At 39.7% G+C, this 128,736-nt stretch overlaps 7 protein-coding genes across 10 annotated transcripts; 2 read left to right on the top strand and 5 right to left on the bottom strand.

The window, feature by feature from the left end:
- Positions 1 to 7,077: 7,077 nt before the first annotated feature.
- Positions 7,078 to 51,971, bottom strand: ahcyl2b (adenosylhomocysteinase like 2b; the record flags this gene model as incomplete). Of its 2 annotated transcripts, XM_079551304.1 has the most annotated exons (17): positions 51,597 to 51,970; positions 27,230 to 27,338; positions 23,923 to 24,066; positions 23,223 to 23,323; positions 22,738 to 22,840; positions 22,437 to 22,531; positions 21,163 to 21,269; positions 20,034 to 20,150; positions 19,824 to 19,887; positions 18,726 to 18,814; positions 18,554 to 18,624; positions 17,968 to 18,062; positions 17,065 to 17,163; positions 16,201 to 16,269; positions 16,024 to 16,102; positions 14,329 to 14,449; positions 7,078 to 8,363 (listed from the first exon to the last, which is right to left on the bottom strand). In XM_079551304.1, the coding sequence occupies exons 1-17, from the start codon at positions 51,912 to 51,914 to the stop codon at positions 8,357 to 8,359; spliced, it is 1,788 nt and encodes a 595-aa protein (XP_079407430.1). In that variant the 5' UTR covers positions 51,915 to 51,970. The 2 variants fall into 2 exon arrangements, with proteins under 2 accessions (XP_079407430.1, XP_079407431.1); XM_079551305.1 differs by lacking the exon at positions 7,078 to 8,363 and having other exon boundaries at positions 14,325 to 14,449; positions 51,597 to 51,971.
- Positions 51,972 to 52,748: 777 nt separating this feature from the next.
- tmem209 (transmembrane protein 209) lies at positions 52,749 to 56,682 on the bottom strand. Of its 2 annotated transcripts, XM_079551708.1 has the most exons (15): positions 56,616 to 56,682; positions 56,136 to 56,286; positions 56,011 to 56,069; positions 55,794 to 55,925; positions 55,478 to 55,707; positions 55,189 to 55,393; positions 54,726 to 54,901; positions 54,576 to 54,647; positions 54,184 to 54,280; positions 53,971 to 54,096; positions 53,767 to 53,864; positions 53,555 to 53,669; positions 53,379 to 53,476; positions 53,171 to 53,244; positions 52,749 to 53,087 (listed from the first exon to the last, which is right to left on the bottom strand). In XM_079551708.1, the coding sequence occupies exons 2-15, from the start codon at positions 56,273 to 56,275 to the stop codon at positions 53,033 to 53,035; spliced, it is 1,677 nt and encodes a 558-aa protein (XP_079407834.1). In that variant the 5' UTR covers positions 56,276 to 56,286; positions 56,616 to 56,682; the 3' UTR covers positions 52,749 to 53,032. The 2 variants fall into 2 exon arrangements, 1 of the variants encoding a protein (XP_079407834.1); XR_013792626.1 differs by lacking the exon at positions 52,749 to 53,087 and having other exon boundaries at positions 53,205 to 53,244; positions 53,555 to 53,631.
- A 721-nt stretch (positions 56,683 to 57,403) lies between these two features.
- prdm4 (PR domain containing 4) lies at positions 57,404 to 63,146 on the bottom strand. Its single transcript, XM_079551567.1, has 11 exons — positions 62,936 to 63,146; positions 62,739 to 62,854; positions 62,470 to 62,658; positions 61,116 to 61,880; positions 60,735 to 60,884; positions 60,530 to 60,648; positions 60,363 to 60,448; positions 59,905 to 60,032; positions 59,277 to 59,819; positions 58,463 to 58,631; positions 57,404 to 57,951 (listed from the first exon to the last, which is right to left on the bottom strand). The coding sequence occupies exons 2-11, from the start codon at positions 62,851 to 62,853 to the stop codon at positions 57,591 to 57,593; spliced, it is 2,625 nt and encodes an 874-aa protein (XP_079407693.1). The 5' UTR covers position 62,854; positions 62,936 to 63,146; the 3' UTR covers positions 57,404 to 57,590.
- Positions 63,147 to 65,804: 2,658 nt separating this feature from the next.
- sapcd1 (suppressor APC domain containing 1) lies at positions 65,805 to 68,791 on the bottom strand. Its single transcript, XM_079582844.1, has 4 exons — positions 68,680 to 68,791; positions 66,821 to 66,955; positions 66,536 to 66,691; positions 65,805 to 65,933 (listed from the first exon to the last, which is right to left on the bottom strand). Exons 1-4 carry the CDS (start codon positions 68,776 to 68,778, stop codon positions 65,844 to 65,846), a joined length of 480 nt encoding a protein of 159 aa, XP_079438970.1. The 5' UTR covers positions 68,779 to 68,791; the 3' UTR covers positions 65,805 to 65,843.
- Positions 68,792 to 82,675: 13,884 nt separating this feature from the next.
- Positions 82,676 to 87,639, top strand: cdkn1d (cyclin-dependent kinase inhibitor 1D). Of its 2 annotated transcripts, none has more exons than XM_079552057.1 (4): positions 82,676 to 82,879; positions 84,936 to 85,396; positions 85,503 to 86,577; positions 86,612 to 87,639. In XM_079552057.1, exons 2-3 carry the CDS (start codon positions 84,946 to 84,948, stop codon positions 85,559 to 85,561), a joined length of 510 nt encoding a protein of 169 aa, XP_079408183.1. In that variant the 5' UTR covers positions 82,676 to 82,879; positions 84,936 to 84,945; the 3' UTR covers positions 85,562 to 86,577; positions 86,612 to 87,639. The 2 variants fall into 2 exon arrangements, with proteins under 2 accessions (XP_079408183.1, XP_079408184.1); XM_079552058.1 differs by lacking the exon at positions 82,676 to 82,879 and adding an exon at positions 83,261 to 83,289.
- Positions 87,640 to 90,174: 2,535 nt separating this feature from the next.
- Positions 90,175 to 97,522, bottom strand: slc37a3 (solute carrier family 37 member 3). Its single transcript, XM_079551306.1, has 14 exons — positions 97,415 to 97,522; positions 96,575 to 96,733; positions 94,370 to 94,484; positions 94,183 to 94,275; positions 94,002 to 94,085; positions 93,761 to 93,906; positions 93,542 to 93,638; positions 93,379 to 93,463; positions 92,821 to 93,029; positions 92,600 to 92,741; positions 92,406 to 92,507; positions 92,130 to 92,329; positions 91,000 to 91,065; positions 90,175 to 90,814 (listed from the first exon to the last, which is right to left on the bottom strand). The coding sequence occupies exons 2-14, from the start codon at positions 96,649 to 96,651 to the stop codon at positions 90,722 to 90,724; spliced, it is 1,509 nt and encodes a 502-aa protein (XP_079407432.1). The 5' UTR covers positions 96,652 to 96,733; positions 97,415 to 97,522; the 3' UTR covers positions 90,175 to 90,721.
- A 1,076-nt stretch (positions 97,523 to 98,598) lies between these two features.
- LOC306960094 (DENN domain-containing protein 2A-like) lies at positions 98,599 to 114,329 on the top strand. The gene is made up of 20 exons (XM_079552399.1): positions 98,599 to 98,692; positions 99,184 to 99,246; positions 101,627 to 102,569; positions 102,628 to 102,719; positions 103,994 to 104,082; positions 104,150 to 104,359; positions 104,430 to 104,523; positions 106,145 to 106,192; positions 106,261 to 106,460; positions 106,574 to 106,683; positions 107,600 to 107,669; positions 107,956 to 108,033; positions 109,520 to 109,660; positions 109,752 to 109,900; positions 111,477 to 111,654; positions 112,598 to 112,639; positions 112,712 to 112,820; positions 113,010 to 113,279; positions 113,354 to 113,440; positions 113,608 to 114,329. Exons 3-20 carry the CDS (start codon positions 101,731 to 101,733, stop codon positions 113,637 to 113,639), a joined length of 2,838 nt encoding a protein of 945 aa, XP_079408525.1. The 5' UTR covers positions 98,599 to 98,692; positions 99,184 to 99,246; positions 101,627 to 101,730; the 3' UTR covers positions 113,640 to 114,329.
- Positions 114,330 to 128,736: the final 14,407 nt, after the last annotated feature.

Here is a 128,736-nt window from a genome sequence, read left to right as displayed (position 1 = left end):
AGTGCAACACTAGTTTTGGTCTCCCATACAAGACTCAGGCTGAAGACAAATTAGACTGGCACTTACCAGTTTGAGAATGGCTGCTTTAGTCTATAATGCGCCTTTGTTCTGTTTGCAATTAGCTTAAAAGAACATTTTCCTCTCCATCACCTCAAACTGCACCCACCACTCAACAGTGCAAGGTCTGCTCCTGTGGGTGCCCCCTGCGGACCGCTCTCCCCCACAAAGATCAGTGAATTATTGATACGGAGTGGGGGGTGTGGGAGGGGTATAAGGAAACCCGCAGACTCCGGCGCTGAGACTCCACGACCGTGACATAATTAGATTCAACATCAGGAGCAGAGGAGCTGGTGGAGAGATCGCCTACGTTTCATATAAACCCCCACTTTAACAGAGCACATTTTCACCAGCTTTACCCAAATCTTAAAGCTTCTAGGAAAAAGTGTCAATATAGCAACGGAAATGAGGATGAAAACGTGGCAAAAATGTGGCGAAACAAAAAAGCAATTAAACCACAACAAAAAGCTATCAAAAGCAGGACAAAAAGCGGCAAATACGTTTTAAAAATGTGAAAAAAATGCAATGAAAACATGACAAAAATGCTTATAAAAATGTGACCCTAAAAATTTTGCAAAAAGGCGGCAAAAAAGGCACACAAAAGTGCCAAAAATGCAACAAAGAAGCAACAAAAGAGTAACAAAAGAGTGGTAAAAATGTGATGAAACCAAGACAAAAAAGCAACAAAACCACAACAAAAAAATGACAAAAACATGACAAAAATTGGACAAAAAATTGGACAAAAAAGCAACAAAAACATGACAAAAATGTGTACCAAAAATGTGTACCAAAAAATTTACAAAAATGCTACAAAAAGGCACAAAAGTGACAAAAACGCAACAAAGAAGCAACAAGAGTGACAAAAATGTGACGAAACCAAGACAAAAAAAGCATCAAAACCACAACAAAAAAATGATTGAAACTGACAAAAATATGACAAAAATTTGACAAAAAGGCTTAATTTTTTTTACAAAAACGCTTAAAAAAATGTGACAAAAACGTGGTGACAATGTGACAAAAAAGGTTTGCTTTAGCTTAGCTTTCAAATGAGGCATCACACTGCTGCTCTCCAGCCAAGAAGCTTTTAGATTTGGGTAAAGCGGAACTGGAGAATACGCACTCTGTTAAAAGCTGTGAGATAAATTCAATGCCGACATGTTCTGATCAATAAAAATATATAACCTTTTTATCTCCACATTGGAATAGACGTTTGTCCTTCACTGAGTAAAGCTGTGCGTGTTGAATACAAACCCCCTTAAGTAGTTCAGATAAACTTGTTGACGTCTGTAAATGGGTGCGTGGGGTTATTCCAGATTGAATTGTTCTTATCTGGTGCTCTCAGCTGTGTGCGGGAAGTCTAAAGTGAGGGCTCTGTGATGTTGGTGATGTCTGTGTCAGTCACGGCTGAGGTCAGAATCAGTGTGAGGGACAAGAGCAGCTGTAAGAAAAAAAAAAAAAAAAAGCATCCCCCAAATATCAGCGAGGCACGTCAGAGACACAACAGACTTTAGGAGACAAAGGCAAGTTAAGGAAGTATCATTATAACGGTGAGTTGCACTTCCTAGAGGACTTTAATTTCTGTTCCGTCCCAGTGTACATTGTAAGAAAACCTCATTCTTTAGTCAGGGCTGATTCTCTAAACCCAAAGTTCATGTTTCCTTTACAATCATAGATTTGTTTCAATCGTTACCTGTAAAACCAGTACGCGGTAACATTTGAGAAAGACACAGTGGCTCATGGACATTAAAACAAAGCCCAGCCAGGCTAAAGAAGGAGAAACATACTGATGGGTCCACACTGATCACAATTCTTCACATGGAGGACTTGGAGGAGGCAAAACATGTACTCAAAGACAAAACAAATGTTATTCCACTTCTAGCAGGGGGGAGGAAAATAAATGAAATAATTAAAAAAATCAGGTATAGGGCTGTCACTAGCCTGGCCTTAGCCATCCGTAAACTCCGGTCAGTTATCATTTCCCTACATGTACGTCTGGGTCTGACCTCAGTGGCAGCGTTACATCGGTTGTATTTCTACCTACCATTCAGCGAGCGGGGGAGGCGGGTGTTGTCGGTGACGTCAAGCATTTGGGCTGCATTTGCTGGTTGTAGTTTGGTAATGGCGGCGGATACGGCCATTCATACGGCTCTTCAATCCGTTTTGGCTCGACTCCCAAATATCCAGATATTGAAATTGAAGCCTTGGAATGTGCAAGGAATGCCCCCAAGAGCTATGACAGAGTTATGACAGAGTTATGATAGAGCTATGATAGAGTTATGATAGAGTTATGATAGAGTTATGATAGAGCTATGATAGAGTTATGATAGAGTTATGATAGAGTTATGATAGAGCTATGATAGAGCTATGACAGAGTTATGACAGAGCTGTGATAGAGCTATGATAGAGTTATGATAGAGCTATGATAGAGCTGTGATAGAGCTATGATAGAGCTATGATAGAGCTATGATAGAGCTATGATAGAGCTATGATAGAGTTATGATAGAGCTATGATAGAGCTATGACAGAGCTATGACAGAGCTATGACAGAGCTATGACAGAGCTATGACAGAGCTATGACAGAGTTATGACAGAGTTATGATAGAGCTATGACAGAGCTATGACAGAGCTATGACAGAGTTATGATAGAGCTATGATAGAGCTATGACAGAGTTATGACAGAGCTATGATAGAGCTATGACAGAGCTATGATAGAGCTATGATAGAGCTATGATAGAGCTATGACAGAGCTATGATAGAGCTATGATAGAGTTATGATAGAGCTATGATAGAGCTATGACAGAGCTATGACAGAGCTATGACAGAGCTATGATAGAGCTATGATAGAGCTATGATAGAGCTATGACAGAGCTATGATAGAGCTATGATAGAGTTATGATAGAGCTATGATAGAGCTATGACAGAGTTATGACAGAGCTATGATAGAGCTATGACAGAGCTATGATAGAGCTATGATAGAGCTATGATAGAGCTATGACAGAGCTATGACAGAGCTATGACAGAGCTATGATAGAGCTATGATAGAGCTATGATAGAGCTATGACAGAGCTATGATAGAGCTATGATAGAGTTATGATAGAGCTATGACAGAGCTATGACAGAGCTATGACAGAGTTATGATAGAGCTATGATAGAGCTATGACAGAGTTATGACAGAGCTATGATAGAGCTATGACAGAGCTATGATAGAGCTATGATAGAGCTATGATAGAGCTATGACAGAGCTATGATAGAGCTATGATAGAGTTATGATAGAGCTATGATAGAGCTATGACAGAGCTATGACAGAGTTATGACAGAGCTATGATAGAGCTATGATAGAGTTATGATAGAGCTATGATAGAGCTATGACAGAGCTATGATAGAGTTATGACTGAGTTATGACAGAGCTATGATAGAGTTATGATAGAGCTATGATATAGCTGCTTCACTGACTCGGGTGCATTACATACGTCACGTCACACTAGCAAAAATCAGATCCAACCATTTCAAAGGAGTTCACCCCTCCCACCTGATAACGGAGCTCAATTGTGAAGTTCCAGACCCTTGTACGAAATGAGTACGAGGGTCTGGTAAAACCAGGCTAGGCTGTCATGATAATTACGATATTGACTTAGCGTTCAATAAATAACAGATTAATGATACATTTTTGGGCTCGATATTTATCATCTGCGCATTTATCCCTATTTTTTCCTTTGCAAAACTGATTTTGAAGCAAATTGAGTTACATTATATTTCATGTTTATTACAGCTTTTGTGGTATTTTTGATATGATGATGCACTTTTAGTGACAGCCCTAATGAGGACAATTAGTAGCAAGTACTTTCAACAACAAATAAGTTTCCTTCATTTTGAACTATATTTGAGGCACATTGAGGTATGAACATGCTGAACAAAATCACATGATGCACAAAGAGAAAATCCATCTATAAATCTGACTTGAGACCTATGAATTATTCTTTGACGGAAGAGTGAAATGTAGCTAATCAAGCTTATGTCAAAATGAAGAAAACCTTTAAGGAGCTACTTGTAAACTGACTGAGCTATAGATTAGGAACTCCTGAAAAAACAACAAAAGAAGACAAGACAATGTACAATTTTTACATGTTTATTCATCGAGATTACAGAATTTAATTATTGCTCATCATCTACTATTATCACTAGCAATTTTTAAACATAGGGATTTATTTATTAGACAACTTAAAGCATGTTTTTTTTTTTTTTGAAAATCTGCAAGTTTGCACTCATGAGGACTTAAGAATAAATACAAGTTTCCAATCTTTGCCTTCCTAGACTTTGAACAGTTGTCATACTTGTATAGTTTACATACGTACATGTACAATGCTGGTGTTTTCCCACGCCCCTTCCCACATGTTGGAAAGTTACTCCCCTGAACACACAAGATCCTGAGGCAGCTGTTGACGACACGACCGTGGCCTGCAAAATGCTTTGTACCACATTTAAAATTGCATACAGCTTAAGGAAATATTATCGAGGCGCCACCACAACAAAAGTTTGTTTTTATATATATATAGAATTGTGGTATTAATGACGAAGTTATTAAGCCAGATTTTTGTGTAAGCTCAAAGTCGTACAAGGTTTTTTATTGTAGAAAGGTTTTCAATATGCACTGGGTTGTTTTTTTGTATTGAAAAACGACCAGCACAAAAGAAACAAAACAAAAAATTGAAAACCTTTCTAGTTGGCCATATGCCTCTATTGCCACTACCAATAACACACAATATAGTGTTACTGGAGTACACGACAACACCACAATAGCTTTCAAATTCAACCATTTCTTGCTGTGGATTTTGTGGAGATATGTTCTTACCTGAGCTTAGACGAGTTGATACGTACCTGTCTAGTCTTTGTGCGTACCCTCAGTCATGCAAAACAACCAAAGATGTCGTTAGCATTTGGCTACTCCCAATGTGTTCCTATAGCTCCAAACGTAGTGAAGTTAAAAGCTACCACGCTCTTCCACAGGCACGCATCAACTTGTCCAAGCTCAGGTAAGAACATATCTCAGTATGGAAAAACTGTGGCCTATTCCTTTAAATTTAATTAAGCCATTTATTTATGACACTGGAAAAGCCAAATCTGGCCTGGAATGGTTGGCTTTAAAATAAATTGCAGTGGTCTCTCTCTTTTTCCTCCCAGAGCTGTAGTTTCTGTCCCTCCAGAGGTCATATAGCTCACATTCAGACTTTAAAGCAGGTAGAACTTAACTTAAGACAGGTAGCAGGAGGGGTTACACAGACAACTTTCAAAGGGTTTGTCCAAAAAAGCAAAATCGACAAGACTGGGGGGGGACAGAGGGGGCGACATGGTGCCTTGACAGTACTGGCTCAAGTCGTTACAGTATTGTTTGATTTCATGCAATTTAAAAATGAAGTTATTTTCTTAGTGCTTTTGTTGTAGTATTTTGAGCATCGTGTGGTATGGCAGAAAACGAGATAACCCTGTATGAACTAGGGCAGCACATCATCGATTCACCGTCGCTAAGGGCAAAACAAAATGTATTGCAGCGGCGTCGTGAACTTCCGCGTGAAAGAAACTGAAACACGGGTCTCCCATCACATGCTATTCTTGTATTGTAAAGTGCAGCCCTTTAATGCATAAAGCTGAATTAGGTTCATGTGACAGGTGGAGGGCAGCTGAGAAATCTAATGTGGTCACCATGGTAACTGTTGAACTGCAGATTGTTTTTTTTTTGTTCTCGTCTTAGTATTGACAGAGATTTGCCAAAAACGAAGACGATCAACATGAAGCGAGAAAACGGCGTCAAAGTTCAATATCTCGTCTACCAGCACGCATGAACTGAGATCCAATTATTTTCTCTTTTCGGGCCAGTGGAAAGGACTTTCAGCCTCTTACCACTTTAACAGAGCATATTTTCTCCAGTTTGGTTTTACCCAAATCTAAAAACTTCAACTGGAGCTAAAGCCTATAGGCCAGTGCGCCGCCTCATTTGAAAGCCAAGACACACAAAACTGATTGTGACTTTTTGTTGCATTTTTGTCGTCTTTTCCATCTCCTTTTTGTCTGGTTTTCATAGTTTTTTGTCCTTTTTATCATTGCTTTCTTCATAGCTTTTTTGACGTTTTTTTTTGTTTGTGTTTGACACGTTTTGCCACTTTAAGTCGTGTTTTAGTCTCCTTGTAATTATGTTGCTTTTCCGCCACATTTTTGTCGCTCTTTTGTGGCTCCTTTTCATTACTTGTTGATCGTGTTTTTGTTGCTTTTTTGGGCATTTTTTGTTGTATTTCCACCCTCGTTTTCATCTCTGTTTTGACGCTTTTTTACCCAAGGAGCTTTTAGAGAAAAAGTTAATCCAATCACTTTCAAATACTGATAACACGTGACATTTGTCCGTTTTATTTTTGGAGATTTCCTTCAAAACCTCCCTTTGTCCCATAGATACAGACGACATCTTTGGAATCGCCCATATATGGTCATTTTTGAAGACAGTTAAGGGGGAAACCAATAGAGAAAAATGTCAACTTTCTCTAATTATTCAAAAACTACTTTAACAAACACTGAATTATGAATATAGCTTTCTACTAAATAGAGCTTCAAAGACATGGAGCGGAGAAAAGTGGTTCAACAGCCCATAAATACATAAATAACGGCGAATGCTAACATGGTGCTTCATGTTAGCATTGTGCTAATGCTAACGACTGCCGTTTTTTTTCCGCTTCTACTGAACAATCTGTTGTCAATAAACCGATTTAGACTTGACTTTATTTGCACGTGATAGATATGTTTATATTTCACCAGAAAATGTCTAAGAATCTTTTGGGAAACACAATTTTTCACTCTTTTATTCCCCCCCCTCGGCGAAGCCACGCCCCGCTTCTATGTCGCGATGCAGTCCGAGTTTTGGCACCTGCCCTCCATCTGACATTATGACATCATCACATCCTAAAACGTGATGATGTCATGGGTACTTGTCTGAATAGATTTCTGCAAAGAATAAAGCGTTTGTTTTCTGAAATAGGCTGCAGCATAATATAACAGATGTCAGGTATAATTTGATATAAAATTTCTGAATGGAAGAACAAGTCATATCGTGTTTGCTCCAGGTCCTTAAAAAGACACAATTTTAACAACATGGATGCCAAAGCTGCGTTTTTTTTTTCTTCTTCCCCATTGTATTAATAAACCCATGGCGTACCGGACAGTTGTGGTAAGGCGAGATGAGCAGGATCAAAATGAGGAGATGACCTGACTGAAGACTTACTCGAGGAGTACCGATCTGGAGGCAAACTTTCTGTGCATTTGGTTTCTCTAAGTATTTTATCACAGTATTCATAGTGAGCAACATTTCTTACACATGTAGATTTAAAACATGAAACATTTTTTTCTTCCAAAAGTGATGATACAAGGTGAGGTACGAAAACAAAAAAGTATTGGAGAAAATGAAAAAAAACAAAACAACACATTGTACATAAATACAGTTCACCCCCTATAAAGATGGCCCTCCATGTGTCTAATACTTACAGACGTAATAGTAGTAGTAGTAGTAGTAATCACTAACTTGAAATACTTGCTTCAACACTACTGTAGCAATGAGCCAGTTTTACCTTGAGTTTTAATTTCTGGCTTATTCAGGGACAAATTACGCTAAAAAGTTTTAAAAATGAATCTCAAAATGACTGGACCCTGAGATCCCACTTAGCCCATCCCACAACATTTAGCCCCGCCCTCGTAACGTTACACAAGAAATAAAAGCAAAAATAATCATCATCATCAGCACAGGTAGAAAAGACGACATAAACAGGAATTGTGTCCGTCACTAAATCTTTTAAAGTTCATCTTTCTCACAGATTCCATCTAACTTTAACCATCAATAATGTCATCTAGAATAGTCAATAATATAAATCTGGCAATGAGACGAGAGGATGGAGGTTCAACATACAACTTGACACACATTTGGGGGCGTCAATAGGCGTGGAGAGAATGGCAATGAATGAATGAGGAATAGGAAGCTGGACAGATAGCGAGTGATGAATGGTAGGAGCAGCTTCAGAAAGTTTTTAAGTCATAGGAAGTGTGGTCAAGCTTGAATAAATTAATAGATTCAGTCCCAAAAGCAGGAAAGGTAGTGCCCTGTTCCCCCCCCCTGTGTTTACCCCACAGGCTCCGAGCTCCTCCCCCGTTCCCGTGTGAAAGCAGAAGTGTCTGACGTCTTACAGCGGTCTTTATTCTCCACTTCCGTTTTGAGTCTGTGCAGTTTGTAGAGTACACTGGGATTTCAGAAATCCAGCTCCAACACGGTTTAATACCTGAAAAGAGAGGAAAAAATGCTGAGTTAAAATAGCAAATAGATAAATAAAATGTATCACCTAACCCAGTGTTTCACACCAAGTACAATCTCCGTTTGTGACATTGTTAAACCACCAGGCCCAAATTGAGATCAAATCAGGACAAAATCACGCCCCCCACACAACTTATCTACAAGCATAGCATACATTAAGTTATCTCCAAATAAAAATGAAATGAACCGCAGTTTGAGAACCTCCCGTCGATCCTAAACTAAATGCTATGTGATCTCAAACTACCTCATTTCAGTCCAACATGACCACCAACTAAGGTCATGAAATTTCAAACCAGAATTACCACAATGTAAATTCATAACACCGATATTTAAAGGAACAGGCCACTGTTTTTCCATACTGAGAAATGTTCTTACCTGAGCTTAGACGAGTTGATGTGTAACTGTCTGGTCTTTGTGCGTGCGCTCAGTCACACACACACAAAAAAACAACTTTTTCCTACAGGCACATGTTTGGGTGATTTTCACCCAGCAGTAGTGATAGAAGGTAGGGCATGGTTAGTGTATTTAATCAGGCAATCTTTCCCCCTTTCAAACTTGGCATTCTGGGCTGCCACATTTATTCTGCGACTGCAACTACAGCTTTGCTCCTGTTGCAGTCAGAGTTCGGTGTCTTTGGCCTCCCAGCAAGTGAGCAACACAGTTATTTTGATGATGATGATGAATAATCTTTATTCGGACTATAAACAAAACATAAAAACACAAACTCATACGAACTCAAAATACAACCTGCCATGATTGTGGCAGTTGTGAGCTCAGTTTCAGACGTGCAACTCAATACATTTACATCTTAGTACAAACAATTTTGTTTTACCTTTTGCACATTTTAAATTAGGCTGTCCGAAAAGGAGTGGGGGGAAGTAAACACTTATTTATTCCCACCCCTTTTAAGTACTGTCCGTCTCTTTTCCTATTTACTTTTTAGGCTTCCTTAAAACAGTAATTTGAGCGCTGTGATCTAAATCAAGTTGTCATATACAGTGTGAATACTACCAATCAACATCAGGTTTGCAACAGCTGAACATGAAAAGTTAGAGATTTTCTTCTGATACATACTTAGAGAATATCCATTCTTTGTATTGATATTTAAACTGTCTGATATTTGGACATCGTTTGAGGTCTACGTGTAATTTATTCCATATTTTAGGACCACAAACGGACACACAGAAACTTTTTCTGGATGTCCGGGCATGGGCAATTTTAAAGTGATCCAAGCCCCTTAAATGATATTTTCCTTCTCTTTCAGAAATCAACTGCTGAATTTTTAGAGGTAGTTGCTTATTTTTAGCTTTGTACATTAATTGAGCAGTTTTAAAACTTATCATGTCTTGAAGTTTTAGAATCTTGGCTTTGATAAACAGTGGATTGGTGTGGTCTCGGTAACCAGCGTTATAAATTGTTCTTATTGCTCTTTTTTGAAGGATGAATATTGGTTGTAAAGTAGTTTTATAATTATTACCCCAAATTTCAGCACAATATGTCAAGTAAGGCGAGAGAAGAGAAAAGTAAAGCGTTTGTAAAGCCCTTGAATTTAAGACCTGCCTTGCCTTGCTTAATACAGCTATACTTTTTGCTACTTTTTTATGTATATATTGAATATGCGCTTTCCAGTTTATTTTTTCGTCTATAATAACGCCTAAGAATTTTATCTCTTTAACACGTTCTATATTTACCCCCTGTATATTTAACTGTACCTGTACATCATCTTTATAATTCCCAAATAACATTATCTTTGTTTTTGTCAAATTTAGTGATAATTTGTTGATATCACACCAAGTCTTTAGCTTAAGAATTTCGCTATTTAGATCAGCTAATAATTGCTGCAAATTATCTCCTGAGCAAAATAAATTGGTATCATCTGCAAATAAAACAGCTTTAAACAAATGAGAAATTTTGCACAAATCATTAATATACAAAATAAATAATTTTGGTCCTAGTACTGAACCCTGGGGGACTCCACAGGTGGTATCCAAATATGTAGAGCAATGTTCTCCTAGTTTAACAAACTGTTTTCGGTTTTCTAGGTAGCTTTTTATCCAATTCAAAGCTACCCCTCTAATCCCATACAGCTCCATCTTTTTAAATAAAATACTGTGATCTATTGTATCAAATGCCTTTCTTAAGTCTATGAATAGCCCAGCTACCATGTTGCTTTGATCCAGTTGCTTAGTTATTTCTTCTATTGAATCCAATACAGCCATTGCAGTGGACCTGTTCCCTCTAAAACCATATTGACTCTCATCAAGCAGATTATGTTTCTCAATAAATTTTTCCAGTCTGGTATTGTAAAGTTTTTCCAATATCTTCGAAAACTGTGATAATAGAGACACTGGCCTGTAATTATTAAAATGATGCTTATCACCAGATTTAAATAAGGGTATTACTTTAGCTATTTTCATATGGTCTGGGACAGTTCCTGCTTGAAATGATAAATTAAAGATATATGCTAATGGTTTTGCAATTTCTTCGATTATTTGCTTCACTAAAGACATGTCTACCTCATTATAATCTGTAGATTTTTTACCTTTGCATTTATGAACTACATTAATAATTTCCATTTCATCCACAGGGTTGAGGAACATTGAATGCGGGTTTCTGTCTATTAACTGATTATTTTCCCATGTGCTATTCACTGGGATTTTGGCTGCCAGATCTGGGCCAACATGAGCAAAAAAATGATTAAAACCGTTCACCACTTGGGCCATATTGTGCTCCTCTTTGTTATTATCAATAAAATACTTTGGATAGGTGTCTGATTTAGTTTTCTTACTTATAACGCTATTTAATATTTTCCACACTTCCTTCACATTATTTTTATTATCATCTAATAACTTCCCAAAATATTCTTTCTTACAGTTTCGCAATATAGTAGTTAGTTTGTTTTTGTAGGTTTTATACTTAACCTCAGCTTCCTTTGATTTACTTCTTATGAATTCTCTATATAACATATTTTTCTTTTTGCAAGCCTTCTGTAGACCCTTTGTCATCCATGCGTGAGCTCTAAATTTAGCCCTTTTATTGTGCAGAATAATTGGACAATTTTTATGAAATAACTTGTTGAATATTTTTAAGAATTCATCATACGCATAATTTGCATCTTGATATTGATATATGGCATTCCAATCCTGGGAAAGCAACTCATTTTTAAGAGCAATAATGGCCTCTTCAGATCGTAATCGCTTATAGTACTGTTTTTTCTCCAAACCTTTTTCATTTACACTCAGAGCAGTAACAACAAAAATAGGTAAATGGTCACTAATATCATTGATTAATAGACCGCTTGATGAAATAGCATCAATGTCATTAGTAAATATATTGTCAATGAGAGTGGCTGAATGTGAAGTTATTCTTGAGGGCCTAGTTATTTTTGGATAAAGATTCAGACTGTACATGGTGTTAATGAATTCCTCTGTTACTTTATGCTTGTGCGGATTTAATATGTCAATATTTATGTCTCCACAAATAAATACTCTTTTGTTGCTTTTTGTAGAAAACGTTTTTTCCAGCCAGTTTTGAAACTCTTCAATGTTAGAGCCAGGGGCTCTGTATACACAGCTAATAATTACATTTTTCATTCTTTTCATACTTATTTCAATTGTGATACATTCCAAGATATTGTCCACAGACATTGACATTTCTTCCACTATCTTATAATTTAATTTTTTGTCGACATACAAAGCGACTCCTCCTCCTCCTCTTCTTTGTCTGTTAAAGAAATTGGCTTCATAACCTTCCAATTCATAGTTCATGTCTCTATCTTCTTTAAGCCAAGTTTCAGTTACAGCAATGATGCTAAATGGTTGAAAAAGTTGCTTCAGGTAATCTCTAATATTGTCATAGTTTTTACATAGGCTTCTACTGTTAAAGTGAATAATGGAGAGATTCCCGTCGTGCTTAATACAGTTATTGTATTGATCTTCCGTATAATAACCACATATATTGTTCCTGGAGGAGAAGAAGTTGTTGTCCGGGTCTATGTCATGTTCTAGATCCAGTGTATTATGCTCAGTATATTGTGAAAGACATAGTTCACGATTCTCATTGTCATGTATCATCTGGAATAAGCTGTTATTGTTCTCTGCTACTGATGAGTGGTCTGTATACATGGAAGTCATTGTGTGTTTACCTCATGTGACCACCTTTCATTCATACTTTTCCAGATCCTCCAAGTTACTGATCACCAATACTTTGGCTTCTTCTGGGGTCCCGTTCAACTTGATGAATACTTTACAGCTTGCTGTCCATGTCTTCTGAATCTTTTGATGTTTCCTCAAGTAACGGGCCTTTTTTGCTATGTCCGCATTGTGCTTGGTGAGGTGCTCGTTTAAGTAGACATTTGAGCCTTTTAGCTTGTATCCTTGTTTGAGCAGGGCTGTTTTATCCTTTCTGTTGACAAATCTCATTATGACAGCGGGTCTGTCGGAGGTATTCTTCCTGTGCAGCGGGTGACACGCTTCAATGCTATTGATATCCAGCTCGATCCCCTTCGTCTGCAGGAAAGCAGCAACTTGTAGCTCCGTAGAGCGTTCCTCTTGCTGCTCGGGCACGCCTCCGTTAACGGAGACCACCGCCCGAGCGTAAGATCGGGGTTTGATGTTGAGACCAGACACAATAACGTCGTTCATCCTCGTATATTGCTCCAAATCAGTCACCCTCTTTTCCAGAGACGTGATACGCTTGTCTTTCTCCTCGATGATACCACGTAAAGCCTTTACTTCTTTGACTAGCGCCAGAATCTCCCTTTGCTGTTGTTTTACTGAAGAAACATCCTCAGTAAGAATATCCAGTAACCTTTTAATATCCTCGAACTCCTCAGCCGAGGGTGTTCTCTTTGGTGGCATTTTCGCCGGTTTCGCTCGCTATCAGCTGTTTGTTGGATCAGCTGTAGCGTAAGTTGCTGACAGCTGGCTAGTTCGCCTGTGCGCGGTGAGCGCGCAAACTCTTCCAAATCGTAGTCGGCTTCCACCTTAATAAACCACCATGGGATAGCGCCGACATAAGAGCGTGTCGTACAATATCCTCAATTCAGATCAAGTCGCTAGTTTTAGAATAAAGGTTGAATATCTGGCGTACTGACTTCACCAAAAACTTGAGCGCTGCAGTGGTACGGAAGCCTCTCGATGTTACGGTTTTGAGTCAGCTGATTTTAGTCAGCTGGTCATTTATACCCATTTAAAATATGACATATTTTGCTTCTCTCTCCTGTGGCTGTTTGTGTGCCAAGGATACTGAGCCTTCACCAGGGAAGCGTCACATTTTTTAGGAATTTTTTTGTTCCCAAATTCCATTTTGGATCATTTTTATATTGTCCCCTCATGATGTTTTTCTTTCATTTTATTAGACATGACACAGTTTAATATAAAAGAACACGACTCAAATATGTCATGTATTGTCATGTTTTGATAGATTTTGACGACAAGCACTTTTATCAGGTGTATTATCTCAGGTAAAAATCATCCGGTGTTAGTGATGGTGTTATGAATTAGAGTGATAGCAGTAATATCTTCAGAAACCTTTAGGAGTGAAAGAAATTACTGCCTGGACATCGAAGTGCTCCTAAGGTGTTATTAAGCCTTACAATATAGTACCACTTTATATCCGCTTAGAAAATCGACCCGTTTCATTTTGTGTAACTACACTTGGATCATGTAACTACTCGCGTAACCGTATTTAAATAGGAAAAACGTGGAAGAGCTTGGTCGCTTCTAACTTCACCACCGTTTGGGTCCATATAATATGCTGGGAGAGGCTAAATGCAAACAACATCTTTTTCTTTTCGTCTTTTTGCGTGACTGAGCACGCGTGTAAAGACCAGACAGGTACACATGAACACATCTCAGTGTGGAAAAACGGTGGCCTGTTCCTTTAAAGCGCAGCCATGCATTTCACAAAAAGAGCAGTGCGTGTTCTTTTACCTATAGTAGTTTGGCTTGAAAGGCCCGTTCTTGTTCAAACCCAGATACTTGGCCTGTTCGTCACTCAGCTCTGTCAAATGTGCATCAAACGTGGGGAGATGTAGACTGGCCACGTACTCGTCTGCAGTGAAAGAAAGAGGACATGTTTCAGCATTCAGGAAGCAGCGGAGGATAATTATTCATTAAAATGAATGAAGGAGCTGAGCCACCGCGGGACGCACCACAGCCTCTCAGTATTTATATAATTGCCTTTTTTTTCTTTTTTTTTTTACTTCTTTGCGTCTTTTCTGTTCAGTCTTGTTTAATTTTAACTGCTGTCCAAGTCATCTATATTAGAGTGCCATTTTTTGTTCCCCCCAAAAACCTTTAAACATGACAAAGACAAAATGTGCATAGATCAATGTATCCTTTGCATGTTTTTCACACTTTCCTTCCTGGCTTTTTTCCATGCCATGCCACTACATTCTTCGTCAGTTCCCCCAGTTCTTTACGTGCTGTGCATCTGCGGCCAACGCTGACAGACTGACCTACATTTGTCAGATTCCTACACCGTTCACAGGGCACCGGTTCTTCCCCATAGGAGCAAAGACCGGCAGTATGGCAGGCAACCCCCGTGGACTGTTGCACTTGGCATGTGACTACGGGCACGCAGGAACCAGTCGAGCATGACGCTTTGCTCAAATCTCCACCAAATAACACCGTGCAGTCGAGAGAAAGAGAAACCAGCCCGGAGGCTTTCTGCGGGCGATTTGTCTCACTGGTGTCATTTGCCCTGCATTTCATTTCGTTTTAGTGGATAATCTATCTGTTAGAGTATAAAATTAAGTCGTACTATCTCTTTCATAGCCTTGACTGTGGTGCTCAGGCGCCTAACCTCAGGCACGACAGGGTACTTGTCCCTCTTCTGTGGAAGCATAGACAGACTTGAATGATAAGACTAGCGTAATGTCTCAAATTAATGCCTCCGGGTCCCTTACCGATGGTAAATAAACTTTTCCTGCATAAGACATCCAGCCTCCTGCCCATTTTTATCTATCCTCATGGACAACCTAATCCGAAAGATTCTTTACTGGAGAGTTTACAGCATATAGGCCAGTGTAACGCCTCATTTGAAAGCTAAGACCTACAAAAGTGAGCTAAGATTTTTCATTATGTTGTTATCACGTTGAAGGCACTTTGGCGGATTTTTTACGCTTTTTTTGGTCATGTTTTTGAAACTTTTTGGTTGCGTTTTTGACCCTTCTTCATTTGCTGTGTTCTTGGTTTTTGTTATTGATGCTTTTTTGTTATGTTTGTTCCTTTTTTTTAAATACATTTTTTGTCGCCTTTTTTGTTGGGTTTTTGTCATGTTTTTTGGTTGTGTTATTGACGCTTTTTCTGTTGCTTTTTCATTGCTTTTGCTTTTTGTCACATTTTTGTCACTTCCTGGTTGCTTTTTTGTTGCATCTTCATCCTTGTTTACGTCGCCGCTATTTTGACTCTTTCTTTCCAGAAGCTTTTAGATTTGGGTTAAGGGGCTAAAGTTTGAAATGAAAGCACACAATTGGCTTTTAAATACCAAGTACACATTCTACTTTCACGCATTCGTTTCTGTGCATACGTCTTGGACAGAGCAGGATTTTACTGTCTCCCGTATTGAGTCTGTAGTTTTATGGTTAGGTTTCGTCAATCGATGACCGAAAAAAAGAATCATACCCATCTTCTTGGGCAGCAGGTAGACGTCCTGTTTGTAGCGACCCTCAGGGGCATTGTACAGCTCTATCAGAGCGAGTGCCTGCACACACACAGAACAGTTGTATTTATTTAGCGGCACATCTGAAGAGAAGGTGCATTTCATTGTTTACATCAGAGATAAAAGCAGGTGGTTTGTACCTGAGTGGTGGCGGTGATGGAGAGCACAAATGTTGGCACAGTGGAACAGCTGAGGTTCAACAGTCGGCCCTGCACAACAGAAAACAGTGATTATCCTTTTTATATTTTCTGTTGACTATACTCTAAAATACGAGCTGTTACTTTGAATCATGAATACACCAAATGAATGGACGAAAGTAGTGACTATTACAAAAAGTTAGCTTTATTACAATTGAAGTTCACAAATGAGCCATAAAAAGCCCCGGTTTAACTAAGGAAATAGGTAAGAACAGCCTGGGAAACTTTCAGGGGAAACTCTGAATCATAAAATGAAGTTTCTCATTTCCTCAACAACCTTGTGGAAAAGATCCATCCTGTGGTCGTGGAGAAGATGTTGGTTTGTTTGAGAAAGGTCAAATAATTGAGCAAAGAAAACTTTTTGGGTCAACAATTGGGTCAAGAACTGTCTAAATCATTATTCAAAACTGTAACGATGGTTGACTTGCCCGTTATCAAAACAAGCACATGGTGAAAAATGAATGAAACACTGGACAGAATGAAATCTTGTGTGACCAGTTGATAAATACATAATTACAAATACTGTAATTCTTTAATAAAATAACCTAATCTTACCGGTCTGAGCCATTATTATGTAAAATACAGCAACTGACGCATCCTTTACACTGAAATAACTTGACATTTCTATTTCAGTTGTACTATTTTGGGACAGCGTGGAGCAAATAAGCGAACAATAGTTCAAACTTAGAAGCAAATGTTTGGTTTAAACTTCGTCAGGCTGCTCTCATTCTGTCGCTGCCTCTTCATAATCACGTCTCTCACTGTTGTAGTGTATTGCAGTGTATTGTAGTGTATTGTAGTGTGTACCTCTGCCAGCAGGACTATCCTCTTGCCGTCGGGCCAGATCACATGGTCCACCTGTGAGCGCACTCTCTCCCAGGTCAGCTCTGGAGTCCGCAGGCTGGCCTAAGGGATTGACAACGCATCATACAGGCTTCTGATCTATACATATGCCAGACAATAAATGAAATATCTCTTTTCATTGTAATTTGTTCTTTTTATATTAAACACTGTGTAGAACTTGGATCAATAAGAATTATCAACTTGGGTTTTGCTAGAACCTCTCTTTGTGTGAGGATCCGTGATTACACTTGCAGCCCCAAGTTTGCCACTTTTTGCCAGCTCACCGTTTGGAAAGTGCTGCGCCTCAAGTTTTGAGCAGGTGGTGTAGTATTTCAATAAACTAACTGAAAATCCCTGCCAGAGCAGCTGAAATGCCAGAATATAATCACCATAAATCTGCTTGTGATAGGCTCACACTAGGAAATAAATTACAGACAATAATGCTTGTTAAAGTGATGATGCCATCTGCTTCCAGGTCCAATGGATCTATAGCCTTATTCACTGTAGAGCCGACTACAATGTGTTTAAAACATCTGATCACAAAGAAATATCACATTTACTCTGGATTTTCTTTAGTAAGTCTTTTCTGACATTAAGTGTCAAATTATTTTTTCAATACACAAAGGCTTATTTTAAATGTTAAACATCCTTTTGCCTGGAGAAATTATTCTAATTAGGTGTAAAACAGTTTTATCTGTTGTTTTTCAGCAGAAGATTCAGATAAAGTTGTGTTTTTTGCTGTGTTCATGTATGGGACTGTCAACTGTTTGGACCCGGAAGTATCTTATTATTGTGTGTGATGTCACACTTAACAAGCCTTACGTATAAGGGCTGTTACCATGACAGCGGGAAAAAGGAAAAACTGACCACATCGATCTCAGTGTTTGAGTGTCCCATATTGCAGACAATGCAGCCATTCTTCATTCGGTCGAGGTTTTCTCTCACCACCACATTCTTGTTTCCTGAAACAAAGAATTTGATGTGAGATCATTTATTTTATATGCGAGTGTGTGTGTATGTGTGAGGAAAGCCTAGTACTGTACCCAAACAGTAAAAATCGTTAAATGAATAGAAAAAGAAAAAAACCTCAGCTCTACAACACCCGTAGGTGCAATCAAAAACACTATATCGAAGCCATCACATTTCCAGATGCACATGCATTTGGAGTCACTCTGGAGTCCTGTGTTAGAAAAGGTTATATTATCAAGAAATCTCGAAACGATTTTGCATGATGACTAACTGTGTCTTCCATATACCGGCATGTGTATGTCTATGAATCAGTCTATCCATCTATCTACCAATCAACAAATCAAACTGCCACACACATTTCCTCATAAATTGGCTCAAAGTAAAATCAGATCGGTGTGCTTTGCTGTCCTCTGTAGTGTCTATCGAAGTCTCATAGAACTAAAGTAACCCATAGTGGATCATGGATGAAAGTTTGTAGACTGACCCGTGCAAGTGATGACTATGTCCACTTGTCTGATGACTTCATTGAGTTTCACCAGTCTGAAGCCGTCCATGCTTTAGTTCAATGACAAAAATGCAGAGGCCGCGAGTTGACAGGTTTGTCTTTCTATATATTCTAGGGAAATAGTGCACACAATTCACACACTACAACATACCAGGCCTGTAAGGCACAGATTGGGTCGATTTCTGTGACGTACACGATGGAGCCCATGGCTTTGAGAGCAGCACAGCAGCCTTTTCCAACCTGAGCAGAGAAAGTAGTTTGAAGGTGAAGACAAAACATAATCGTTCTCATGCAAGACGAGAGTCAACCATTATGTTCTGTTTACACTGCCTGAACAAAAAGTGCCTTCTTCCTTGATGGCACGGGTATATTCCAAGATGACAATGCCAGGATTCATCTGGCTCACAATGTGAAAGAGTGGTTCAGGGAGCGCAAGACATCATTTTCACACATGGACTCCAGATCTTAACCTCATTGAGAATCTTTGGGATCAATACATCTTGGGGGAAAATTATTGAAACAATGCCACAATGTAGAATCCTACATGACCTGGCCCCACCTCCTCTTAGGGAATTTATTAAAAAAAAAAAATGGTGAGACCAGCACTCGATCAACAGTTGGGGGGGACTGTGAAGTACAGTTTCGGAGGTGCACGTTTTCTCAAAACGTGCTTTCCATTAAGGCTTGCTCGAGTTGGAACACTCTACCTATGACAGTTAGAGAAAGCAGCACCTACGTTTCATTTAAGAGACAACTGAAAAAATGGCTTCTTTGCCAACAAAGGTGTAACCATTAAGAGGCATTAGACAGGAACATATTTTTAAATATTTGCAGGTACAGGTGTGTGAGTGGGGGGACGAGGGGAGTGGCGTATGAAAGAGATGCACTTTATGTTTTGTGTAGTTTTTGTCCTTGCCTGTTATATCTGTAATGTACTGCTGTGTGTTTTGGCTTATGTGTTTTATATTTTGTATTTTCTCGTTTTTTACCTCATGGGACTGCGGATGGAAATTAGCCTTGAGCTAAATCCGGTATATTTACAGCACTAGTTGTCCGTTCATTAATATGCACTGTCCCATTCAAATAAATTAATACATGAATGAAATGAAAATGCTGTAATCAAAGCTGAAGGTGACCCTACAAAATAGAGGGTGTGGCTCTTTTTTTGGTCAGGCAGTGTCATCTCATAATAGTTAAGTTAGTTCAGATGTGTATGTAGCCATAACATTGTCGAATATTTAACTCTTACCTCTCCGTATCCACACACCACCACCTGCTTGCCTCCGAACATGACATCAGTAGTTCTTTTGAGGCTATAAACAGAAACACAGTGTTCACATCACCACTGGTCACATCATTACCAACATTAGTTAAGAGGCTGCAAATGCCCTGAATTGCTAAATGTATCAGACAAACATACAGTGATTCATGTTTTAATGAGGACAAAGAGAGGACGCACCCGTCGAGGATGGACTCCCTGCAGCAGTAAAGATTGTCAAACTTCTGCTTCGTCACAGAGTCGTTCACATTCATGGCAGGAACACACAGCTTTCCGGCCTTGGACAACTGGTACAACCTACACACCAACAAGACAAAAAGGCAACACCTTTTATTATCATTGCAAGAGTTTACAAGAACATAGTCTGGAGAAACAAACACCCATTTCTGAAGTAGAATTATTGCTCTATACAACACTTAGAGAAACTGTAAATTTTGTGGAAAGACAGAAACATCAGCGAAAAATGTATTGCATGTAATTAGAATTATTGATGTGTAGCAGAGTCAACACCTGAACTGGCTGTTTTTAGAATTGAAGACATTCATTCTCCGATTCAAGAGGCTCTTTTGGACGATTACTAGTAATACTAATACTTACTAGTTAGTAGGGCTGGGACAAAATATCGGATCGGACTTGATCGCAATACTTTGTTCTGCAAAACCAAGAAACGATACTTTTTCAAGTATCGCAACACTTTCAATGCTATTGTTTGGAAGCATTTTTACCAGACAATCCTTTGTTTTCCAGTGACAGCTACAGCACTTTGTTACTTTTTGTGTTAATGCACTTTTCAACCTTAACGCTTCAGTAAATGTCAAATGGCATTTGGTTTATAACTTTAGACACATGACTTTTGACACATTTTAAGGTAAACATACGACTTGTCATAATATCTTACTATATTGCAATATGTATTGGATCTGCCCGAGTATTGTGACATGTATCCGATCGTGACATAAGTGGATCGTCCCAGCCCTATTAGTTAGTAGCATTAATTCATTTTTTATTTAACTTGTGATATTTAATTCATAATTTCAGTTTTGCTAATGTAATCCCTGTGTCATGTATGTGTTCTTCTTTGAACTTGTAACGGCAAACCATTAACCGACCTTGACCAGTAGATGGAGCCGGCGCCATACAAAACATTCAGCAGCTACATTCTTCAATTGTATAACATTGACTCTCACTGTGATTAAATCTATATTATGTAAGATTAAGCTTCTCTTTAATTTTGAGCAGAGAGTAGAGTCACATAATGACGCGGGGGCTACAGACAGAAGACAGTGAAATGATATGGCACAGTTTGTACCTGTGCACCCCAGTAACGCTCTCCTCTACGATGCCCTTGATCTTTTTGAACATGTTTGGGTATTTCTTGTAGATCCAGTGGGTGAGGTCTCCTCCATCATCCAAAATCTGAAGTGAAAGACAAAAACGAGAGGCGTCAAGAGGTGAAAACACTGAATACAGCATTAAGGAAGACACTAATTTAATACATCCCCAATAACGTAAAGCATCAGAAAGATTCATAATTATTCATTTATTCAATATTAGTCTGATATTACTTTTCTATAGGTTAAATGTCTAGTGTCTTTCTCCAGTCATAGTTGTGCTCTTTCTGAGGTCATTTATTTTCATTACAGGTGATAAAAACATTGGCCTCTTTACAAATGAGTGTAGATTTTATGTTTTAGCGTTGTTCCCTTGTCAAAGACAGACCTGGAGTAGCAGTTCACTTCATTCACACAGTTAATCGTCAGGCAAAGCTGGTAAATGTAGCGGTTTCTTCTTCTACGGTGTCAGCACTTCGTTCTGTACTTCCTGGATACATTTGCGTCATTGTTAAAACCACAAATTGTCCTCCCCATTATTTAAGCCCATAATCCAACATTGTATCGGTCCTGAGCCGTTCCGCACTCATTACACCACTCAAAATTAAAACGGTGAGGCATAACATGTCAACTTTAAAGAATGGGAAAATAATACTATGAGCATTTTCGGTTTCCGACTTCCACACAGGAGAGGTATGAAAACTTCCTTAACTCACAGCATGGTACAATGATAAGGCATGTATGCATTTTACTGGTACCACAAATACTGATCTTCCATGTACAAGGTAATTCAAGTGTGACCGATTCCATTATGCAATATTTAATAAGGAAAAGCAATAGAAAACTCGACCTTTATTTCCTGAAGCAATGAGTCATGAAATCGGTTTATTCTTTTTGCATTACCCTGTATATTCTGGCAGGTTTCTTTCCTCTTTCTTCGGCCTCTGCCCGCTGATGTTGACCGCAGTTCTTTCTTTGAAATCACTTTTGTTTGATAATGTTCACTGCTGACAAGAGACTGTTCTCAAGAGCTAAGTTTTTGAAACGCCCTGACGTGTATTAATCTTACAGTGTGGTAACCAACAATTTATTTCTCTTTTATTGCATTGTCATAAATATGTGCAGCACTTTTTAACCGTACAGTATTACAAATGTGTGATATGAATACATTTTAAACTGACCCCCTGTGCATCTCAAGGGGTTTTCCATTAATATATTTACAAATGTACAAATTTTATTCTGTGGGTCTCACCATGTTGGGCTGCCAGCCTTCAACATTGACGCAGCGATCAATGCACCACCAGAAGTCATCCTCTGACTCCCCCTTCCACGCAAAGACACTGAAACCTAAAATAAAAAGATATGCATTTTATATAGCACAACAGTAAAAATAATCAAAAATAGCAGTGAGGTAGCCAGCCTTCTCTAGACTTATGAAACTCTTGTTGTTCGGAAATGAGAATGTCAAAGCCCTTGTATAACACTGTTCGCACATCTTTAAGCAGCTCTCGTGACGGAGGATATGAGGGCAGGTGTCACCCAGCGGGTCTTACCTCCCTCGGCCAGAGCAGCTGCCACTTCGTTCTGAGTGGAGTAGATGTTGCAGGCGGCCCATCGGCACTGGGCGCCCAGAGCCGACAGAGTCTCCATCAGGACCTGGAGAGACACGGACAGCATTAGAGCAGGATTGTTTTTATTTTTTTTCATTGACCTTTATTTAACCGGGAAAGTCCCACTGAGATTAAGAGTCTCTTTTACAGGGGAGTCCTGGCCCCAGAGGTTTCAAGTGGATGACAAATAGTAAAGGCCCAATGTCTAGCAATACTTGTTATGAAGATAAATTCATCATTATATATAATCAAAGTTTGCGATTAAACAGCACATGCAAGTACACTGAGTAACAATACATCTGTGCCTTAGTCAAAGCCATTTATTCAGCTTAAACAAATGTAAAAACCCTTTTCAGTTAAAAGAAATGTCCAACATGTTAACATTATCACTATGCAGACAATAAATCCATTTTTGTGTGTAAACTTACAGCAGTCTGTGCAGTGATGTGGGTACAGCCGACCACTTTGGCACCAGCCAAGGGCTTCTCCCCCTGAGCTCTCTTCCTCAGTGCCATCAAAGCTGGCATCTCTGCGGAAAATATTGGTAAACAACAAGATTAGCTGTGCAGATTACAAGTGCTGAGGATAATAAGTAAAGAGGTTGACCGATTTGGGTCTTTCTAAAAGGCCGATGCCGATATGCTCGGCGATATTTTCAATCGACATTCTTGGACGATTTTTCAAAATGTCTGGTTTATAATAACTTCAATAAAACCAAAACTTGGCCAATCCAACTTTATTTTATTATTTTAGGTAATTCAATCATTTCTGTCCCAGTTTTGATTAGTTTCCGTTGACATTAGCACGCTGCGGTTAGCATTTGCATACTGTTGCTAGCCAGGTCATGTTGCGTGGTGATCCAAAATACAATAGCGGAGGTCAAAACTCAGCAATTGAATTCTCTCTGCCCCGACTTTGCTCTTTCCAATGCAAAAAAGTCTCGATCACTGTCGGTCCTGGAGATATCAGCGCTAATATATTGTCTATGAAAATTAACAGTGTCATTTTTTAGCATTTGTGGCACGAGCAGAAACTAGGACTTAACTGGAACAAAACTCTAGTAATAAGTGTCTCTGAAGACTCTGCAGCAGTTGATCCACATGTACTGAAAATCTAAACACCACAAACCTTGCTCTGCGATCTCGATCTCTCTGCGCCCAAATTCAGCCTGTTTGATGTTCTTGATGCAGAAGTCTCCGTTGCCCTTTGAGTTTTTCTGCTGTTTGTCCCGAGGAGACGTCTCATCATCAGAGCTGTCCGTGTATGAGGCCGCTGAGGAGAAAAGAAAAGACTTCATTACCCGCAGCAATCAAAAATCTCTAGTACGTGAAAGCTAGGATGTATGAAATTATAGCCATTTCATTTTATTTACCAATTTAGTTTAACATTTGCAACCATCCAAAACAATGCACATGAATGATTTGCTTAATCTACATGGCTATCGTGGCAGGCCCCTGAAGAATAGATGAATCGTATTTGTCACAGCAAAACAAATATTGTACTTTGCAACAACACCCCAGCCACAAGCAGTACGGCAAAAAAATGTGCGTGTATCCACTCTGGACGACTGCCGCATAACATTCAGGCAATGAGTGCAGCCAACTCATCGTACCTGGTATAAAAGGCACCAGAACAGACTGGTTCCTTTTGGAGTCACTCGTACATTCCTTTGTCGCGCTGCACGTTTTACGGTTCGTTCTCCTCCAACTCATTTAAGTGACCGGGCCTAAGCAGTCAGCACTACCCGGTAATGTGCCAGGCTCGGTAACTTCGCTGTACTTAAGAACAAGCTGTGCTCTGTACTACAATTCAACACTAAAAAGGAAATAGGCAAGTATGAGACACAAGCGAAGGGAAATTTAACAACAAGAGTTTCCATGAAAAACAGAAAAAAGTGAGTGCATCAGTAGGTCCAAAAAAGTAGGCGCAGGTGCTCTTCAGAGATCAGGTATAAAACTTGATGAGCAGAGGGAAAAAAAAGTGATCTGAGGCACTCTGACTTAGTTAAAAGTCCTTTATTGAATGGACATGTCAAGAGTTTCCTTGATTTGGTACATTCAACATCTTCAAGCCAGTGTGTCCATCATTCACAAGCATGGAAAAAATGTCAAAAATACCACATAAAGCCTGTCAGCCACAACCAAAACAGAAAGTTTTGAGTCATATGGTTAACTTATGGTCAGACAGCTGCTTGCCATAAATGTACATCAGTGAAACGATTGAAAAGTCAAATGTAATGGAGAAACTGGTAATGATTTTTTATATACAATTATGTTTAAAGCATGGGAGCTGCCAGTGGTAGAAGTCTTGTATTTGTTGTAAATCCTTGGGCAAGACACTTCACCCACTGTGCAGGCGCCATGTGCAAGGTGTTATTTTTATTATGACTATTATGATGATTAAAGCTACAAGGTGTAAACAGACATTACGAGCAGGTCATCGGGCGACTGGTGGGGCGCTCAAATGCCTTTTTGACTCACCGCTGTTTATGCCAAGTGTAAATCCCTGAAAGACTATAATTACTTGGCTCAGAGTTTGCAGCCGTTTTTAGCGCCCCGTTCACGGCCTCACATCAACAACTCCGACCATTATTAAAGTGCGTTTGTCCATCTGCCTCACATCTGCCTACTCGTCGTGTCCTGGCTCCGGTTACAGGGCTGTCCGCTTGGATTACCGCATCACTCCATATACTGGCTGGGTCTGAGCGGGACAGTGGCCTGTGATTGACCCCGGAACCACAAGTGGGATCGGGGATCTATACAGCAAAAATCGGACTAAAACGCAAACAAAAATACCAACAATAGAACTGTTTGAGTCTCTGCCAAGTTTCTAAAGCTTTGTATGTTAAGTAAGTAAGTGCTTAGTGTTAGCCCTGAGCGTGGTGTCCTGCACTGGTCAGCTCCTCTACCTCCTCCTTCCTCTTCCTCCTGTGCAGCTCCCTCCGCTCCACAACAGTCTTTCACCATCTTCTGGGAAGAGCTTAGCAGTTCATCTGTTTTCATCTGTTTCTCCAGAGAACATCCTTTAGCCAGAATAATAGAAGACAAGTGTGGCTTAGCTGTGAGTCTCGCCCGGATACATCCTTGTTTGTCCCTTTTCGGTTTCCTGTTGTGCCTCTTGTGACGCCTCCACTGTGCTGCAGGTGTGGGGGCTCTTGGTGCCTCTTCAGTGTTCGAGAAGAAGAAATTTGTAGGTCTCAAATGTCTTTAGCTCATAAGCTATAGCCATTTATTTACTTTTAAAAAGCTGCTTCTTCAGGGCCATTATGGACTCTCTGGGTTCAGCAGATATTTTTACTGCAAAGACGTACAAAAGCAACCAGTAAAACATTGTGGAACACAGAAACCACAAATGCAGAAAAAGGCACAAAAAAAAGCAGCTGTACTAAGAGAGAGGGAGGTTGCTGCTTGTTTACACGACACACGTCGCCAAAAAAAATGCTTTGTCAAGTTCAAACGAGCAGTATACAATAAAGACGTGTACTGAATTCTTAGAGTGTAGAGAAATATTCTGGATTTGGACAATGATGCATTACGCATCCAGAATCCAAAACTAATATAGAATCTGCCCATTTGTGAAAGTCCGACAAAGCTTTCTACAATTTGGACCATAATGTTCCGAATCAGAAGCACTAAACTGACTAAATCTACTGTTCATCAAGATTAAACCCCAGTAAAACCACAATTAATCCAGTATTGATCTGGGTTTTAATCTGGATTACACCAGGTTTGAACAATGATAAGTGGATAAAGACTGCGCTATTGTTCTGAAATGAATAATAAAAGGCAAGACAGAGAAGTCCATGTACCAGTTTGAGGAACACCGACGATCCCTGCTCTTGGTTACTATAGAAACATTTTTACACTTTTCTTCTTTGTCCGACCGTGAAAGGCTACATTGCTTTTACGGTAACCTAATTGAGTCTGAAGCCTGAGTGAGGCTCTTCGTGTTCCATCTATTCAAGCGAGTGTCTTTATAACCTGTTCGCTGCTGCTATGGCGATATGGTGATGGTAAATCAGACTTTCTCTGTCTGTGGCTTTAATAGACTTCCAGCGGCTAATCCTACACCCTGGGCCCCGGTTTCCCATGAACCGCATTATGTGACTTGCAAGAAGGGGCAGACAGTGTCAAGGACAGACAGTAATGAGGTGCACGAGCAGTAGGATCAATCAAGTAAAGACACGGAGAGGATGAAATGATTAAATCTGAAAAAATTAAATGTATAATCTATGTTGTGTGGGGGAAACCACTGCACAATAACAATATACTTGCCAAATTATTGTGATTGTCAGCTGGGTATTTTTACCCGTCTTAAACCAAACTGCATGACTTGAAATGCAGTCTGATGTTCATAATGATATTTCTGCTGTGTAAAAAGTGGTTGTAATGCCTAAAATGGCGTGACCTGTGTGCAAATGAGCTTGTGTATTCACCTGAGCTATAGCTGTCTGTGGAGGACTGAGAGATGGATCGGGACAGAGAACGTCGGCCGATTTTGGAGGGTCTCTTGCTGAACTCCTGTTTCTGATCTGCAAACTGGATCTGCAAAGACAAAAAAGAAGAATGCTCATATTAAAAACTAGATAAAAAAAAGAAAAGTTAGACAAAGTTTATAGACATTATACAATGAATGATCACAAAAACTTGACAACACTATATTCTTAATGCCACAAATGCATACACTTCTTTCATAGGATTTGTTCAATCAAACGGGGGAATCAGGGGGAAACCTTTGAGAATTAGTTTTAGACCAGAGGTTTTGACATTTAAGGCCTTTATTGTGACATAATTCATTTAAAGACTTTTAATGTCACGTAGAAAACCCTTAAAAGGGACTATACAGAGTTTAAAAATGTTAAAATTAAGCATTTTCCTCCCTCTACATATTTCAACAATGTCCTAATGTGTAGAATGAGCCCAGACATATTCACCACAACTACCTCTAAAATCCTCCACTGTCACTCTGAAGGTGCAGTTACATGTATGACCTGATGTGGCAGTAGTGAGTATAAAATGGCTAACCAGAATCTAGCCCCAGCCCCTTTAAAGGGGCTAGATGCAAGTTAGCCATTTTATACTCACTACTGCTACCTCAGGTCTTATGCGTAACTGCAGCTTCTATATTAGGCTCGTGCATGACGGCACTTCGGACCTGAATTAACACCTTTTTGAGTGCCAGTGCAGGATTTAAGGTCTGGGCTCATTCTACACCTTAGGACATGGCTGGAACATGTAGGGGGAGGAAAATACATAATTTTAACACTTTTAAACTCTGTATAGTCCCTTTAAGTAGCACAAAGTTAGTTCAGTACGACTTCCGAGATAAAAGAGCCATTATCTGGACCAAGGACAAAGCTAGTACAAGGTTTACAAGTGTGTGTGGCCTGTGGACATTTCTGAGATAACAAGTGGAACAAAAACATAAAATTACTGTTTTTTGTTTTTTTTACGCTTATCATGGTTTAAAAGGGAGAGTTGTCTCGGGTCAATGTTCAGTAGAAAATGGTTTTAAGTACTGAAAATCAAAAGGTGTCCTAAGAAGTCAGAACTGAAGATGATTACTGGACCTACAAACAAAAGAAGTGCACCCAATATCACACACACACACACACTTCTCTACACTTCATATTGGAGATAATAAAGTTTGCAAAAGGCCTTGAACGCCGGTGTTACTCAGGTTTTCTTTGTAGATTCATTAAAAGCATTCCTTGAACACCACGCGGACGCGCTCAAAAGAAAATGAGCAGGTTTTCATTGGCCGTGAGCTGAGAGGACAATTAACTTGACATTGAACAACCTCTTCGCTACAATCTGGAGTTGCGTGTGGGCGTAAATATTGCACCATTTAGAACATCAAATGTAACGGAGCAATCCTTCCATTTCCCCAAATTGTTAGATGTTAAATAAGCTAAACCTCAAAGTGTCATTCTTTCATTGAGGTTCGTGGGACAGCGGTGGCAGCTGGCGAGCTCGATGCGGCTGTGAGGTGTAGAAAAAGGGCTTATGAAATGTTTTCGGACAAGAAAACCCCAGGGTCGCTCTGGCTCAGAACAGGGGGTACTGCCAGTAAATAAACACTGAGCAGCTGCTAAAGCACACACGGTTTATACTTATGTGGCCCAAAGAAATTCAAACCGGGGCCGAGGTAATAATATACATTGTTTTAATTGATTATGCATTTGGCGTCAACTTTTGAGAGTAAAACAAACATGGATGGACAGGGAAGAGAAATAATTACTTAGGTGATACCTGGTGTATTATTTAGTTTTCTTTAGTTGATTTCAACAGGGATAATGTGCAAAAAACATCAATTAAAGATGCTTTGCCCCAGAGTTAGCTTAAGCTAGTTTCCATCTGCAGTCCTGGGGCACAAAATGTACAATATAAAATGTATTGAACCACTCAAATACAGCCATTCACCCGATACAGCCATCATTCCACAACGAATCCTGCTAAAATTACTACAATAAAACATCACTAAAGGTCATATTTACATTCAGTTATCTAAGATGACTCGACTGGTTTTCCAATAGCACTTTCCTTGTATTGCAAGAGAAATCCTTCAGGTCAAGGGAAAGTTTCAGACTCTGGGAGTTCCATTCTTTGATGCCTTTGAATGAGAAGGCCGTCTGTGCAAAGGCTGAGCTACGGTTAGGCCATACTTTGCAGTCGTTACGACTCGTGGAGCTGGAGGTCCTGGTCATCTCTTCAGAATAGAGCTGTATAGGCCTGTCCCGATAACAAATTTGAAGTTCGATATATTGAGGCAGGAAAGTATCGTGATAAACGATATTATGATAATAGATACGGTCAACTCTCAGGCATAAAAATGACAGTAACCCTTTGTTCTAAAAGTGCATAATCATTATCCTAAAACACCACACAAGTTGTAATAAACATGAAATATAATGAAACTCAGTTTGCCTCTGCTAGAATTCAAAGTTATACAAAGAGAAAATAAGGGAAAATGCTAATAGATGTACTGACGATAAACATTGAGTGCCATATATTCACTGGCAGCTTGTTACAAATCATATGTTAATCTCTTCACTCTTCTAAAATGAATGTATCTCTTATTTGTAGTACTTTGTTTGCCCCTGTGTAATATTCCCCGGAGTCAAATCAAATCATATTTGAGTAAATGCAGTTGGAACATAATGAAAAACATCTCAACTACAATCCTGTTGAAAATGCAAAATGCAATAGAAATTTAGTCTATAAGTCAATGGCTGAAGAACAAACCCACAGTATTCATTTTATTCATCATAGGGTCGCCAGTGACAATAACAAAAGCTTAACCTACAGATGAATGTGTGACCTTGAAATCCATATTGTCTTATTTTAATCCAAGAATAGGCTGAATCAAGCACAAAAGGAAAATCCTAATCTGGTCATGTGCGTGACCAGTTCATACAAACATCACCCCCTTAAGGACAGAAGCTGTCTGAACTCTGGAGAAGGCTGTCATGAAGCCTTCAGACAGCTTTTATCCAGATTACGAACTATGACAGAACTCATAACACACAAGCCCCTCTAAACAGGAAGGAAATGTCAAAGAGATTGACGTAGTAGCAAACCTAATGAGACTGAATGATGCAACATGCAACAATGCTACTCAAAAAGCTACATGACAGAGTGGCAGACTGCTTAGGTTCATTGTTTTAATGACACAAACAAAACAATTATTTCAATGGGGAGTTAAATAATAACACTGCAAAGAACTGCAGCTGCCAATATCTGAGGTTTGTGCAACAAACACCTGTATACATCTGAACAAAGGGGCACTGGTGGGAAACTTTCATGTATTTTACAAGAATAGTTCTAAACAATGTTTAAAAACTGTGCATTTGCGTCCCTGTAACAGATTGGTCTTAAACAGCAGAGACCAGGATGCATCGGCTGTTTGCAGTTCATTCAAGACATCTAGAGAAAAATCACGAAAGTGAAAAACAAAAATCACTTGGATGCTGAGACAAGTCCCATAAATGCAGAAAAAAAGAGTTTTCAATTTAATGCAGAGATATCACTCCACTGATGTTCATCTGTTAACACCATTGTTCATCACCTTTTCACTTGTAAGTAAAGGCCACAGGGGAGCGTTTTAATCAAAAGCCACAAAGCCAAGTTTGACATCAACAAAAATAAACAAAGAATGAATCTTGTATTCTAAGCACGAGGGATAGATAAGGCAGTTCGCTGAAATTTCCACAAATAATCAAAAACTACTCTAAACAGCAAACATTCACTCCCAAACACTCACTTTATACCATTTTCAAAGATTGCACTGTATGTTTTAAGGCTTTTTTAAATGTCTGTCGTCATTGACAAAAGAGCCTTGCATCACTACTTGCATTATCATTTTGAAAATCTTCGAAACAGAAAATTCGGTGTCATCTGGTAGACATTGTCCATCTCTGAGAAAGACGCTGAAATGATAAGGATGTCCAAAATGTTATTCTCAAAGGCAGCTTTTGAAGTGTGTCCAGACCAGAGGAGGTGCATCTTCCTCACATGGCGCGCAGCGAGAGCAGGAAGGAACTGGATCCTGATCAAACACTGCAGGTCATGTGATGAGCCCTGGACCCTGGAGCTGTCAGTGGGACGTATTCGAGAGGCTGCTGGAGTTCACCAGGTCCAGCAGGCATGAGTGTGACCAGTGTTTACTATTAGCAGCAACTCCATGTCAAGCTACACATGACGTGAGAATAATAGACATGTCAGTCATTTTCTTTTAGCTTTGCCTAATTTATCTGGCAACGTTTGCATTTTTAATAAAGTGACATGTCCCAAGGAATGGCATGCAAAAAAATATATACATTATTCAATCAATTTCAGCAAGCTCACAATCACCAACAAGCCTATTGTAAAGATGTACTGCACTGTAAGCAGCTGTACTTAAGCTGCTGGGTTGTTTCACAGGAATATCGCGAGGACAACTTGTGCCATTTATAGCATTAACAGCTTGACTTGAGTGAAGGCATATACAGAAATTACATTTGATCTTTCATCATTTTTAACTCTGCTGGTTATAAGAAGTCACTACCTAATGTGTGTAATTGCCGCCTTGACGGGAAGGTGTTGACAGAGAGCTCAGTCATCTGCGGGGAGTCGGGGACTGTTGTCTGTATTGTGTATTTGGGTAGCATCATCCAAATTGCCTTTCATCACAGCACAAGACAAGAGCCATTGTCCATTGAGAACAAAGAGAATCAGGAAATGGAATGAAAGCGTTGGGAAATAGTTAAGAATTCAGCTGTAAAGGCCTTTTCATTAACAGCTCGAGGCAACACAATAGGTGGCGCAATCTGATGGATGTAACTACATTTTTACTGAGTATTTCACTTCCTTAACAGTCAGTTTCAAATGTATGTGGTAAAACATGCTAATTGAACGTTTTGTATAATGATATCAGCAATGACTTAAGGAACAGGCGCACGGTAGTGTTACTGAATACAGTGTGAAGTGTATTAAATCCTATGGGAATTTGCCTGTTCTTGTGGCTCATGATCCAAGCCTCTACTGCTGGTGATAAGCTCCGACAGAACCAGAACAAACAAGATGCTGAAGACCTTTAATGGACAAGTGTTATTTAAACTTGCTCAGAAATAGATTCATAGAAATAAGATCTACAATTTCTAGTGCAAAATGTTCAGGACTGTTTTGCCCTAGAACGTACTTTGATACAATACAGCAGATTTTCTGCTTGTAAGCAAAATATTTATTTAATGAAACATGTGCTTTTGTTTTGGTCGCATTAAAGCAGTACTAAGTAAATAGTAAACTAAATAAACCACGCCTCTTCTCTTTTTATAAGCAACGCCCTCTCGCAAGTGGCACAGGCATAAAGCACCACTCGGAAGACAACTATAGCGTTTACAGTTTGCGCTGTCCTTGCGCCAGGCACAAGATTTGAAGAATTTGATTTTAAGTGGAACCATATATCAAGAGAAAGACAAACAACAAACAGAAAATTAAAAAAATAGCCATTCAAAACTAGGTAACTTGGTTAAAAATGCATAGATTCACAATGACAAACTTGGATTGGTTTAATTTTGTCAAACTTGTTGTCAACAAGTTCGACAAAATTCAATAAATCCAATAAGTTCATTCAATATATTTCAAAAAAGCGATAAACATCTATGTGAGGTTCCTCTTTGTCAATTTTAAATTTGGCCTTTAACACAATCCGGCCGTTTAAACTCGAAGCCAAACTGCATCATATTGGTTTCAACAACTCGCTGTAAAGTTGGATTATGGAACAGAGTAGGATTAGTGGTAGTGTTAGAGAAGGCAAGCAAATGGCCTCCACTCTCTACCGGCAACGAGGTAGTACATTTCAAATTCTTGGGTATCTGTGACAGAGGACATACCTACCTTGAATGATTGACCGAATAACCCACGAACAAATGCGGCTCTTGCAAGACGCAGCGCAAAGCAACAACTCCACAACCCGGATGACCAATTATCGAGAGGGACCAAGTGTGCAGGGAGGCAAAGACCCTAGGAACCCAGGGTGCTGCAGAACCCCCTAGTGCATAGTTTGTGCATTACAAGCAATAAAATCCAGGAGGTGGGACTAAGTCACTAAATGCAAGTCTCGAGTCAAGTCCTAGTCGTGAAGGTCCAAGTCCCAAGTAAGTCCAAGTCAATTGGTCATTGAATCAAGTCGTAGCTTTGGTCAAGTCCCTCTATAGTTGGCAAGTCACCTCAAGTGGCACACGTTGGAGTTAGGCCCAAAATTATTTTAAAAATATGTTTAATCTACTGGATTCTTCACAAACATTTTAAACATGAGCTGCTTTTCCATGCTATTTCTGACAATATCTGAGTCTGGGGTTCCCCGACATTGCCCCGCCCCCTGTATGCTCAGATTCGCCCCTGGTCCAAATAGATATAGAAATATAGAAATATATAGCCTTCAATCCTGCTGTCACTGGACTCTGTGTGACTGTGTAAAATAGCCATTAAATGCTGTAGGGCCCAAGTATTTACTCAGGAGTAGAAAAGTTTTTGGAGAAAATGTTACTTGAATACTGTGAATACTGACTAACTGAGCGCAAGTGATTCATGTTTCAATAGTGACATCAATAATGAGAAACAAAGCATGAAATAATGTGAAAACTGAACATTTAAATATTTTCAAAGAAAATACACATAAAAAAAAGAAATGTAGAATTAAGTAAACCAAACCTCTTTCACCTCTTGTTTGCCTTCACATTTGTGCTTCCCAGGGAGTACGCGAGCACTCAACAGGGGTTACTGAACAGTATTTCAATACTATTTTAAAAGAAAACATCTTTAATGATAATTTGCAGTAAAAGCTTAGAATTTCATTGTGTTTTTGCTTCATTTTTCAACACAATACACAACTAAATAATAAAACTGAGTTCAGCAAAACGTAGTTGTAAATAGTTGGCTGCACCTTAGAGAATAGGGGGTACGTTTGAGTAGATATGAGGGACTCAAGGGGTACGCGAGATGAAAAAGGTTGTGAACCAGTGCGCTACACCACAGAGCAGAAGCTAAAAACAGACCACACACAGCCAGTGTTGGGATGAGCCTGTCTGGGGCTTTTAACAGATTTATGCTTAGGCTTCCAGAGGCTGAGAAAGTGAGTGATCGCATAAAACAGGTCTTAAGTGCAGGGAGCCAAACAGATACAAGTTAGCGGCTTAGCACTACAAAGAAATCTGGATATGCTCAAAGCTAAATCCTAATGTTGCCCCCGACGGCCTCCCTCACTGAACCGGAAAAGATTAGGAAGAAGCCAGACTAATTTACAGGATGCATTTTTGGAAAAACAACTAAATGTGTTGATTTTTTAGTTTCATTAAGATTACATTTTAATAACTATTATGTAAGGGATAATGCCCGACGAGGTGTCCATCCAGTCATTGCCGATAATGGACCCTTCGGAGTGCATTATCCCACTTATACCATGGTCCCACAAACAACTGTTAATTGCGGCCCATTTGCTTTTTTTTTTTTTTTTTTAAGTCCTCGGCAGAAGTTATTTCACTTTTTAATCCGTTTTACCTCAAGCTAGTTCAAGCTCAATTGTTTATTGTTACTATAGAAACAGCTGCAGAGGGGTGATATAGAATGTGATTTAACTGTTGGCGCTTTCCTACACAGTTACGCCATAGATACAGACGGCATCTCGTCATAGAAGGGGGCGTGGCTTTGCCGAGGGGGAAAATAGAATCTTTAGGGAAACTCAATTTTCCACTCTTTTTAGCCATTTTTCTGGTGGAATATCAACTTATTTATCACATACAAATAAAGTCCATTGTAAATCGGGCCCATATGGATATTTTCTCACAGCAGATTGTTCAGTAGAAGTGAAAAAACGGCAGTTGTAGTTAGCGCTAGCTAACCGTTAGCATTAGCCCGATGCTAACATGTAGCATTATGTTAGCATTCTCCGTTATTTATGTATTTATGGGCTGTTGAACCACTTTGCTCCCCTGCATGTCTTTGTATTTTTATTTATTAGAAAACTATATTCTTAATTCAGCACATGTTAAAGTAGTTTTTGAATAATTCGAGAAAGTTTAGATTTTTTCAAAATTGTTTTCCCCCTTAACTGTTTTCAAACATGACCATATATGGACGATTCCAGAGATGCCGTCTGTATCTATGATCCCGCCCCCCACATTGTTCTAATTCTAAAACACTTTTTCCTAACACTAACCTTAACCCTAACCTTAATCCTAACTTTAAACATTTGTAAAACAACAATATAAACTTAATAAAGCCAACTGAAAAAGCTGCATTTGGCATGCCATCCAATCAGATTTTGCAGGGGCGTGGCTTATGGCTTAACTCGGTTGGAAATCGGAGTGAGGCTGCCGGACTAGGTGCAGTAGTTTTTTAAACTGACACCCACCAGCCAATAAGAATGGAGTATTCACCCAGACCATGGTATAATAAGCCGAAAGCCCATTTCGACTGCACATGCGTGGGTCAATCGGGCTCCTGATTTCGGCTACCAAACAAACCACACCGCCATTAAAATGTGTGAGCGAATTCAGCTAGCGGAGTGTGAACATTAATGAAGTATATTGAGCCATAACTGTGAACTAAAGGTTTACGGGCATTGGTTTAAAGATTATAAGTCTCAAGTGACATTTCTTGCAAATATTTATGTTGTCAATATCTTGAAAGCGAGGGAACAGTCAGGACGGCGGCTCCGTAGGCAAGAGCGGACCATAGTGGACCATAGCGGACAGGGAAACAACAGGACCTGGGATCAGCAGTTGCAATTGTGGTTTTCTGGCCAGAGACACCAGGGGGAAATGATAGACACTTGTATTACACCCAGAGGACTGGGGAAAGGGTTTATTAAGGTAAACAAGTTACTTAGTTCTTCTTTAAGTTGACAACATTTGACATATGCACCTATAAAAAAAATCATTTTTCAAATCAATTTTTTTTTATCTTCAAAACAACTGGACAACAGCACATGAGGCTCATGACAGACCTGTTCCTCTCCCACGCACGGAATACTTCCTTCACGCATTTTTATGACTGGAAAAGGAGAGGGCCCAGTTTCACAATAAGTGTGACATTAAGAAGCACTTCACATCAAAGGTTTGCAGGCTTGTTTTACCAATCCATCTGTTCGTGGTGGTGCTCAGTGTGTGGCAAACAACCTAAAATAGACAGTCACAGACAAAGCAGGCTATTTCTTGACGCATTTTCACTTCTTTTATAGCGCCACACATTTTGTTTTTCACCACATTGCTGACTGCATAATTGTGACGAGATCAAACGGTCCAGGCCAGGCTGGGACAGGCTGCCCTCAGATTCAACTCTCACACCCATCGATGTCTAAAGGAAATAGTAGAGCCAGTGCAGTACTCCACTTCCTTTAATTATTCGAAATGTGCTTTTATCCGCAGCAGTGAATAATGCATTCACACACCAGTGCAGTACTGTGTCGACAAAACCTTTAGAAGCAGCATACAACTGTGAGAGCTACAACCTTATAGAGCAAGGTTAATTGGAATCAAACTTACTTGAATCAAAAACAACATTTTAATAGTTAACAATTATCAAATCAAATATAACGTCTTCTGTGGTGCACAAATATGTAAGTGGGGCAAAAAACCTGCAAACCCTAAGTTTAGACCTCTGCACTTGGTCTGAAATGCACCACAGATATTTCAAGTTGGATCATTCAAATTAATGAAAAGGACAGATCCAAGATTGTTCAGGACTACCTAGCCGGAGGTTAAGCATGTTTGGGAAGAAACCAACCACTGAGAGACCAACCACTGAACATGGCCCACACTGTCCAAGAATCAAACCTGGAATCTTTTTGCTCTGAAGCAAGAGCGCTGTAACTCTGCCACGCTGCCTGCCGCCATACAGGGGTTTAATGCCTCTGGATTGTGAATGTGCACTCAATCTTATTTAGGAACATAAACTGCCATTCTAATTGCAGCAACATATTTCTCAAAAATGTTCAGCTTTAACTCAGTTGACTAACAGGACAGTGACGGACGTTTAAAAGTGTGAGGTAAACCATTTTTTGTGTAAAAGTGAATAGTTAAATTAAAAAGGGAATTATCAATGGAAATTCACGTGATACACATTCCTAAAATGAAATGATTGAAAATGCCATTTTATTTAAAGGCATAGGCCAGTGTTTTTGGGGATAGGGAAAGAGCTTGGTCACTTCTAACTTCACTTTGGGTCCATGAGGACAGGAGGAGAGGCTAAATGCTAACAACATGTTCGGTGTTTTTGAGTGATTGAACGCACAGGTAAACACCAGACAGGTATGCATCAACTCGTCTAAGCAAAGGTTAGAACATATCTCAGTATGCAAAAAACGGTGGCCTGTTCCTTTAAGCCTTTTCTGTGCACTGTTCTGTGGCGATGTCATTAAAAAACTGCAAACATTTTTATGATTGACCAAATAAACACCTTTTTGTTTTGTTCTTTAAGTAAGGTATGGGCACCATTTAGCCTAAACTGGAAAAACAAAGTGAAAACATTTTAACCAAGATATCTATGTCCTCAAACAGCCAGAAGCAGCGAGCAGATCCTACCACAGAGCACAGGGAACAGAACACACTGCAGGACAGAGCCAAAAACAGCCCGACAACCTACAAGCAAAGTGAACTAGTGCACAAAGCCAGATTAAGTGAAACAAGGGGAAAACAGGGGTACTCAGGTGGAAACAAGCAAGTACAGGGAGGTCTTTACGCTTGAATTATGTAAACAAATAAGGCATCATTCTGCACTTATTGCTTTGAGGATCAGGTAAATTCAGGAGTTTTGAATCCCTTAAAAGTATTTGGCTGCATCTTCCCATTCAAACCGTGCAGTAGTATTTAAATGTATTTCTAAGGCCGATGCCGATATTTTGGGATGTTAATAAGCCAAATCAGCATTGTCAGTACAAATGCGCGGTAATGTTCCGGTCAAAGTTCACACCTACCCACAGTGTCAACAAAGCCCATTAAAACTATGCTATCATAGTAGAACAAGCGGCTATTTAGTGACGATTACGTCGCTTGAAGTGGTTTTACGGCGATATGCCAGGTTCACATTCATTCTCCATTGCAGTGCGACTGTCCACGTGGGTTTTATCAGTCTATGGAAGAGTTTTGCTCTATTCACGAGTGCATAAGGAACCTCACAGCGTTGTATATGGAGCCACCATATTACGTACTCATGACATTTCCTACTGAAAGGAAAGATCCAGATCGTCGCAAATGGATTAAATTAGTAAATTTGACAGATATAGCTAACTAGTAATGCTATTTGTAACCAATACATCTATTTACTCAACTGTAAATAACTGTTTATTCATTTATTGGTTTAGCAAGGGCCACAAGTTCTTTTTCTCTTCCCAATAACACTGTGTTCCCGTTTCTTACAGAATTCTTTTAAAACATCGATTTTCAACGATCAAAATATTCAATATCTGTGTCACACTCGACCATGTTAACAGTTTGGGATACGATCTGGGTAGTCCTGACTTTTAACCTGGACCAGCATGCTTTGCGCTCGGTGAGATGCCGAATTTGCTTATTGGCCGATGCCGATATGCTCGGCCGATATTTTTGACCGATATTTCCAAATGTCTGGTCTATGATCCTGTAAAAACAAATAAATCACAGGCCAATTTTATTTGATTACTTTAGGTGATCCAATCATAGTTTCTGTCCCAGCTTTGATTAGTTGTCGTTAGCACTAGCATATTGCTACTAGTCACGGCATTTAGCGCACACATCAAAAATACGATAGTGGAGGTTAAACTAACTCAGCGATTGAATTCTCCATATTCTGCACTTCAATATGACATGCAGCATGTCCATATTGACAGAGGTTTAGGGAAACTTTTGTTTAACAAATTTGTAGCTAATCAATTTTCATTGCGATGTTTCTCACCTAGGGAGCTGTGGGAGGACTCGTTTTAAAGCACTGACGCAAAAAACAGGAAGTCTCCATCATTTCTGTTTCTGAACCCGAAAATATCTGCTTTTTTCTGCGCTAGATCAGCTGATAGCCGATATTGTAAAATCCTAGTAGTATGTAAAACAATGGGCTACATAGCATTTTATTTGACACAACATGCTATAATCCACGTATTCATGAATCATACCTCACTTTGGCAGCTCTCGCTTCAAAATGACCTTGTTGAGCAGAAACTTTTTTTTTAATAGGCCTGACAAACAGCACAAAAAACTGTATATTAATGCGGCCATGGTTAAGTCCTGAAGAAATATCATCTGAGGTCAACTGTTCTTTTCGTGTTCATGTGTGCTGTACCATGTTGCACTCTTAACCATTCGCTTTTTCAATTCCATGCAGTAGACAGGACATAAAGGCCAACAACATGATCAGACGTACTACAAGAGGATTGCGCTTTGGGGGATTTCCTATACACAACCTATAGGACAAGTCTGACCACTGTAAGAGGAGAGAGTAGGAAGAGGCTATAGTGTGCCAGTGTATGTACATGTGAGCGCAGCGTGTGCGCCCGGGGGTGCTGTGATGCAAGAAGTGCCCTGCTGACAAATACACAGGGACGAGTGCTAAAGTGGCCACTAAATGCACAGCACTTGTACAGTAGCAGTCACGATTCCACTGTTCTCACAATGCACTCGGCACTTACTCTAACCACACGCACGTTACCGGAGGACCAACCCGTGCCAGCACAAACTACGACATGTGGAGTGCCCCGGGCTGGATGTTGATAACAGGCTTCTCTGCAGACACTAACATTTTGTGAACCGAATTTTGATTTTTAAACAAAGCATGAAAAAATTGCAGTGGGGCTTTTTCCAAAATTGTGCATATCATGGCTTATTGTGACGGAGTAGATACTTAACAAAACTAAAATGTCAATGTAAACTGTGCTTAATACGGTAAATACATTTACTTCTTTAAAGCCACACTGTGTTAAGAATTTACCTTGAATAGAATCAAATACAAGCATCTTAATACAGATACATTTACCATTGAAAACACGTAAAAAATGATCTGCTGTAAGCAACTAACCTCTCTAAAGACCTCACGTGTAACTTTACTGGGAGCAGGGATGTTTCCAGCTCATCTCCATGAAGATGTTGACTGAAGGCAGTTAAAGCAGTACTAAGTAACTTGTTTACCATAATAAATCCTTTTCGTAGTCCCTCTGGGGGTAATACAAGTGTTAATGAGATAGTTGGGAGGGTCTTTCATCTCCCCCTGGTGTCTCACACTAATATACACAGTACACACTAATGGAAGCTAGAAGAAGAAGCTAACAGGCTAACGGGCAAAGCTAACTGCGGGCTAGCGCTGCTTAAACAGTATTTAAAGCGAAGTTTGAGTAACAAAAATATCTCTTGTGTAATTGGATGAACAATATACCTCTCTCTCACGGACAATTAATGAGTAAAAAACCACAACATGCTACGACACCTGCAGTTGCACTTATGGCCTCTAGGGCAATGAGTTACTTTGTACTGCTTTAACTACGACATTGAAATAGGTCCTCCAAATAGATTGTTTGATGACTCACCGTAAAAAATAGTGTCGAGCCGGTCATTAGGAGCACATTTTTTACATCGCAAAAAATATTGTCATAGAATATATTATCACAATATTAGGTGATGCAATGTGTGTATTGCATAAAGCCACAATATATCGCACCATCACTAAAGTCATCCGACTGAGATTGACAACATTTTTTGCAAATGTGTAAACGTTCAGTTTTTGTTAAACATTTCCTAGTTTAGTTCAATTTTAGTCTCTCTTAGTCAATTTTAGTCTTGTGTTGGTCCTGAAAAACTAGTTACTTGCAATTTGTGTATATTTATGCAATGGAACACATTGTGTTAAAATGGTTCAGTGAAATATCGCAATAATTTCGTTATCACCATATTGCACGGCCGTATCGCTATCGCAAGTTACTTCAATACCGTGCAGCCCTACTGGCAACAGTATTTCAAAATGTTTCACAATATTCCAGCAGGTGGCAGGAGCTTACAGATTCCTGAAGTATGAGAGCAAAACAGGCAGAAAAGCAACCAGTTTGTCACCAGTTTCATCGGTGTTCAAAGGCTACAGATCCAGGAGACAAGAGGTGGTTATTATACTTCAAAGTATACAGAACAAGTAATTTAAATTACAAAAGGTAGTACTTTTATCAAGGTCTCTTTTGGTTGTGTATTTCTATCATAAATCAAAAGGTGTCATCTTTTTCAGTATGATCCTTTTGAGGCTGTAAAATGAAATAGAAAAAAATGAATAACCTTGCTTTTCAAATTGTGAAATAATGTTTCTGTTTGCCGTTCTTTAGAACTATATCAAGCTCCTTTTAAATCTTTTTTACCAAACACATAAAATATTTTTCTCTAGTTCTAGATATGCTTTGGAGAATAATTAGTAAGATTACCGACAACACAACAGTTTACTTTCTTACATAGGTTTGATGTTATTCTGAGCTGTAATTCTGATTGGAAATCTTCCCTTTCAAGGAGATCTTTAAAGCCCATAAGGACCTGTTATTACAGTGAGTAAGCATTTACAGAGAACAATGGCCCAGTGAAGACGCGCAGTAGGTGTAAGGCCTGGTACACTGATACTGGAGCAGACGAGCCAATGAATGATGGGGCCAAGTTACAGATTAAACTGGCCTATACCTGCCCCGGATATACAGGGGGGACAGAGAGGAGAGAACAGCACTTCCACAGACCTCTGCCCCTTTGAGGGCCAGAGCTGCAAGATTATGTCTCTCCGATGTGGGACACTTCAACAGTTTGGATAGGAGCACTCGGTTTATGATTAAATGACTAGACATAAAAAGACAATCTTCCAAAATGTTCCTCCAAACAGAGTGCAGAGGCCAAGGACCCTTCTCCAGATCTGGAGCAAGAAGCACAAGGAATACCTAGGATCAGTTGTTCTGTTCATGTTGATGCTGAGGAAACATCTCACCCAGTGAAAACCCAAAGTATGAGCGCAACATGTAAACTCTCTATGGAAAAGATGACTTCTGAACCTATTTTAGTCAACCAAGCACCATTACACTATTTCGAATGATGGATGACCACTGACCAGTCATGTTTAGCCGTAATGAACACCACATATAACACTATATCACAATAGATCACGCCATCAATATTATGACCAAGTCTGTTTGTTGTTTTTCCTGAAACAACAATCTCTACATTGGCAATTTTAACATTTGATTCATGAAACCAAGTTTGGTATCTCATAGCATGACCAGGATCAGGGTTCCCATAGTTGTGCAAGAGTGTCCCGGACTGGGATACCGGATTTACGGCCTCCGGGCTTTGTGACCTCAGCTCTCGCTGCCTGGTCAAAGAACTGCCATTTAGAGCCACACACCCGATCAAACTAATGGGCACTGCCATCGAGTGAATTGGCTACAAATCTATAACTTCCTACGGATGTCCTCTCAGCCACATGCAACAGCCCATAGCTAGCTCTGATCCATTAGTGCGTCTGCAAAATCATGCTTTTATGTTTATTAACAAGTACACCATGCCATTTGCTTTCATTTCATGGCATGTAATCTGTTCTGCTCAACTCATGACTTTTTTTTTTTCTCCCATTGGCATGATTGCGCTTTGTCCCTTTTGTCCCACTTTTAACAAATCAACAAATGATTTCTATGGATTGGACGCCGTTATGTCATTAAGCCAAACCAAATCAAATAAAAGGAAAACCACAGAATAAGCAGTGAATACTTTGTGCTTAATCAAATTGCAATAAATGGTCTTTGTGCCCAAACCAGAGTGGCCCAGTAGAGTGAAACAAATCTTTATACCCTTTATAGCCTCTGGTTTAGGAGGAGAACTGCAATGTGGTACGGGCTGATATTTAGTTTAGTTGTTGCCAGATAACACAAACAGAATAGCCACACATCTGCTTAATGATAAAAACCACTATGAGCCATTTCAAAACAAGCATTACCACATGTACCTAACGTTGAGGTCAGTGAGTAATAATGAACGGTTGAAATTTACAAAAGGCCTGTGCTTTTCCTTTGTTTATTAGCGGTGCGGTTCGTGCTAATCGGGAGATGGATGGATGTGTGCGAGTTTTGTGAGAGCCCTTTGGTGAGGCAGCACTTTTTTTGCGCACAATGCTGGCCCTTTGTATCGCTGCCCTGATCAAGTGTAGAGCCAGTGCCACATTCCCCGTCATGCTGCAAAGCCTGTGCAATGTCCATTACAGATATATACACTCTGTAAGAACTGTGCTGGCTAGACGAGTGAATGTGCTGTTCAATCACTCATTAAATGCTTAGCCAAGTGAAAAGGTTTAAAATTTCACACCGCGCTGTAGCCTTGTGAGCACACCCCGGGAAGAATGATTGGCTTCTTCATTCCCTTTGCCCGATACTCAACTCCGTTCCAAGAATGAGCGAGTTAATGAGAAAGCTGAAACTCAATGGGGTATATACGGGCTCTGAGCGGGCAGCTGCAGTGACTGGGCAGGAAATTGGACTTAACTGGACACTGCGATGCGGATACATGTTGGGGTTGCGCGAGAGAGGGAATCTGGCTAAGTTTGCCATGTTGTTATATGGAGAAATGTCAAACTCCAGACCGATTGGATGTAGGGTTGTTACTCAAAATAATCCATGTCCAGATGCTAATTGATACTAAAACTTCTAAAAGAGATCCCAATATGGAAAGGTATTGGTACTTTGCTCTCATGAGGTTAAGCAACAGTAAGAAAACAACATGAGGGAAAGTAAATCATCAAAACTAGTCCCTATAATTAGGTGCAGAATGATGTTATAATCTCAGATTTAACCAGAACCTGCGGCACAGTGGTTCGCCTCGTGCCAGACGGGGCTTTTCTGTGTGGAGTTTGCATGTTTTCCCCATGCCTCTGTCGGTTTCCTCCGAGCACTCCAGTTTCTTCCACTTAAAACATGTACAATAGGCCAGGATGAATGAGAGTGTGTTTGAGGATGCAGGGACGACTAATGGAAATTATCCCAAGGCTACAATCTGGTGTGGCGTGTTCAACAACATCAACACTGTCCCGACAAAATAAACCAATAAATAAATAAATCACAGCTTGTTAGTCCCAGAGTCCTTTCAGCTGGCCATCATCAACAGGCATGTTTTGGAATCTTTGTATAGTTTTTACTGATTTTAGGCCCATTTCTAGCAATGCTAATGCTGTAGATTGAGTTCAATAAAGTCAATTGAGCAGTGAGCTCCATGATCAATAAGGTTCACATGGGCTATAGTGATGGTATAGCATTCCGGTTCGTGTAATAGGATGGTCATTTTACACTGGTTATCTTGTTTGAGAACCTTCTATAATCAAATATCGAATTCTCATCCACAGCACTGCCTCACCCATTTGTGGCGCCTTGCTCTGAAGTGATGATCACCCTCTCCAGTGAATCCTCTGACCTGAGCGGTGACCTGCAATGTGGTCAGTCTTCCTGGCTTTCCTCCTCGATGATTCAGTAACTAGCAAAAGCCGACATCAGCAGCAGCCCAGTTGAACATAAGACAAACTCCTTCAAGCATGGTCTCAAGGTCAAACTCACAAAATGAACAAGTGTTTTAGTTGAGTTCATTTACTTGAACAGGCACAGTGTCGACTGCACAAAAGCGTAAGATTCAGACGCTAGCCATGACAAGGAGCGTGCAAAAGTGCCAGTGCAAGTAGGAGGTAGTTAGGGAAGGAGCTGTATGTCTCCTATAATACCTACTACGGCAGAGGAACCTCAGGATGTTCCTCATCAGCCCAAAAGGAGCTAAGAAGTTGAATTCCACAAGCCACTGCGATGCCACCCGAAGGTTTCCAAACTCGGCCGATCTTCACACGAGTGTGAAGTGACAGGTTTGCTGTGTGACGTTTCATTCAATTCAATTCATATGAGCAACATCCTAAATATATTAAAGTATAAAGCAGTCATGCAGTATCTAAAAGTTTTACATGAGGAAATCTGAACTTATGGCAACATTACGCACTTTTGTTTATATTTTACAAGAACAAAAATTAAGCCACATGGCTCATTTGCATGTAGTCCGCTGTGAAAGAACAGATCGCAGCCGTCTGTGGTGAACAACAGGACAGGATTTGGTGCAATATTTGGCCAGAGCAGGTTATTTCTATGACAGAGCTGTAGCAGCGGTTGAGGAGGAAACAGTTTATTCATCATCACTCAGTTTGTGTAGTTTCATATCGCAGTGGTTCATGTTTGAAACTTTCAGAGATAATGATAGTTGAACAGTGCAGTTGATAAAGAGTTGTTTATTTAACACATAATTCTGACATTTGTGCAACTGCTCAGATTATATGTGTCCGGTTGGTAATTATCGTTATATGTGTTGCAGTGCAGAAGGATATGGAGCGTATATTCTATGACTTTCAGGTTGTTCCCTCTGTTGGGTTAGGAAGGTTCTGATTGTCCTGAGCTGAAGCCCCTGTTTCTAAAAGCTAAAGCTTTCTCAAGGTCGACCGCATGACGTCGCCTGAAAGGTTAAGGAAAAGGAGGAAGAAGGAGAAAGGAGCTATCTAGCCACTTTTTAGATGCAGCCATTAGCCTCAGAAAGGAGAGATGCACTGTACCAGGTTTGTATCAGGTTGTAACGTCCACCTGTAGTCCTGGCCGGCTGATGACGCTCAGGCCTAATAATAATAAAATTGCTGTTTTCAATTATCCTTAAAATAAACAACGCAATAAATAAGCTACAGAGAACAGTTAATTTACATATCCTAATGTTGCCTGGGTGCTACTTTTGAATTGAACAGTACATTCAGCACAGTCTGTTTTATGCCCAAAGAATCACACACACAAATTGAAGGTTATTTCAAGGAACTATTAAAAGGACTTCCTGATGGGTGATGATTTTTAATCTACTTTCTAAATGCCACAAAAATTACTAGAATAATAATTGCAGGGCTCAGACGTCTAATGGCAGACAAAGGGCATTATGGCGTTATGTTGGCAGAGCAGTATACGGAGCTAAACCAAGCACAACCACAACAGGACACGCTAACGGAGCAGTGAGACATCAGGAAGACCAGATTATCGCATGATGTAACATTACATGTAAGAGACGGGGCCCAACGCATTTAAATCTCACATTTGGCAGCCTATAGTCTACATTACAAAGATGTTGGATTTTTTTTTCGGTATTTTAAAACAATAAAAGAAATGCTTGTATTCTACTCTGTTTATTCGGTGAAATTTTCATGCCGTTGCTTTAAACTTACAGTGATCAACCTTTACAGTAACATTTTAATACACTTAACAAGACCGACATCCAAACTCTGGCAAAGATAAACTTCCTTTTAATGCCATCTGTTCCAAATTATCTTAAGATACACTGGTCACAATCAAATTCATCATCAACCACCTACAACACAAAGCAAGCCTTTTAATCCGCTCGAGCGGCGGCATGATAAAGACATGGATTAAAGAGCCCGTACATCACTGCTGCGTCCACCACAGCTGCATCATTTGCTGAAGTGGTTCAGTCCAGCAGATGTGCAAGCACAAGCCGAGTCTGTTGTGTGCTGTCCCTGTGGATAAAAGTGGCCGATTGGGCAAATGCAGAGTTTAATATTAATCAAAAATGGTCGAACATAAACAATGAGCTTGTAAAAGGTTGTAGAAATCAGAGAAACGTCCCAAGCAAAGGTGCACTTTAGGCTCGTCCGTTAATGGTGAAACCAGTCCCTATGTAAAAGTATATAATATTAAGCATTTAGCTCAGAGACCACGTTTACACACCCATTTTTAGGGCCTGCCCGACCCATATGGATATTTGTGGTCCAATACCGAATTTACAGGCTTATTTTGAATAGTGTGCAACTATTCTGTGTAGGGGTCGACCAATTTATGGACCAGCCGATATATCGGGCCAACAGTATTGGCTATTGTATGATATGAGTCACCCCGCAACTTTCAAGGCCTCAGGGGAACTGAGAAACATCGCAAGGAAAACCACATGTTTCAGACGCTCTGTATTTTAACACAATTGTGTTTGGGGGTTTTTCCAACAAAACCAAACAAAAAAACCTACCCCTTAATTACAGTAAAAGGAGAAAAAAATATGATAACTTGGCATGACTTTAGATCCTAGACTGAGCTTTAAAAGGGACTAGTCATTTCGGTCATTTTTATACTCACTACTGCCACCTCAGGTCTTACACGTAACTGCAGCTTCTATATTAAGCTTGTGCATGACGGCGCTTTGGACCTGAATTAACACCTTTTTGAGTGCAGGATTTTAGCGGCATTTGTGGTGAACAGGTCTGGGCTCATTCTACACATTAGGACATGGCTGGAACATGTAGGGGGAAAATACTTAGTTTAACATTTTTAAACTCTTTATAGTCCCTTTAAAAACATCAAAAAGGTATGTCATACAATAAAATGTAATCTGTTTACATTTAAAATCGATAAGAAATTGACAATACAAGGAGCCAAAACCTACATCAACGCAATGACATAACCTCACTTACTCTTTGGTGTATCATGTTGGTCACAAGCCACAAATCCACAATTAAACCTTTAGAATCCCTTTATTAGCAGCACTTATGCCACGTTCAGACCGGATGCTTCTCGGGCTTCAAAAATCACGCCCAAAGCCCCTAGTTGGACGCTTGTGCTTAGCATTCTAGACTGGAAATCATGACGGTATCATCTGTGAAATATTAACCAAATATAAAATGCTCAGTTTTGAATACATAATTAAGTCAGCCAATATAAAGTTACTATTCAAGAATAATAATAATGTGGCACCTCGACCACTGAAAAGGTTTGTCCAGTTAACCTCTGATCAGATGGTCAGAACAACAAGGTCAACAGTCAATGGCCAATGTGCCATAACAAAACGAAAAACAGCACTAGGACAGTCGGCATTTTCCTTTAAAACTATCTCGGAATGGAAAAAACTTCCAACTGCACTAAAACTATGCAAAGACTTTAAAAAGATTTTGTCTGAATGTGAAACATTTTCTGGGAACTTCGACATGTCAGCATAAAAGAAATCAAACAACAACTAAACTTCATATCTGAGAAGAAGGGTAGGGGGCGGGTATAGAGGAGAGCTAAAGCCTGGTACAAAGCATGTTTTCATATTAATGCTCCTGTACATGGTCCCTGTCAAATAAAGTCAATAAACTAAACTAAATGTTTTAGTCTGTTGCAGAATCAGACGTTGGCTTGTAATTTCAGAACCATAAGAGATTGACTTAAAGTTTTTAGTCTTGATATCTGCTGATTTTTCTGAAGTACTTACTAAACATCAAAGTCCTGAATAAATCAGCCCTGTGCGCCCTGCTGTCACAGTTCAACACTGACACAATTTACAGTTTAGAAGCATCACATCGGCCCAAAACAGAGCGGAGAGATCAGCAAACAGTCAACTCAGAAAGATGGAAAAAAAAAAAAAAACAGCAAACAAATCTAGCTGACTTGAAGGAGAGCTTCATCCAACTGGCCGACAGGAAGCAGTGATCACCCCGTTCCTACCTCTTTGCAATCCACTTTATTGTTCTCTGGGTTAACAGTAGTTTTTTGCATCAGGGGTTTTATTAGAGAAACAAACTAATATATCGGGTATAAGATGTGGGGTTTTCACCATTAAATGAGGCAAAGTAAAAGAAGCAAATGATGGTCCCAGAGAGAATAACGAACCACACTATAAACATCATTTTGTGCATTGTCAGTAGCACAACTTTCAATAAAATTAAATAAATACAACTATGATGTGGGAAAATCTAACTCATTTCTTCACTTGATCACACAGTCTTGTATTCCGACTCCAGATGTTATGCTCTCCTACGTTGTTTTTGATCGAAGCAGGTCTAGACATCTGCTCTGTGCAATAAACGTCTGGAGTCTAAACTTGCTTGCACAATGTAAAACAACTTATATTATTTCAACGTTAACCCATGAAACAAAAGGAAATCAGTTTCTTGATCTGCCCATTGTTAACACACTGAAGATAAAGTGCTCTATTGCCTATTAATCAATCAATCATTGTCATCTATTAACACAATATCTCTGGCTCAGGAATAGAGCAACACAATTCCTCAAAGCACCTCTTATCCATCCGTGAACATTGGCCTTCATAGCCATTTCCGTCGCAATCAAAACTCAAATAGATAAGCCACATCAAGAGCGGGTCAGGCCAGCCCCGAGCAGTTTACATCATGCCATATGAATTTGGACAAAGTCATAGGATCATAAAGTCTCATGTACTGTCATTGTGCTCTCAGGCTAATGATAACTTTAAAAATGGTCCAGAGTTATTAACGATTACTAGGGCTGGGCGATATATCGATATTTAAGACGTATCGATATATTTTTTAATGATATGGAATTAGAGCATATCGCGTATATCAGGATATTTTAAATTCAGATAGGCTATTAACAAAAAGAAACGGGTCATCTCAAGCTGATTTTTAAAAAAGTTTATCTTAAACTGAGCACTTTATTTTGTAATCTCTTCATATATAAATGCTGAACTATTTATTTTATAGGCTATTCTTATTTAAGACATTTTTTTTGGTTAAATGTAAAAAAACTATAAATAAACTATTGGAGATTTGAAAAGTTAAAATACTGGAGTTATTGTTCACATTTAAACACTTGGACATCACAGTGTATAGATGCATTCAACAGTGGTAACTCAGCAGCTAACGGCGTTGTTCCACGGCTATTTTCTCCACTTTTTATACTGTTTTTAGCTAATATTTGTCAATGTAAATGCATGCTAACAGCTGCAAAGATGGCGGATCTCCATGGTAACTGGAATTTCCTGAACTCTATGTGTTTATGCTTACATTTTATAGTGAGTTTTCAATAAATCTACTCGTATTTGGCTTTAACTTTGACTTAACATTTCATTTCACAGCTCTCACTTTGTGGAAAAGATATCGGGACGTATATCGTATATTGATATTCAACCTAAATATATCGGGATCGCCCTAACGACTACTAAATATTTAACTTCAACAATGATCAGGCAAGGTATTGCTGGATTGCAGGTTCCAGAATGTGATGATGTCACAGGACCAGGTGGGGGGCAGGAGCCAGTTTTTCCTATTAAAACTGGGGTACCTGACTTTTGAAGTAAATTTGTTTTTACCACCTCAGGGTGAGTTGTAAACAGCAAAAAACAGATATTGTTAAATTGTCCTAATTATTTATAGAGCGATAGAAGATAGAAATACCACTCTAAATGAGTGATTTTTTAGGGGTGGTCACTGGTCACCCCTTTACCACTGCTGAAACTGCGTGAAACGAGCATGTAAACAATTTGCTAGAACAATTTGGACATGCAGGAGGGATTGTGAGTGCGAGAAACAAGTTTGGGCCAAATAAAAAAAGTCAAAGTTTGTGTGGGAAAAATCAGGCACCCCAGCTTTAACAGCTTTAGACTTTCACAAGTCGTAGCAAAAAAGAAAATTGATGAATTACAAAAATGATCATTAATATCAGTCACTGGGTCCATGATCTCTCTGTACAAGACCAAAAATCTCCTTAAAAACAAAAATCATTTTTCCTCTATATATTAAAATATAGGCCTATAGAATGTTGTGATGTCACCTGCAACCTAGCAATTTCATGAACCAAGTAACTATAATCTGTTTAACAAAGTATCTGAAAACATTGTATCATAATGATGAAAAAACCCAAAACAAAACACACACACAACTCGCTGGTAGAGTTATTTTGTGACCAAACCGGTCAGAAACAACGCTTTAAGGTTCTATATTTAGGAAACACAATTGTGACCTCAATGATTGTGACCAAAATAAAACTAAGTAGCAACTCCGTCAGTTTGCGGCCAACACGCGAATCAGTGCGTGTAGACTTTTCCACGTGTCCTTAGGCTGCTCATTACAGACACTGTTGCTTCTAGCAGATGACAAAAAAAAAAAAAAAATCACGATTGGAGACTTGAAGGTCAAAGCCTCGACATAAGTCTGGCAATCATTAGGTGTGAATGAAAAATACATTTATAGATTATAGATATCAAGTCAATTCTCAAACATGCGGTCGTAACTAGGTGACCATATCTGGATCATCTAACCGTGTCAGTTGAGAGTGTCAGTTGAGATTTTAATAAAAATACCAACCGACCTGAGGAAAGCCATCATCCGCGAAGGTTTAAACTGTGATCGGTGTCTTTATCTTGAGTTTCTGAGCCGTTTAAGTGGTTTAAAGACCAGCTAGCTTTTAGCATTGATATACAGCTTTTGGGAGCTTCCAATGCGGGGAGGTGGTAGCCGATCGTGGCCCTTTACAAGCACAAAAAAGACATGTTCGCTCACCTTTTTCATCCGCGGAGCTTCGGCCACGGTCCCGTCCCGGTTGACAAAAGCCTCTCCGCCGTTCTGCTGCGGGTCCGTGCGCTTCAGAGCCGAGGCTTGTGGCATCTTCCCGGGGTTCGGGGTGAGTAGTCCTTCCCCGGCTTTCGCAGAGGACTCCGCTGAGGGGGACATTGCGGCGGAGGAGCTAGCCTCGTTTTTGCCAATGTTTTTACCCTCTGTGGCGGGAGACACCGGGGAATCCGCCGGCAGAGCTTTGCCGCTGGGAATGTCTTTGAGATCGACCTCTGCCATTTTTGCTGCCACAACCTGAACTGACATCGCCGCAGTTTCACAAAGTCCTTTTTCCAACACAGATAGAGCGAGCGGACGTGCGCGCAGGAGCGAACGCGCCGAGGTGCATTGTGGTCTTTGTAGTGCGTTATGGTCGCTCAAACGCGATTGACAAGATCGGGTTCGATAATTTACCAAGTATGCAAGAAGTATTTTAAATGAATTATAAGATATTTTTTGTTTTGTAAATTATTCAAGTGACTAATTGTAACGCAATCTAAACTACATTTTCCAGCAGTTTCCCCGCAGTCAGCAAAATGCATTATGGGAAATGCAGTTCAGCTAAGAAAAGGACGATTTAAAACTACAAAACAAACACGAAAAATGAAGCCAGCTCATGTCCCGTAGTGTCGCAGAGGATGTACTTTATAATTCCTGAACCAGTTTTGAAGTTTAAACGATTGGAAATTTCCAGCGCGTTCAAACAGTGCAGTCGCAGCTGACCGTGGAAGCACTAAATCACACCTGAATGCAATCTGTCGTCTACTGTTTAAAACAGTTTCGCACCAGAATATGACAAGCAGCAACAGGTAGTTCAAATTGTTGAATTATAGCTCTCCATGGAGCTTTTAACAAAAGACTGGTGTAGAGTAAGGTCAAACGCGATATCTAAACCAGACTGCTCTCTAGTGGTTGCCGTTTTTGAGCAATTCAACACACAATGTAATATGAAATGATTGTAATAAAAAACATGGGACTGTGAGTGGTAATTCTATACAATTATACATACCAAACCATCCTGATTTTGAACATGGAAACATGGCCAAACAGTGTATAGCCTATTATTCTCACAAACCTTTACAAAATTGATGAGGTAAAAAAAAAAAAACTTTTATGAAGAAAACATTCAACAATCATATTTACATTCAGACTTGCCTCAAGCAATCCACAAAATCGGAGGCATTTTATGTACAAGGCTGCCATGCTGATGCATTCAGAAAACAGGGTAAACTATTTTGTGCTTAGAGAAGTAAACACAAATCATATTCAAACAGCAGTGCACCAGAATGGATGACGCACTGAAGCAATATAAAAACAGACTCCAGGTGCGGAGCTGAGTTTTCACTCCCAAAGCACCAAGAACAGGTCCATTCAAGTGTTCTTCCTTAGCTTTCATAAATCCACAATATGTTCACACCAGAGAGGCCAAGATTTACTCTCCTAAGGGAAGTCAAACAGTAGATTAGTTCTTTCATTCCAAGCTACATATATACAGTATTCCGGGTGGACTCTTACACACTTACCCAAGCATCCCTGATTCCTTGGTTTTTATCACATAAAGAAACATGAGGATTGTGTGAAACAAGTTGTTCCTACCCTGTAATGAAAATCAAATGGACTTAAGAGTCAGCCTGTGTATTCCAAGATAATAGACAAGAATATCGTAGTCCTGAATTATTATTTGCATATAATTATTTATTTTAAAAAAAATCTTTATAGTTCAATTTTCACCTTGGGGAGGCTGTAGATGTGTCCTTGATAGATGAGCTGGTAATGAGGGGGTGTAGTGCTACTTTGGTGTATGCAAAAGAGGTTCTCCTTAGTCACATCTGTGAAAAGTTGTGAAAACAGGAAGTTAATTACACTTTAAGTGTGGTAAAAAAGAAAAAAAAGAAAATGAGAAATACCTGGTTTATCTGGTGTGTGGCTAAAATGCTGAGATGTAAAGGTCTTTCCATCTGGATATTTGGGGTGTGGAGGTAGTCTGGAGTCCAAGTATGTACAGAAAACATACATGAGGATCTGATAACACAAAGTGCATGGTATTTCAATACGACGCATTAACATAACAGGCTAAATGAGCCTGTAGTCCCACTGGATCTTAAGTCTTTACACTCACAGCACAGTCTGTGGGGAGGTCAGTGTCCCACTTTCTATTCTTCACATCACCTCCTCCATTCCACCTGAAGGAGCTCATACAGCCACTGTGTGCAAGCTCTAAGAAAAAAAATAAGATCAAACAAAGATTATTTATCCGTTACTATTTTAACATATCATTTCTCAGTGCAGTTCATTTAAGTTTTATGCTCATGTTTTATCCAACCTTTTATCCGCTCCACAAGGTACTCCTGGTTAGGTGTGACGTCCAAGTACTGGACAATAGAGTTCATGGTAGGAATGGATGATGCCTTCATTACTGCTGCTTGTTTTAGGCTACTTATACTGGCCTCTAATGTCAAAAATAAAGCATAAGTATAGTAGTAAAATAATAATTTTACAAGGTACAATTAAATACACATTTTAGTCCCTGCCTTACCTCCAATTTGGAGTTCAGGACAGCCCATCCTTCTCAACTGGCCGTTTACAGAGTCTATTTCTTTGACCAGTGGGACCAAGATGGTGTCACTTATCCACTGCAATAAATAAATTATTATTTTTATTATTTTACATTTATTTATCAAAAAAAGGAATAGCCCTTTTGAGATGAACCCTTTTGTTCTTAAAGGTCCCCTCTAGATAAAATGCTGCAGTTCATACAACAAAACAAAAATCATACATATGCATTTATGTATGATATATACAGTGGGGAAAAAAAGTATTTGGTCAGTTTCACATAGACATTGTATTGGATTTTGGCCAAATACTTTTTTCCCCACTGTATATATATATAAACACAGACACGTATATAAACAAAAACAGTATACTTGCATTTCTTAGTTTGGCAGTCCAGCTGTCAATGCGGTCCACAACAGGGCGACTCGTTGTGATCCTGGCCCACACCTGAATAGAATGGCATGAGCACCCATTATAAACACAACCCTTGAAAAAAATAATGGAACACATTGGTGGCTTTCACACCTCCTCTGCAGCCTGTTTGGAGCCAAGGTCTGTCTCATCCTTGTGTGCAGATGGGGCCTGAGAGCGACAGGCTGGCTGATAGAGGAATTTCCTCAGACTCTGAGCATAATCGCCCACAGAGCGGTTGTAGTTCCAAAATGTTGGACTGTGATTTGGAGTGACAGATTCTGGACTCCCTAAAGACAATATCAAGATTATGATGATAATGACAGTATTTACAATATGATTAAGAGGTATGACACAAGTTAATGTATTCCCCCATTTCAAAGGAACCACAGAAAATTATCCAAATTCCTCTCAAACTACTTAATATGTCAACAGACAACAAAACGTTTTAAATTCAGCAATAGCCCAGTCATACTGCTTTCATGTTTGTGATATATATTTAAAACATTGTCAACAATTTCTTAAGCTGTGAGTCTTTTCAATATATTTAATTTTCCTAGAATAAGATATAACATACCCAGCTGTGTTCTGTGACTCTTTTCTTCCTCTGTACGTAGAAATCTCTCCAAGCTTTTCAGATCCTCCATGTAGTCCTCCTTGCTTCCAGGGGAGTTAAACACGGATGGTGATGTGCGATATCGAGCCCTTAAGCTTGAACCTTCAGCCGGACCAATGCTGCTTGGAAAAGGAGAGGAGCCAGGGGATGGACTATAGTTCAGCACCTACAGGGAGAAGCACATTCAATTTGTGACTATGGCAATACATTTTATTATTCTTCAAAGATAAGCACAGAATATTACACAAACCTTTCCAAAGTTGACAGAGGGTGAAAAGGGTCCTCCTACACTGCTTGGGGAAGATGGGTTACTGAGACTAGGGCTGTAGCCAGGCACACAGCTGGGAGAAAATTTAGGACTAGTGGTTGGTGGTCGAGCGGGACTGAAGCTCAACACACTCTGACCCTGCAGAGGAGAGGACTGGGCAGGGGCTGGGGTCTCCTTTTTCTCTAGTTTTGGCACAGGAGAGGCTTGAATACCTGCAGAGAAATAAACATATCACAGATAAATATGGAAAGCACATTTAACTGTAGAGTATAGAGTGGTATTGTTTCTACTCACTTACCTGACCCACTAAGTCCAAGAAGGCGGTGCTGTTCTGGAGACACTGCAATAGTGGCTGGAGCCATGGTGTACTTGAAATACTTCCAGAAGTCAAATAGTGCATTGAGGCTAAACAATGACGCTAACGCCAATTCTGTGGCAAAAAAAAGTAGATGTTGGACAGATGTTTATTATAGGAAGACAATATGACAATGTTATTATCATACTTCACAACCCACCTATGTACCAGATCGGCCAGTAAGTGATGTTGTAGTATGTGCTCAGCAACTTCCCAGACCTAAATTTAAGAGGCAGGTGAATCATTAAGATGGTTATACATTACAAGCTAATGTATCAGACTCACATTTCAGTGTAAATCATGCCAGCCAGAGACATATTGAGGACAGCCCACGCCAGAACCACCTGGCGAGCCTGTTCCTCTCGTCTCATCCTTAGCGCCTTGTCAATCATACTTGGTGTCCCTTTCGTCGGCGGGGTCAACATGATTTTCTTAACTGGACAGAAAGCAAAGCATCAAATGAAGCACCAAACTAGCACACACTGGCATCTATAGTATACAAGAACAAAAGCTATGTGTATTTTATATATAACAATTGAATACCAACAAAGACCACATAACTTAAGCTTTATTATTACTGCCACAAACTGCTCGCTAACCCTCAGATATTAGCTTAGCATAAGTTAGCTTGCAGAAAACTACTGAAAACAAAGTGATTAGATCTTAACCTATGCACCTTTGCCCTACATTCTGCACAACTACAATAGAAAGCATTAACAACGCGAAAAGCTTAACATTAGTAAATGCATTGTATATCGATCATACCAATATATTATGTCTATGATCATACCACGCTGTAGACAGCGGCTGCATAATTTGTATTTCAACCGGATGTTCCAACGGTGTACTTCCGCTATGGAACAACGCAGAATAAAACTAAACTCCTATTTACTAAGGCAAATGTTTAAAAAATAAATTTTAAAAATTGACAAACGAGATTCATAATTCGTTTTATATAAAGCATTAATGACCAACGTGACATGGTAAAAAAGAAAAGCATAGTTGGCTTAGGCTTCCTCCTACTGGCAAGGTTATGTCATCAGAGCGGAGTAAGATTATGCAAATACAAAGTCATATTTTGGCGCAGACACTCCATACGTCTTACTTTATTAAAAAGGTTTATTATTACAAAAATATATATAAAATCATTTTTCAGTTCATAAGCTCACAACTGCTGCTTTGAAGATAGACATGTAGAGTATTAGCCTGTAAAATACAGTAGGCGAGTGGTTCCCAACCTTTTTTGTCTTGCGTACCCCTTGAGTCCATAATTTCAACTCAAAGTACCCCCTAAACTCTGAGGTGCAACCAATTATTTAGAACATTATCCTCTAAACTCTGATTTATTGAAATTTAGTAGTGTATTGTGTAATAAATAAAGCAAACACACTATGAAATTCCAACCTTTTACTGCAAGTGATCATTAAAAAAAAGTTTTCTTTTAAAATAATATCGAAAAACAAATTCAGTTTTGACTTCTTTTTAGATCCAAAATATTTCCAAATACCTCCGGCTAAGTGCTCCCTTGGTTGGGAAACACTGCAATGAGAGGTTTTTAACTAGTGTTGCTTCGGAACCCACCTTCAATCCTAAATGTTCTTATACTTCAATATAATATTACTCAAGTAGAGGTAAAACTACTATAGGAAGTAGTTACTTCAAAAACAAAAGCAAACAACTGAAAATGGTCCTAACCCACCAGTTGAGAACCACTGCAGTAGACTAGAGGAGGCTTATTGTTCAGTTTGGAGGTGATAATGACTTTTCCGAGGTATATCCTGCAACATCTAAAATGCAGGGTTCATTATCGACAGAGTCTAGTCTCTCTGCCTCTCCTCCCCCACAGCTGTCATCTTCCTCTTCTTCTTCTTCTTCTTCTTCATCATCATCTTCATTTACTCGCTCTTTACGAGAAGCCCTTTCAGTTTTAGGCCCTTTGCAGATCTTTAAATGTCTGGTGAGGTGGTATTTGGTGAGGAAACCTTTATGGCATTTCTCACATACAAAGTCCCTGCGGCCTTCGTGGGAGTTCATATGCTTCTTAAGATGGTTGGTCTTGAGAAAATGCTTGTTGCATTTCGGGCACTGTATCTGGCGCTCCCTGTAAAAATAGGAATGGACCATTGAATCACTTTATTTATACACAGCAGAAGTATTTACTAAGCTACAAGTTCATCATCATCTCCAGTCCATACTGCTGGAAACAAAATCAATCTCTAACATTTTCATCCCCCCGGTGGTTATAAAGTGCCCTCAAGAAATATTGGCACGGTATGAGAAAATAATAAAGTCAAGCAGTGCCAAAACTTTCACAGCATCCGTTCAGTTGAAGTGGTCTCTGTAGGTCTCACATCAAATAGGATTGAGGTCAAGTCAAAATCTTGATATTGAGAAGACAGGTCCACTGGCAGAAAAAGGTCCCCAAGCCCCCAAAAATACAGTACTTATGAGGACTTTCTGACTCCGAGACCCAAATAAGTTCTGGTGTGGGACAGGATAACTTTTCTTGGAGAGTTTGACCACTCAAATCACCCTGAAACTATTCTTGTTCAGTCGCATGCCATTTTTTATATTGTGCGGCTATAATAAAAGGAATTTTAAAAAGTACATACTGCGTGTGGGAGAACATGTGCTGCTTCAGGTCATGTTTCCTGATGAACGATCGGTCACACAGGTCACACTTCAGTTTCTCTGCCCCGGTGTGGATCAACATATGAGAGGCAACATGAGACTTCTGTGTGAAAGACCGCTCACAAACTGTGCATTTGTAGTTTTTCTGACCTGTTAAAACATGAATTATAGTAAAAAGTCACAAGATATACAGTTAATACAATACATACAAACATAATTTTTTCCAAGCAAACAGCAGCAATGCAACAACACAGTAAATTATAAGCATAATGCTATAACTATGGATTCAAATTAACTATCTTGAGTGTTTTTAAAGGATATAGCATAAACTAGCAGAACATGACTAATCTTAAAAGATTATGCACACCTTTTGCATAAACAGGTAATTGCATCATTATGATGTCATACAAAAGCACAATTTTTTTTTCCTTTTATAGTATTATACAGTCTTGCTTCTCCTACACTCTTGAAACTCTCACCCTGCTACACTAAAACTGCAGACCAACATTAACATCTTTACTAGAGAGCTCAAACAGTGGCTTAAATTGGGCAAGAATTGTTCCCATGTGTATAACAGCCTTATCTTGTCTTGTTAAATCATGTTTTTTTTTATCTCTTGTTACCTAAAAGCCCCCAATGGAGGTGTAAAAAATTGGCACAGGTGCTATAACACTTTAAACAATGCATCTGGTTCGTCCACTGTTATTCCTATTTTCATATTAAAAAAAAGAATACTAACAATTAAATAGAAGTTTTGGAAACATATGATCAAAAGTCACTGACAACAAACAGTACCTGTGTGAATCTTAAGGTGCATTCGAAGGTTGCTCGGATCACTAAACGCCTTACTGCAGTATTCACACTTGTGAGGTTTCACCCCCATATGTCCCATAAAGTGCACATTGAGTTTAGTGGATGTTATAAATGCCCTGGGACACATGTGGCACTTGAACTTCCGTTCTCTCACATGGCCCTGGCCCTTTCCTTTGGATGTAGTGTTACTTGTGATGCTATTGCTGTTGTCATCAGTCCCGCTGCCATTATCATTGTTAGTTTGCACTACATTGTGCGGGTGACAAGGCCAGGGCGAGGAGGACGAGCTGGATGTCCCGTTGGTCAGTTTGTCGTCTTGATGAGTGTGCTGCTGCTGGGATGACTGCTCCTGTTGTTGAGATGGCGGTGGCGGAGGCTGGGAATGATCTCGCTGAGATGGGCTGTGTGCAGACTGGTTGTGGTTGTGGTTAGTGTTATGGTTGTCCAAGTGAGTCTTGAGCTCAGTGAATGATGAACACTCTTTTCCACATTGGCAAATTTGTCCTTCGGGCACCTGGGGAAATCCTAGACACAATAAAAACATATATATATTTGTACCAACATTTAAACTAATGCTTTTGTTTTTTTAAGTGCTGTTAGTATGCCTTACCCAAAAGCCTACAGTAATCTCTGCTGTAGTAGAAGAGTAGCTCTTGGTCAGGGTGTATCTCTGTGGTCGTGCAGAAGAACAGTTTTCCATTGGCTGGATACGCAACAAGGTTCTGCTCCTCATGGGATCTGAAAACAAAATGAATTCATATTTTATATGTTTTCAGACTCGGTCAACAGAACTTAGCAAGCAAGAGCCATTTTCATTTCATTTCTTTAGTAATTTGAAACGCATATTTAAAAAATTTATACAGAAGATAGAAAACTACTGTGCTCAAAAGGAGAAGGAAGAAGTTCAAAGACCCTATAATAAACCTACCCCTTATCTCTCATTCAAGTAACATCCCATACACTTTCAGGATACACTCGTGCAAGAAACCGATGCATGAGTCTGTGCTTTTTGTACAAATATAAATCGTACAAAAATAAATACACCATATGGTGCTTAAGATTGCATACCTTGCTTTTCGGACAAACATCATCCAGTTGCATTCATTCTCATCTGTTGTAACAATGTAGAACTCCAGCACATTGTTATGGTACATCTTTAACAGACATTTGATGATATAAAAATAATTTAAACATATATCACAAAATTATGAATGCAATATTCACTTTTAAACAACCTTCCATAGTTGTGGTGTGTCTTTCTCTGGCCAATCTGAAAGGTCCACATTACTGCAATGTTGACCAATCATTGGCCCAAAGCATGTTCTTGGAGAGATGATGTCTCGGGCAAAAACTCCTAACAATATTGAATCACATGTCAGTACTCTATTGACCCTTGACATCGGTGTGTTACATTATATGGGAGATTACATATTTTCTTACCGAGAGGCTCATCAGCGATAGAGATGCGCAGGCACAGTGGGCGTGGAAGCGACAGGCGTGCTCTGGTTTGAATGGGGGTATCGGGGATGAAGGTGACCGGTCCATGTTCTGGACAGTCTGAGGTATACGAGCGCTCACAGAGTGTACACCCTGAAAAAAACGACAGTTTATTTACGATGACAGAAGTCAATAACAATAACAATCAGAATAGTATGGCATGTCACGAATAAAGCTTAAAGTAGAGAGATATCCGGAAAGATATCCTCCATGCTCCATATCCATAATCGGTAAAATAAGCGGTCAAACTGTCATTCCTAATTGATGCAAAAGCGAATATCAAACTACTGCTTCTAATTACAACATATAAAAGGTACAACTTACATATTGTGCAAGAAGAAACCATATTTTCTTTGTTAGAGGTTGAGTCCTCCAGCTGCAGGGTGGAGTTCACCAGGACTAGGTTATTTTCCGGTCCCAGTGACACTTCTGCTGTGATCGGCGACACATTCACTGCGTCCAGCCCCATCCCGGCATGTCCATGCAAAGAGACTTGCTCCAGCGATCCTTGATTTCCCATGGATCCAGTGAGGACCACACTTACCACACTCGAGTTCAACTCCCCATTCGAGTGAAGCTGCTCCCCCAGTCCTCCTGCTCCTCCTGCCCCAGCATTGCACACTCTAGCCCCCATGTGGTCTGGCTCCATCACCACTGGAAGCTCCAGAACTGGTGGTCCATGCAGAGGGATTACATCCCCAGATGTGTCCACACCTGTTAGTCCTTCATGGGGCTGAGGCTGTCTTCCACCTCCGAGCTGCTGCTGCGATTCGGACACAGACACTACACCTACACCGTCCATCGAAGTCAACTCCTCTCCCATTCTGTCAGACATGGGACTACTAACTCTGGACTCCATGGCTAAACCTGTGGAGCTGAGTTCATGGCCCGCCTGGTGGAGGTCAGCCTGGCCACTGACCTGCCGGGAATCAATAGACACCAGGCCCTGCTCCAGAGGGCCACTGGGGCCACTATAAGGGTCCAGGCCTGAAGGGTTGTTGCTGGTCACAGACAAAGGTCCGTCCATGTTAAGGCTACTGGGATGAATGTATTGAGGTGGTGGACGGTCAGCCAGATATGACAGAATACCTACGGGAGACAAAGCAAAAAGCATTTTTAAACTATATAACACAGGTGTATCAACAACTAGATATTGAAATCTTTAGAGTCTTTACTATCTAGCGCTCATTGATATCTATACTGAAAAACATATTGCAGCAGTGTCTATAACTAGTTACAACAGATCACATAAAATATACTAAAATGACCACTTTGACCAATGAACCAGCAAGAGATGATGAATATTGTCAGTAAAGAATGTAATACCATTTGGGGAGGAGTGTAAGTTAATATCTTAAGTTATACAGTTTTTGATGTACAGTGAATTGAACTGGAAATGTATTATGAAACATCGGTTCAGAGTGAATTTTCAACACTGTTTTCCAAAATACTGTGCTGGGAAATACAGTTGTCTGAAGAAAGGCTAAGGCCCGAATCATCACTACTCGGTGAGCATTAAAAAAGCTACCGGGGCTACACAGTTATGCGGATCTTTCATTTCTTTATCAGTCCTGTTTTTTTTATCCTGCACACTGACTTAGACCAGTGGAAACACAGTGCTAGCAGTCAAGAGATTTTTACCATTCACATTCTGTACATATACTATGTAGTAGCACACCTGGAAGTATGTGGCGGAAATAGTTGCTCTCCAGGTGTGGATAGGGAGGCGGGGGTAAGGAGTAATTCCTCTCAGGTATGCCACACATCACTCCTCGATCACCCAGCGGACCCATTGGCAACATCAGAGACAGGGCAGAGGGGAGAGAGCCCAGTGAAGGGCCGAGGCTGGGAATAGCAACAGGCATACCTGCGAAACATATCATTATTTTTGTAAAAAGCAGTCTGTTTTTGCACAAATGTGATGTGGGCTGGTTAGGTCCTTCATACCTGGAGTGGGTAAAGTGTTATGTGTTGGCGAGGTGGGCAGACCAAGATGACCTGCACTGACTGAGGGCACGCTCAGCTGGTCCATGCCCACAGGACTTAAATTCATCTCATTCATCCTGGGAAACAATCACAATAACCAGTTAGCATCAGATGGCTGTACTGTACTAACTTTAAGGAAGTACTGAGGATGAACTTACCTTAATTTAGCATGCTATATTCATTTGTGGCGTGTCAATACTCCTCTGTAGTGTTTAACTAAAAAACCTATCAAACATGTGTTGATAATTATAATTTTTAGCATTATTCTACACTGCTAGGCTCACAGCTAGCAGAAACGACATCTCCAAATCCTCTTCGTTTAGGAAGACTGATGGCCTTAACGAAAATACTAACTTGCATCGTGATCTGTTCGTATGCTGAAATCCACACTGTAAAGCCCGTGTTATATAAGAGAAATGGGTACAGAAAAAAACAACAACAATACCTCCCTGAACGGAGCCATGATAGTTTGCTCACGCATGCGCAGTAGGGGCATTTCTATGGACATTACCGCCACCAACTGGTACAGTGGCGCTACTTCATTATAATATTAATAAAGTAAAAACGTACTATGTGACAATCTAAGAAGTACACAGCATAGCCTACTTCAAAAAGTTAGGCTACCCCGTAGACATAATATTAATATTCATATCGGGCTACCCAAGGCGTCCACGTGCAGCTAAATGTGAGGTGATTTGATTTTTAGCTAGGCTTACTTGACAGGCGACTTTAACGTGACTTTTTTGTGTATTTCGCAAAACAATAATAAAGAAGAAAAATCACATTATTAAACCAAAAAATATGTGTGATATTTTATGATATGATTATTGATATGATTATTATTATACCGATTACTTCCAGTGAACGGAAGGAGGGGAGGTCAACAATTTAATCTTGATGTAGCCTTGTCTGCCTGCATCTCCGCCTCAAAAACCACCCTCCTTGCGTTGTGGGTCTATCATGCAACTGCAAACCCAAAGCCCTCACATCTTCCATGTCATATTTGGGTACAAATTAGGCGACACAAAACGTGTGTGGAGCAATATCAGACTCGGGGGTAAGACATATATACCTATATATATATACCTATTTTGTGACGTTTTGTGAAGTTTATTCATTGTTTACCTTGTTATTTCCACAGAAGAAATGCATTCTCCAAGAGCAGATGTTTTGCGGAACAACTCTTTTGTGGCTCGAACTTTCCATGGCCTTTCGGATCATGACGCGCACTGCAAAGATGGATCGCCCGTCATAGACGCCGCCTATTTGGGCCATTTCTACGACCAACGATTCTCCTACAGAAGACTATCTTACTTTCCCTTTCACGGACCTATCAGCGTTTTTGAGTATACATTTGAACCTGCCTTCATTCGGAAAAGAAACGAGCGGGAGCGACACAGAGTGCGTTGCGTAAACGAGGGTTACGCACGGCTCCGGGAGCACCTGCCGCACGAGACCGAGAACAAGCGGCTAAGTAAAGTCGAAACTCTGCGCGAAGCTATTGGTTACATAAAGCACCTGCAATCTCTGCTGGAGTTAGAGACTGGGAGCAAGGGCAGTGAGTATGAAGAAGAAAAGTGATCAATTTCGGTGCAAAGGCTTTCACAAACTATAGGCCTACTTGATTTGACCTTTATGTCATAAAGGATGTTGGGCCTATGAAATCATGAATGCAACTTAGCTAAATATTTGTATTCTATGAGGGTGCACCGGTGCAAACATGCTGATAGGCATAGTCTATCATTTTACAATTCGAGTAAAACATACCTCTAAGTTGTATCCTATTAGAAAATAAAATTGTGTTTTCTGTGAAATAATTGAACAGTTTATCATGAAATCTCTCTTTGATTTGTACCTTCGAAATACCTGCAATGTTTATGCGTCTACCTCCGCTGACCTGCATGGGAAGACCCTTCACTGATTTCTGGCAAGCCACATTAAAGAAAAATAAATATGATAGGCTATTGTATGCTGGTGTCGGAAGTAGCCTATTTGTAAGTCAGTGGTGAGCAGGGCAGGAAACCGTCATGTAAAACAGTGTGTTTGACAGTCATAGAGGCATGACACTCTCTCAACAAAAGGTGTTTTCTGCACCACCAGGAATTAGAGCCGGTAATTGGCCAAGTGCTGGTACTCTGGGTTTGATGGTTCAGTGGCAAACCGTGTACACGAAGGTGAAACCACAGGCTCTGCCGCTATGGAGATGTTTCATTTACCCTGAACGAGATTGTTATCAGATTCCTCTTCTGTAGCCCTCGTGACAGTGTGGCTGGATTTTTGTGTGCAACATAGTAACGGTATAAAAAGATATTATTATGTCATAATATAATGTATTATACATATTATATAATTATAATTATATATAATTATAATTAAATACTCATCTTTTTGCCTTGGCCTTCGGTTCCATGTAGACCAGATACAGTTTGTGCCTTTATATATGACCTGTGTTTAACTTTTATCGTGTTTATTGTACATATTGTTACTGTTCTTGTACAGCACTTTGGTCGACAATCGTTGTTTTTAAATGTGCTTTATAAATAAAATTGACATTGACATTGACATTGACAATTATAAATTAGGTCTGATAAAGCTGCAATGAAGACATGTGTTATAGCCTGTATTAAAACTAGAGGAAAGCAAGATTTGTCTGGGATCATCAACGTCCCACTGCCACATATTGAGACAAGAAGAGATATAATGTTTACTTAGCCTAATGCTGATACCCAACATTTTACATACACACACACACACACACACACACACACGCACGCACGCACGCACGCACGCACGCACGCACACACACACACACACACACACACACACACACACACACACACACACACACACACACACACACACAATTTTGCTTTACCTTAATAACAATGTCACATTATTTGGAAATGAATAAGGGTCAAATGCATCAAACTACTGAAACAAACATGATTTCATATGATTTATTTTAAATACATATTTACATTTCAATTATTCAATAATAATTACAATAATGTGATTGAAAATAATAAAATTGAAAAATAGGCTAATAATAATTGTTCATATTCACTGTCAGTGAGCTCGTTGATCATCAAGTTGTTCCAAAAGAGCGTCTTTCTCCATTTGAAGCAGAGAAATCTGACGATTCATGTCACTGACCTCCTGGCAAAAGAAACAAATGCTTATATTTGGGGACACAAATGCTAGGTTTATACTTAATATTTTTTAAGTATTAATAAACATGCTAAATTCATCTATTTTTCCAATGGTCAAAAATACTTTGCATGGTATTCACATTGTTTATAGGTCCCGACTACTCAATCAGAAAGCAGAACACTTTAGTTGCTGACTAAAACCAGTAAGCAAAGAACCCTCTGATAGCAGAACCTCCCAAAACTAAGCTGTCCATGTTGATTGATAATGAATAATATTTCTGGAGGCTGCGAGCTTTCAAATTTGTGTTTATGCTTTTAGAGGTCGCTTGATTTATTTACTTTTTACTAGTTGTGGATAAAATCTGTTCTTCAGTTGACCTAGATTGTGAAAGGAGTCAGGACAAAGCAGACATAGGCCTATGTGGAAAAACACTGAGTTTTTAAAGCCGTTGAACTATAGCACCACGACTTGAAAGTTGTAAAATGTGCTGCTTCTTTTATTGCTTTCAAACCAAAAATTGCGCATGGGGCCTTTAAATCAAACTTGGTAGAGTTGTGTTCGGCGTGCCAGGCCAGCACATCGAGTTTATGGTACAGTGATGCACCCACCTTAGTCAGTACCGTATTACGCCATCGGAGGTCGCTGTCTGCCACAGCTTCAGGCAGTGAGGGCGTGCTGCTGCTGGTCACATTTGGCTCATTCATCACAGAACCCAAAGAACCGTTTGCCCGCTGGATCCGGGACCTCAGAAGGCACGAGTCAGTCTATTGATCAAATTGTTTATTATGATTATTTATTTATTTTCATTTTGTGTCTTAGGTTAAAAAAAAAACAGCTACGACGCACGCACGCACGCCTGCACGCACACAGCCGTGTACATAATCTGTAATAACCTCTGAAGTCCATGAGGGGGCGCCATGTCTGTTCTCCTCCAGACGCTGCAGATACCACAGTCTGGCCTTGTCCAGGATCTCCAGCCCACACCACAGAGCGTCCTTCTCCTGCTCAAGGTCCTTCAGACGCTTTATCTGAAACACAACAGCACAGCACAACTTTGATCTTCTTGACCTAATATTAAGGCCATAGATTAGAGAGAAAATCAGTGACAAAGGGAAAGGCCCAAAGATAAACAACGCATAAAAGGATAAACATGGGATTTTGTTGCCTTTTTGAAACTTCAGTAAATAAACTTCCTTCCATTCGGCAAATTTCACTTTCTGTGCACATCACTCAGTCAAAATGTGAATCGCTGGGCTCTGTCCTGAACAGAGCCGGTTTTTCCTATATGCAGACAATGCAAGTCAAATGATGTGACTCCAACAGGCTCTGACAGCGCGTTGCACGTACTCCTGCATTTGTCTCAAAGGAGAGTTGAATTTACATGCAGTTACTTTTTAGTAACCCCAGTTCTGTGAATGTGCTTGGTGTAAAACCAATTACCGTCAGGCTTATTCTCAGTGGTGAAACAGAAATAGCAGTCAGGAGCAGGTGTAAGTTAATTTTAAATCAGGGTTCCTAAACTGTGGGCCAGGGACCAGAGGTGACAGAATGTGACCATTTACCATTTTAAAAAGAGGGGGAAATTGCCTAGTGTCGTCCTAAATCCCAGTCTGACAGTGTCAAATGGTTAGTGGTTCTTGCACAGTGGGGCAGGGCCCAAATTGAGGTCATTGTGTTCCACTTCTGCCCTGCACTATACTGCGCGTAACTGTGTTTGACCGTAAATGGGTTCGCTCTTCGTCAAATAGCCTTGGGATGCGTACTGTAGGGCCCCCGAGTGGAATTTTGCTCAGGGCCTCAGAAGGGCCAGCACCGGCTCTGGTCCTGAATGAATTAAAGAATGAAGAGTTGCCTCCTCATGAGTAAGAGAGAGCGGGAGAGACTGTATTAAAAATGGCCAAAACTGACATGAGTTGACTGTATGATACCCTGTCAACATCAAATAACTTACTTTCTCTGACAGTTCAGTCTCGTAGGTTGGTATATGTAGAGACTCCATGTATTATGAAAGGGCTGTAACAATGGGTGGCACAGCTGGCTCTTGGTCTTTGTGTGCGAGCCGAGTCATTAAACAAGGCAGCGGGAGGCCATCGCCGCTGTTGTTCAGGCATTGTGCACTGTTTAAATGGACTCACGGGGCTCTATAGGAATCAGGTAATCATGTGTGTGGACATTTCACAAGTAATTAAAAAGGCTAGAACCAGCAGAGTGGAGGACAACACGGATTTAGCTTGAGATATGTCCAATATCAAATTAAAAGTTTGTACTCTTAATTTGTTGGAATCAGTTTGAAAACATGGCACACAGTTAGCTGCACTTTCACAATACAATGCGTGCTATTACTTTTAAGACAGCTTACATGTAAATAGTGTATCCTCCAATCATATAAACATACTTTTTCAGATAAAGATGGATACAAATACTACTTTTACTTATTATGTCTTTGTTAACATTTACTAGCCTATTTGAAAGCTTAATATTCACATGGTCAAATTGGTCATATCAGGAATATTACTCTAATGTTCACACTTTCACTGAACTTGTTTATTACATGCTTAGAATAGATGAAGATTAATAACTTACAGACTTTTTAACGTCTGTTCTTCTTGATATGTTTTTAAAAGTTTGCATATTCTTATTAAAGTTTTAGACGTCTTGATCAGAGCAGTTCAAGCCTAAGCCTAATGAGAACATCTTATCCCATACTGCACAAAGTTGCTGACATGTCCCCCCCTGCATGCCCTCTACTCACCCACAGGTAGAAGCGCAGGGCGTCCAGGCTGTAGAGGCTGGTCTTCAGGGGTATGATCACCACAGTATAGGACCCTGCGGCGGGACAGCGACAGGCCATGGGGAGAAGGGTGGGCGGGGTGGGGTTTCAACCCTGCCAACGCTGCCCCCATAAAAAGGTGCTATGGTCGCTCGCAACAACAGCAGCAACGCGGCGGAACGCTCTATAATAGCGAGAGATAGACAGGGAGGAGAGGGGAGGCAGAAAGAGGCTGTTCCCAGGCAGAGCAGAGCACGGTGCCCGGGGCGAGAGCGCGAATGACAAATTCCACATGTTACTGGCATTACTGGTACATCCAGGATAGAGAGATACAGCAATAGAGATCAAGTAACACAGGTGGGTCGCCAAGTGTAGGGAGACTTAAGAAAAAAAATAAAAAATCTTTTAAAACACAACATAACATTTTACTTATTAGAGCTAAAATATAAGATGTAAAAATATGTTTAAAAAAAGATGATAGACAAGCATCAGTCATCATTGAAATAATATTAAATCACTCCCCACCTCTCTCTGTACTGGGTCTGAATGCAAGGGGAGAGTACTTTTTGCATCAACAACGCTTCAAAAGAAGCAGGTCTAAACAGTATTATAGAATTACCAAGTTGCACATACCAGTTTTGACATTAGGAGGGGCAGGGACAGGATTCCTGTGAGACGTTCGAGAATAGAGAGTACATGTTGATATTTTCTTTTTTGGTTTCAGGGAGCGCTGTCTGAACATGCTGCAGGAATGTGACATAACCCGGATCAAACACCGTGCAAATGCTGAGGTGTGGAGAGCATTCCTGTGGACAGTAAGTCGAAGGGATAATGCTAATGCGTAAATGTCATCAGTGTTACTACGAAGCTGTTCATACTTATTTTTAGATGAGTTGATCAATGCTGGCTAACACTCATTGACACGTGGGTGAACTGGTATTTGGGATCACTATGTGGTTTGTTGCACCAATTTGTGATTTGAAATACTCATCCCTGGCTGACAGTGAATAATGAATGACTTCAGCACTCGATGTCAAAACAAAACACACATATTTACATCCATATGTTCTGACTAGTCCAGCATGTATTTGTTGTATGTATGTATGTATGAGGTATATTGTTTCATAGTTCCAAGACGTCAACAAATGCAGAATATTAAATTCAATAATAATACCTCACACTTACAGTATATAGGCTATTGCACTTTTAAAGATACCCATTGTGCTTTCACAGTCATGCTTGTATAGTAGCCACATCTGCCCCAGGGCTGACTGACTGAATCATGGTTGTCATTCTGTGCCAACAGCATCTACTGTACATCCACCACTAATCACTCACTACACTTACATGCACATAGAGAAGGCAGGTGGCTGATCTATGTTTTTCCCAGTGGGTGAAAAAGAGAAATAGACAATGGTCAAATAGGCCACACCTATATTCATGTTTACTAGTTAGACTATATCTCCTGAATCATTCGTCTGGGTGCCCAAAGACTCGTCCGGGTGCCCAAAGACTCGTCTGGGTGCTCGAGCCCCTGATTTTTCGTCTGATCATCTTCCTGAGCCCTTGTTGCCACAAAGTGCTTTAAGACCCACCATTAAAACCAATAAAAGCACATAATAAACTGGAGATGTGTGGCCTTTAAAAAGCATATTTGAAATAGCATGACATCAGAACCTCATAATTTAGGGGTTTTCCCTTTGGTATCAATAAACTAAATTTAAGTGCATTTCTAACTTTTTTGTTCTTGGCCTATTTGAAAGTGTTCAGAACCAATTTAAGAAAAACAATGAAAAAGGAGACTAGGCTTATGTCAGTAATATGAATGTGTGGCTATATCTTTACTGTTTTAATCTGACACATAATGCTATTTAACCAGTGCTTAATTTGTAAATTAGTATCATATCAGGAACACTTTTGGTCTGAAGTGATGGATTCTGGGAACAGGCAACGAAAACAATTGCCGGATCACTCTCATTTAAACACCATCATATCAGAATCAGATCTTTGCCGGATGCTCCTAAATATTTCCCGGATCCTTTACCCTGAAAAACTGAAAGGTGGTGGAATACATTCTCCCAAACGGGGGATCAAATTAAGCATTGTATTTAACTCTTTAAACTGTGGATGAGCTTTTCGTCTTGTCCCTTTGTCGTCCTGACCCTTTTGTAAAGGGGAGTTTTCACGTGAGAGGGCGGAGCAGATGTGCTTTGACAACACTGAGCCTACAGATCCTCCCTGTCTGTCAGCCATCAACACGTCAACACCCATAGATAACACACACACGCACACGCACACGCACGCACACACACACACACACACACACACACACACACACACACACGCACACGCACACGCACACGCACACACACACACACACACACACACTGATCTGTCTGTATACAGGTGACACTCGGAAAATTAGAATAAAAGTTCATTTATTTCTGTAATACAGCTTAAAATGTGAAACTAGCATGCAAAGTCACATATGTCAAGCCTTTGTTATAATTTTGATGATTATGACTTACAGTCCATTTTCTAAATATTCTAGAGATTCTTAAAGGAATAGGCCACCGTTTTTACATACTGAGATATGCTCTTACCTAACCTTAGACGAGTTAATATATCCCCGTCTGTCCGTGCGCTCTGTCACGCAAACGGAGCACATACGCAGCCTCTCCCACATGTCACATAGCTCCAAAAAAGCTCACGATAGAAGCTACCAAGCTCTTCCACGTGTTCCCTATTTAAATAAAGTTACGTGTTTTCAAGCGAAGTATATTTACACAGAAATGTAACATGTCGATCTTATAAGCAGATAAAAAGGGGGACTATATTGTGAGGCGTAATGATACGAGGAGCACAACGTCCGTGCAGTAACTCCTAAAGGTTATTGACGGAAGTGAGCGGGGGGAAGAGCTTGGTAGCTTCTATAATGAGCTTTTTTGGAGCTATGTGACATGTGGGAGAGGCTGCGTATGTGCTCCGTTTGCGTGACAGAGCGCACGGACAAAGACCAGACGGGTATATATTAACTCGTCTAAGGTTAGGTAAGAACATATCTCAGTATGTAAAAACGGTGGCCTAATCCTTTAATACAATTTTAAAATAAGATACAAAGAATACACTTTGTAACGATATTCTGATTTTTCGAGTTTGCCCTGTACAGTCATACAAATATAGGCTACATTTCAATCCAATCCAACTTAATTTATAGAGCACTTTAAAAACGTCGACCAAAGTGCTGTACACAGCAGTAAAAATGTATCTGATTAAGCGTTTAATATTTGATTAAGCTTTGGTTAAAATGCAGTAGGGCCCATCACTTATTCTTTATTTAGGCCTACTGTTTTCTGCAATACATGAGATCACCACTAGAGGGGGTCTAGTCACCTCGTAGATGATTTTGCAGCTGGCAAATCCGAATCCATGGGTCAGAACCACAGATCTACAATAAAACTCTAGATAGGACGTTGCCATGGTGATCCATTGGAGCTTTGCAATATGGTGATGGTCCATTCTACAAAATAACTCATGCAAACCCATAAGACACTTTACTCATCATTGTGATTTTCTTTTAAATGTGTTGTTGCTTGTTCCTTTCACTTCTACACATGTTTACCTGAGCTAACGTCTGTTCAACCACACTGATGAGGAAATACAATGGAAATCTTGCTCATAAGTCATAATTTTTGTGTTTGTGTCAATGTTGATTATGGATGTGTCCATCACCTCTGTGTTATAAGACTCCAAAATTATCATTCAATCAGATTTTTATCCGTTGTTTCTTAGTGTGTTGTCAGTTGCAATTTCCTACATTGTTTTATTTTAGATCTGTGGGTCAGAGCTTGCAACATTTTCAAAACAGTAGTGTCTTTAACTAAGCTAACAAGCCGGTGGCCACTCAGTGGACAGGCCTGAAGCCTTTTCAACAAAACATGGACTCATGCGAGCTGAAGAAAGGCTCTATGAACAGCCAATAGACATAGATCAACAGGGCAGCCCCTTGACCTTGTTATTATGCAAACATGTGATCCACTGCGCCCTCTGCTGGAGCACATGTGCAGTTCAGTGTCACCACGAGGCACAAGGGCCCCAGACTCACCTGAAAGAGGGAAGACCAGTGGTTATAAAGTGTTCAATGCTTTTTCTTTCTTATCACAAATGGGCAAAGGAGCAAGTTCTAAACATAAACTATCTTTATTAATTACATTATTGGCATTACCACACTGGCATTATCCCATAATAATGAGGAGAAACATGAAAATCTGTTGTTTGCACATTACATACTTTTTTTTATATTGAACATAAAATTCAACAAATAGACACAATTTTCCAAACTTTTTATGCATTGTTTTTCTTTTATTTCAAAGCTGTTTATACTGTAGATTATGACTGAAGGGATTTATTTATGAATAACACATCTGGTATTATATTTTAAACCAAAAATTGAGAAAATGTCAATGTTTTTTCTTTCCTTCATAATCCCATTTGCTCATTCAGAGTTTAATGCCTTTGATTGCCGGTACTGTATAATAAAAGAAACTCTAACACAAACAGAACAAAAGGACTTTTTTTGGGAATATTACTGTTTAATTTTAGTCTTTATCAAAGTGCTTGTGCAACTAAAAGGCAACACACAGGTACCATTCCACATGTAAGGACTCTCTACTACTGCTCTGTGGTAAACAAGGGCCTCTTGTATAACTTCCTGTTTCTCCCTCTCTCGAAGTGGAGCAGAGCTACAGCACATTTAGGGCAACTGGAGTTGTACGCTTCTTCCTCTTCTTTTTTTTTTCAACAGTAGATGCATGCTGACACACATTTAGATAGTAATCTATATATTGGTGAACCAAGGCCTATATTTTTTCCATGTGGGTTTGTCAATACATCAAACCACTCTGGAAAGCTACTACTGCTATACTATTTCTTCCAAGTATACATTGTTTGCTTATTTATTTGCGTTTTTGTCCAATTTTTTATTTGTAAAACTTTTTAAACTGAAGTAAATTGGGCTACATTATATCATGTTCAGTGTAGTATCCTCTTAACCCCCAAATCTAAAAGCTTCTTGAAAAAAGTGCCAAAAGAGCAACGAAAACGTGACGAAAACCAGGACGAAAACGCAACAAAACAGCGACAAAAAATGACGATCACTTTTGTTGGTCTTAGCTTTTAGATTTGGATGAAGCCAATCTGGAGCAAAGGGGGGTTATGACGTCAAGCACCTTTTGAACAAAGGATTGCTGTCATTTTTAAGCTTTAGAGTTGAAAGTATTTTTAGTCAATACCATCGTTTATCGCGATATTTTCCTGCCTCAATATATCGAACTTCTACATTTGCTATCGTGACAGGCCTATAATTGCACAATCCTTTTACTATGTTTCCTTATAGTACAGAAGTGTGTGACCACTTCTCTAAAATATGTCCCAATTTTCACAAACAGTGAGTCAAAGTTCACGTTTAAGGCACTCATATGACGTTGTGTACCAGCAACATCCACATTCTTCATCCAAACAAGCCACAGAGGGATTACTTTGTCGTGACCTCAGCGGATCAGGGCCTGTACTCAGTGTTCCACATCACAGTTCAGAGGAATCCAGCTCCTCGTTCCAACAGTGAAGCACCAACACCAAACTCGATGCTGTCATTGCAAAGGCCAGTCCTGCGTCTGCCTGTGACTCTCATTATGGAACCGCAGTGACCCCATTACAGAGGAGTGATAACTTAGTAATGACAGGACAATCACAGGCAGTGCTGGAAAGTAACAAAGTAAAAAAAAACGTACAAATTATAAGTACTTTTACTTTACTTAGGTACATTTTATGATGAATACTTTTTACTTTTACTCAACTACATTTTAGAGCCTGTATCTGTACTTTCTACTCCACTACATTTTTAAATTGGGTTAAAATTAAAAGTATTTTCTTTTCAAAGTGACCTCTCTACAATGAACTGGTTTAGTCCAAGTTTAGACTTGGTTTAGTGGTTTATTCCTTTAGACCTGGATTAGTTCTTGTTTTTGACCCGAGTTAGTTCCTGTTTATGACCCGAGTTAGTTCCTGTTTTTGACCCTTGTTAGTTCTTGTTTTTGACCTGAGTTGTTCCTGTTTTTGACCCGAGTTAGTTCCGTTTTTTACACGAGTTAGTTCCTGGTTTTGACACAAGTTAGTTCTTGTTTTTTACCCGAGTTAGTTCTTGTTTTTGACCCGGTTTAGTTCCTGTTTTTGACCCGAGTTAGTTCTTGTTTTTTACCCGAGTTAGTTCCTGTTTATGACCCGAGTTAGTTCCTGTTTTTGACCCGAGTTAGTTCTTGTTTTTGACCCGGTTTAGTTCCTGTTTATGACCCGAGTTAGTTCCTGTTTTTGACCCGAGTTAGCTCCGGTTTTTGACCCGAGTTAGTTCCTGTTTTTGACATGAGTTAGTTCTTGTTTTTGACCCGAGTTAGTTCCTGTTTTTGACCCGAGTTAGCTCCGGTTTTTGACCCGAGTTAGTTCCTGTTTTTGACCCAAGTTAGCTCTGGTTTTTGACCCGAGTTAGTTCCTGTTTTTGACCCTAGTTAGTTCTTGTTTTTGACCCGAGTTAGTTCCTGTTTTTGACCCGAGTTAGCTCCGGTTTTTGACCCGAGTTAGTTCCTGTTTTTGACCCTAGTTAGTTCTTGTTTTTGACCTGGTTTAGTTCCTGTTTATGACCCGAGTTAGTTCCTGTTTTTGACATGAGTTAGTTCTTGTTTTTGACCCGAGTTAGCTCCGGTTTTTGACCCGAGTTAGTTCCTGTTTTTGACCCGAGTTAGCTCCGGTTTTTGACCCGAGTTAGTTCTTGTTTTTGACCCAAGTTAGTTCCTGTTATTGAACCGAGTTAGTTCCTGTTTTTGACCTGAGTTAGTTCCGTTTTTTTTTACCCGAGTTAGTTCTGGTTTTGACCCGAGTTAGTTCCTGTTTTTGACCTGAGTTGTTCCTGTTTTTGACCCAAGTTAGTTCCGTTTTTTACACAAGTTAGTTCTTGTTTTTGACCCGGTTTAGTTCCTGTTTATGACCCGAGTTAGTTCCTGTTCTTGACCCGTGTTAGTTCCTGTTTTTGACCCGAGTTAGTTCTTGTTTTTGATCCGGTTTAGTTCTTGTTTATGACCCGAAGTTAGTTCCTGTTTTTGACCCGAGTTAGTTCCTGTTCTTGACCCGAGTTAGTTCCTGTTTTTGACATGAGTTAGTTCTTGTTTTTGACATGAGTTAGTTCCTGTTTTTGACCCGAGTTAGTTCCTGTTCTTGACCCGAGTTAGTTCCTGTTTTTGACATGAGTTAGTTCTTGTTTTTGACCCAAGTTAGTTCCTGTTTTTGACCCAAGTTAGTTCTTGTTTTTGGCCCGGTTTAGTTCCTGTTTATGACCCGAGTTAGTTCCTGTTTTTGACCCGAGTTAGTTCCTGTTTTTGACCCGAGTTAAATACTTTCACTTCTTACTCATAAAGTACATTTTACAATACATACTTTCATACTTTTACTTAAGTAAAAAAAAAAATCTCAAGTACATTTTTGGTCCTGTATTTGCACTGTTACGAATAAGAATATTTAGTACTTCTTCCACCACTGATAACAGGAACACATCAATTTACCAGCATTCAGAGTGCAGCCACAAGAGACTATTATTCTCTTATTTAATCTTCCATGGTTTTACTTACTGTGAAAAGCGCTTTACAAATATTGACTGATGGATTTCATGGTAGTGTAATCTGTTGCAGCCCAAACCCAGGATTAGTATTTTCTGACTAATATTGGGAAAGAGCTGCCTGAGCTGAGTTACAGTGCTATCTCCGTCGTATTACCGTATTATAACTGTGCCGTAAAGTGGAACAAATATTTGACCCACATTTCAGAGGGAAAAAAATAAAAAATAAAACATGACTGCTTCTCTTTCAGTGACCGCTCCCGTAGTCTTTTCCAGCACTCATGCCCTGTTACCCGTATTTTCCCTGCTGAACATTCACTGTACTGTCACGCTCATGGACTGGACCGGTGCTTACAGCAGCGATGCCAGATGCAGACCAGATGTTTTCCAGATGAGGACATTGGCCAAAAACAAGTCAGCTGAAGGCACCACCTCTTCGCCTCAGCAGCTCAGCGCGGGAAAACTTACTGGGGCAAATCACCGTGGTTTCAGAGGTTGTTATAAGCTAAACACATTTTCAGCTTTTAACCACGTTAGATTGTTCCCTGGGTGTTGAGTTTTTACTTCATCCAGACCAGTGGTGGAAAGTAACAAAGTACAAGTACTAGTAAAAAGTACAACTTATAGGTACTTTTATGAATACTTTTTACTTTTACAGGGGTGTCGAAGTCGTTTGGGTCGAGGGCCGCAGGACTGTGGCCTCATAAATAACGGCTTACACTTATTGTGCTTCATCAGCCTGTGTCACATGTTTCTCTGCATGAAGTCATTATTCATTCACTACACATTCGATGGCAGTAAGTTACTACTGTAGCCACAGCGGCCCTGGGGCAGACTGACCATTTACCACATGGCTATAACGTCCTGTTTATATCCTGATCTCTTATTATGTCAGTGCCCTCTGCTGGACACATGTGGAATTCTTTCTTTCTTAAATTTAAGCTGCCCCCTGGTGGCTGGAGTGAGCAAACTGGTTATTTATTTTAAAATCCATAACTCCGCACAGGAATGGGCTACAGACTTACTTTTTTTTTTGACATGCTTAGGAATTCATGTTCCTTCTCAAAGGGCCACAGAGATGACCTTGACCCTGACACGTGTGTTTTAGAGCCTGTATCTGTACTTTCTACTCCACTACATCTTTAAATTGGGCTAAAAGTAAAAGTATTTTATTTTCACGGTGACCTCTACGATGAACTGGTTTAGTCCCAGTTTAGACTTGGTTTAGCGGTTTAGCCCTTTAGACCATATCTGGCTTAGACCTGGTTTAGTTTGGGTTTAGACCTGGTTTAGTTCCAGTAACTGGTTTACTCGTTTAGACCTGGTTTGATTAAAATAAAATAAGTTCAATTTTTTTTTCTTTTTTTTCCTTTTTTAATATGAAGACAAAACAAAAACAACAACATATCACCACGTAAGTAGATACAAAACATTAAAAATAACAAATAAGACAAAAACAAAAAGATAAATAACAGTAATAGTACATGTTAGAGTCAACTCAGTTCCATTCAGAGTTCCAGAAAAAAATCCTTCACATTAAACTCTTAAATACTTTTACTTTTTACTTATAAAGTACATTTTACAATGCATACATTTATACTTTTACTTTGGTCAAATTTCTATCAGACACTTTTACTTTACTATACTATGACTATTTACATTTTTGATCCTGTATCTCCACTTGTACTTAAGTAAGAATATTGAGTACTTCTTCCACTTCCTCCACTGATCCAGACATATTTCATTAAAACTCTGCCTACGTGAAAACAGTGTTGTTCCACCAGATGATGTCATGAAATGTCACCCTCTTTCTCTGTGCGTGTCTGTCATTTAAAAAGTCCATACAGCTTCACTTAACACTCCACTAAAACATATATTTTGATTGCATCTATGGTTTTAGGCTTTCTTTAAAATGATTCTCAGCAGCATGAGCCCTGTACTAGCACACAGGGCATTCTGTGGGCACTGAAATTGGTTGTGAAAACGTCTTTTTTCTTCTTGTTACAAATATCAATACAGTATCTAAATGATCCTTTTAAAGATGCTTAAACTTTTAATGAATACCCGTGCATTTGATTCAACTTGACATTGAAAGCAAATTAAAGAGACATGCTTGTCCTGTATTTTAGAATAGACTTTTTTTTTCTTTTGCCCAAATTACCATTGATGCCTTTAGTTTTAACACTGACCCAGTCTTTGACCAAAATAAGCCACTCTCAGACACTTGTGCTGAGGGTAAAAACAAAGGATCGGTTTACACCCACGAGACCCCCTGGTCCCCCCTCCCTCTGCTTCCCACGCCCACAAACTCTGCGAAAACAATATTTCAACAGATATGGCGTTGCTGTACTTGGAATGAAGCGGATGAAAATGGTCTGTGTTGATGAAAACATAAGTTAAAAATAATAATACTCAAGTAGAAGTGAAAGTACTGTTGCCGATAATTGTTTTTGAACACCATTACTGCAACTATCACAGGTTTATAGATCCACGGGACGGTTGGAAGGTGAAAATTATCATGAAGTAACCAAACCAACTGCTCTTGAATCACCCAACAAGTGACAAACAAAGTTACCCAACAAGACAACCCTCGAGGGGCCCCTGAAGCGCCCCCTCCCACCACCACCAAAGCAAACACAGAATAAGGGTCTACATTTGGTCCCATGCGGTCACCCTGACATGAAAGCTCCCTGCTGGACCCCCTGACAATATCCAGCTGCACCCCACTTCTCCCAGTACCCACACATCCACCTGAAACCAAAGACCCAAAGAGCTCCACCCCGGGCCCCCGCCTCCCTGCCCCGGGCCCCCACTTGTGGGCCTCCACAGCTGAGCCAGGGCTCCCATGGACGCCCCTCCCACTGACACACAGACCCTGTTTATGTGTCACTCAGGTTTTGGAGGGGTTCAATGGTGGTCTTATGTACTTCTCACACCCTTCCCCCTTCACATTGAGCGTCATGTAAACAAATGAACTCAGATGCAAGGAATAGATACAACCATACAAAAAAAAAAGAAAAGAGCATTCAGCATTTTTCCTACACATTAAGGAAATACAATGTACAAAGGAAAAAGGAGCAAATGAGTTTCTCCCCTCACAACTTTGCATCTTATCAGTGCCTGTGTTAGTGGAAAGGGAAGGAGGAGGACACAAGCAGTGAGACTATGCATCACTGCTGAATTGTTGTGATTTTGTAAATAGTGATGATACTATAGCAGAATACTCTTGAATGACTCTTGAATTTAGCACTTTGTGGCACAGAGGTTTGTTCATTGCAAAGTATAGTACCTGTGTATGTCGCCTAAACATACACAAATCTAAAACACCGCTATGATCAGTCAAACAACTGGTCTTATTTGACAAAATCCTGAAACATCGATGCCTTCCAAATACTGAATTCTGTAAAGCCTCGTCAGACTTAAAAATCAAAAGAGAGGTGATGTAAGCTGCAGAGGTCCTTCTCTTTGGGCAAACAACAGTTTCTATAGATTACTATCTACAAGTGTGTGCGTATACACATCTTTGCGGTCAGTATACGCTTAAATTAGAGGTGACACCATGTTGCAAGGAAAATGAACTGGCCTATTTGTTTTTCAAACGTTCAGGCGAGGAGAGATGTAAATACCCCCCTTGTCTGCTTGTTGTTACATCATTTGTCCGCCCTTGTGCCACATACGTAAACACACTCACACAGCTTGAATAAATGTGTTTCATTAAATAACCCAAGTACAAAATGAGGAAACTCCCCTGATATCAGTTCACTTATAGCTTCCTCCAGTTCTCTATGATTGAGCGCATCAATGCTCACAATATTACTGAAACTTACAAACTTCTGAAACTTGCAAAATCCACCTTGTCTATTCATAAACTTTCAGGTTTCATGTTACAATCCGGCGTGGCGTGTTTACATGCATGTATCCATGTGTCCATGAGCTGTAACGACCACATTAACAAACAAAACAATACATAAATGTTGTCCCATTGTGAAAGTGCAAGACGAAGTGAGGATATTCTTTTTACAGTAAAATATAGGGATTCATTGACCCTTATGCTCTTTTCAGATGTGCAATTATCTGTTACCAAATTCCAAAGATCACATTTGTTTATTTATTTTCTTGGATTAAAAGCTAAAGCCATAAGATAGAACTATGGGGGTAAGGTTGTATTATGGGAAATCCAACATTTTGGGAAAAGAAGAAGAAGAAGAAGAAGATCTTTATTTATAAAAGGTAAAGTGCATGCTTTTGGTGAAAAAACAAAACTCTTTATTTCTTGTTTGACCATAGACATTCCTCTACATGAATGAAGCTGCATTAAGCCCCCATATCTTCAACAAGTGCCCGGCTGTAATCATTTCAATGGCACCATTTTTTCCTAATCTCTTTTTTGGTCAATCTTGTCATCATCTTTCCCTTAGAGCCACAATGAACTGAGTGACTGTTGTCTTCTATTGCTGCTAACGTAATCAAAGGGCAGTGACCGTGGCTTGGGAGACAATGGGCTTAGTGACTGTATCAACAACAAACCCTAGCATATACTGCGTTCGAATCATCGGGATTAGGACAAGGGGAACGCCAAAACATACACAACACATGAGGGATTAGGAATTCAACATGGGACAATTAGGCGTCTAAGTAAGTCCAGGGCAGACACATGACAAACAAGTAGCAAGTGTTTGGGGAAGACCCCCTTGGCAACAGATTAGAGGGCGTTAGGGAACTGGGATGTCGTGCTAATTCATCAATTGCCAAACTTTTTCGGTCAATGACCACTTTAATTAACAGACAAAACATTTGGGATCCCCACTGTAAGAAGTTATTAGAGCTTATAAACATTTTAAACATATAATTTACTATTGTTCATTAGAATCCTTTCTTTCTCTATAATTTCACACAAATGTTCTGTTTTCAATCCAAAAACACACTAAATAACTCAAAATTTGTCTTGGGCCTGACCCCCACTTTGGGAATCCCTGTGCCAATTCAATGTAATAGAAGTTGCTAACTTAATTAAATAAAATGAATCCTTCTTTTGGATTTGGACATCTGAGATACATACGGTGTTCCTTCTAAAAGAGTCCAAAATGAACAACAATTTATTCAATTTAAAGTGATATCAGTCTGCTCTGAGCCGCTGTCACCGGCTGATAACGCTACATACTCTGCTGCAGCAAAGTACGTATTGTGTGATTAGACACATGTGTTATTTAGACAACAGTGAGTCCAATGTAGACACACATGACAAAGTGGAATCTAACCCTAAACTAACTATGTCATTCTTTTGGAACAAAGCGTTTAGCTAGAAATATATAAAAATATTTTGTAGTTATACTGTGTTGTCTGTTATATTTAACGTATTCATAAAATTATACCCAAGTGTGAGGAGTCTGTCAGTGACACAAACAACGATCTGCTTTTTGGTCACTTTTGCCTTTTAATAATAAATAATAATAATGCATAGGTTTTATATAGCACTTTTCACTCACTCACTCGCTCGCTCACTCACTCACTCCATTCACCCAGGCTTCCTGGTGTTACCAAACGGTCTCCCATCCAAGTACCGACCAGCCCTTCCTGCGTAGCTTCCAAGGTCTGACGGATCGGGCAGAGCAAAAGAGTTTGGTCACAAACATTATCCATTATAGGGCAGTTACATCACTTGGCCTCTTCATAGAAGAGCATGAACCGATGGCACGGTGCAGGCAAAAGCATCTGTAAAACTAGTACACAGTCAGATGTAGAGCTGAGGAGGCATAGCTTTGAGGCCTCTCAAACTCACCATGTGAGTGAAAGAAATGCACTTTGGACGTTGTCTGTGTGTGTTATAGTCGTGTACCTGTGGAGTATAGGGTCAGTATGTCACTATTTTAGCAGATGCAGATAGTAAAAGTATAAGAACTGTTTACAGGTGCCCCTGCAGTTAATTACCCACAAACTATTAGGCTAATGAAAGCGATTCATTATGATTTTATGTCACTTTGTTCAACTGGATTATGTACAGTATTAAACTAACATGAACTAATTTTGTAGTATCAAAATGTTACAATTACAAACCAGTTCATTCTAACAAGAGCTTTATAACCTAACCTTTTCGGCTGAACTGATATAACACAATTCTTGTATGACCTAAAAGAGCAATCCGTATGTAACTTTTTCCACCTACAGTCTTTGGTCCAAAGGGGGCTGTGCTAAATGTACAGGAGTGGCTGACTGTCACGTTGCAGTTCAACGTGACTGGAGGAGGTGGGCGAGGAGCCAAAACAGAACGTGATGCAAAGCCAACACGAGAATGTGTGTCACATTTGAGCGAGAGGGAAATGGCCGCCATTACAAAGTTATTTGACCTACTTCTGGAAGCCCAGAAGGAGGAGCGGAGCAGTGCATAATACAGTTCAACGAGCAGAGCGCGAAACAGAGAGTACAGTGCGAGCAACAGGTCAGGCGCGTCAGGAGCATCAGGAGCATCAGGAGCATCAGGAGCAGAAGCGCAGGCAAAACGCACGACTTGTTACATTCAATTGGGTAAGAGTGAATGTTTTACTTATGGAACTAAGAGATTTATAATTGTATATGATTTGATTGCTTTGTAGAAAAGTTTTGTGAACAAAAGTCTACGATTTTTTTTTAATTCTTTATTTCAATGAGCCTATTTTAATGACAGCCTTGTTTTACCTTGTGGCTTAAGTTTTGATGGGTCCCACGTGACAGCCGTGGAGTCCCGTAGGACGTCCCCCCGGCTAAGTCCATCACAAACAAGTTGTCGCTATAAGAGACGAGTGCAATCCTCCTGTGGGCAGAGTCTCCTAGAGTTTTCAACGTGAGCGTGTTCATTTGTGCGGATAGTCCACTGACAGGAACACGTTTTGTTGCGCTGCATTTGGCCTCAGCTCAGTTTGTGGTATAATTCAGACCTTGGAGTTTAGCTGCCAATGGTAAGGTCATCTTCATTGTATTTTTTGTTTGTTTTATTTTGCTAATGCCACGTCGGGGCGTTGTCATTCGGCCTTAATAGGTTGTGAATATAATTACGTTGGATCAAGTTGCCTTACTGGGTCTGACAAGATGCCGCATATCATTGACCCACATCTGCCGCGCGCAACTGCGTCACCAACACTTTCCCCTATGTGCGCCAGGCGTCAGACATGGACTGAGAGGTTTTATTTTTGAGTGAGTTATATTGACATAACTGTTTTGATTGAAGGTGTATTTTGTTGTTGTTGTTGTTGTTGTAGCGTTAACGGAGGGAGGGGTTTGATGGTGTTTTGTTGTGCGTTTGTTGGGCAGCCACTGGGAACCTGATCCGCAAAACCGCGCCCACTTCGTTTTCGACGCAAACAACTTTCTCTCGAAAAAAAACAGTTCTTTAATCTGAAAAGCAATTATGTTTAAGTTAAATTAGACTTAATACATTTGTAATTTTATTTTTTAGACCAATTGGGCCTCGCTTGGTCATATTTGAGTGGCCGTGAATGTGGTCCGTTACATTTACGCAACTACAAGTACTTTAGTAACTTTTTGATGACACTGTGTAGCGAGTAGTTTTATCATTCAGTACTTTTTACTTCTACTTATGCAATATTGTAATGACGTATCTTTCACTGAGTACTTGCGCCACTGTGAGTAAAATTTCCCCCCAAGTACTTTTTTACTTTTACTTGAGTTGGCCTATTTATTAGGGTCACGACTTTTTACTTGTACTTGAGTCAGATTATTTCAAAGTAAATATTTTAGTTACTCTACCCCACTCTATGTCAATGTCTAAATGTCAAATAATTGCAAAGGCGGGTAGAACTCAGGCACATTAACTCAAGTACATGAGTAACTTTTTTGGAGTACAGTAAATGTACTTTGTAGAGTTGTTTTATCATACAGTACTTTTTTTTTTTCCTTTTTTTTTTACTTCTGCTTGAGCATTATTATTTTGAAGTAGCTGCTCTTAAATATTTATTTGTTCCACATTATTCCATGTTTTTTGTGTGTGGCTTGACTGGTCATATTTGATTCCTGATATAGTGTGAAATACATTGTTGTTTGTGATATTCCTCTGTGTATAACATAAGCCTAACATTTTGGGTGGCGTACCTTTACCTACTTATTCAGGGAAAAGAGACGTACAGTAAAACTCATTTTGTAATCAGGTCTTGATGATATTGGGGTTAATCTTTTCACGCTGATAATGAGGTCATTTGCACCTGTATTCTGACATGTGAGGGTAAAGTTAATTAGACGTGTGAAGCTGAGAGCCAGGACTCGGCAGCGGGGCTCTAATGAACTGTGGCAGGAGCACATTCCTCGTAAAGTCTACACAGGTTTACATCTTTGACTGTGTAGGTACCTGGCAGGTGTAGAAGGGCCCATCTGTCAGTGAAAATCACTTCATGTTCTGATTTATTTGGCGCTGTTCCGATGCCTGCTCCAGCAGTAGTTACTCAGCAGGTTCAGAGCCCACATGCGTTTAATCATATAACGCACTCCTGTACATGGGGTGGGTAAGTCTTAACTTGCATGAGGGTGTTAAACTCGCTTCACGCCTCATTTAGAATACAACTCTTTCTCACTGAAGTGTTTTGTGTTTTAGAGACTTGGCCATGGCCTCTCCATCAGCATCAGCGTCCGACTTGGAGCCGTCCCGTCCCGGTGGCATTGAGGCCCTGCGGCTGAAGGCGGGTCCAGTGAGGAGGAACCTGTTTGGGCCGGTGGACCACCAGCAGTTGGAGCAGGACTTCCAGAGGTTACTCCACATGGGTGTGGAGTTGGCCAACAAGCGATGGAATTTTGACTTCCAAAGGGACACGCCCGGCCCAGGCTCCAACGTAGAGTGGGAGGTGCTGAGCGGCCAGGAGGTGCCAGCTTTTTACAGCAGGTGCACGGTCCGACCAGCACGCATGGGAACAGGGTCCAAACGACGCTACTCATCCTCCGGGGAGTGTTCTACAGTGTCCAGCAGCTCATCCGCATCTGAGGAGGAGTACTTGGAAGTGACCACCAGGGAGTGCTATAAGCTCCCATTGGGCAAGCGCAGACAGGCTTCCATCACAGGTGAGACCAGCATAAACATCTTATATAGTACACAGTATATCAAACAAACTTGCACAAGTATATGTTTAGTGACTGAAAACTAATTTGGCCTTGTTTTCATTTGCAGATTTCTTCCGAGTGAAAAAGAGGAGACTTCTGTATAAAGCGTCGTCGTCTCGGCAGTAGAAGCACAAAGGGGAAGTCATGGCACTTAGAGGCCATCATCCCTTCCACTCATAAACTGACTGTCCTCAAGCTCAGAAATCATGGGCATAAAAACACTTTCAACACATTTGTTTTCAGCACAAGGAAGCTACCATTCAATCAATATCAGACTCTACGGTTTTGTGCATAGTATAAATATTGTGTGTATTTCTTCGAACTGCTTTCTTCTTTGACTATACTGTGAATATTTTTGATTGCACTCTTAAATACCAACCCAGGCGCTGTGTTTGAGCGAGTCCTGGATAGTTATTTGTCTGGGTCTGTGACCTACATCCTTGACCTTTTCTCCTCTTGCTAAAGTCGTAAGAGGTCATGAGTAGATAAGTTACTATTCTTAGCTACCCCAAAGTCACAGAGTCTCAGAGGCTTCAGAGTCCTGCCAGAGCCCTGTCACAGTCCTGTTACAGTCCTGTCAGAGTCCTGTCAGTCCTGCATGACTGTGATTAGCTCCAGGTCAGGGGTCAGCGGTGGAGGTTAAGTGTTGAGGTAATGCAGTCATTACTAAAGTGACTTAAAACTAAATAATATTATGTCTCTTATCTATTATTAAAAAGTGCAATGTGTAGAACTGTATAGATGAGGTTTTGTGGAAACCTGTACTTGCCCCTAAAAGGTCTTTGACTGTAAGACAATCAAGGCTTAGACTCTCCACCGTTGCCAATTCAAAATATTGTTCAGCCAAAATAATGTAACAACATCTGCTTTTCTTATTTTTGTATTTCACACTTATCCTCTTCTGGGGTTTTGGAGACGTTTGGGAACAGTCCAGTACACTATATTGTTAGTTGTATGAGCTTTATGCTCTAACATGTAGCATCTTTACTCATTGTCTTCATATACACTGTAGTGCATGAAGGCAGTGCAATGATTACTTGTGTGTCTGTGTTAAAGTTTTGAAGTTGTGGCAGCTGAGGCAGTTGAACCAAAGAGGAATCGCGTACATTTAAACTATTGAAACTCACCCTCTGAGACACTGGGTCTGGGTCCCGTGCAGCTAAATCAGTTTGCAAGTTCATTAGTGATGTGAGACCTTTCACTGGTGATGGAGTGGTGACAGTTCCTCCTTACTGCAGATTTTGTGGTAATATTTGGATCAAAAGCCATATTAATTCTACCTCATTATGTGATACTTTAATAAAAAAAGAAAAAAGAAAAAAAAAAGTGAATACTCAGGTTGTTTGTAACCTAGTGAAGCAGAGACGAGTAGTGGATGTTTTGATCTTAAATACAATTCCCTACGTTAGGCAGAAAGAACAAAGGAGGAAATCCTTGTTTGGGTCTTGAAGTCTTTTCTTTCTATTTTTCGATGGGGAAGAACCAGCATAAAACCTCAGCAGATCAGACTTGGGATTTCAATGACCGATTGAGACTCACTCTTGTCTGCCTATGCCTGTGTTTCTCCACACAACTGCCTCAGCCACTACCAACACTGGGCCTGCAAGCAGTTGGCAACACATTAACTCAATTCTGTGTGAGCTATTTCAAAACAAGTGTATGAGATAGCGCGCATAAAACAATATGAATCTATATCTATGTATCTTTGACATGTGTTTGTCTTTTCACATCTACAAATTTTATCTTAACTTATTTGATTGTTTGTGTATATGTAAACTCCTGTATAAATACTATAATGTTTAAACCTTTTTTATAAGCATTGTGGAAAAGAGACCTATTTTTATATGCTAATCCTAAAAAAGACAAAACAAATTTTCACTTACAAATATGGGCATATGTTTTGACACTTCCAAACTTTTTGTTTTTGTTTCCTGGTTTTGTTGCCTTCCTTATTCCTCTTCCTCAAAATGAATGGACAAAACCAAGTTAATCTCATTCACAAGTTGCAGCTATACAAAATGTTTATGTTGTATATGCATGAATGTATATCTTTGTATAATTGTAATTTATGTATCATTGCAGTATGCCCATTATGTTGTATCTGAATTATGTTCCGTTATTGTAATATTTGCATAGCCATAGGCATGAGAAATATAAATGAATGCTGGGATGTTTGTGCACTGTTGCCTTATATCACTGGTATCACATTGTGTGTTAAAGGAGTAAATTCAACTTGTAATCATACAATGGCTTGGTACATTTCTTTGCTGCAGTAATATAACTTCAATGGCTTTAATTTCAGAAGTAAAAACAGTTTGAGGTGGGTAGAGCAGCCAAAAATATGTACTCAAATAAGAGTAACATTACTTGGAAATAATTTTACTCAAGTACAAGTAAATAAGTGCTTGGACAAAATGTTACTTGAGTACAGTGAGCACTGAGTAACTGAGCGGAAAAGTCTGATTTACTTTTAATGACGCCATGAACAGTGTGAAACAAAACATAAAATCGTATGGAAATCATGATATTTATGAAGAAAATTCCAAGAAAATGGCATAACAATCGAAAAAAATAAAATAAGTCTAATGAACAAGGTGCACGAGATGAACTACATCTATTTCATAAATCAAAATGAAGCATTTGCCACTTAAAAATTTACTCAGTGGAAAAAGGAACACACATTTTTGTATGTAAGAGTAGAAGTAAAAAAAGTATGGTTTCTTCAAAAAGTACATGTGAGAACTACCCACCCGCAGGTCCTGAGCTTGGATGGTCTGTAGCTGTTGGTGTATGAATGAGAGAGTGAATGGGTGACTGTTTCCTGACTGTAAAGCGCTTTGGGCCTGATAAAGGTAGAAAAGCACTATATAAGTTGAGTCCATTTACCATTTGTACTTATTAGCCCTGATGATCTGTACAATTACCCGTTTCTCATTGATGCTGCACCAGATGAAAACTGCTGCTTTAAACTTTATTGACTGGATCTTTGGGAGGTAAGTGGTTGATGGAGCAGTTATATGTTTCGTCCTTTCTGTGCTATTTTACTAGTATTGTGTATTTTGTTGTTGTTGTTTCTCAAGTTGGTATTTTCTGTATAGAGTTCGGTAATGTGATGTCATATCGCTAAGCATTATGGGATTTGCAGCAATTGTAAACTAATGGAGATTTCAGAAGTTAAAATACTGGAGTTATTGTTCACATTAAAACACTTGGACACCACAGTGAGTTAGATGTGTTTACCAGCAGTACCTCAGCAGCTGATGTTCCATGGCTTTTTTTTCTCCACTGTTTATACTGTTTTTAGATAGTGTTAGTCAATGGAAATGTATGCCAACAGCTGCAAAGATGGCGGATCTCCATGGTAACTGTTGTTTTTCCCGAACTGTATAAAGCAAACATGCTCCTGTATGTGTCTGTTTAGTTAATTGTGTTTTATGGACCCACTCATAAATGAGTGGGTCCATATATTACTATATTAATAAATAAATATAGTGTGACAAATGACCCTTGTGTCAGAGTAGTACAGGTGAAACTCAGAAAATTAGAATATAATTAAAAAGTGCATTCATTTCTGTTATTCAACTTAAACTGTGAAACTAATAATATAGACTCATTACATGCAAAGTGACATTTGTCAAGCCTTCGTTTGTTGTAAATTGGATTATTATGGCTCAGCTTGTAAAAACCCCAAATTAAAAATCTCATAAAACTAGAATATTTTGAAAATGGACTGTAAGCCATAATCATCAAAATCATAACAAAGGCTTGACATATGTAACTTTGCATGTATGAGTCTATATCATGAATTAGTTTCACATCTAAGTTGAATAACAGAAATAAATTAACTTTTAATGATGTTCTAATTTTCCGAGTTTCACCTGTATGTGCTGTGCTATGTTTGCAAACCATTTACTCATAACATAAGAATACAATGTGCTTCCATTTAATATTAAAGAAGTAAATTGCATTTACATTTCTTATTTTGAAACACAGTGTTGTGCATAAATACAATTTAAACAAAAATAATGCATCACAGATTTTGTTGCACATTCAACTTAAATCTTTAGGTACATTCAGTTACATTGTTTTGGCAAATAAAGAGACAGTGAGGTCACCTAAAAGGAATCAGTCCTGATATAAGGCCAAACAAATACAAATAAAACGAAAACAGTGGCTTCTGCTACCCAGGGTAAACTGGTACTTTTATACAAGGTCAAGGTCAAGGTCAAATTTATTTATAAAGCACATTTACAACAACTATCGCTGCCCAAAGTGCTGTACACAGGCAGGCTGTATACAGATAAATATACGCAATTTAGGGCCATGTCCGAAAGGCTAGTGTTTGTCAACATTGGTCAGTTATTTGAAAACATTCCCCGTGGTTTAACATAAAAAAAATACAAACTTTTTCATCATAAAAAAAAAAAAAAAAAAATCATTCATATAAATAAAAAAGTTCACTTCCAACAATAAGACATTTGGGGGGAAAAGGCAATAATCAATCAAAACTTCTGTCAGTATTTGTACTCAAACGTTTCTTGGCATAGATAACTTATGATTCATAAGATGTAAACTATTTGGTAAACAATAAAATATAATGTAAATAAAATGTGTGGAATGAAGACCACAAAAATACCTGCTTCAAAATAACATGCATTGCACTAAATAGTGATTTGACCCTGATTGAAAAAGAAAACACACAGGCAATCATTTAAAAAAATCAAAAAACTTAAAGTTTATAAAAATCCAAAGCCTAAGATTAAAATACCTAAATTGGAGGCGACTTCCAAGCATCATTCATCTAGTAATTTGGTGTTATAAATCTGAATTTGTGATTTGGACACCAGTGGTTACAGTAAAACCCCTGACTAGAAAACATTACATTACCCCTGATAGTGCAATGTTCACATTTCAAAATAAAAGCCATAAAATACACTGTACATACAGTATTTACAAATCCTCACAGGTACTCCACATAATCAGTAAACATTCCAAAAGCCCCGCAAAAGCTTTTCAGTCATTTTCAAAAAGCCCTGATTAAAATGCCCCACAGTATGCCCACTATACTGTATATTTACATCCATTGAGGGTTTTTAAACCTTTACAAAATTTGAAGGGCACCGGGCCTGGATTCTTTCAAGTAGGCACTTCATATTGTTTCTACAAAATGTCAGTGTAAAATCATACATATATATACTTTGATTAGTCCTGACACGGCTTTCTCTAAACTGTCACCTACTAGGGAGTCAAGTTGTCGTGTAACAGCATATTAGAACTTTTTCATTTTTAGAGCTGTCGTTGGGAGGCCCGTCTGTCCCGCCATATCGCCCTCACCTCTCTGAAGATCAATGGAGAAATGAAGACAATGCTGCCCCCTGTCTGTAAAGTAAATACATCTTTCAGTTTTCAGTTTCAAGTTTCAGAACAAATTACATCAAAAAGTGCTGTCTTTGCATTTGTCTTTTATAACATGGTAACGTCTGCAGTTGTAGCAATCAAACAATGAAACAAAGTTCAGCTGTGTCTAAAGAACTGATCCTTTTAGAGTCGCTGTATGAACTTACCATAACAACAAAGAAGTAGAATACACACATCCAGCCCAGCTTGCTTTCAATCAGGGACACCAGATACTGAAAAGAATAAGACACAGTTCAGATATATTTGGAATAAAATAGAGCGCACAACGCAATGGGCCAAATCTTGTGCCCCGTGCACAAACTCCATGGGCGTAGGTGAGCGTGGGGACCATGGGGATATGTCCCAATATTTCAGAATGGCCAAGTTGTCCCCACCAACTTCATGTGGAGATCTTCACATTGTGGGATCTTTCACAAAGACTTGACTCAGATGTGGCACTTTAGGCTTGGGAGAGGACGATGGGCATTACAACACTTTTTGTTTCGCGTTGATTGGTCAAATATTCATGGAGATATTCATATTTTTGGGTTGCAACGGAGCTTCTGTCTGTGTATGGAACCTTATTACGTGAGCCGCATGACTCGTTTATTTATGTCGGATGTTTCACTCAACAACGATCAGGAAATGGTATATGCTCTATAATGTATTTTATTAACAAGTTAAGTGGGAGAAGAGAGGAGAGCAGCTTCTGTTCCATGTTCTCTGAGCGCAGCAGTGAGGGGGAGGGGCAGCACGGGAGATCAGAGACCGATTTTCAGTTACAAAAACAAAACAACTAAAACAAAAGAGTCACATTCATATGGCTAAGTGACGATGTTTGACAAGTCTGGAGACATTAACTTTGTATTAAAAAAAACCTACGCCCATAGCAAACTCTAACTGAGGTGTGGTTTACAAGCAACACTGAGAGCATTCACTTCCTCGTTTACATCGCTCTACCTAGTGTCCTTCCTTAAGCATTAGAGGCTCTCGCAGGTCAAGCTAAAAACTTTATGAACCCCATCGTGAGCTTAACCATGTTCCTGTCTTGAGAGAAAGAGGTAGCCAATAGCCCGTCCCGCAGTGGTGCGGATTGGCCCTTGCTTGGCTGTAAACGCGAAAAAACACATGCACATGTTCATCCCTCACTCCCCCACAACCCCTCTCCCCTTCCCGGCCGTGGAGTCTGGTTGGAGGAAAAATAGTTTCTCCACACCAAGTACTTCCCACTTAAAATGCGCTAAGTCTAGAAGCTAGGAAGCACAAGATTGGGCCCAATACATCATACTTCCTTTACCTGTCCCACGGCAGCTCCAATGCTTCCTGTCCCATCGACGATACCAGTGACTGTGGCCAGTGCCTCCTGACAGCCCCGGAGCGCGTCCTGTCTGCCCAGGTCGGCAGATATGGCAGAACTGATCATGTTCGATGGACCACCAGTGAAAAAGCCAGTGGTCGCCAATAAAACCGCATTAATGACCTTGTCGTTGGGGGAATCTGGAACAGTAGAAAAAAAGTGAAACAAATCCAACTGAAGACAAAGAAATGTGTCTCAAGTCCCAAATTTACTTACGGCTATATCCTACTAGAGCTCCCATAGCAAACAGCAGACTCAACGCCAAAACTGGAGATCTTTTCCCCATGAAGTCAGATATTAGACCCTGTACAGTCCCACCTTGTAAAGATGATGACAAAAAACAAAAAATACTTTCATATTCCAAAGTATCTTGATAATAATAGTAGACTAAAGTAAGGTTTCCATCTCACCAATAATTCCTCCAACATCATACCATACAGAAAGGCGGTCAGCCTCGGCTTCTTTCCAGCCAAAGTTGCTACTCAAGTAGAATGGAAGCCAAAAGAAAAAGGAGTAGTTGACTAGCTTTAAACATGCATAGGCCAAAGAATACTGCAAAAGATACACAATACATATATTAAAATCATGAATAGGTGATTATTTAAAGAGAAGAAAGTGAGGGTCAGCTTACAGGTAGCACTCCTGGGAGACAGAAAGCCTGACAGAAACCTATGGCCTGTGGGGTCTGTGGGGGCAGCTCTTCTTGCTGTTGGATTGTGTGGTCGCGCTGGGCGTAGACCTCCACCTCCACCTCGTCCTCCTCATCGCTCATCAGAGGTCTATGGCTGTCCGAGTCTGTCTCCACTGGGCCCAGGCCTGTCTCAGTTTCCAAACTCAAACCTGAAAGACATTTTCAATGGGGACAGTCAGTGTTGGTGTCTAACAGTAGTGGAAATAGTTAATAGGTGGGGACCAATAATAAAAAGTTGAGTTTCTTGCTAAGTAAGCAAAGATAGAGAAGGTATAGAGTTTAGCACCAAGTGTGGTAAGTTCAAGCAATATAAGAGATATCAAAGTTTATTTAAATTGATAACATAAGCAAATTGTTTTGGCATGGCAGTAAAATACGCTGTTAGCTTGTGAAGATACATGCACATACATACATTTACAAGTGTCTATGTGACTACAGTAGCACGGTGAAACAGAAACACCCAAAGGCTTGGGGGCATTTTCTTATTAAAGTACATACCAACTTCTTTTGGTGATGTGAGAAGGCCAAAAAAGACCACAATGCCACCAGCGAACTGCACCACGGAAGTCACCAAAAATGCATACTGGAGAAACAGGAAAACAGATTATAGGACTGAACGCATAGGACGCACAAATGATGCGTTACGATTTTATTAACTTGCCTCGTATCCATACTTGAGCACGCTGGAAGCCAGAAATGCACCCAGGATGTTTCCAACAGAAGCGCACGCACTCCAGAGACCGAAGATGAAACCACGTCTAGACAAACAATGACAAATGCACAGGACATTCAAATCATAAGTGACAGAACTGAGGACTAGAGGCTAATCTTACTTTTAGAAACCCTATTTTAATTATTTCACATAACCCATACAACATACCCAGACTTCCCAAACCAGTTTCCCATCACGGCCACAACACAGGGCCACACCGCTGACTGCAGCAGGCCATTGAGCACCCACAGCCCACAGTAGAGGTACACATTATAGATCTTCAGCCATTCGGTCACAGTGCCAAACAAAAATTCCTGAAACACCAGACAATTAAGCACGTTCTACTTTCACTCTTATCAAAACATCAATGGCATGGTGATTACTGAGGTCCAAAGGTCATTGTACTCACCACTACGGCCGACCCACACAGCCCAACGCACAGCACATAACGGAGATTCACCCTGTCCCCAATCACTCCACTGAGGTACAGACCCTGCATGGTCAAAGGCAACAACAAAACCATATTCAGGGAATGCTGCGAGGAAGTTTCAATTGGAATTGCTAGATTGCAAAGACAAAATGGTACTCACCACAGCGTATGAAAAGAGGAAGATGGAGTCCAGTGCCCCAAGAAACAATGTGGCCTGCTTTTCATCTGCGAACAGGTGATTATCCTCCCAGGTCTAAAACAATAAAAAACATTAAAAAACAACATTCGAATTGATTTAATTCACCAAGCACTGCTACTATTGATCTGAATAAGCTGTGTTATTATACCTCTGAAGGAGAGAAAGCAGAAGAACTGCCATTTTGGAGCGTTGGTGTCCACTGCGCTGAAATGCTAACTTTTACGTTGCTGAATGTCTTCCTGGATGAATGTAGTAGCACATAGCTGGAGGAACACAAACCGCCAACGTCAACAACGACTCAGAGGACACATTTTCAATCTAGATGTAATTTTACATGTGAGACAAGTACTGTGATAGAATAATGCAACACTAGGCAAGGAAACTTTATTTATATCACGCATTTTGTACACAATGCAACTCAATGCGCCTACTACAAGTGGACCTATGTTCTAAAAACGATGTAATGTAGAGTATGTAAAAAGATGTTATATTATTATACAGTTATAGATCGCAACCAGAAAAGGGAAAACAAGTCTAGTCTATGTACAAACCATTCACTACTGATTGACAGACTCTGGCCAACAGCTGCTATACTGATAGTAATGTCATGACCACACTGGAGTCTTTCCACAACCACTGAATTAAATATTAACAATCTTCTTTGAGAATGCCATGCACACAGAAACAAATGACTCCCAAATACAGGACTTGAAATCGAAACAGCACACGGCATTTAACTTTTATGAGCAAAAACTAAGTGTTTTTTTGTTTTGTTTTTTATTATTGGTGATCTGTTTAATGGATAACTCCAAGCAACTGGTAACTGATAAATTTCCAACCTTGGCAAAGAAAAATGATTTGGGATTTCGCTAAAACTGGTAATTACACACGATTTTAGATGTACAAGCTGAATACAACAATAGTGGCCCCCAATGGATAAAAAAAAGCAAACCTGAACTTATGCATAACAGTACTTTGGACCCGAATTAACAACTTTTTTAGTGACAGTGCAGGATTTTAGAGGCAGTTGTGGTGAAGAGGTCTGAGCTCATTCTACACATTAGGACATGGCTGGATGTAGGGGGATGAAAATACTTAGTTTGAACATTTTTAAACTCTGTATAGTCCCTTTAACTATCACATGCTTAGAATTATATATGCCGTTAAGTAACATTAATATTATAATACTCTTCACCACTTTCTGAATTATCTATCTAAAGAAAGTCAACTGAGACGTGTTTAATATATGTATTTATTAAACACGTCTCAGTCGACTTTCTGACATCCTGAATATCTGTGGTCCATGCCAACTGGAGGTCCTTCAGGTGGTACACAGGGTCATCTGCAGTTTCAGAATTTATTAATTAGAGATCATTTCAATGATTTTGTAATGAGTTTAAAAGCATTTTTGGTTTAAATTTAGATGTATGTTAGACCCAGTTTAATCAATCTGAATTTGATCTTCATTGAGGCCTGGTGGTACTTGGAGAGTCAAATAATTTATGAGTAAGGCTGGGTACGAGTACAATTTTTTGATACCGGTACTTAGTTTACGATACCCATACCGGATCGATACCTATACTAAAATATTTGTCCTCTAGAACCAGAAAAATAACACTAATGTTAATTTATTTATCATTTATTTTAGTAGCTCGCCAGGCCTTTCGAGGTAGCACGCCAAAGACTTTCTACATCTCAATACGTATGACAACTCAACTTTTAGATGCATTTTGTGCTTGTTCTGAACATGCGGAACGCAATCTGTGAACAGTTGGGTCAATATTGTAAAGTATAAGCACTAAACTCAAGTCATTTTCTTTGAAATTCTATCTTGGCAACCAATTCTCTAGGGTGTAGTCCACCTTAGTCACATTTTAGACAAGTGTTGTTGAAGCACGAGTAGCTCTCCGACGTTCTGGTTGTGTAAAAGTGGCTCGCCAGGTAAAAAAGGTTGGAGACCCCTGCTATAGATCTATTATTTGTCAGTACCTGCTTTTGACGCTTTTATTTTTTTCGATAACAGTAGTACCAAAACTATCTTTTTTCTTTATGAGGTAGCATTTGTGGTTCTCAAACCTCTCACACGACTGGTAGTAGATGCGATAACCTGGACTGCAGAATTAAGGTTGAAGTTACTTTTCTGATTTTGAAACTAAAATAAAACTCTCGCTAAAACCTGCACCTGGCTGTCATATCTTCAAATAGCCTGACATGACCCGAGTTACCCTTGGACCTTTGACCAAAACGGCAAGCGCAAAAACAAAGAGGGTATTCTGAGCACACTAACGGGGGGCAAAACCATGATGAAAAAAAGCAAGGGGGAAAAAAAAAGAGATAATAAATAAAGAATTACCTAAAAAATGTGAGAGCGAAAGTGACCAGGTGGTGGTGTGTGTACTGTGACTGGGAGCCACAGCATGAGGGAGGCATCACAGGAGCAAGGCGGGAGGCTTTTGGTGGAAATGGGACAGAGGGAGGACTGGCCTGGTCCTCTAGGCCACAGGAGACATGTCTACATAGAAAAAAAGGAGGGGAGCATGATTAGTTTTTGTGAGTTCAACACTTTTTTTCTTCATCTTTTCTTCATTCTTAAACAATATACGACTAAAGCAAAAATACAGTTTTTTTTTCAGCAGCTGGAGTATAAACTCATATAAAGGGGGTAGTGTTTGCTGCAGGTACAGGCCAGGGATCTTTCAATGGCACTACTGTACTGTGCACTACAGCACCCCACTCTGCGGCTCAACGAGCACAGATGTTACATAATGTGTGTCTGTGTGAGAATGACATACTGAAGTGTTTAAGACTTCGTAATCTCATCAACACCATTTTCACTTTCCGCCAAAGCCTAATCCAAACCATTTGCATCTATCATCTTAGCATTTCTGGGTTGTTACCACACAATTGGTGGGGGATGTAAAATGCAATATCATGATTTTAGTGAGATATGATCAGCTACTGTTAGACAAGAAGGAATCTAGGAAAGCCATGCTAGTTTTATGTTAAATAATGTCGTTTCGAGGTCTGTGATTCTTCCTTTGCGCATCACTGCCTCATCATCAAGAAGACACGCAAAGGCAGCTGGCACTAGATTTCTGACATATTCTCTGGACATTTCACGGAGGCATCAAAGCCTTACATAGTTTCACCGTAAAGCTGCAAATGAACTAGATTGACGCAATAAATCCCTCACCTTTCGGTCCGATGATCGTTGTTCGTGTTGCTTTCAACATTTGTGTTTACTGTGTTACTCTTCTTTCAACCACGTCAGCAACAACAATTCATAGCGTCAGTGCTGCCCCCGCAGGACAGGAGTGAGACGACAGGTTTTCGCCACACGTCTAAAAGATTAAATGCTGGTAGAAATACAAAGCACATAAAAAAAGGGGGTTTTGTGCAAGCTTTTATCGCTGTTACCCACCACGGAACTTAAAAAAAGAAGGAAGAAAAAAAAGAAAAGAAAGAAAGAATAGCGTGTTTTCGTTGATTATGTTGTTATATGGCGACGCAAAAAATCTGAAATGAGGAGCAAAAAAGTCTACATCGAGGAAACAATGGTGACTGCGGTCTTCCTTGTTTGTTTTAGTTGGCCATTATCTATTTCACTTTGTCAAAAAGGTTTGTCAGTTAAAACTATTCTCAAGTTATTATGGAAAAGAAATATTTGGAAATTTGTGAAATTAGTAGCCTATTGTCCCACATATCAAAAAACTCTATTTTACTGTGGGCTGAGAAGTGTAGAAATTAGACAGGGCCATCTCTAATGAACTCTGTCCACAGTGCGGAGCTAATTCATAAGCTATCATTCATTGTGCAAGAAAGTTTCAGTACCAAAGAGAGAGAGAGTGAGAGAGAAAGAGAGTGAAAGAAGGGGGAGAGAGAGAGAGAAGTGGAGGGAGGGTGAGAGAAAGAGAGAGAGGGGCAGGGAGAGAGAAGGGGAGAGGGAGAGAGGGAGAAAGAGTAAGAGAGAGAAAGGGGGAGAGAGAGAGAGAAAGAGAGAGAGGGTGAGGGAGAGAGATGGACAGAGAGAAGGAGGAGGGATAGAGAGAAGGGGAGAGGGAGAGAGGGAGAAAGAGTAAGACAGAGAAAGAGAGAGAGATAGGGAGAAAGTGAGAGAGAGAGAGAGAGAGAGAGAGCGAGAAAGAGAGAGTGTGAGAGAGAAGGGGAGAGAGAGAGAGAGAGAGAGAGAGAGAGTGAGAGAGCGAGAAAGAGAGAGTGAGAGAGAAGGAGTGAGAGAGAAGGAGAGAGAGAGAGAGAGAGAGAGGGGGGAGGGGAGTGAATGAGGAGGCAGATCATGCATTTTGGGATGGAAACCAAAATGTGCAGTTGTGACAAGGGGGATGAACGCAATCACACAAGCAGATAGAATTTCATCAGCAAAATAGTTTTCTGTTCATTCATTCATTCATCTTGATGAACACTGTTTTTTAAGCCATGCATGGGGGCAATGGAAACTACACATGTTCATAAGGTAAGACTAATTCTATTACTTTCATCACAAATGTGCAAACGCAACCTTATATTTCATGTACAGATTGTATAATTAGATTGGGCGAAAAAGAAAAACAGACAGATTACATCTTTATTTTTGAGACATAAAAAACACAATTTCCTGTTGAAAAGAGACACCAGACTGGTACAACTTATTCACACGAATTCTTGACCAATCAACATATTTTTGCTATTCTTATATTGTATGTCTTGTAGTTATTATTTTGTAGTTGGACTATTTTAAGCAACATCAATTTGTGTAGTTACAAAGTCTCAATATCTGAGAAACAACCACTAAGAGGACAATGAACCCAGATCAGCCCTCCGGACATGAAATAGTAGCTGTATATTTTCAGCATCAGTATTTCCTGATAACATTTTGAGACAACCTCACTGTCATTGGTCTTTGAGTCTGCTCTAATTCACATAAGCCATGTCCATATTGTATATAACATATTTGCTGTGTTACAGGGCAACAGCAGTGACAGCTCAACTATGCACAATGGAAAATTGTGTCTACACCACTTTCAACAGGTTAGTTTATGATATGTGGCATTAAAACTAAAACAACCTTAAGATACAACAAGAGGGAGGCTTTTTACTCATACAGCACATCGGTTATACACAGGTCAAAGGTTGGTGATAACCATTTCCTCTTCTTCATTATTTATTATAACAAAAAACGTCAAATGGGCAGCGGGCCAAGCATTTGTTTATACAGTAATGTGAAGACGATGCTCGGTCATAGGCCTGTCCTCTGAACTGACTCTAAAGACAATTTTCCCAGTGTTCCCAGAAAAGATGTCTCCTTTAACAGGCAGCACTGGAATGTACATTGTATAAAGCCAACACTTTTAATATTGATACTGAGTAGTAGTATAAGTAGTAGTGTTACAGTCATTATGCATTGTGTTGAAGTGTGGGGGAATATACTACCAGAACACAATTAAGCCTCTGATCAAATATCAAATTGCGGAAAAGAGCAGCGCGGATCATTCACAAGGCTGTTTTTCTAGAACATACTTATGATCTGTAAACGCACTCAAAGATGCTACAACACAAACCATGGCAAGCTATTCATCGATTTAAACTGCTATTTAAACAAATATACATGGTCAAAATATAGAGATGAGGGTCTTTAAAGGAACAGGCCACCGTTTTTCCATACTGAGCTATGTTCTTGCCTGAGCTTAGACGAGTTGATACGTACCTGTCTGGTCTTTGTGTGTGCGCTCAGTCATGCACAAAGACCAAAGATGTTGTTAGCATTTGGCCTCTCCCAGTATTTTCCAAAAGCTCCCAACGGGGGTGAAGTTGGAAGTGACCACGCTGTTCCACGGGCACGCACAAAGACCAGACAGGTACGTATCAACTCGTCTAAGCTCAGGTAAGAACATGTCTCAGAATGGAAAAACGGTGGCCTGTTCCTTTAATTTAAATTGCTGTTGTATTCTGTCTCATAGTGTTTACACGTGCTCCACCATCGTTGCTATATTGTCCATTACCATCGTTGGTATTGTTCATTCTCTTTACATTGTTGGTATAAATTGTTGTTACAATGTAATGATTACTTGCTACCTATGGTATCCCCACCATGATATAACATGTGTTTAATAATCCTTGAACAAAGTAACAGTGAAGCTGAATGTATTAATCACTGAATGTGGGATTTGGGGTGGGATTAAATAAATTATCCTCTTCCCACTTCCTTTCAGGCAGAATTGGATCATCATGTTTGCATACTGCATAGTCCTTTTTGCACTATATGACTTAACTATACATGCCTTTCAGTCATGTGACTTTTGTTGTATTGGTGGCCATTTTGAATACCGAAGTAGAATTATGCAGGACTACAAAATGTAACAATATCTCTACACAGGATAAAAAAGAAAGACAACTGACTGACAGTGACATTTTTATGTACTTGTAATCATTGCTCAAGGAGAAAACAGTAAAAACACGGCCCCAGAGACGCAGGTTTATGTGAAGAAACCAGTGAGTCAGTATGTAAGACGTTAGCATGCTACCGGTTAGCGTTTAGCTTCAGAAGCTCAGCTCCGACCTCTCCAAGAGAAAGCCCCGAACCACAAACATCGAGCCTCGGATACAACATGTGACAGAGGTCAGAGCTGAACTGTTACTGTAGTATTTCCGCTGTGTTCATAGATGTGAGCCATGTGTTTATTGTGTTGAAGCCGTTGAGAGTTGATTTAGTTGCTAACCGGTAGCATGCTAACGTCTTGAGCAGCTTAAACCAGACTGAGACTCTGTTGACATGAAAAACTGTAAAAATCACAGAGAAAGGTTTTTGGTTTCCTATTTGACGTGTTCATTTAGTCTTCAGAGTGAAGCAGATCTTTAGTAAATCCTGCTGTAGCTGAAGAAGGACAGAGCTGTTACGTCTGTGCCACATTTGTTGGTTATATCACATAAAGGTGCGTCTCTGAGAGAAGAAAAGAGTTAAAACACGGCCCGTGTTTTAACTCTTTTCTTCTTGAGCAATGATAACAAGAACAGTCGTGCATAATGCTACTTCGGTATTCAAAATGGCCGCCGGAACTATGTGTAATGTCATTGGAAACGCATGTATATTTTGTCTACTACTTTTCTGTGCTATTGCCTGAAATAAAATGAAAAATGAATGAAATCTGCCACAATAGTCTGCATGCAACAAATTGAAATGAACGGCTTCCTATCAGATAAAGACAGCAGTAACTTTAGCTCAACATATTTTATTTACATATTAATAATAGTATAGCATGATCAGTAATGACCTGTATCAGTATTATTGATTTCCTTTAAAGTCATCAGTATTGTATTCATCATATTTTCCTGTTTGACATGTCCTCCTAGCCGGTGTCAGGATTAATTGGCTTTTAGTGATGAAAATGTTTTGATATTTCCTTTCTTCCAGGTTAATGGAAGAGTACACATTTGAAACCCCAACCTCATCATAACAATATCCATCCACTCAAGTCTACTGACAATCTTGCACACCAGGGAGGTTATTCGGGCAATATGGCTTTCAGAAGACCAACTTCTGACCTTCAAGGCAAAGAAAATGGCATTGTGGCGGTAAATCGGTTTCAAAAATCTACCGTAGTCAACATTAAGGACAAGATATCACTTTGGGAAGGAAAGGATGTGACCAGTTCTACCACAGCGAGGAGAAGTTCACTCACCAAAAACTGCAGTATAGAGGCTGATGATAGTGCAAGTTGTAAAAGGATTTTGAATGGAAAAGAAACTGCAAAAGAAATTGTAGGCACAGATATAATGCCGACAATACCGGTAAACTTGAAAGGCAGCGCAAAAACGATTCAAAGCAAAAATGTGAATGAAAAACTTCAAACAGGAAGTGGTGGGACAGACAATCAAGCTGAAAAGGAACATTTTGTTAAAGTTGTGGATTCAAGGTCAAGTTTGTCTGTAGCGGTGGAGACGTCACAGTTTGGAAGTCTTACAAGAAACAAAGAAAAGGGAAAATGCCAAGAAAGGAGAGCGCTGTTTAGTCTTTTTAAGAAACTAGAGGCAATGGAAGATCACCCGCAAAAAACCCCAACTGAGCTCGGCAATTATTTCAGCCCTCCGACTAAAACCAAGCAGCAAGAGGACGAGGCAAAGAAGAAGCCGCACTCCAATGCACCAAAGACGAACTCTTCAGAAACCGCTTACAATGAGCAGGAAACGCCTCCCATTAACCCGGTGCCCAAACCCAGGCGCACCTTCCAGCACCCACCCCACGGCGGGACGCTCCCCAGATTGAGCAGAGGAAGGCACCTGCCCCCACTGCCGTCCCAGGGCACCCAGTTCTCTTCAAAACCACCAACCGGAGTGTATCGGAGCAGAGAAAACAGGTAGCATCTGTGTGATTTCAGAGTTGTGTTCAGTGATGTGACTGTGTGTCTCATGCAGGAAGTCATTTGAACTGGAGGACACTCTCGGATCTACAAGGTCCCTGTTCTCTCGGTCATTGTTTCAGGAACATCATTATGAAGATGTATTAGGTCAGTATTGTACATTCCTAATATCTGACGTCATTTACAGTTGTGCTCAAAGGTTTTACATACCATGGCAGAATTTAAGAATATGAAGCAAAACACAAAAGGTTTTTTCACTCATAGTTAGTGGTTGTGTGAAGCTATTTATGGTGAAATAAGTGAGTTTGCTATTTCTAAATCATAATGAAAAAAGAAAGTACCAAAATGATCAAAAGTTTACATACCCGAGTTTTAATGCTGTGTATTGCCTCCTTTAACATCAAGGACAGCCTGGAGACTTTTGTGGTAGTTGTGGATCAGGTTCTTTATTTTTTCTGATGGGAAAGCGGCCCAGTCTTCTTGGCAAAAAGCCTCCAGTTCCTGTAAGTTCCTGGGCTGTCTTGAATGTCTCTGCAGTTCATGAGATTCTGCCAGGGTATGTAAACCTTTTTAGCACAACTGTATTTATTTATTCGATATGAACACAGCAACAACACTGGACAAACCAGATGCATTGTTTTAAGGTGTACAGCACATGTACTATTTTTCAACACCTGTCAATTTAACAAGATTTTAGTCATTCTAAGAGCTCTCTGGTAAAGATGCTGACATAAGTCTGCAGTTTAAGTCCACTGAGAGTGTTGGCTGGACTGTAAGAAACATTTTCTGAACTTCGAGAGAACACACAGTCCCTGCTAACAGAGGGTCTGGTGGAGGGTCAGAGAGCCCTGACTCCTCACCAGGAGAAGCGAGAACTGTGGCTAAGTCCTCATAAAACATTTGACCTTCCAAGTACCACAAATCGAGAGTAAACCGAGTGAACAAAGGGCCAAAAAACAAACTAAAAATATGACCTCATTGGATTTTCTTAACTAGAAGACAAATTAAAGTCTGAAATTATGACCTTGAGCTGATGAAGTCTCAGTACCATCAGAGCTACATATATTTCCCTGCATTACACATTATCTTGTGTAATGCAGTACGTATAGGATGTTTTTCAAAACAATCCTAATTCTCAGAAGGAAACATTTATTTAGCATCAGAACTTTCAGTCAAAACAGATTTGGGAAGTGTCTGAAACAGTTGTAAATCACAGTCAGTCTACTCTATACCACTGAAGTTTAGTCAAATTAGCTGTTGTTTGAGCGACTCACGATCATGTGTCATTACTTAAGGAAATACAATACAGGACAATATTATGACCATGTTAGGAATTAAAAGGAAAGTGCAGAGTTGCATAAAACGTTTGATGAACAATTTACAAGAACATAATTTTATATGATATGGACATTTTTCTGCAGACAAAGAGAACCCGTATGAAGACATAGAACTAGAGAGCACGTGCTCCCAGCAGTCATTATCTTCTTCTCCTGGTGCTGACACTAACAAGGTATACACATATAACGAGTACTGCTTTAATCTCAGGTTGGGATTATGATTGTACATTGTGTCTGTAGGCCTCAAGACCCGGTTTCTTCAGGCAGAACTCAGGCCGGAGTTTTAAGCTGCTGGATTTACATAAAGCCCAGCAGTCTGTGAGCGGCAGCACCAAAGGAGTGTCCTCTCCTGCTCAGCTCAGTCCCTCCTCCACCCGCAGAGCCCCGGACAGAACCCCCTGGTGTAACAGCGATGTCCCACACACCCGCACCTTCCAGAAGATACCAACAGTGAGGGTGGCATATAGCTTGTGCATGTGCTGAGAAGTCTCGAAACTGTTATTCTTTATCTTTGTGACAGGTTGTATTAAGGATCAATAGGATCTTTGAGGCACGAATTGGGAAAAAGCATTTAAGACGGATTTACCATTACGCGGAGACGAGCTCTGGACGAGGTATGCAATGGTGTTCTATCTATGTGTTCAAGAGTGCTACAGTTTCCTATAATACTCAGACATGTACACTAGAGCCACTTCTGAGGCAAAAGGACCTTTTTTAACCTCTTAGCCCCCACCAAGTGCATTTTCTCACAACCTATAGGCCACTGTAACGCCTCATGTGAAAGCTAAGACCTAAACGGACATTTTGTTTCATTGCCTTTTTTGTTGTTGTATTTTTGTCACATTTTTGTTGTGTCATTGTTACTTTTCCATCACATTTTTGTCCTTTTTTCATCAAATTTTTGTCACTTTTTCATCACATTTTTGTCACTTTTTCATCACATTTTTGTCACTTTTTCATCACGTTTTTGTTGTATTTTTGACACTTTTTCGTCACATTTTTGTCACTTTTTTGTCACATTTTTGTCACTTTTTCATCACATTTTTGTTGTATTTTTGTCACTTTTTTGTCACTTTTTTACACTTTTTTGTCACATTTTTGTCACTTTTTCATCACATTTTTGTCACTTTTTCATCAAATTTTTTGTCACTTTTTCATCACATTTTTGTTGTATTTTTGTCACTTTTTCATCACATTTTTGTCACTTTTTCATCACATTTTTGTCACTTTTTCATCACATTTTTGTTGTATTTTTGTCACTTTTTTGTTGTGTCATTGTTACTTTTCCATCACTTTTTTGTCACTTTTTCATCACATTTTTGTCACTTTTTCATCACTTTTTTGTCACTTTTTCGTCACATTTTTGTCACTTTTTCATCACATTTTTTGTCACATTTTCATCACATTTTTGTTGTATTTTGTCACTTTTTTGTCACATTTTTACACTTTTTTGTCACATTTTTGTCACTTTTTCATCACATTTTTGTCACTTTTTCGTCACATTTTTGTCTCTTTTTCATCACATTTTTGTCACTTTTTCATCACATTTTTGTCACTTTTTCATCACATTTTTGTCACTTTTTCATCACATTTTTTGTCACTTTTTCATCACATTTTTCGTCACTTTTTCATCACATTTTTGTTGTATTTTTGTCACATTTTTGTCACATTTTTGACACATTTTTGACACTTTTTTGTCACATTTTTGTCACTTCTTTGTCACATTTTTGTCATTTTTTTGTCATATTTTTGACACATTTTTGACACTTTTTTGTCACTTTTTTGTCACATTTTTGACACTTTTTTGTGCTTTTATGTGCCACCTTTTTGTTGCTTTTCTGTTTCTGTTTTTTGTCACTTTTTTTTGTTGGGTTTTTGTGACCTTTTCATCCTCGTTTTCGTCTCATTCTTTTTGCTATATTGTTGCTTTTTTTATTCAAGAAGGTTCGAGATTTGGGAAAAGCCAAACTGGAGAAAACGTGCTCGGTTCAGGTGGGGGTTAAGAGGTTAAATGAAGTTCAGATAAAACTATGTTGGATGACAGACAGTTCAGAATTATTATACCTCACACCTTCACTGTCAACAATGCTGTGATGTGGTACAAAACTGGATCTCACCCTAAGACTGAGTCTTTATTGACCTCTTCCTTCCCTCTTGAATCATTGTCTTGAATCTCACCGGGGAAACCCTTCAGAAACTCGCATGGATTTTGTAGCTGATGTAATCTTTGTTTAGTTACAGATGACAGCACTTCTGAGAGTGAAATCGAGGAAAGAGCAAAAGGTACACAGTGTAATTCTCACTCTACATTACTGTAAAGCTCAGACTTTAACAGTGAACACGTCTCTCAGTTCATTGGCAGCGTCTCGCGTCTGTGAAGTCCGCGCTGACTCGTCCAGATCAAAACCTGTACAAGACAAACGCCAGCATCGGAAGCAGCTCTGTGGAGCGTCATCGCAGGCTGTTCGAGTATTTTGTGGTCGTGTCGCTTCAGAAATCCAAGTCCAGTGGCCACTATCAGCCAGAGGTCACGCAGCAGTTTCCCCCAAAGGTTCCTTCACTGGCAATTTGTTCAGAAAAGATTCAAATATAAAGAAAAGAGGATACAACATTTATATACACACATCTTAAATGGCCTGTATCTGTGAATGTAATCTGTTACAGTTGGAGCAAAGTTTTAAACTCCTGAAGGAAACTGAGGATCAGCTAAAGAGCATCCCTCTTTTCTGTTTCCCGGATGCCAAAGACTGGGAGCCGGTGGACAATTATCCAAGGTTCACATGATTCACAACAACTGCAGCTACTATATCTGAACACAATTCATGTTTAGAAATCAGGCTTAATATCAGAATGAGGTGTTATAATTTGTTATATAAACTGCTGTAAATTGTTCAGGTGGGGGTAAAAGAGTAGAATCCCACTTACCTCTAAGTGGGATTCTACTATTTTACCCCCACCTGAACCCAGTGCATTTTGTCCAATTTTGACTTTGCCCAAATCTAAAAGCTTCTCAAATGGAGAGCTACAGTGTAACGCCTCATTTGACAAGACCTACAAAAGTGATCATGACTTGTGGTCAAATTGTCGCCGCATTTTTGTCACAGTTCTGTCGTGTTTTGTTTTTTTGTTAATTTTTTTGCCATGTTTTTGTCACATTTGTGTCATTTTTTGTTGCTTTTTTGTCATTTTTTAAATCGCTTTTTTGTCACGTTTTTGTCACTTTTTAATTGATTTCATTGTCGATTTTTTTATTGCTTTTTTGACAGTTTTTTGTTGATTTTTTGTCATGTTTTAATTGATTTTATTGTTGATTTTTGCATCGCTTTTTTATTGCTTTTTTGTTGATTTTTGTTGATTTTATGTCACTTTTTAATTGATTTTAGTGGTGATTTTTTTCTCGCTTTTTTGTTACTTTTTAATTGATTTTTATCACTTTTTAATTGATTTTATTGTTGATTTTTTGCAGCATTTTGTCATATTTTTGTGACTTTTTCCATTGCTTTTTTTGTCACATTTTTGTTGTGTTTCCGTCCTCGTTTTTGTCGCTATTTTGAGGTTTGTTTGTTTTTAAGCTTTCATGTGCTTGGTTCAGGTGGGGCTTAAGAGGTTAAGAATCATGATCATAACTTAAAACAAACTATATGTCCTTGATCAATCAACAATCACCGTCCAATTCTGTTTCTTTAACAGTGAAATGTTCTCCTTCGTCCTGACTGGCATCGACGGGAGCAGGAGGTTTGGATACTGTCGTCGATTGCTGGTAAACTCACACGCACCCCATAATTAAATATAAAACATACAACACAACAGTGCCTCCAAACAGGAAGTGACAGAATACCATGGCAACGACTGAGTAAACAGTTGAGAGGCCTGTGGGAAACAGAGCATCCCAGGGAGACTGGAGGAAGCGTGTGTGTCTGGGAAAGTATGTCCGCTGTATGTGCTCGCCAATGCCCTGACGTGTTTTTTCTTATACGTAAAAAAGCCCAAAATACTTGGATGTTCATGAACTGCCAAAAAGGTTTATTTTTTTTAAAATATTTTAGCCAAGTGGAAAAGGCAAACGTCTTCCAGAGGTCTACTGCATCATCAGTCACCTGGGCTGCTTCAACCTGTTCTCAAAGGTGCATAACATGTTTCATAATGTCTTCTTCTTCTTCTTCTTCGCTTTCTTCTTCGCTTTCTTCTTCGCTTTCTTCTTCGCTTTCTTCTTCTTCTTCTTCTTCTCCTTCTTCTTCGCCTTCATCTTCTTCTCCTTCGTCTCATCGTCTTTTTCTTTTTCTTATTCTCCTTTCTCTTCTTTTTCTTCCTCTTCGCCTTCATCTGCTTCTTCTCCTACTTCTTCTCATTGTCATCTTCTTTTTCTTTGCTTTTCCCTTCGTTGCCTTCATCTTCTTCTCCTTTTCCTTTTTCATATATTCTCCTTCTTCGTCATCATCGTTTTCATCTTCTCCTTTTTTGTCGTCAGCTTCTTCTTTTTCTTGTCCTTCATCTTCTTTGTCATTGTCTTCTTCTTTTTCTCCTTTCTCTTCTCCTTTCTCTTCTCCTTCTCCTTCTCCCCTTCTCCTCATCCTCCTCCTTCTTCTTTGTCATTGTCTTCTTCTTTTTCTCCTTTCTCTTCTTCTCCTTTCCCCCCTCCTCCTCCTCCTCCTTCTTCTTCTTCTACTTCTTCTTCTACTTCTTCTTCTTCTTCTACTTCTTCTTCTACTTCTTCTTCTACTTCTTCTTCTTCTTCTTCTTCTTCTTCTACTACTTCTACTTCTTCTACTTCTACTTCTTCTACTTCTTCTTCTACTTCTTCTTCTTCTACTTCTTCTACTTCTACTTCTACTTCTTCTACTTCTACTTCTTCTTCTACTTCTTCTACTTCTTCTTCTACTTCTTCTTCTTCTACTTCTTCTACTTCTACTTCTTCTTCTTCTTCTACTTCTTCTTCTTCTACTTCTACTTCTACTTCTTCTTCTACTTCTACTTCTTCTTCTACTTCTTCTTCAACTTCTTCTTCTACTTCTTCTACTTCTACTTCTTCTACTTCTACCTCTTCCTCTACTTCTTCTACTTCTTCTTCTACTTCTTCTACTTCTTCTACTACTTCTTCTACTTCTTCTACTTCTTCTTCCTCTTCTACTACTTCTTCTTCTTCTACTTCTTCTTCTACTTCTTCTTCTTCTACTTCTTCTTCTTCTACTTCTTCTTCTTCTACTTCTTCTACTTCTTCTGCTTCTACTTCTTCTTCTTCTACTTCTTCTTCTACTTCTTCTACTTCTTCTTCTTCTTCTTCTACTACTTCTTCTTCTACCTCTTCTACTTCTTCTTCTACTTCTTCTTCTTCTACTTCTACCGCTTCTACTTCTTCTTCTACTTCTTCTTCTACTTCTTCTTCTACCTCTTCTTCTACTTCTTCTTCTACTTCTTCTGCTACTTCTTCTTCTTCTACTTCTTCTTCTACTTCTTCTTCTACTTCTTCTACTTACTTACTTACTTACTTACTTACTTACTATTATAGTAACTTCACTTCTGAGAGATTTTTGTCTTGAATGATTCATTTAGTTTTACCTCAACAATCTGAGACTATTTTAGGGTGTAACTCTGTCTGATCTGTGTTTGTAGGTGCTGGATGAGGTGGAGAGGAGGAGGGCCCTGTCTCCAGCTCTGGTGCAGCCGTTCATGAGAGCCATCATGGAGGCTCAATTTCCTGCTCCAGGGAAAACCGTCCCCATCAAGACCTTCCTCCCGGGGTCTGGCACTGAGGTCATTCACAGAGGATACTCATGATGCTCATCTATGGGCCTACACATCACCAGGGTGTTGATTCAGTGACTGATGTCCGTGTTACTCATAGGTGATGGAGCTGTGCCGTCCCTCTGACTCTCGACTGGAGCATGTGGACTTCGAGTGTTTGCTCTCGTCTCTGAGTCTGAGACAGCTGCTGGGAGTGTTCAGCTCTTTGCTGCTGGAGAGAAGGGTCATCTTCACTGCCGACAAACTCAGGTTTACACCACACATCTGGTTTATCTGTATCCTGATCACAGAAGAGAAATTGCTAGAATGTTGATACGTAGCTTACAACCACAAGGAGAGAATTTATATTGTCCTACTGTTTTGGCAAGCTTGTAAAGCACAATTCAAATCCTATCCATTATTACTAAAAGAGGACAAAAAAAAAATATTCTAAAAAAACTAAAAACAAATCAGGTGTAGTGCCTTCAAAGGGACTTGATGGACGTTTGCATTTTTATACCCGCTAATGCCACCTCAGGTCTTGTGCGTAACTGCAGTTTCTTTATTAAAGGGAGATTTCAGTATTTTTGACAAAGGGCCTCATTTCCTAGTTATCCAGAGTGTTGTTGATTTCTAGAGATGTTTTTTTTTTTTTCATTCAAGCAGTCCTTATATTTGAAGAGTTTAGTTGTGCTAGGCTAGTGCTAGGCTAGCGTATGTCTATGGTAACTAGTAGCCTGCATTAAAAACCTCTTCAAATTCATCGGGTCGTCCTCCAAACGTTGCCATATCTGATTTGTAGAAAGCTCCTTTGTGAATTCCACATGTAGTAATGCGGCCGCAGGTAAACAAACTACTGTAGATCCGGTAACTGAGCAGATAACCGGTAACCAGGAAGCTGATGCTGCTCAAATATAAGTTGTTTTAAATGCACAATGGTGATATTTAAAAAAAATATTCAGTCAACACAGACATTTGTATCGGTAGTCTGGTGTTATAAGTGATTTGCCTCAGGTGCACTGTGCTTGGGTCAGACTGTTTTTAATGCAGGCTACTAGTTACCATAGACATGCGCTAGCCTAGCACTAGCCTAGCACCACTAAACTCTTCAAATATAAGGACCGCATGAATTAAATGCTGTATATATATATATCTCCAGAAATCAACAACACTTTGGATAACTAGGAAATGAGGCCCTATGTCAAAAATTGTGAAATATCCCTTTAAGGCAGTGCATAACTTCGGTTCTGAATTAACAGCTTTTTGAGTGACAGTGCAGGATTTTAGAGGCAGTTGTGGTAAATAGGTCTGGGCTCATTCTACACATTAGGACATTGCTGGAACATGTAGGGGAGTTTTCAAGACAAACTCAGCTTTAGGTGGGATTTCATAATATACCCACTTGTTTATGTATCAGGTATCTGCCCTGTTTTCATTAATAAATGTGTGGTCCACTTCCTCTTCCAAAATAAATGAATGGCCATCGCGCTACAGAAAGCGTGCCAGGAAAGTATTTTTAGGGTGGCCTTGTACCCTCTCGTCCCGGGACAGTTTGTTTGTCCTGTTGTGGGAGCCAGAAAACTGTGACTGTAGTAGAGGCAGGAATGTGGAGTGACGTTAGTGATGAACTGTGGAGAGCTCTCGTCCCCCCTGTGGGAAATAGTTCTACAGCAAAAGTTATAGGAGAACAGTGCCCCCTTGTGTTGGATGCTGGATCTTGTACACACATTATTACACCACCAAGTATCCTGGTATAGTGGTTTTCCAGTCATGATAGTTTTGAAGGTGGATCCAGCAAGTTGAAAATAATTCTGCTCTATATCAATTGTTTCTGTCCTCCCTACAGCTCTCTGTCTCAGTGCTGTCATGCTGTGTTGGCTCTGCTGTATCCGTTTGTTTGGCAGCACACGTACATCCCTGTGCTGCCGTGCGACATGCTGGACATCGTCTGCACACCGACACCCTTCTTTGTGGGTCTGCTGTCCAGCTCCCTGCCCCACCTCAATGAACTGCCCCTAGAGGAGGTCAGCCATATGACACTATTAGAGCTGCCTAAAAGCTAGTTGTTTCGGATAAATATTGTCCAAAATATCCTGTCTATGAATTTCAAAAGCAGTTTATATATTGCACACTAATAATAGACACACAACACATTCACTTCTTTATAAATCTATCTGTCAAGCTTAAGCTCTGAGAACCCCCTAATAGTTTATACCCCCCGGTTGGAGATCGCTGCTGCAAACCTCTGCAGTGCAAGTCCTGAAATGCATGGGATTCTTGTATTTGTAGAAACAACAACAAAAAACCCCCGACAGAAACGTGACAAAGAAGTGACAAAAAATGACAAGGCAATGGAAAAAGTGGCAAAAATGTGACAAAAATGCCACAAAAGAGAAACAAAAAAGACGCAAAATAGCAACAAAAATAAAAGCATGTAAAAGCGGTGGAAAAAGTGGCAAAAAAAAATTACAACACAGCAACAAGATCCGAAAAAGATCTGTTTCGATCAGTTTTGTTGGCGTTAGCTTTCAAATGAGACGTTACAATGGCCTAGAAGCGTTTAGATTTGGGTAAGGCCGGCCTTAAGCTGGGGGTTAAGAGGTTACAGTTAACGTGTCAAATGTTCATGTTCCTGGTTTAAAATCACAATTTGATATTTTTAGTCAATTATTTTTTTTTACATCGGATAATTTACACCTTCAAATTTGATTAATAACGATTAATCCCAGTGAACTTTGATGTAATATTATACTCATAATTAATACTACATACAACATACTACATAAAACACACATTTCATGTACATACCAAAAAAAGGTTATGTGTGCGCTCGCGATACAGGAGATACAATTGTGAATGAAAATAATACCTTGATATATTTAATAATGTATTTCCCACAGGTTTGTTTTGATAATTATGTATTTCACCAATTACTTAATATCTCTATACTTTTGTGTGTTTGAGCAGGTTCTTGTTGTCGACCTCGGAAGCAGACGGTTTCTTAGACAGGTACAGTATTCGGTTAAATTCAGGACAAAGAAGTGACCTATGGCCTTATTACAACACAGTGTGTGCTTCTAGTTGGATGATGAGGACTCCATTCTACCATGTAAACTTCAATCAGCTCTCGAAAATATTCTGGAGAGAAGAGGAGAGCTTGCCAGTGAGAGAGGACAGCAGGTGTCAAATGGTAAGGCAAAATGTGTGGTTATTACATTTTAATAAGAATTTGTTCTTAAAAGTTCTGACAGGTAAAATAAAGAAAATAGATCATTTAAAATATAGGGTGTTAGCCTTTCATTTCAGAAACCTTAGTTCAAAGTGATAAATCCTGTGATGTATGCAGAAATGTAAACCACCTCACACCTAACTCCTCTAGACGCTGATCATCTGAGCACAGTTGTGTCCGAGGCCTTTGTGCGTTTCTTCGTGGAGCTCGTGGGACACTATCCGCTCTTCATCACCGGGGAGAGAGAAGACGGCTACTCCTCCTCGTCCTCCTCTCCGGGCTCCTGCTGCTTCCAACGCGACCCTTTCCGAAAGGCCATCCCCTCCAAGAGCATTCGACACTTTCTGGAGGTCTTCATGGAGACCCAGATGTTTGGCTGGTTCATCCAGGAGAGGGAGCTGCGCAGGCAGTCCCTCAGAGGTACTGGAGCCGGCGGAGAGGCCGATGGGCAGAAGAGGGGGTGCAAGACTGATGTGCTGTTTGTGTTTCGACAGGACTGTTCGAGGTCAGAGTGCACGAATATCTATTGTCCATCCACGACAATGACCAGCGAAGAGTTAACAGGTTTCTCAAAGGACTTGGTAAGAATAAGCTGAAATTATTCCTAATTATTCACTTTGCAAATCTATACTTATAAGTATTTTGCAAACGAAATGTTCAAATGTTATTGCTCACAGTTCGGTTATATAGTCGTATGGAATTTTTCTACTTCCTGAGCTAACTTTGCTTTTTTATCATTGTCTTTTAGGAAACAAAATGAAGTTCCTGTCTAAGAAGTAATGCCTTTGATGCTCTGTCATTCACCTCATTGTCACCTTTGGACTTTAAATGCTCTCCAACAGAGGCCACATTTGGATATTCTGAAATGACATTTCTTATTAGTTCCAGAAGAGGGCAGTAGTTTGTTTTCATTTTGGTGTACAACGTTTTCCCGCGCTTTTTGGTGACATCATCACAGGAGGCTTGATTAGTAAATAAACACGCCCTCGTTTTACATTGTGGTTTAGTGAAGACAATTCTTTTTCCATTTACATGAAACCTTGTGGTTGCTCAAAGCAATTGTTTTAAATGTTTACTTTGGATGACATTTTAGTAAACAACCTCGCCTCCACAACCACTGATTTATAATTATGAGATTATGGTTTGTTTCTTTTGTTTTTTTTTACAATGAGGTTTGTTTACAGTGCCCAGAGGGTTCAAAAGTGTGAACTGCTACTACAACTACTATAAGCACTGCAGCAAATGGATTTATTTCCATGTGGGGGCAGACAAGACAAGTGCAAGGGGCCTCCTGAACACCATCCAGGAGACACTTAGGCTGTACTTGTTTATGGGGGAAGTCCGTTAGGAAGGTTTTTGTTTTGTTTTTGTATCTGTAGGCGTGAGTCATCACATTTTAATTTTTAATTTTATGGGAATTATAGGCTTTGAATTTTCAGTTTAAATTTTTTCCAAAGTGTAGAAAACCACACCGTGTACAATTTCAACCGATAGACAAAATCTAAATACAAGCATTTATTTTATGAAGTAAAAATGTACAAACCTTTGTTGTGAGCGGCTCACCTCACCTAAGACATGACTGGAACTTTAGCGGGAGTGGGGACGTCTCCAGCCCGTCTCCATGGAGATGTGACTAAAGTCAGCAGATTTTGAGATTTGGTTAGGTCCTCATCCAGATCCATTCTTTTATTACTCACTGCAGAAATAACATTTTCTGTGTCGACCTGGTCATTATGAGCATGTTTTGTACTGATGGCAACAGCATAGTCCAGAATGTGTGCCTTTAAGCTTAAAAATGCTTGGTGACTCGTTGTTATTGGCAGTGATGGGTATTTGTAATTATTGAGTTTTCTTTCCCTGTCTTGGAACCAGCAGAATGTTGTAACATAAATATTGATGATTGTATAGTCACTGGAATATGATCAAATGACTATATGTCATATCTTCTTTGTGCATAGTTAATGAATGTATCTATTTCTTAAGTACGAAAGGGGGTAGGCTCTAACAAGCTGAAGCTTCTGCCTACTCCTTTTGAGCATCATATCCACGTTATTTATTTATCTAGTTGGCTATTCACCTACGCATGTATCTTTCTTTTGCTTGATTACTGTGCTGAACTCTGCTCCCATGAAGAACTTTGTGGAGCTCAGATGCTCAAATAAAAAAGATGAATTGAATTGAAAATTAAGCCTCTGAAAATTCAATGTGTGTTTTTCAGCCCTTCACTTTCAGCAGTCTACATTGATTGTGTAAAAAACAAAAATAAAATAACGTATTACAAAAGAAACGAGGCAAATATTACAAAAACGTTTTACTTTTGCCAGTAGCTAAGGAATTACATATTAGTTGCCCAACATACGGGGATATATTAGTCATTACAATTCAAGTAATTCAAGTTAAGTTAAATGTAAGAATGAAAAAATGCCAAACTTCCCCAAATAAAATGCAGCACCACATGAAGTTGACACTGGTGTATAAGATCTGCAGCTGCGTGTGGTTAATGTCCTCAAAACAAAACACAAGACAATGGGGAAAGCGAGGAAAAAGGACATCCCTGACTGCACATTTGCTTGGTGGAATTATTACTATATTCAGTTTATATTTTTGCCAAAAGTAACTCGAAAGTAAGCAGTGTAACTCAACTACATTTTTGAAACAGTAATATGTAATACAACCATATTATATTTTTAGAGCTGTAATCACTATTATCGAATATATTACAATTTTTAAAGTAACTTGCCCAACACTGTCCATTCCTGGCTACAGAGGCATGAGCAATCGATCCTGTCAAACCAGGTTCAGCTCTTCAGGAAACAGTGTGAAAGTCCTATCAAATACTGTGGGAGGAAAAAGTATGTGAACCCTTTGGAATTTCTCCTGTGAATGTTTCCATGTTATGGCCAATAAAATACGACGAAATGTAATTGTTTGGGTGGTATTAGTTCAAGCAGACACTGTTTACTCATTCTTGTGATTTTAACAAAGATCAGATCACATTTTATGACCAATTTAGGCAGAAATGTAAGAAATTCCAACGGGTTCACATACTTTTTCCTCCCACTGTATCTCAGGTTTTACTAAAAGAAAAAGAAAAAAATTGGCCACATTAAAGACACATTTTTTGGGAAAAACATATTAAAATACAATGATTTTACTTCCTCATTGGACATTGACAGGAGGTGACACACGTAGAGGTAAACATGTTTAACTGTTGCCGTGCCAACCCTGTTACACCAATGAGAAATGAGTCAGAATTCTATGGCACTGTCTGCGTTCATGTTGCTGTGTTCGTGATCCTCTGTAACAGAGAAAAACAACAGGGGAACTCGGGTCAAAAAAACCCTCCCAACTTCTGACACAGACATCAGCTGATCTGCTCATGTATCGCCTAATGTAAACTAAACTACTACTTTCTTGATTTGAGTGTGAGCCGGAGACACATAATTGCGAGAGAAATGCCCAACATTAATGCTGGCAAAAAATAAATAAATGTACATGATATTTTATTGAGTGATTTTATAAAACTGTGGTTGCTAAACAGTGATAAAAGATAAAAGCACATGAGCACCTCAGTTCACAAAGCTGTTATCTTGGCAAGTAGACTGAGTGCTAATGATTGAGACAAATATTTTCAGTTTTTAAAGCAGTACTAAGTAACTCTTGCTCCTAGAGGCCATAAGCGCAACTGCAGGTGTCGTAGCAAGTTGCGATTTTTTCACTTATTTATTGTCTGTGAGAGTAAATACTACGCTGAGAGAAGGGATATTGTACATCCAATTACACAATGGAGATCATTTTATTCAATCAAACTTGGCTGCAAACACTGTTTAAGTGGCGCTAGCCCACATATAGCTTTCCCCGATAGCCTGTTAGCTTCTTCTTCGTGATTCCATTAGTGTGTATTGGGGCCTCCGACCCGGTGGCAGTCAAGTTGCAATTGTGGTTTTCTGGCCAGAGGCACCAGGGGGAAATTAAAGACCTCCCAATCATCCCATTAACACTTGTATTTCCCCCAGAGGGACTATGAAAAGGATTTATTAAGGTAAACAAGTTACTTAATACTGCTTTAAAAGTATTTTCTTTAGATTTGAATAAATAAATCAATAAGTGTAAGTTGAAGTTGAAAAGGGTTATTAATGTCTTACCCTTAGGCCTTGACCGAGCACATTTTCTCCAGTTTCAACCTTACCCAAATCTAAAAGCTTCTTGAAAAAAAAGCATCAAAAGAGCGACAAAAACGCAACAAAACGGGTGACAAAAAAGTTATGAAAAAGGGCTATAGGGCTGTCTGAACAGGCAAGAATGGTTTTGAGCTGAGTTATGGTTTGTGAGGTTCGTATGTGTTGGGGCGAATGAGGCGTCACACTGGCCAAAAGGCTGTGAGCTCCCGTCGAGCAGCTTTTAGATCTGGGTAAAGCTGAACTGTGAAAAAATGCACTCGGTTAAGGTGGAGGTTAAGAGGTTGACAGTTGTGGCAGTTATTTCAAGGCTCTCTCTTCTCATAGGATAGAGAAGGGCACCATAATAGACTGTAACCGGGCATTAAAAATATAAAAAAAAAGTGTGGTTTTCTATTGTGCATGTGAAAACACAGTCCACATGAGTGCGAGTGGGCCAGCTTCCTGTGTGGCTCTGAGGTGCAGCTTTGGGATCGAGGCGTGTTGAGATGAATGGACGCACTGACAGACAGACCTCTGACAGTTCCAGTGTTGCTATATACTCTCGCGGCCGCGTCTTCTGCCTGCTATGCGTGGGAGGAGGGCCAAATTGTCACTTTAGTGTTTCCTGCTAAACACCTGGTCGTGCTCAGGGCTCATAATCGCGGAGGTAATTATGGCCTGGATTATTGCACTCGGCAGGAGTTGACCCCCTCAAACCCACATCCTGCCCTGGTGTTTCCACAGCACACCTCTCTGTGGATTAGGACCGTGACTGTGTGAAGAAAACATGCTGTATGCTGTCACTTGTTTGCATGTTAATGACCTATAAAACTGCTTTCCTGTCAGCTTTTTTTTATTTATTTATTATAGGCAGCTGTAACCCTACCGCATTTACAGCGGATTGAAATGACTCTCTCTCTGGAATAAACAACAATAAATGAACTAAAAATAAACCTACACACAACGGAGGAGTTGCACAGAGAGGGAGTGAGCTCGGCTGCCCTTCAGTCGGCTTGGACCTGGCCTGGAGACTCCTTAGCCTTAGCTTCTCATTGAGGTCACAGACATTTTAGGCATCATTATAGATAGATAGATAGATAGATAGATAGATAGATAGATAGATAGATAGATAGATAGATAGATAGATAGATAGATAGATAGATAGATAGATACTGTAGATAGATAGATAGATAGATAGATAGATAGATAGATAGATAGATAGATAGATACTGTAGATAGATAGATAGATAGATAGATACTGTAGATAGATAGATACTGTAGATAGATAGATAGATAGATAGATAGATAGATAGATAGATAGATACTGTAGAGATAGATAGATAGATAGATAGATAGATACTGTAGAGATAGATAGATAGATAGATAGATAGATAGATAGATAGATAGATAGATAGATAGATAGATAGATACTGTAGATAGATAGATACTGTAGATAGATAGATAGATAGATAGATAGATACTGTAGAGATAGATAGATAGATAGATAGATAGATAGATAGATAGATAGATAGATAGATAGATACTGTAGATAGATAGATACTGTAGATAGATAGATACTGTAGAGATAGATAGATAGATAGATAGATAGATAGATACTGTAGATATATAGATATATAGATAGATACTGTAGATATATAGATATATAGATAGATAGATATATAGATAGATACTGTAGATAGATAGATAGATAGATAGATAGATAGATAGATAGATAGATAGATAGATAGATAGATAGATAGATAGATAGATAGATAGATAGATAGATAGATAGATAGATAGATAGATAGATAGATAGATAGATAGATAGATAGATAGATAGATAAATGCATTCGTCAAGACGTGTGTGTGAGTTCAGTCAAGTGCTCTTATCTCCCACTTACGCATGACAAACCTGCTCAAATTGTAATCCTCCTTGAAGTGACGTGCTGGAATACAGCAATACATGTTCAGATCTGTCAAAAGAATATCAGCAGGTCTACTTGTCCCATTTGAAAATCTAATTATAAAACATTATGCACTATTAAAGACAACCACATGCTTGATTATAAAGTAGTTGCACGGATTTATTGACTCACTTTCGCAGCTGTTTGAGGCCTCAGAAGGTTGCCGGTGCTAATTGCATGCATTACGTGAATTATGTGAGGGTTTAAGGAGGCAGGGAGGTGCTGCAACTGAGGGGCATGCCCCATCAATCAAAATGAAACACATACTGTCACTTTAACATGATCTATCCTTTCATTCCCACAAACCTCTCAACTTAAATGACTTTCTTGGCATGAGTCATAAAGCATTAAACGTCTTTTTAATCAGGGCAGTAAAAGAAGATATTAACGCAGAATGTCGCACAGTATCTGCCAAGCATTTCGGAGCAGATAATTTGAAAATTATTAGTTTTGGCTCATCTTCTCCCTCCTTTTTTTATTCAGGTTTTACAGGTGTAATATATTGTACTTTTCAACTGTTTCCACACAAGTACTTTAATAAAGGGACAAGGTTTATGATACTGGTACTTGAATGATACTGTTTGCACCAATGTTACATTAATCATTATCTAGAACCATAAAACATAATGACCATGTTCATAAATTCTGTATTTATACACTAAATAAGGGAAAAAAAGAGAATAGGGGAGTCTTAGTGTCTTACCTTTTTAGATAAAATTCTGACCTTTTAAAGCAGTACTAAGTAACGTGTTTACCTTAATAAATCCTTTTCGTAGCCCCTGTGGGGGTAAGTATTTATGGGATGATTGGAGGGTCTTTCATCTCCCCCTGGTGTCTCTGGACAGAAAACCATGCTTGCAACTTTCCCTGCACCGGGTCGGAGGCGCAATACACACTAATGGAATCGCGAAGAAGAAGCCAACATGCTAACGGGCAAAGCTAACTGCGGGCTAACGTCACTTTAAACAGTATTTACAGCCAAATTTGAGTGAAAAAAAATATTTCCATTGTATAATTGGGTGCACAGTAGCCCTCTCTCCCTTCGCCTTTCCTGTCAGCGTAGTATTTACTCTCCAAGACAATTAATAAGTTAAAAAACCGCAACACGATATGACACCTGCAGTTGCGCTTATGGCCTCTAGGGGGAAGAGTTACTTAGTACTGCTTTAAAGCAGAACTAATCCACGCCCCTAGAGGCCATAAGCGCCACTGCAGGTGTCATAGCGTGTTGCGGTTTTTAACTCATTAGTTGTCCGTAAGAGTAAATACTACGCTGACAGAAAAGACAAAGGGAAAGAGGGATATTGTACATCCAATAACACAATGGAGATAATTTTTTTCCCCTCAAACTTGGCTGTAAATACTGTTTAAGTGGTGCTAGCCCGCAGTTAGCTTTGCCCTTTAGCCTGTTAGCTTCTTCTTCGTGATTTCATTAGTGTGAAAGTGTTATAGTGTTATATGTATTGTGCCTCCGACCCGGTGCAGGGAAAGTTGCAAGGGTGGTTTTCTGGCCAGAGACACCAGGGGGAGATGAAAGACCAGCCCCCAAATCATCCCATTAACACTTGTATTACCCCCAGAAGGACTACGGAAAGTGTTTTCATGACAAGTATAGGCCAAATTTGGACGACCAGCTTTTCACCTTCGGCTGACGGCCAAACAATCAAATGTCTCTTGATTGTTTTGGTGTTTTTCAGATTGTGTGTGTGTGTAATAAAAAGTTTGAAGACTGGGTTTTTGCAGGTGCATTGTCCAGCTGCAGATTGCCACACATGCCCAATATCTGAATCACTTCCCCGAGAGAGAGAGGAGAGGCGAAAGGGAAGGAGACAGAGGGGGGGCGAGAGGAGAGAAGAGAAGGGGGAGCGGAGCCAGAGTAGAAAAGCATGCTGATAATATGAGTTGTGTTCCTCATACAGATTGTTAAAAGTATAAAGGTACTAAACAGCGTGTGCATATAACTGCTAAACATATGCAGATTGTACATAATTACTTGAATAGAAGAAAGAGTCCATATTGATTCAGTAGTATTTTTTTTTATCTGCTGTTGCTGATGTTACTTAGCGTTAGGGTTTAGTGATTACATATATTTTCATTTTGTGGGATGGGTCATAGGAGAAAGGGCTGCTGGACATAAATACCAGTTGAGTTAACACGGAAAACCCCTGTGGTCTGTGTGTTGAATGCATTTTTCTGCTTGGTTTCTGTCCATTTGACTTTACATTTTTAAAGGAGGGGAAAATGTAAGTGTCTCCAGAGCAGAGGGGCAGGGCGTCCCAGGCCACACACAGAGATCTGGGGCAGAGGGGTGCGTCAATCCGGCCTGTCACGATGTGGGCTCCTGAACTGTCTACATTTAGACACAATACCATTATTCTACTGTTAGTCACAACATCTGATGGCACAAGGAGGGAATTAAAAGACTTAGTAGTTTTAAGATAATATTCATGTTTTCTACAAGGGTTTTTGCTGTGGCATTGTATCGGGCTGAACGAATAAATGAGGACTAGTGTACTAAATGTACTAAAGTACATTTATCCCATCTGTGATACAGTAACAGCATGACAGATTGAAAATATTTCTGTTCAAGAGGAGAGTATGATCGTTTGTTCGCAGCCAATCTCCAAACCGCTAAGCTTTGTATTGCTCCAATCATGGATACAATTATTGAATTATTAACCTCAGATTCAGAGTGCTGTAGCCTAATCGAAATACCAAACCAGTTGATTTGGCAGAAGATGGTTGTTGTCAGTGCGATATTTCTTGATGAATAGTTAATCCGCCAGTCAGAACTCAAGGTGATAAATGCGAGTACCTACTGCACATGAAGTCTGGCTGGCCAGGCATGATAGAGACTATATAGTAAAAGAATGATATCACAGATGTTGACATTGGGTTAAAGGTATTTGATGAATTCTATTGTCATTCAATGCCAAAACAGGAAGCACAGGCCACAAAAACAAAGGGCTTGCACCTGCATGTGGCCTGATTATTTCCAATACATCAAGAACACGCCTTTTTTTTTAGTTCAACAGAAAATATGAAACACTTACATACATTTTATACATTTTATTCCAATGTGCTACTTTACAAGATTCCAAGCTATTCTTGGGGACTGACAAACATCATATAGTGTTATATGCACATTTGTGTGAAGCACTTGAGGTTTATCAATGGAATATTAGTACACTTTTGTTGCAAAGGACAATATACAGTATATATAATATACAGTATACAGTGTGTATATATATATATATATATATATATATATATATATATATATTCTTCTTTTATATCTCTACTGACTTAAAAAAAAAATCCCATTTGGGAATTTGCTCGACATAATAACTATTTTGTGCGTTTTATCTGCCTCTCCATCAGTGCTCTTTGTGTCTGGTTTAGGAGTGTGAAGAGAGGTCTGTCTGGACAGTGGACACACACACAGTCATTATGCAGTGGGCTGTCTTTGTTGGAACACTGGTGTTTGGGTGGTCTCCCTCGTTCGCCGTCACATCAGAGACTCATCGCTCAAGTGCTCTGCATGTGTGAGCAGCAGCGAGGTGTGTGTCCTAAAGCCTAGTTTATCAACGTTATGACGTTAATGTCGTACAGTCTTGTGTCTGTCCTTTGCAGGAAATACAACTAAATCTCTCACATCTAGACTAGCGCTGCTCCTATACAATAACCTTGAACTTGAACCTTGAACTTGCACTGACAAAGTTACCCAGAGCCAGTGGTAGAAAAATACAACTTTTACTGTGTGATTCGGTGCCTAAACTGCTCCATAAAGTCTCCAGCGCAGAGTGAGACCAACTGAGAAGATCATCAATGCTCCTCCATGAGGGAACTTCATCTACTCATCTCACCCGCAAAGCCCTGAGTCTCGTCTATGTGCTGTCTTCAGGAGGGGGCCAAGGGCACCAGGTCCAATCAACTGAAGGATAGCTTCATCCACCATGCTGAACTCTTTCCCTCCATCTGCTTCCACCTGCATTCACACCTTTTGGTCCTCTCCCCCCACAGTGTGCACATACTTTTAGATCTATTTACTGTTTCCACCATGGGTTTGAGAGGAACATCCTTTCTATTCTTTGCATGTGGTTGCAATTGGCAACAAACTTTGCTCTATACTTTAGTAAATCTATTACTCTTGTTTGTGTAAAAAATAGTATTTCTTCCACAAACCTAAACTAGCACATTGTGGAACTCAAGAATCTCTAGATTATGGAACGCACAAGAAAAACTCCTTTTTTACCTTCCCTTAAGCCTTACAGATATCGGGCAAACTTTAACAATGTGTCTGCCAGTCACAAGCACAATACCCGACATCTCTTTTCCTCTAGACCCTTTGCATCTGCTATAGTGAGAGACTCGCAGTAACATGAGCTTTACCTGAATCGGCACACTTGTACTTTTACAGTGGCGGGGCTGACATGAAGCAGTTTGACAAACGTTTACCTCTCACAGAGAAGGGGAATATACACTATACTATACACCTGTGAAACTCATTGCTCAAAAGTGCATCTGCTGTAGTGATTGATGATGTAATGTTAAGGTGAACTGTAAGTAGAGTAATTAGGGGCATTTGGGGATTACAGGGCGGGTGGATGGACTTGCAGAAATGGCTGAACGTGTCGAGAGAAAAGCTGACACTTGACGACTGCACATGCTGCCAGTGAGAGCAATTTTCTTTTAAGCCTTTTGAATATAATTGCACACCTTTCAGTTGCGGAAAACGTGCAAGTTTCAGTTTCAGTAATCAGTTGTAAAGTGTGGACAAGAGAAACACTTTGCAGACTTGATTTTGTGCGTTCCAATATGTTCCCCATTATTTGTACATGTTTAAGCAAAAACAATTGTATTTGCTTTGAAATCTGGTCGCTCAGTTTGCTTTCATCGGACAGTTTCACCGTTACAGCAGACAATGACTTGGCTGCGCTCGTCTTGCATTCTGGGCATCTGAACTCCGCATTTCAAACTTTCCACCGCTTTTTTTTTTTTTTTTTTTTTTTTGGCTTGTGTGCTCTGCCAAGATCCTATCAGCTTTCTGGAGATGTGCACAAGAACACTGTAGTTTTGTTTTACTGTAACACTTTGACTTCTCTGACCTTATAAAACATGCATGCTCCTGTTGTTCTCCATCTTACTTTTATCACTGTATTTCTGGAAAAAGGTGTTGACAGTTTTTTCTCAGTGTCCTGAAAGGCAAGGACTGAGTTTTTGTGGAACCAATGTAGTGGGATCTTCAGAGTGGGGGGGATTAGTTTCGAAGTGACAGACAATTTGAAAACATGTGGAACAAAGGGAAAAACTTACTGTATTCAGTATGTGCTATAAGCAGCATGAAATCCATTGAAACAGCTTGGTGGTCTAAGCCAGTGGTTCCCAAAGTGGGGTCGGGCCCCCTCAGGGGGTTGCGAGGCCTTGGGTGTGGGTCCCCAAATGATTTCAAGATGAAACAAAAAGAAAAATGCTACTGTTTTTAGTACCTTTTTTAGTCTAAACCGGCCTATAATTAGTGAAATCCATTCAATTATTCAAAATAAACTGTTAAGATACATATTAACTTGATTATAATATGTTTTTCTTCCCTAAAGTAGCGGAAGAGTCAATAACTTTATACAATGGGGGTCCCGAGTTGTTTATGTGTCAATTTTGGGGTCCCAGCCAAAAAAGTTTGGGAACCCCCGGTCTGAGCCAGTAGGAGGCTGGGCACCTCCCACCAAATGCATCAAAACATAAAAGTAATGGCCATGTAGAATTTATTTCAAACAAATTAACATAATTCAAAGTGCTCTCTGCAAATGTAGACTTTTTTGGCCATTATGTGAGGATTTTTTACCATTAAATGTGTGCAAATTATAAACTGATGACTCTACCCTCTGACCAGTCAAAGCTCTTTGTAGTAAAAGCACACCTTGCCTTGATATTACAAATATTTCATTTTGGTGATTAAAGATCTGTGCATATTTAATGTAGCTAATATGAGTTGCAATATCTACATATGCTGTATGTTGTTGAATTACTGTGTGGAGGCTGAGTCATGGTGCAACTTCTCTACTGTCTTTTGATGTGACGGGGCCACTCCTTTTCCATACTGAGATATGTTCTTGCCTGCAGTTGAGACGAGTTGATGCGTACCTGTCTGGTCTTTGTGCGTGCGCTCAGTCACGCAAAACGACCAAAGATGTTTGATAGTATTAGCCTCTCCCAGCGTATTCCTATAGCTCCAAGCAGGCTTGAGATAGGAAGCTACCGCGCTCTTCCACTGGCATGCACAAAGACCAGACAGGTGCGTATAAAATTGTCTAAGTTCAGGTAAGAACATATCTCAGTATGGAAAAACGGTGGCCTGTTCCTTTAAGACTTTCTTAAGACTGTGGCAGAGCCACCATCCTGTACACTGTAAAGTCTACAGTGTGATCTGCTGGAGCAGCAGCTTCACAGGGGGGGAGAGGAAGAAGCTGGACAAGATTAGTCAAGATTACCTTAAATTCTGGCTAAACTGTTACTGATATCAGTGCGGGACCATGAACCACCTACAGGAGGCCTTGTCTGCTCTGGTGACAGACTGATTCACCCTTGCTATGTGAAGGAAAGCTTTCACAGGTTTGTCCTTTCCGGTTCTGTCAGATTGTACAATGAGTTGAGTGTTCAAAGAGTACCCAATATTGTGAAATTACAAATAACCGGGAAAGTATCTTGCCTGACACTAGGATGATTGTTATTTTTTGGGGTGTGCAAATACTTAAGGAAAGGAAGATGACTGGAGTTTGACATATAACCTTTAAACTGGAATACAGTATGTGCTGTCCAGTTCAGTCAAGGTGGCTGCTGTTGCTGTGATGAATGTGGGAACAGGGGAAACAGTTCTCCTGTGTCTTATCTTATCTGTGGACCGTCCAAAAGCCACGGCTACTACGGACTGTCCCAGAACTGACAGGCACAGTTGTGTAGGAGCTGGCACTGTCCCATTCAGAGTCCAGAGGTTCATGCTGTTCTTTGCCCTTAAAAAAACGCATTACCATAAGTACAACGAGATCTCTGCTGAGCGTATACTGAACAATGAGTTTTGGCTAAAGTCCCAACTTGGGACATTTAATTAAGCTGACTGTCTAAATGACATATGGGCTAACTTGGCAGCAACAACCCGTGCACTTCGTAGTATTTCCTTGGAAATTGAGGAATCCATTATTTGGGAAAGGTGAAACTTTGTCTGGCCAAACAGGACACAATGAAAGAGGGGGGAAAATCCCACTGACAACCATTTTTGCTGCTAGATCGTCTTTGTTTTGGAAGCAGAGATTGAATACTTTCTCTCCCCAAAAGAATTAAATGGGAAAGAGAAGTGGTGTTTTTCCCTGCTTCTTCGGAGGCATGACTAGCTCATGCGCTAAACCTCTCAAAGTTGGACTCTGAAGCTGATAATTGATCGATCTCTGAGATATGTCCAGTCCAGTGTGTCCTCAATTGAACTAAACTCAACAAAACTCAGTGATGATGGGAGATAAACGGCAGCACTGTCCAAACCGCAGCAGGTGGGACTGAACTGACTCTGGATCAGGTTGCCTCTTTTACACATGTTATCAATTAGTTCAGATCCGCGCTGCAGTGATTCACGGTATTCATATTCTTTCTGCTCTAAAACTGCTGTTCCCAAACGGAGGGTTAGGAGTTCTACATATACATGTCAGTGCTGTACAAAATATTGCGTCAACGAAAATCTACTTTTTTATCGTGCAGTTAAATACATACAAAGACGCTTCATGAGCCGCTCTGCTGCTCCTGACGCTCAAACGGGTGAGTTTGCAGAAGAAATAGCACTTGTTGGTTTGTTTTCCTTCTGCACCGCTGAGGAACCTTTGAAATAGCTTGTTTCAGCAAATTTTCAGGAATCGAGGAACAGGCACTTTCCCGAGGTTTTACTTTTACTACGTCATGGACAACTCTTTCTGTCGAACAGATCGAAGTTTGGAAATAAAGCTGCTCTCCTCAGGTCAGTAAGAAGCTGTCGCCTTGTTATTTTAGCTCTGCCTTTCTTCTTGCTGCTGCATTATTTTCATCACATGTGCCTGCTACGTGCGGTATGCGCTTGTGCACTGCTGCTGTGCCACATTTGGAGCTAAACTCTTTTCTCTAAACTCAGGAAAACAAAAGATGCTAATGATACGTTTACCCCATAAAACTGGACATTCAACTAAACATCGCCTACTTTGAGTGACATTTATAGATAAGAATGAACTTTATGTTCTAAGACAACAATGTAAGGAAAAAATGAAATAACTGTGCTTTCTAACCCAACCCGCCTGCACTCCAAGTTTGATGTATATTTGAGGAACTCGATAGGAGCATTAGAATATTAAAATGATAATTCATTTAGAATAGATGAAAATTTGCGATTGCGATTAATCGCGAGTTAACTATGACATTCGTGAGATTAATCACGCTTAAATATTTAAATTGTTGGACAGCACAGATTAGATGATGAAATTTATCTCCTACTATTACCTTAAAAGACCTTGAGCTGAGACATTTGTGCAAGTGTTATTTGATCCATGACAGAGCAGAGACACAGGTACACTGTGTGTGGAATGGATTCCTGAGAGATGAGACTGTCTCGAGCAGTAGCCAAAAATTCCCCATCACTTCATTTCATTCACAAAAATGTCTAGTACTCAGTCTATGAAAAACATTTGGACAAACACTGACTGTCCTCAGGGGATCCGGCAAAGATTAGAGATAATGTAATGGTGTTAAATGAGAGTGCCTAAATGGTTGCCGGTCATATTTCTGACATTATCTGTCAGAAATATGACCGGCAACCATGGATCTATAATAATAACCGGCAACCGTTTAGGCCTGTTGCATCACATCAATCCATGTCACGACTAATTTACAAAGTAAGCACTGATGACATCTCTGTGAATTGAAATGATCATAAGGTTACAAGCAAAATAATACCCAGGACACATTTGTAAAATGTCCCAATCTCAATTATTATTATTATTTTTCATGATAAAATAAAGGTTTGAATGAATGAAAAGCCTGTCAGGATTTATGCTCTTTGTTGCTTTTTAAACTGGTAAAAATCAGAATAGAATACGGCCCTAAGGATTAAAAAAACAACAACAACTGTGTGGTTAGAATTGTAATCTACTAAATCATTTAGAGAGCACAGTAAGTGTGAGTAGCGTTAGCAACATTAGCATCGCAAAGCAAACAGTCTTAACTTGACTCCAGTGCCGCCGGAGCTAAGTGACAGACAGTAAGTGGGCAGGAGAAGACGACTAAAGAGTTAAGAATACATACAAATACTGTCGTCGGGTGCGTCGTCGTGTTGTTTTCCCCAACTCTGGGCTTGTGAGGATTGGCCGACTTTCCCAGTGGGAAATCTGACATCAGGGGACATTCCAGTTCAAATTTCCCACTGGGAGGTACGACGTCCGAGTACAAAGGAACACACCATAAGCTTGCAGCATTTTCACCATAAGGAAAAGTATTTTTAGCCAGAAGAGCACATGTTTGTTTGTGGTTTCACTAAACACGTCACTGTGTGACACTGAATGATGAATAGAGTGGAGTTTGAAGGATAAATCACAGGAAGTGCACTTTAATGATTAGAGATGCACAAAAAACAGAGTTTGGAGCATCTGCGCGAGCAGCATAGTTAGCATTTGGTCTGTTGTACAAAAACAATATAAGCCTACCTTAGAAAGGTTTTTGCTGTTTTCGAGAGAGTCAAGTGGGTGAGTG

The sequence above is a fragment of the Gobius niger genome, assembly GCF_951799975.1.
Source record: "Gobius niger genome assembly, chromosome: 2".
NCBI lineage: Eukaryota > Metazoa > Chordata > Actinopteri > Gobiiformes > Gobiidae > Gobius > Gobius niger.
This window is presented reverse-complemented; position numbering and strand designations above follow the sequence as displayed.

Coding starts and splice junctions, on each gene's coding strand:
- tmem209 (XM_079551708.1), bottom strand. CDS start 56,275: ATGTTGACCCCGCCGACGAAAGGGACACCAAGTATGATTGACAAGGCG. Junction 53,245..53,378: donor ACATCTACAGCCTCCCCAAG/GTGAAAATTGAA, acceptor TTTTCATTACAG/GGTAGGAACAACTTGTTTCA. Junction 53,088..53,170: donor AAGGAATCAGGGATGCTTGG/GTAAGTGTGTAA, acceptor GACTTCCCTTAG/GAGAGTAAATCTTGGCCTCT.
- prdm4 (XM_079551567.1), bottom strand. CDS start 62,853: ATGAATGAGATGAATTTAAGTCCTGTGGGCATGGACCAGCTGAGCGTG. Junction 60,885..61,115: donor GGTTTCTTCTTGCACAATAT/GTAAGTTGTACC, acceptor CGTTTTTTTCAG/GGTGTACACTCTGTGAGCGC. Junction 60,033..60,362: donor ATGTTTGTCCGAAAAGCAAG/GTATGCAATCTT, acceptor TTTTGTTTTCAG/ATCCCATGAGGAGCAGAACC.
- sapcd1 (XM_079582844.1), bottom strand. CDS start 68,778: ATGGCCTGTCGCTGTCCCGCCGCAGGGTCCTATACTGTGGTGATCATA. Junction 66,956..68,679: donor CCCTGCGCTTCTACCTGTGG/GTGAGTAGAGGG, acceptor GTTGTGTTTCAG/ATAAAGCGTCTGAAGGACCT. Junction 65,934..66,535: donor GTAATACGGTACTGACTAAG/GTGGGTGCATCA, acceptor TTCTTTTGCCAG/GAGGTCAGTGACATGAATCG.
- cdkn1d (XM_079552057.1), top strand. CDS start 84,946: ATGGCCTCTCCATCAGCATCAGCGTCCGACTTGGAGCCGTCCCGTCCC. Junction 85,397..85,502: donor CAGACAGGCTTCCATCACAG/GTGAGACCAGCA, acceptor TTTCATTTGCAG/ATTTCTTCCGAGTGAAAAAG.
- slc37a3 (XM_079551306.1), bottom strand. CDS start 96,651: ATGCCTCCCTCATGCTGTGGCTCCCAGTCACAGTACACACACCACCAC. Junction 94,086..94,182: donor TCCTCTTTTCATACGCTGTG/GTGAGTACCATT, acceptor TTGACCATGCAG/GGTCTGTACCTCAGTGGAGT. Junction 91,066..92,129: donor TTGGAGCTGCCGTGGGACAG/GTAAAGGAAGTA, acceptor TATTCTTTTCAG/TATCTGGTGTCCCTGATTGA.
- LOC306960094 (XM_079552399.1), top strand. CDS start 101,731: ATGGCTTTCAGAAGACCAACTTCTGACCTTCAAGGCAAAGAAAATGGC. Junction 104,083..104,149: donor CTGGTGCTGACACTAACAAG/GTATACACATAT, acceptor TTGTGTCTGTAG/GCCTCAAGACCCGGTTTCTT. Junction 111,655..112,597: donor ATGAACTGCCCCTAGAGGAG/GTCAGCCATATG, acceptor GTGTTTGAGCAG/GTTCTTGTTGTCGACCTCGG.